Genomic DNA, 142,868 nt, shown 5'->3' on the forward strand with positions numbered 1-142,868 from the left:
ACTGTTTCCATCTAACAAGTGAAGCGAAAGACGGTCAATAGAGGCGGCCCGACTTTCTGCAGCTGGGATTTGAACCCACCCCGTCTGGCTCCAGGATTCCCAGCATCCGCAGCAGGCACTCCCATCACCAGGGCCTGCCCTTCCTCTCTTCACACCAAGGGCACTGCGACACACAGTGACACGCTGGCAACACCATCAGACTGAGCAGTTGACCAGCCCCCACCACCCCCACCAGAAGGAACACCGATTTGGTTAAGTAACAGGCACTTTATTAGGTGGCATCAGGGCAAATCCCATTGCCACTTCAGTGTAGAACCAGAACCAGTGTAGAAGCCCCCTCCTGACCTGGCATCTCGTGGGAAACAAGCCGGGCAGCATCAGGACCCACCCCTGACCTTGGGCCACGGTGTGAAACCATGCACTTGGGGAATGGCCACCCCAGCCCCGTGGGGGCCCCATGCAGCCCGGCTTGAGGAGGGCATAGCTCTTTCAGGGCCCCCTAGAAACTGTCCTCCAAAGTCACCCCCTCCAGCGCCCTGGCCACCCAGAATCCACCCAGCATGTATTGGCTGCATCACAGAACAGGCCTCTTAGGAGCCAGTCCACACAGAGCCACTAACACGCAAAGGAGGGATGATTCTACAGAACATTCTGTAGAATGTCAGGGCTAAGTGAGAAATGGGAGCAACATCTACCCGGGCCTGATCGACCACGGCCAGTGGGCGCTGAGCTCCTGCAGGAAATCCCAGGGCAACTGGGGCTCTGAGAGTGGCTCTCTCTAGAGGCGGGACCCAGAGTTAAGGGAAGCAGCAGGAAGGGCCCGCCCAACAAGGATATCAAGCTCACAGCCCAAACGGGAAGGCCCAGACGCCCCACGAGCAGGTGACTGGTAGCCGCCCCCAGCCCCACCACATGGAGATGGCCAGGAATCTGTGGGCCTCAGGCGAGCACAGGCACTCTGGGGGAAGGCACACAGCATCTAAGGCTTTTGGTTGGGCACAGGTACCCAGCGGGCATAGGTGCATCTGGACAAAGAGCTAGTGAGGAAGTGGGTGGCCTGGACCAGAGAGCGCAAGGCCAGTGGGTGTCCTGACACCCTGCAGCCACAGCTCGCCAGCCCTGAGGGTCACCCTGCCCATGCCCAATCCCGAGGCGCAGAGCAGCCAGGGCCAAGGCCACTGTGGATGGTGAGGTTTGTCAGGGGGCCCAGAGCTGCCTCCTTTTCCTCCACGGATCCGCAAGCAACTCCACTGCCCCTCCCCAGGTCCCGGAGCCACGGGGCCAGTGTGAAGAAGAAAGGGACAGACGGAGAACCAGCCGGACACCACGGTCACACCAACCAGATGGAATTCCTAGGACACCTGATGGGGTTGGGGTGGCAGCCCTGTTCCTCCTCACAGCATGATCTCAAATTAGACTTTGAGGGGTGGAGCAGGACAGAGGGGCCGGGGGTCAGGCCTTGCCCTAGAAAGAGGGTCGTCCCGGGTAGAGGGCTCGGGGGGTGGGATCAGTGCACTGAGATCAGTCCTCTGGACGGACAGATAGGTGGACCACAGAGGCGCCGAGCGGGGTGCTCACTGCATGTACGGGTAGCGCCAATCCCCCAGCGGCTTGTGAGTCTCCTTGATGACCTGGGGTGATGTCCACCGCAGGACATAGTGGGGTCCCCCGGGCTTGTCGTTGGTCCCTGTGGAAAAGACGGTTCTGTTTTTCTCCGAAACGATACAACGGCTCTGGAGTTCCCATTGTGGTGCAGCAGAAACGAATCCAACTAGGAACCACGAGGTTGCAGATTCGATCCCTGGCCTCGCTCGGTGGGTTAAGGATCCGGTGTTGCCGTGAGCTGTGGTGTAGGTCCCAGACATGGCTCGGATCTGGTGTTGCTGTGGCTGGGGTGTAGGCCGGCAACTACAGCTCCGATTAGACCCCTGGCCTGGGAACCTCCATATGCCGGGGGTGCGGCCCTAGAAAAGACCAAAAAAAAAAAAAAAAAAAGATACAACGGCTCAAAGGCTCTGGGCTGAAGGGGGAAGGAGTCGGGAGGAGCTGGTGCAGTAAACGGGGCACCAGCATGGGCAGCAAAGGGTTAAGCTAACCCTCACACCTTCAGGTCTCAGAGCGCCTTAGGGCACTCAGCTGGGGGTGGGGGGACGAGGGCAGGAGGGCTCCCTGGGTCCCCTGCCCCAGCTGCAAAGGGTGTCTGGAAGATAAGGGAGCACCAGGGAGGGCCCTGGACTGGGAGTCGGGAGACCCGGTTCTGCCACTAGGGACTGGGACCTCGGGCAAGTCACCGCCTCAGTTCCCTCATTTGTAAACAGGAGGGAGTGGCACCACGGTGACCCGGAGTCTGGCTGGACCAAAGTCATGCGCTCCACCACTCCCCACCCAAGTCTCTTCACTTCCCTGGGCCTCAGTTTCCCCCTCTGTCAAGTGGGAAGAATGGCAGCACCTCAGCTCAGGAAGCTGCTGGCAGGACCCTGAGTTAGCACAGCGCCCAGCCCGCAGTGCTCAGATTGGGGTGCTATTCCTGCTCCCTCTTAACACCCTCAGGATGAAGGACCGACTGTCTCCCACCAGGAGCTCAGCCCCCCTCTGATAAAGGGGGACCTCCTCACCTGAGGCTCGGGCCCCCCCAAAGGGCTGCTGGCCCACCACCGACCCCGTGGACTTGTCATTGATGTAGAAGTTGCCAGCAGCATTCCTCAGCATCTCTGTGGCCTCCCGGACAACATCCCTACAAGGCAGGGCAGCGGTAAGCACGCAGTTGGCTCACCCTCACCCCAGCCCACACTGGCCATGCCCACAAGGCCAGGTGCCAGCTGTGCGCGCTTGGGCAGGGTCCCGGGAGTCTGAGCCTCGGCCTCCTGCTCTGGAAAGGGGGTTAGCATGCTTCCCTTGCAGCACTGCTGTAAGGACTGAAGCGGGGGAGACGTCAAGCTACTCATACTTGGGGCGGGGGGGGTGGTGGCCCGTCCCGGTCCTGCTGTCCTGCCCTTGGGAGGTGGGGAACCCCCAGACCCCAGCCTTCCCCTCAGCCTCCAATCCCGCCTCCACTCTCAGCGGCAGACACGGGAAGGCAACCAGTGCCAGGGAGAAAGGAAAAGGCAAAACCTCGGGTTTAGAGTCATGGCACCCAGGTTCCCATCCTGCCCCAGCCAGGCAAGCAGTGTGCCCCCGGGGGTGGGGGGTGGGGGGCGAGCCGGCCTCCTACTCTGCAGCATGAAGCAATGACCTCGCTTGTAGGCCCCCTCGGACCTGGGGAGGCAGGTCAAAGGCACTGATTCCCCAGCCCCACCCCTAGAGGCCTGGATTCAGCAGCCAACAGTGGGGCCCCAGAATCTGCATTTTAACAAAGAGCCTGCTGCCTAGGTCTGTCTGTGTTTGGGAGGCCTGCCCACGAGTCAGGACAATGGATAGAAAGCAAAGGCAGCATTATTACTAGGATCCATGTCCAAGGGAGCAGTCTCCGGGGACAGCAGGGTCCTGTGGGGGACAGGACACCAGGAATAGAGCAGAGGGGCTGTGGCGACTCACTTATCCTGGGCAAACACTGCCCCTGTGAGGCCATAGCTGGTAGTGCTGTCGACCAGCCGCAGGGTCTCTTTGTACTTGTCATCAGGGTAGACGTACACCGTCAGCAGAGGCCCGAAGATCTCCTGGGAGAGATGCCCTGGGGTCAAACCCCACCTGGACCAGTGCCCCAAAGCCTCCAAGTCTCTCTGCTCTGGCCCCTGCCATTCCCCAGTTCTCTTCCTCAGCCCCTGCAAGAACGGCCAGGCACTGCCTCCTGCTGAGTTCCCTCGAGGGACAGTTCCCGCCCTGCTGGCCCCACCTGACCTGGCAGAAGATCCAAGGAAATTCTCTGGCCTCCCTGCCAGCCAGACCCACATCCAGAACCAAGGGTTCAGGTCCTTGGAAAGGGGAGACTTCTGGCAACAGCTGGCCCAGGAAGTGTCCAACAGTGTCACTATGTCCTCTGCCACCAAGAGGCTGGGGGAAAATCCCCTCCCCACAGTCATCCTGGGGAAGTGCCCTGACCTCTTCGAGCCTCAGTTTCTTATCTGTTAAATGGGAATGATCCACTCCTCACACCTCGGTCAGATGGCTGGCCCACAGCTAGGAGTCCGCAATGTTGGCCGTTGAGACGGCTGCAGGGGCCTTGGTGGTCATGGGCAGTGCAAGTGCTAAGACAGAGGTCTGGGTCAGCAGTGAGACATCTACTTTCCTCATCTATGAGATGGGACGATGCCCCGTGAAGTGCCGGGTGGGACCTGTGTGCATCCCATGCTCTGGGGAGGCTGCCTTCCTCCCAGCCCCAGGCTGCCCACCCCGTCACCTCCTTCATGATGGGTTCCTGGGGGTCCTTGCTCTCGATGATGCAGGGCTCCACGAAGTACCCCACGGAGTCATCACACTGGCCCCCAGCCAGGATGGTGAGGCTGGGGGAGGAGCGGGCATGCTCCAGCCACTTCCTGATGCGGCCAAAGGACTGGGGGAGAGGAGGAAGCGGGGAGGGGAAGTCAAGGATTGGCCGGAGGCCATTTCCAGCTGCAGCCCCCCAACACAGGCACCCCAAACACCTGTCCCTGAAGGGCCTAAAATGTGAAATGGGAGGAGGGGTGGGGGAGGGCCCTGAGGGCAAAAGCCAGGGCCTTGCTGAGCCACAGCAGAGACAAGGTTAGACATGCACATTTGTGTGTGGGGGTGCGCACTTTAGAACACATATCCTTAGAGTTCCCATGGTGGCTCAGCAGTAATGAACCCAACTAGTATCCATAAGGATGCGGGTTCGATCCCTGGCCTCACTCAGTGGGCTAAGGATCTGGTGTGGTCCTGAGCTGTAGAGTAGGCCGGCTTTGATTTGACCCCTAGCCGGGGAACTTTCATATGCCATGGGTGTGGCCCTAAAAGGCAAAAAGAACATGTATCCTTACATATAAACATCATACACACTATATATGCATGGCCATGAGTCTAGGTTTAAGCACGTAGGTACATATATGCTTGTGGTAAGTGTATGTGTTTGTGCAAGTAGACCCACGTGTGCCTACATACACATATGAACCTGTACACGGATGAGCACACATGTGGGCGGATCTATGAATGGAGAGGTGCAGGTGGACCCACCTTGACCGCCACATGCAGAGATCTGCATGAACGTGCTCACGGCTGTGTGTGTCCACACGTGTTCGGCTTTATGCGGACCTATGTGTACGTGCACACGTGAATACGGGCACTTAAAGGGGGCCTGCGGGGTTGGGTGTGCAGGAGGCGAGTTCCTCTCTGGGCGCGGATGCCTTCGTGTTTTTCAAAGCTGGCGGGGGCCAGGGTGTGCGGTGCCTGCACGGCTATCGGACTGCCCTGCTCGAAGCTGTGGGTCGGGGTCGCCAGCACGCGCTTCCCCCCTCTCGCCCCCCAGCCCAGGGCACGGCCCCCAGGAACGCCCCACGTCCCCTCGTAGTACCTTAGCATCAATCACGGCGGAGAAGAAGGTCCCAAAATCCTCCGCAGGCTGGAGGCGAGGGAGACACGGGGAGGGATGGAATGACCGTGGGCCCGAGACAAAGGGCGCCCCTCCCCGCACACCCCAGCCCCTCCGCACAGGAGCCGCCAATCCCATCAGCCCCCCGCTGGGCCGCGGCGGGGAGCGCGGCGCCACTCACGTCGCCCACTTTGATCCTGCCGTGCTCCTCCAGCAGCCGCCCTTTGATCTGCGGCCACAGTGAGCCGGGCACGTAGAGGCGGGAGCAGGCCGAGCACTTCTGGCCGCCGTACTCGAAGGCTGAGCGCAGGGTCCCGCTCACCACGCTGTCCACGTCGGCCGATCGATGAACGAAGTGGAAGTTCTTCCCGCCACACTCTGGGGGGGTGGGGGACGGTGAGTGGGGGAGCACTGTCTACATCTGCCCACAGGGCCCGGCCACCAGCCCCCCACCCCGTTCTGGGCAGACGGAGAGGGAGCACGTGAGAGAGCAGGCTTAGAATGAGACAACATCCCCGAGACTGAGGAGCCAGGGCTGTACCCCAACCGCGACCACGCAGGGCAAGGATGAAGGGTACCAGGTCACCAGGACCAGCTTCCCCATTTCACAGATGAGAAAACTGAGCCCCAGGGGCAGGGGTGCTGCTCAACATGAAGGCAGAGGAAGAACCAGAATCCAGGGCTCGCCAAAGCTGGTGCACTCCCAGCAGTGGGCACAGCTTCCTTTGAGCTTTCCGCTGCCCCCCTGCGCAGCCAGAGGAGCCCATGTCCAGGTCCACGGCTGGCCCGGCTTCCCTCCTCGTGGTGGGAAAACCCATGCCCAGGCTTCTCCGCATGAGGGCGCCTCGGCAGCTCCCTAAACCCTCAGGGCCTTGGTTTCCTCACTGAGTTAAGCCTCAGCCAATACCAGCTCATGTTACAAAGCACTAACCACTTGCCAGACTCAGTTCAAAGCACTTTGTGCTCTATCTCCCTGAAGCCTCATGGCAACCTCCCATCATTAGACCATTTTAAAGACGAGAAAACTGAGGCACGGAGAGACTGAGGTTGGGAAGCGGTCAGGGAAGCAGTGGTCCCCCTGCTTCGGGAAGATGGTGGGAAGGAAGGAGACAGGGCAGAAAACCACAGACAGTTCAGTGAAGGGGCTCATGATTCCCCACCTTGGGAAGGCTGGACTGGGGCACACTGGGGGGCTGGAAGCTGCAGATGCTACACATGGCCCTGAGGAGGCTTACCCTGACCCCCCATCAAAGCTCCCACCAGCTCAGGAGTGGGGTCCAGTTTCCCCATGGGCCCCACTTCTCCCCCAGGAGCAAGAAGGCTGAACCACCAGCCCCAGCTCTGGCGTTACCGCATTGTGTGATACTGGATGGCCCTCCCTCTCACAAGGTCTCAGCATTTCCCCAAAGTGTGTTCCACGAAAAACATGGTCCAAGGGGCCCCTGTCAAAACAGGGTTCTGCAGCCCAAAGAGCTTGGGAAACACTGCATATCAGCCCTTGCACTGGAAGATGAGCAATGCAAATTAGAATTTTAGCGGTCCTGAGACATCCTACAGGTAAGGAATCCATTTTACTTCAAATGCAGTGCCCCCCAAATTTCCTGGACCATGTTTCTTTGTGAGAAAATTATTCTGCCAAGACCTAGCCCCTCTGGGCCTCTCACTCCCATATCCTGCCACCCCCTCCCCAGCTACACTGGCCGTATTTCTTCCACTGAAAGTTCATTCCTGCCTCATGGCCTCTGCACCTGCCGCTTCCTCAGCCTAGATCTGGGTGGCGTAACACAGTGGCCACCAGGCGCACGTGGCTGTTGACACTCTAATTAATTCAAATTAAACAAAATTTCCCTTCCTCAGTCACACCAGCCACATTTCGAGTGCTCCACAGCCACACGTGGCTAGTGGTTACCATATCGGACGGCTCAGATACAGACCAGGTCCACTGTCACAGAGCCACAGAAAGGTCCTCTGACAGCGCCGGTGCCCACGACGGTCTATCCCCTGATTCCTGCAAGGCTGGCTTCTTTCCATTGCTCAAGTGTTCCCTCTTTGAAGAGGCTCCCCACTCCCAGCCACCCTAAGTAACAGTCACCCACCACGCCTGTTCCGGGGGGCAGGGGGAGGTCACTGCTGTGGCCCCTTTTCCCTCCTTGAATTGTCGTAGCTCCTTCGCTCTCTGACGTCATCTATCTTCATGCTTACTGCCTCCCCGCCCCCACCGCTGCTGGAACAGAAGGTCTTGCTGGCTAGGTCTCTATCTCACCATCACTGCCTCCCCAGCGTCCAGAAAGTGCCTATGCTCGTTCCTAATCATTTCCTTGCTGAATGGGGAATGAATGCATGAATGAAAGGGAAAAAAAAGATGCTCTGAGGCACAAGTGCTCTGCACGCCCCCCAGGACCTGCCAGAGCAGGGGCACCACCCCGAGGGGTTCCCCATTCCCACAGGGCTGCCCCACCTCTGGGGGCATCACCCTGGCTCCCTCCTCTTTCACGATAGCCAGAGAAGGGAGGGGTCCCTGGAGTCCCAGGGGAGGGTACGGGAAGGGGGCCCTTACCTCCGGCCAGACGTGGGAAGGTGCGGAAGTGGTCCAGGTTCTGGGCCACCTGCTTCCACAGGTGTTTGAAGGTGCTGGAACCAGAGGACAGGGCAGGGATTAGGGAGCCAGGCTCAGGGACCTGAGAGGGTGAGGGGTCTTGGGGGTGGGGAGCAGGCCCTACCAGAGGACGGGGCCGGGAAGCCTGGGAGGAGCGCCAGGGTCAGCAGCCCGGCAACAGGTGGGCAGGGGTCACAGTGGCGGTAGGGATGGGATGGGGGGACAACTGAGTAGGTGGTGGCAGCTGGAAATGGGCTGGATTCCAGGCCCACAAGGACAAGGGGAGGCTTGGTGGCAAGATAGTGCAGAGAAGGCCCAGGCTTTGAGGCCAGCGGATGCCAGGTTCGAGTCCTGATCTGGCTGTGTGATCTTGGGCCCATCACTTCACCTCTCTGAGCCTCAAATCCTGCATCTCATCTGGGAACTGGAAAGAACGATCCTGCCTGGCAGGGCTGTTCTGTGATAGCGTGAATATGGCCGAATGCTCAGGACTGTGGTGCCTGATGGGAGGCAGACGCCACCGTGGTCTGGGAGGGGCACCCCAAGCCCAGGCCCGGGCTCCTGAGGCCAAACCAAGGAGGGTCCTGGGAGAGGCAGCTCAGGCCCCTGCCTCCTCCCTCCCCCGGGCGGGCGGGCTCCAAGTGTGACCAACCTCAGCACCACAAAACAATAAAAATGCTAATCACCAGGGAGCTGGCGACACAGTAGCTAATACTAATTTATGACTTTCCTACCTTTAAGCCTGCTGCTCATCGGAGCATGGCAAATGGGGGCCAGGCCCGCTCCATCCGCTAATAGGCACAGACCCGTGGGGCCATGGCTGGCAGAGCGGGCCTTTTGGAAAACAGCCCTCCTCAGCAATTCTCAGGCTGCCATCGCCACCCGGCAAAGCTTGGCGGGGGGAGCCTGAGGCCAGGCGGAAAGGGCGAGAAACCCTCACAGGTGTCCCCAAAATACCTGAAAGGCCCGGAGCATAGACCCCGACATCACCCCCCCAGGCGACCCACGGGGACCTCAGACTCAAAGTGACCAGCGTCGGAGCTCTCGCTGTGGCTCAGTAGGTTAAGAACCCCAGTAGTATCCATGAGGATTCGGGTTTGATCCCTGTCCCTGCTTAGTGGGTTAAGGATCCAGCGTTGCTGGGAGCTGTAGTGTAGGTTGCAGACATGGCTCGGATCCCATGTTGCTGTGGCTGTGGTGTAGGTTGGCAGCTACAGCTCCATTTTGACCCCCCTAGCCTGGGAACCTCCATATGCCTCAGGTGCAGCCCTGAAAAGGAAAAAAAAAAACACCAAAGTGACCAGCATCTAATTCACTTCCTTCACCAAGTCTCCCAGGTGCCCGGCCATCAGGGCTGCCCACCTTGATAAATGGTGCCCCATTCCTGTCCCCAGCCCGGACGTCCCCACTGACCCCCGGACCCCCGCCCCACAGCCAGGGGCCTGGGTCTCACTGCTACGTCCTCACCTGAATCAGCCTACCTCTCCCTGTCCCCAAACGTCCCTTCCAGGAGGTGGACCCCTCCTAACCTGACTCCTACTTCCAGTCAGTAGAGACCAGAGCACTCTCCTCCACCTCTGTCTGGCCAACTTGGCTGCCTAGATGCCACCTCCTCCAAGAAGCCTTCCTGACTTTCCTCTTCCAATTTATTCTAAGCTTCCTTCTGTCCTTTCCAGGGAGTGAAGTGGCATCAAAATCCATGTCACCAAACGCCTGTAGGCTTGCTTCCAGCCTAAGATGCTCCTTCCCGCTCAGTAACTAGTTTGACCCTCCCAATGACCCTGCAAGGGAGGAATCACCACTCCTGTTACACAAGTGAAGAAACGGAGGCTCAGAGAGGGGAAGAGGCTCACCTATGGCCACCACGAAGAAGAGGGTACAGTCAGTGCCTGACCCCTGGGTTCACAGCCCCAGCTTCCAGGCAGAGGTGACGAGGCCTGGTGGGCATCCCCAGGCCCCCCTGCCCACAGGGACTTACGGCACGCTGCCAGTGAAGTTGATGCCACACAGGTGCTCTGAGCTGGTGACGGTGTCCCCAAACGTGGGCCCATCAGCTGGTACAAACTGAATGATGTTGGGGGGCAGACCAGCCTCCCGGAGAACGCGGTAGACGGCGTAGCTGGCCAGCATGGCAGTGTCACTGGGCTTCCACAGGACCACATTGCCCTGCCCGGAAGTGCGGTGATGACTCACAAGGCCGGGGGCCACCAGCCCTGACTCCCACCTACCCCAGAGCACGGCTAGCCCTCACCTGGAGCCCCCGGGCCCTGCGCAGGGCAGGATGTTCCCTACCCGACCCCAGTCCTCCAGGTGCCAGGCATCAGGCTCTAAAAACCCTGCCAGGGAGCCCACACCCTGCTCTGTCTGCTCCCTTCTTCCGAAAGCCTGTGCCGACTGGCCCTGCCAGCGCCCCTCAGGCAGATCTAGGCTGGGTGTTTGCAAGTCACTGGGTGCTCACAGGGCGCGGCTGGGCGAGTGCTCACAGCGCTCTGGCTGCACGTGTCCTGGACACGGGCACCTGGGTGCCAGGCGTGTGCTCGTCGGAGCGCAGATGCACGAGGACGGCCCTGTGCACGAACACCCTTAGGGATCATCTAGCCGCCTCTGACGACTGTCAGCCTGGCCTCCTGTGACCCCCTGAGCTGCCCAGGCCTGCGAGGGGGTAGGGCTGCCTCTCCCCCATCGCCTGGGGCTCACGGCCATCTTCACCTTGACAGGGGCAGTGGAGCCCACTGGCTTGGAGACAATCAGCCCAGACCAAGCCCGAATCCCTATCTGTTCCATCATGTACTAGCCATGCCGCCCTGACCCGTACGTCACCGGGTGCAGGACAGGCACTCAAAGGATCACCATCACCATCTCCATTCTTGCTTTTCTTTTTTCTTTTTAGCGCCGCACCCACGGCATATGTAAGTTCCCAGGCAAGGGGGTGAATCAGAGCTACGGCGGCTGGCCTACACCACAGTCACAGCAACACAAACCTGCCATCCCCGCCTCTGCCCACAGCTCACCATCAAGGCCGGCGCCCCCGCCAGGTTGCCGCCGATCGCAGTGAAGTTAAAGGGCGATATGGCCGCTACGAAGCCCTGGGGAAGGAGGCGGCAGTGAGGCCAAGCCTGAAGCTTCTGGAGCCCAGGCCCACCACGCCACCTGCGGGTACCTCCAGCCCCCGGTACACCACGCTGTTGGTGCTGGGCGGCACACTGATCGGCTGCTGCCCTTCCAGCTCCACCGCAAACTTGGCGTTGAATCGGAAGAAGTCGATGAGTTCGGCTGCGGCGTCGATCTCCGCTTGGATCACCGTCTTCCCCTGCGAGGCGGGAGGACCAGGGGTCAGTGGCGACATGCCTCCTATCAGCCCTGTTCTGACACTGGACCCTGTGCCCACAGGGACATCAGGTGCAGGTGCATTTGGGCCAAGAGCTAGGAGGCCTGATGACCGTAAACACTTCCTTGGACTGTCTGTTCCTCCCCCTGGCGAACGTGAGCCACAGGGAAAGGACTCTGGGCAGCAAGAATCAGGCTTTCTCCAACAGGACGGCCCCTCTGTGCACACAGGGTCACTGTCAGCTGCTCACCCAGCTCAGGACACAGAGCAGTGTGAGCTGAGCTAAGAAGCACTGTCTCCTGCTCTGCATGGCCACCATCCTTCCTACGAGCTCCTGAGTCTTAAGTCAAATAGAGAGGCACCCTCATCTGGTCTTGGAGTATGTGCATCTCTTCCTGTCCACGTGTGGCTCAGCCAGGACACTATGGAACCAGTCACCTACCCCATGGGCTCAGCTGCTTTCAGGAGTCAGCAGGGAGTGGAGCTGTCATACCAGCTCTGTGCAGCAGAGGGCACCCTCACTGAGGGCTGGGGAGCAGGAAGAGGGCCAGGCAGAGCCAAACCCCTAAAGCGAAATTAACCCTCTCCCTGTGCTCCTTCCCCTGCACGCTGGGTTGCCAGCGCCACTCACTGGCTAAACATGCATTCACTCAAAAAAGGTTTATCAGGAGCATCAGCAACTCCAGGAGGATGCAGGGCAAGGCCCAGCAAGATGATGGACATTAACATGTGATCACTGTGCCCAAAAACCTTGTCAAGGGGCCACAAACATGCAGGACGTCATTACGCCCCAGTGCAACCTGAGCTATAACAGCCAAAGAACAGCCGGTTGGGGGCAGCACAGAGGTGGGACCGATCCTTTCACACCGAGAAGGTTCTAAGAAGCCTCACCGAGGTGGTGATAATCTGGCCCGGACCTTGACAGTTAAGGAGTTCATGAGGCAGAGAAGACAGGAAGTATTCCAGGCAGAGGCAGGGGACGGGACGCCCAGGGTGTCTAGGCGTCAGGCTAGCTCCAGACTGGTGACATTGTGGGAGGGCTGGCCTGGTGGGGGAAGGGCAGAGCAGCTGGCAAGCTGGACAGAGGTGGGAATGGAAGGGCCCTCGGGCCTGGGCTCAGGATCTGGGTTGTGACTCAGCAAGAGAGAGCTTGGTGGTTCGGAAGCCTGGGGTGACCTGCTGCAGGTGTCTCAAAGACTACTCTGAGGGCAGCAGGGGTCCGACGGAGCCTGGAGGACTGTGGAGGGCCACTGCCAGGCCAGGCAGAGCAGGACAGGGCCTGGCCCAAGATGGGGACAGAGGTGGACAGAAGGGGTCATTTCCAGAGGACGTACAAGCTTAGTACAATCCACCTCATCTACAAGGTATATTGGCCTATCCCCTCCCCTAGCCTTTGTCCTTCAAAGTCTCCTAGGCTCCAGCACACAGAGGTCCTGGCACCCAGAAGACGCTCAGCTGATGCCTGCCGAACGGGGTATGGGGTATGACTGCCTCCCCCATCCTACCCCGCCCACGGGCACCTCACCTGTCCCACCATGGTCTTGGCCAGGATCTCCGCCCTGCGCGGCCCACTCAGCATATCTGCTGCCTTCAGGAAGACCTGGGCCCGGTCTGCCACAGGCTTCAGGTCCCACTCTTTCCTGGCAGCCAAGGCAGCCTCGATGGCTCTGTGGAGCAGGGCCTGATGAAGAGGGAGAGGTTGGGGGCTTTCTCCTGCAGTAGGAAGGGTCCCAGAGGAGCAGGGGAAGTAGGAGAGATCTGGAGGTCACTCTTCACCCCTGGCTCCCTCAGCTCTCAGCCCCCACCCCTGCAGCGGCAGATACCATGTCCCAGGCTTGGAGCCTGTCCCACTGGAGAAGCCCCGGGGACCTGCCAGGTAGGTCAGCATTCCCAGGACCTGGCCCATTCTCTCTCCTGTGGACTCATCAGGTCTCCCCTTCCTCCTGGGGCCTGAGGCTCCGGAACCCACTGTGCAGAGCCTCCACCCCTTGCCAGGCCAGAACTGCAGCCAAAGACAGACACCTGTTGCTGGCATCCCAGCTGCCAACTGCCCTCCATACACAGGATGCCGGCTCCCTGACCCCATGCCTTCTCGCTGGCCCTCCCTCATGCCAGTTCTCTGCCTGGCTTTCCACCCATGATGCCTCCAGCTCCCAACTCGGCTTCCCAGAACATACTCCCCTCCCCCAATCAGGTCAACCTCACAAGGGGCAGGTGCGGGGAGGTCCCAGCCCTGCTCGAGGCAGCCATCACTAGGCTCACGTCAACCCCGGCACACCTGGCCCGGTCAAAGACACCTGCCCAAGGCCATCAGTGCCAGCCACCCTCCAGATGCCCCTGCCCTTCATGGCCAGAGAGGGACACATCTCTGACATCTACTGCCAGGTCAGAACTAAGAGGACAAGAGGGGGCAGCACCCGAACCCCAAAGTCTCTGGGGACTCACCTTGTCTGCATAGCAGAACTTGGCCACCTTATGTCCATGGTTAAAGGGCTGAAAGAAGAAAGAAGGGTGAAGTCGCCGTCCAGGAGAGCAGTGCTGGGGCAGATGGGCTGGAGCTGGCCTCAGAGCTGGCTTTCCAGGACAGAGTCCTCTGCACACTCGCACCCCCGCTCCAGCCCCCAGGAGGCCTTCGATCACCCCGCCCCCTGCTGACCTCTCTCCCCTTGAGGGTGGTGGAGCACCTGCTGTGGGACGAGCTCTGAAAGGTTCAAGGTCTGGGAGAAAGGCATGAATGGAACAGTCTTTCAGGGAAAGCATGAACCTTGTGGTCTGATAGACAAAGGTTCGAATCCCAGCTCTGCCAACTACTAGCTGAGGGGTGTTCTGTAAGCTAACTTTCCTTTTCCATGTCTCCGCATCTGGGAAAGCACGGAGGGGAGGACCCAGGGGGCTCACAGGTGAAAACTCCTCCAACACAGCTCCTGCCTCCCATCTGGGTCTGGAGTGAGGCCGCAGCTCAGTGATGGGCTGTCAGCCCGGGCGGCCCCAGAGGGTGGATTGCTGCCACTTCCCAAAGCCACCAAGGAACAGAGCAACTGCTTTTCATGCCCCTTGCATGGGACCCAGATTAACTCATCCAAGAGGAATGAACCCCAACAAAACCAACAAACAGAACCCAGCAGGGCTGAACACCAGCCTGAGCAGTAAGTGGGGACACATGGCCTCGTCCCCGCCTACATTTACGTCATAGCGATCAACACTTCTGTCACCTATGAGCCTTCCAATGGATCGTTTGGGGCTTTCCTGCTTCAGAAGGCAGCCACCAGTCACACGTAGCTACGGCAACTTCAACCCGGTTCCCTGGCTGCCTCGGCCACGTTTCACACGCTCGATAACCTCGCGGGGCGCGTGGCTGCATCAGACTTAGAACATTTGCATCATCAGAGCAGAAAGTGCTGCTGGGCACCACTGGTCTGGTTGGAGAGGAAAGGGGCCCTCTCAGGTATATTTTGACCATACCTGGGAGCGGCCTGTGACACTCAGGGGTGGAGAAGGCACCAGCACCTGGGCGCTTCAATCCCGCACACCCAGTTCCAGTGGACTGCGGACACCCCAGTATGCAATACGTCCCGGCAACGAGCCCCTGCCCTCATACCACCGCTACCCCCACACCACCGCTGCCCCAGATGCCAGGGCTCCAAGGATGACATGTGGCCAGGTCAGTAAGACAATGTGGGAAATGAAAACTGGAAGTGCCCACCAAGGGGGTTTTCAAAATCCCAGTGTCTGGAAAAAGCTCAGGTGCTGCAGTGACCACAGAGGCCGGCAGGCTGCAGGCGGGGGTGAGCTCTGGGCAGTTAGAGACCTGGCGAGCAAGGCCATGGGAGCGGCTCTGGGCAGGCACCTGGTGTGCACCTGTGCAGACCTGCGGAGGCTGCAAACCCCGGGCTGAGCTCTGATGCCCCAGGGATGGGGGGCCCTCCAGTTGCTGATCCAGCAGCAGGGGATCTGTGGGAGACCCCCTGCCACAGACCGTCCTCAGAACCCTCCGAGCTGGGGCCCTGGGCCCTCCTCTCTCTTAACCCTGCTGGCAACGCTCAGGGCTCCATCGGAGCCAGAGTGTGCTCAGCCCAGGTGTGAAAGGGCCAGCCCTTCACTCTTCCCAGTGAGAGACCTGAGTTTCCTGGTTCATCCAAAGCGCATGCCAGTTCCTGGTTCCATGAACTCCAAGCAAGTGGGTCTCTTAGGTCCATGTCATCACGGAGCATGGAGCCCGGCTTCCCACCCTCGCCCACCATTAACCCCCTTGTAGAGAAATCCATCAGGAATCAGCAGAAGTGGCCGTGTGGACCCTTGGGATCTTTCCTGCCTGGGGACAGACTCAGTTACCAGCTGAGCACAGTGTGGCTGCTGGGCCAGTGAGTGAGGTCACCGAACCCACAGACATGGCACCCATGTGAGAACGGGGGCAGGTTAGTTTGAGAGTCTCCTGCCGCAGGTGAACAACGTGCAGTGGTTTAAAATGGGTCTGGCTCTTGCTTCTTTTTAACTAGTTCTTTAGTGCACAAACTAGCTGCAGGCCCCTGGTTCAGGCACAGTGGTAGTTACCGTCATAGCTAACATCTGTCAGTTTCCTGCGTGCAGGCCCAAAGTGCTCCTTACGGATTAATCCACTGAACCCTGACCACATCCCTACGTGGAATGATTGTCACCCCATTTTATGTACGAGAAAGCTCAGGCACAGGGAGGTCGAGCCCCTCAAAGACATGCAACCAGCAAGTGGGCAGAAAGGGGGCTTGTTACAGACAGGCCTCCTCATGGTCACTAGAGTGGGACTCAGCTGGGTCTTGGGAAGATGCAAGAGCCCCGGCCTGAAAACCCTATGGCTTCTCTCTCCTTCGCCCCTGCTCCCCTGAGAGCTGGCGTCCTGAATCTTTGAACAGAGCCACTTCCTCGGTTTCTAGGGTCCTCGGAGGTGGAAGATGCCCCCCCCGCCCCACGTCTCACAGCCTGGCACAGAAAGATGTCAGTTCCAAGTTCCCAGGGCAGGTACTTTCGACTGGCCCAGCTGGGGTCAGATATCCACCCCTGGGCCCAGCATCCCCAGGAAGCAGCCTCACACACTTTCAAAGGCTGCCCCGGTGCACCGCATGGGGCAGGCGAGCAGCTCCTGGATTTGGGTAGATCTCCCGCCCCCCACAGGCGCCCCCTCCACCTCGGGTGGAATCCCCAGGGCTTCGTTCCAAGCTGTTCCTACCATTTCCTGCACGACACCTTCCCCCAGCCACCCACCTGCTGTGGGTGCCTCATCACAGCCCTTTCCCACCTTCCCTACCCAGCTCCCTGGCTGCCCATGGGCACCTGGCCCTCCACACACTTCCGTCCACACTCACACCTCCTGCTGAGCTCTTAATCCCTCTGCTATCCTGAAATCAGAGAGCCTGCTAAGAAGCAATGGGCTTTCTTGGAAAGTCTCACCTCCTCCACCCCCTGCCTGGCTTGCCTGGGCTCTCAGGCCTCGGAAGAGGCTCTTAACCACAAGCAATAAGAACTGTGCCCGACTCCTCCGACCTCCCTGGCTTCCACCCCGCCTTGCAGCTCACTGAGCCCCGTCCCAATGACCCTGCACCTGCCGACACCTCTGCTGATCCTCATCCCTGGGTTCAACTTCCAGAGGCCTGGGGACCACCGTGTCTCAAGCAGCCTCCACTTCTCCAGCCCCTCTCACCACCTGGAGTTCTCCTGTTTTTGGGTTTTTTTTTTTGTTTGTTTGTTTTTTGTTTTTTGTTTTTAGGGCCACACCCATGGCATATGGAGGTTTCCAGGCTAGGGGTCTAATTGGAGCTGTAGCTTCTGGCCTATACCACAGCCACAGCAGCACCAGATCTGAGCCACCTCTGCGACCTCCACCACAGTTCACGGCAACACCAGATCCTTAACTCACGAAGAGAGGCCAGGGATCGAACCTGTGTCCTCATGGATACAAGTCAGATTTGTTTCCATTGAGCCACGATGGGAACTCTGGCTGGGTTTTATTATCATGATCCACAATTACCTTCCTGGAAAGAGCTACAGGCATTGTTTTGGAAGCGGTCTTTCAACTTTAAAAGATTTCTAGCTAATAATCCCATAGAGAGGAATTCCTTGGTGGCTCAGTGGGTTAAGGAACCAGTGTTGCAGCAGCTCGGGTTGCTGCTGTGGCATGGTTTCAGTCCCTGGCCTGGGAACTTCCACATGCCACAGACATGGCCAAAAAATATATAATAACAGACTCGGCCAAAAAAATATAATAATGCCATAGAGTAAACCACCTCACCTACATTCAGTGGCATTTATTTTGCAACTGGTTGCAAAGCTGGAAACTCCATATATATCTATAACATCAAAACATACACATGCATGCACATATGCGCGCGCGCACACACACACACACACACACACACACACACACACACACTCTTTGCTTTTGTTTGCAGCCAAGATGGGTATTTGCTTTAAGCCTCTCTGGGCTAAATTTGTCACGACCATAACAAGGGGAAGCACTGCAGCCCCCAGGACTCACGTCTGGATGGGGGCTTCCCCAGCAGGTGGCCTGAGAGTGAACCCCTGGGTCCAACCCCAGGCAGAGGCCCCATCCCTCTTTGTCCCTTGCTGTGGCCGCGAGGTGGTCTGTTTACTCTATGAGAGCCCCCAAGACTGCCTTTGGAAGTTTTACACCGGTGCCCAGAATTCAAAATCTGAGAGTGGACTCCAAGCCCCTGTGGAGACGGAGACCTGGCATTACATGTTTAAATGCTGCCCGAGACCCAGGCCCAGACTCAGGAGCGCGGCCAAGCCCAGCCTGCCCACGGCACTTACCGACACCTGGTACCGCACGTCCGAGGTCCACACCTCCTCGTCCCCCACCACACATGGGATGGCTTCCGTCCGGCCCTTCAGCTCCTTCAAGGCCTGGGGAGAGGACAAGAGGTCACACCAGCGCTTCCTTGCCCTCTGCTCCCTGCCTAAACCAGAGGCAGAGTCTACAAATGCAGGTGACAAGGCAGGAAGAGAAATGAGAAGGGGGCTGGGTCTGTGGGCAGAGACGGTGCGCCCCCTGGGGAGACAGCAGGACTCAGCGCTCCCCCCACATGCACCCTCACTTCCTGGCCTGCAGGACAGTAAGGCCTGTGTGGCCAGGTCTTCTCATTAGAGAAAATATTTAAAAACCATCTGATAGGAGTTCCGGTTGTGGTTCAATGGGTTAAAAATCCAACTAGTATCCATGAGGATGCCGGTTCGATCCCTGGCCTCGCTCAGTGGGTTACGCATCTGCTATTGCCATGAGCTAAGGTAAAACAAATGATAGGTCACAGATGTGGCTCGGAGCCTGCATTGCTGCGGTGTAGGCTGGCAACTGAGCTCCAATTTGACCCCTAGCCTGGGAACCTCCATGTGCCACAGGTGCAGCCTTAAAAAGAAACAAACACAAAAACTGCATCTGAAATTTCGGTGAACTCTCACAATTTTTAAATTCTGGAGATTCACAGAAAAGTGTTTTTAAGCATCAAACATCTGTGGACCTATGACCCCTGACCTGGGGCCCCAAAGAGGCCCAGGGTGCCACCCCGCTGCTCCCAGATCCTCCCCCCTCCAGACGCACAGCTCTCCCCAGATTCCAGGTTCCCTTCGGGGCTGGGAGCAGGGACGGGATGGGGAGAGGCAGCTTAGGCGTTGCTGAAGGCTGTTTCTGCTCCAGGCCCGCCACCGCCGGGTGCCCACCCCGCTGCCGTTACCTTCCGCAGCGCATCTCGCTCGGGGCTGCCCTGCGTGAATGTCAAGACCGGCTCATTGGCCACCTCCAAGGACGAAATGTGCTTCCAACATAGCCTGGGGACCAAGGGCAGGAACAGAGGTGGACAGGTCAGCAGCAGCCACCGCCAGTCCCAGCCCCTGTTTCTGACAGGGGTCCTGGACTGGCCCGGAATCTTGAAATCCAGAGCAACTATAGAACAGGGGGACGAGAACCAGCCTCGGAGTCCAAAACCCAAGTTCAAGTTCAGGTCTTGCCACCGTGTGTCCTTGGTCATGTGACCTGCCTCCTCTGAGCCCATTTCACTTCTAAGTGAGAATAATCACAGAAACTCGCATGGATGCTTGAAGTTTAAATTCAAGGGTGCAAAACCATGGCTTAGTGTTTTGCACGAAGTGAGGGTTTATTTTCCCCATGATGCAGACTTCCTCCCACACAGACCCAGGTTGCCTCCTTCTCTAAGCTGAAAAAACAGCACATTCCAGAGTTCGGTCTCATCAGACTGTGAACAAGCGAGATTTCCTTGGCACAGAGAGCTGAGCTCCAGGTGGGCAGGAATGTCCAAGAGGTGGGCCGTGAACTTGGAGGAGTGCCCTGAGCTCAGTTAAGGGCCAACAGGGAGGGCTGCTGTGGGGTTCGGAGTCTGATTCCTGGGGAAAGAGCTCCAAGGACTCCCTGGAGACCCTATTCAACCTTGACCCATAAGACCTCACTGATTAGTGGCCACCACCCCTAAAGTGTCTGGGCGTCCCAAGGTGTCATTCCACAGCTGGGGCCCTGGCGGTGGGACTTCTCCTCCAGGCCTCAGTGTCCCCATCTCTACCAAGGACATTAATGATGACAAAGGCCACCTAGTGCCCATGGGGCACCACAGACTTGATAATGCAATTGCGGCATCCAAAGGGCCCACCAGTGGGCCCATGATAGAAACAAGGTAATTTAGGTCCTAAAAGGAAATAGACTAGTTCCAGATCAAGATCAAGAAAAGCCTGAATTTCAAAAAAAAAAAAAAAAAAAAAAAAAGAAGGCATTCCTGTTGTGGCGCAGTGGAAACACATCTGACTAGGAATCATGAGGTTGCAGGTTCGATCCCTGGCCTTGCTCAGTGGGTTAAGGATCTGGCGTTGCCGTGAGCTGTGGCGTAGGTCAAAGATGCAGCTCGGATCTGGCATTGCTGTGGCTGTGGTGCAGGCTGGCAGCTACAGCTCTGATTCGACCCCTAGCCTGGGAACCTCCATATGCTGCAGGTACGGCCCTAAAAAGACAAAAAGACCAAGAAAAGCCTGGATTTGAGTCCAGAAAAATTCAGATCTATCCCCCTCTGGGGTCATCACCCCGCAGGCAGAGCCCAGGAGAAACACTCCTGCGGGTGGATGAGTCGGGTTACCGGTCACTGCGAGAGGGGGGATGCGCCCCTGGGGGACCTGAGGGCCTCGTGGGATGAGGGTGTTCAAAAGAAGCTGTCATAGGATTGGGGTCATGGGCGGGTGGTTGGGGGTTAAGGAAGCTGGGGGTCTGCCCTGTATTGAAGGCTGTCGGCATGCAGGGCGAGTCTACAGGTGAAAAAGTAGCCATTCCTCATTTGGCAAGGGGGCAGGGGAATGGTACTTTGGGGGTGGCACGGTGACCTCTGTGCTTGGGCAAAAGTACGAAGCAGGGCTGTTCTGCCTCATTTCATCCTGGCCTCCAGGGGCCTCATCTGCAGCTGGGGTTGCTTGTGTCCAACAGAACCAAATGGCCTGGCTACACGCGTCTGGGCACTTTTGTTCTTCCCACTGAAAAGGGGTCTGGGGCTTGAAGACCTGGCCTGGGAGGCCTGGGGGAAGGACCCAAAACCGGGGGCCGTGGGGCCTTCGCTGTTTCTACAAGGTTACTGAGCACCGGTGCCATCTCTGGAGACACAGTGGTGACCAAGACAGCAAGGCCTCTGGTTGGGCACAGCTGACCTCCAGGGGGACAGAGGGGACAAGAAAATGAGGACAGAAGGGGAAGGGCAGGGCTGCTTCAGGGGTGGTCAGGGAGGGCTTCTCCGAGGAGGTGACCCCTGCCAGAGGCCTGGGGGAGGTCTGAGAATTGCTGGGAAGAGTGGTCCCAGCAGAGAGAGCGCTGAGCAAGCGCAAAGGCCCAGAGCCAGAAGCCTGCGTCAGGAAGATCAGAAAGGGGCCCGTGCAGCGGAGGGGGTGGTGGGTGGCGGGCGGGGGGGGGGGGGGGGGAGGAAGGCAGGACCGGTTGCCCAGGACCCCCACCCCCACCCCCAGAACAAAGTGAGCCTTGGGTGGGGGGGCTTCTCCCTCCACTCCCCACACCTCCGCCCCCAGCGGCACCCACGCCCAAGGAAGCCAAGGAAGCAGGCGCATTCCTTGGCCCCACCCTCCCCACCCTAAGGAACCTGGGCGAGTTCAGCCTCTAACAGAGCTGGGCGGTTTGGAGCAAGACTCAAGACTAGGGGCTGGTTTCCTCAGGGCAGCACGCAACACACATCCCATGGGGTTACTCTGGAGATTGGAAGAGATGACAATGCAAAACTATAGGGATGCTGGAGTTCCCGCTGCCGCATCTTGGAGGCACTGGGATGCAGGTTCGATCCCTGGCCTGGCACAGTGGGTGAAGGATCCAGAGTTGCTTGCAGCTTGCGCCTTAGGTGGCGACTGCAGAAGGGATCTGATCCCTGGCCCAGGAGCTCCATATGCCGCAGGGCAGCCAAAAAGAAAAGAACTCTAGGTGTGCTCAATAAATGAAAACACACATGGCCCCCGTCCCCCCACTGCAGGGGGGAAGAATGGCCCGACCAGAAAATTCCAGTGGTCACTGGACTCAACAGCCCAGCATCTACCTCCCCCTCCCCACTCCCCGCCATCTGGAAAGTTCCAAACACCTCTCTCTGGGCCTTGGTAGCAGCACGCTGCCACAAATCAGTGAACCAGACACCAGCATGTCCTCTTCAAGCCAGGAGAGAGCTGGGCTGGGAGCTAGGAGCTGGGCTGCCCACACCCTCTCTGGACCCCAGGTCCGGCAGGTGTAAAAAGCCCAGGCCCAGGAAGCAGACATATCTCAGATGAACCCTCACACCCGAGACCTCCACACAAACCCTGAAGGCCTGTTTCTCACCCCTCCTGCTCTTAGGCTTCCCTTAGATATCTGTAAAGATCTTACAGAAGGTTTAATCCAGCAGGCCGGGATTTCAGAGGCAAACTGGTTCCTGGACACCCCAAGGATCAAGGGTTAGCCCAGGGGCTCAACAAACCCTGCTGGAATAAACTCAGCCCCGTGTCCCACGTCCCACTCAGGGCAGAAGCTCAAGAGGGAACAGCCACCAGCCCTCCTGTCCCTGTACCCTCCCAGGCAGTGACAGAAACCAAAGTCCTAGAGGTCTCCCTCTCCCTTCCCCAGGGCAGAGGCCCACTCTGACCTCAGGATCACCCGCCCCCCTGGCTTTCTCTCTGCCTGGAGAGTCTCCAGGCCCTGGCCCCCGCTGTCCTTCGGTCCGAATGTGACTTGGGCAACAGAGACAAGTTCCAAGATCAGCCGAAGTCAACTACAGCCAATAATAACCCAGGGTTGCCTGACAATTATTTTTTGGCTCATGGGCCCTTTGGGATAATATAAGCACCCTCCCACTGATTCAGCAGAAGACAAAGTGAATTGCTCACAGGACTAGGGGCCTCTACGAGGACCTGGGAGGCCCTTCAAGGCAGGACTGTATTCCTCATTCATTCATTCACTCACTCACTCATTCATTCAGCACACACCAACCCCACGTGGCAAGGATGCAGCAACAGCTTGGATGAGGTCGAATGGTTCACCTGTGTGTTCATCCCACCCAGCAGGTGCCTGGCTCCAGGATGCAGAGGTGACTCCAACCCACCCACTTCAGGGAGGAGGCATAAAACAGAGTTTGAAGTTGACTCCGTTTCTCCTAACAACCTGCAGCGCCCCGTCCGCTCACCTGGGGACTTCGGGGCCTGAGCCTGAGACCCCAGCTGCTCCTCCCCACCCTCTGCAGGTACCAGGATCTGAGCTAAAAAGGCTGCAATGCCAAAACATCTGCAACAGGCGATGTCAGGGCTGCATGGAGCTGTGGGCCAGCCGATGTGAGCTCTGAAATTTGCAGAGGGGGACACTGAAGGGAAACGGGTGGTGCTGAACTCCCAGGTGGGTGGCCCCTCAGCCTCCATCCTGGCCCCAGGCACCCTCAGCTTTTGCCTAGACGACTCCAACAGCCATTCCAGCACCACTGACCCTGTGCTCCTCTCCAAACCCCATCCAGGAGGTACAGCTTTAATGTGAAAACATGATCATCACACACAGAGACACAGGGTAAGCACTCGGCTCAAAACTACACAGCAGCTTCTCATTTCTTCTAAGATAAAGAATCAGAATCCTTACGGAGGCCTCCAGACTCTGCCCATCACCCCCACCCCCTCCCACCTCATCGGCCACCCTTTTCTGCTGACCCCTCTTCGGGGATACCAACCTGGCACTGCCCTGGTAGGACCCCTATCGGATCATCTCATGGGGGACATCCCTCATGACTCTTGACTGTGCTCCCACCGGGCCCTAAGCCCCCCTCAGCCAGCCTGTGTCCATTCTGCTCACACACTGGCTGGACCACCGTCAGCATCAGAGCCACGCCTTTAGAACAATTAACACACAAGCAGACACCAGGTCCCCAGGACTGGACTCCCACGCCCCCAGTGGCCAGGGTCAGGGGCAGCCAAGGCCAAGGAGAGGAGCAGAAGGGAAACTGTCCTTGCTTCATTCAGCTTCTGGGCTTTTCAGGCTGTTATCTGGGACCTGATAAGACCAATCCTCCTTATCACTGAGATAAGGGGCCAGCAGTGGAGGTGAGCAGGGAGAAAGTACAGAGCCCGGGGCAGGACCAGAAGGGAGGGGCACGAAGCCCAGGAGGAGCTGCTCCAGAGAACATCAAGGAACTTTTCTGAAGTTTACAGCACGCCTGGCAGCAGGGTGCTAAGTGATTATCTCACTGAATCCACCTTACACTCGTATTAACCTCTGAACGATTATTAGGTCCATTTTACAGGGGAGGAAACTGAGATTCAGAGGTGAAAGGCCAGTGGTCACAGCTCGTGGAGTAACAGAGCAGAGTCTGAACCCAAGGATCCTCACTCAGGGGATAAATTTTGGCAGAAGCAGGTGGAGCATCTGCGTGACCCACAGTCACTGACAGGGTGGGTCCTTCCTCCTCACCCTCCAGCCAGCACCTCCTCACTTCCCACCTGTGCCAAGAGGCCCCCTAAGGGGGAGCAGGGGCTTGGCCAAGGTCACGAGGCCATCCACCAGCCCTGCCAGCTCAGCCCAGGGCTTTCATTGCCTGATTTCATTCACTGAGATGCTTGAAGTGGAGCGCCTGCAGGGGCACAACAGGACAGGTGGCATCCCTGCAGGGCTGGGGTGCAGGTTTAATCCCTGGCCTGGCACAGTGGGTTAAGAATCGTGTTGTCACAGCTGTGGTGTGGGTTGCAACTGCGACTTGGATCAGATCCCCGGCCCAGCAACTCCATATGCCATAGGGAAGACGAAAAAGAAAGAAAAAAGATGCTTGAAGCAACCTCTATTTAGTTTTTGAGATACCAGACACTCTTCAAAATGGTTTCGTGTACAGGAGTTCCCGTCGTGGCGCAGTGGTTAGCAAATCTGACTAAGAACCATGAGGTTGCGGGTTCGGTCCCTGCCCTTGCTCAGTGGGTTAAGGATCTAGCGTTGCCGTGAGCTGTGGTGTAGGTTGCAGACGTGGCTCGGATCCTGCGTTGCTGTGGCTCTGGCGTAGGCCAGCGGCTACAGCTCCGATTCGACCCCTAGCCTGGGAACCTCCATATGCCGCCTGAGCGGCCCAAAGAAATAGCAAAAGGACAAAAAAAAAAAAAGGTTTCATGTACAAATTCATTTAATCTCCAAGGCATTTTTGCAAGGTGGCGACTACTGTCATTCTTTTCCACATGGGAACAAGAGACAGCACAGAGAGGTTGAGTAACCTGCCCAGGGCCACACAGTGGCTGAGGTGGAACCAGGCTGCCCTGTGGACCATCCCAACAGCAACTGTTCAGCACCTACTATGTGCCATGCCAGGTGCTGGGCACCAGAAACAGGTACCCCCAGGTGTGTGTCCCGGTGCTGCTGCTGCCTGAATGAGGATTTCTGCAACTTTAGAAGCCAGTATTATGATCATGATATGTTTTTGTTTTTGTTTTTTGTCTTTTTGCCATTTTCTTGAGCCGCTCCTGCCGCATATGGAGGTTCCCAGGCTAGGGGTCGAATTGGAGCTGTAGCTGCCGGCCTACACCAGAGCCACAGCAACTCGGGATCTGAGCCACCTCTGCGACCTACACCACAGCTCACGGCAACGCTAGATCCTTAACCCACCGAGCAAGGCCAGGGATCGAACCCACAACCTCATCGTTCCTAGTCAGATTCGTTAACCACTGAGCCACGACAGGAACTCCTGTTCTACTTATTCTTTCACTCAACAACTCAAAGAGCGCACACTGGCTCCCAGGCCCCCGGCAAGCCACTTGTCACATCATCTCTAATCCTTGGGCTGCTGTTAATAGGACTGTCCCCATTTTACAGACAGGACACTGAAGGGCCAAAGGAGAGCAGACCTGGCAAGGCCTCAAAGTGCTAGGTGATCGTGGATTCCAGGGGAGGACAGTCCAGGTGAGAGCCAAGATCCGTATTTATATTGACACACAAATTTTTTTTGTTTTGCTTTTTAGGGCTGCCCCCATGACAGAAGGAAGTTCCCAGGCTAGGGGTCAAATCAGAGCTGTGGCCACCGGCCTACACCACAGCCACAGCAACCTGGGATCCGAGCTACATCTGCAACCTACAGCACAGCTCACGGCAACACCGGATCCTTAACCCACTGAGCAAAGCCAGGAATCGAACCTGCGTCCTCATGAATACTACTTGGGTTCATTTTCACTGTGCCACATGGAACTCCCTTTATATATAAATTTAATAAATAAAAGGACTAACCCAGGCACATAGTAAGCTTAAAATAAATGTTAATTTTTGTCCCTTACTTGCTCTTGTATTAGATCCTGCTGGGTGCTGGGGTCCAGGGGTAACTCCAGCTCGACCCCCACCCCACCCATGTCAGGGGAACCGCAGGCTAGAATCCCCCTGCAGGAATCCTGCTCACTTGGGACTTCTCTCAGCCCAGCTGGCAACTAATTTTCCCAATTTCAGAACCATGCAATGCTTGTCCTAGCCTGCCTGCCCCTCGGATGGGCACTGTTGGTGCTGCGGGGGCGGGGGGCGGGGGGGGGGGCTGGTACCTCCCACTGTTTCCTGGACAAACTCTGCTCTCTCACTCCTCCAAGCAGTGCCCCGGGCAGTGTCTCTCCCCTGGAATGTCCTAGATAATGTCCAATGTAAATAAGTATCTAACAAAGGTAATGAAATCGAGAAAACGGAAGGTCAGGGCCAAAGGAGATGGAAGGCAGTCGGTTGGGAGGTCTGGTGTTTACCAGCTTACAGCCTTGGACGAGTTTTCCTTAACTTCCTCAGTTGTTTAATCTGTGAAGTGGGGATGATAACAGCCACATCACAGGCTGCAGGGGAGCTACGTCAAATAATCCACGTGAAGGGTAAGTGATAGCATTGCCATCCCCGGGGCCATCGGTAAAGGCCAGGTGTTTGTCATGACTATCCTCAAGAGCCGTTTTGATAAATCTCTGTTGACCAGGAAGGAGTCACATGATCGTTCATTCATTCACCAAATGTTTGCAGAGGGCTTAGCAGATGCCAGGCACAGTTCTAGGCCCCGGGGGCATATGGTGAGGTAGATAAGTCTGCAGGAAAAGGAAAGCTACAAAAAGGATTTACAGATGAGCTCATTTTTAAGGTTGTTCTTCTAAAGCATATCTAGTCCAGAAACGTTAAAAGGCTAGAAATCAAAGCAACGGCAGTGGCGTACCTGGGGGTGGGGGGAGCCCAGGGGAGTTTTATAATCCCCTTTTTGCCTTATCTCTGTTTACCATGGACACATACTTATTAAATAAAAAGAAGATGCACAATCAAGAGTATGTTTAAAAATCAGTTGTGCTTCCTGGCACTCCAAGCAAAAAGGGAAACACTCCATGATGTCACCCATGCCAGTTCCTTAAGAGATGGTTTTTTCTCAGCACTCAAGTTTTATGTAACATAATCTCTGTAGAGATGATCACTAAAAATGTCCTAAAATTGCTTCTCCATAAATACAGACACAGGTGTGTTGTAAATATCTGTAAATGGACAAGTGACTAAATTCCAAAACGTGGCTCTCAACCAGGAGAGATTTTTGCCACCTTGACCCCAGGTGACATTTGGCCATGTCTGCAGACAATATTCTTTTGTCACGACTAGGGGATGCTATGACCTCTAGTGAGTAGAGCCCAGGATGCTGCTAAATCTCCCACAACACACAGGCAGTCCCTACAACAAAGGACTTTCGGACTCAAATGTTCATACTGCCTACAGTCCGAGGCTGGGAAACTGGGGCATCAGGCCAAGTGCTATATGCAAAGAGGTAACCTGAGCCGGCAGATCTGGTTGCAAAATGCTCTGATTGCAAAATGCTTTTTTCCACTCGGGAGGTTTTGTAATGAAGAGTGAGTCTGGAGGCAGCTTTATATTTGTCTTAACTGGCAGGTAATTTTCCCATCTATAAAATGGTAAGAATACAGTGCTTATCAGCCCAGTGCCAAGCCTATAGTACTTGATTGCTTGGTAACAATTGCTGTTATGAGGTGGTTTTGGTTTTTTGTTTTTGTTTTTTGTCTTTTTAGGGCCACATCCACAGCATATGGAGGTCCCCAGGCTAGGAGTCAAATTGGAGCTGTAGCTGCTGTCCTGCACCACAGCCCCAGCAACTCCAGATCCTTAACCCACTGAGCGAGGCCAGGAATTGAACCTGCATCTTCATGGATGCTGGTCAGATTCATTTCCACTGAGCCATGACAGAAACTCCAGAGTTTTGGGGTGTTTTTTTGTTTTTTCCAGAATATGGATTTCTTTCTACCAGATATTAGAGGATTTTTTGAGTGTTTTGTTTGTTTGTTTGTTTGTTTTGCCTAAGGCTCTCTTCCCCATTAAACTGAAAACTCTTAGAGGGCCCCCATCCACAAGCAAATCCCCTGGGTACCCCTCCCTGCAATGTCTAGCACAGCACTTGCACACGTGGGTAATCAGTAAACACGTGAATCTAGGCAGCTTTCATCTAGGGTCTGAGATGGGTAGTCTCAGAGTCCAGGGAGAGGCCAACAAATGGGATCACGTTGGTGAGCGTGGCCCCTGGTCTTGGTTTGGAAGGGCCCTTCTCTTCCATGTCCCCTTCTCTACCCTGTCTTCCACCTCTCCCCACTCCCAGAGAATACGCTGCCCTGCTGAAACTCATCCATGCCCAGGGCACCCCAGCACTATCCCTTGGGACACTGATTAACTCCGAACAGGCATGGCTGAGCCAGCAGGAGAGACAGGGCTGGCCACAGTCCTAGGGGTCGGGCAAACAAAACGCAAACTGGGGGCAGGAGCTGTCCAGCTCTGAAACAGAGACCAGCAGAAACTCGGGTCCAAAAGGGTGCATGCAGCCTCACCAGTCTATGGGCCTCTCTGGGGCAGGATCTGTGCTCTACCCATACCCTCCTCAAGACCAAGGGCAGAAAGGGGCTCTGAGAACAGGTATCACTGAGTGGGCAAGGGTCCAGGAACCCAACTCCACAGCGTGGGGATTTGCAAACCTGGATTTGTAGGGCAGCTCCACTCTGAAACTACACCCGGGTTTCTTCATCTGTAATTTGGAATAACAGCTACCCAGGAGAAGGTTAAACATGAGTGATAATAATGATCGTGGTTAATAGTAACTGGGCACTGCCTAGGTGCCAGGTACTGTTCACTGCACTTTACATGTACTAACGCATTTATTCACCATCACAGTAAGGCACATGCCCCAAGGACCTAGCACAGGTTTGGCATTCTATACACACCCCGTAAGTATTATTGTTCCACCTATCAGGAAAAAAATCCAAAAGGTCTCCTTTTCTTTCTCCCCAACACTTGACTTGAAAAAAAGGAGAAAAAGAAAAGCGAGAAATAGAAATGCTCGTAGACGGAGAAAGGACCCAAAGAAGCCCGAGGATGGGTCCTGAATGTAAGACAGAGGGTGCGGAGCTAAGAAGCGGGGTGTGCTAAAAATAGAGGTGCCCTCAGAGGAAGCCACAAAACTCCGGCCGTGTGCAAATTTCGAAGACCCAATACCAGGAGAAAGAAGAGTGACTGGAGGCTAAACTCTAAGCGAGGGAGCCACAAGAGCACCGAGCTACACCAACACGCTGCAAGACTCAGGAAGGGGATGCCCCTCGATGAAGGAAGGCGACCGCCTTTGGGAGACGGGGAGATCGCAGTGGGAGGAAGGCCTAGGCAGCGGTCGGACGGCACCTGAGGAAGTGTCACCCGCCGGAGGAGAGCCCCTGGGAAAACCGGCAAGGGTCTGGCAAGGAGGGAGTCCCGCACCGGGAGGCGCCCAGCGACCCCCCCCCCCACCCCCACCCCGGGACCCTCGGCCATTAGGTGCCGCTAGGGTTTTCCCCAGGCCCGGTGCTCACTCACCCGGCCGCCCTCCAGGGGCGAGCCAACAGGGCACGGCGGAGCGCGGGCAGCGACAGCAGCATCTCGAGCTCAAGGCGCGGCTGCTCGCTGGACCGTTCGCCCCCGGAGCTGAGAGAAGGCGCGGCCCCGCCCGGAGCGCACCACCTCGAACATAGGGGAGAACCTATCACTCCGGCCGTCCTCAAAGTAGAGCTCTACAGAAATATCTCTATATTTACCTTCTACTAACAAAATAATTCTCTTTTCATGGCATTATAAAGAGTATTATATGACAAAGAACAAAATAACTGAAAAGAGAATCCTTGAAATGTTCATATTTCCCCCTCCCCTCTTTATGGTTTGACCCAGCCGGCCTCCAAAAGGGCCGAGGGCCAGAGGGAGTGAGCTCCACCGACCAATCAGAGTGACACATGGGAGCTCCTGGACCAATCAGAGGTGTGGTCATGTTGCAGTCTTCTTAGGCCGGGATAGAGGGGCTGAAACAGCCAATGAAAAAGCGGGAGTGGAGCACGTGTGAGGCGGAGCGGAAGGACCGCGGGTCTGTGGGTCAGGTGCTGCTTGAGTCCCGGCCCCACCACTCTAGCTGCCCTTGATTTGTGGACGATAGACTCTTGACCCTGCAAGGCCACTCTGCAGCCAGCCCCCTGCCTCTACTCAGAGGCTGCAGCCCCTGGAATGAGCCTGCTGTCCCTAGTTCTGGCTTCCTGGCTGGCACCCAGCCGCCCTCTCTCTCCATCTCCGGGCCTGTAGCGGGGCCACCCAAAAAGCTTCCTGTGGCCTAAAGCTTAGATAAATCGGCCTGCTTCGTTGCAGATTACGATCAAAAGAAGATAAAACCCGAGCCATCCTATGCTCAGGCTGTCCTTCAAAGCCTTTATTTTTGCAACCTAGAGCACAATTTCAATTTTTCTCTTGGAGAAGTTGTTTGCCTGATGAACGTTATTTATTTATTCACTTAGGTCTTTTTTATGGCTACACTCGCGGCATGTGGAAGTTCCCTGGCTAGGGGTCTAATCAGAGCTGCAGCTGCCGGCCTACTACCCCACAGCCACAGCAACGTGGGATCGGAGCTGCACCTACGACCTGCAGCACTGCTCACAGCAACGCTGGATCCTTAACCCACTGAGCGAGGCCAGGGATCCAGTCTGCATCCTCATGGATACTGGTCGGGCTCCTTACCGCTGAGCCACAACGGGAACTTCCGTGATGAACGTTATTTAATACTGGGATTCTGAAGTCTTCCTGAGGACAGAATCTTAAGGGCGCATTCTATTCCTAAAGTGCTGTTATGGTTTTTCTAATGCATTCTTCTAATGTATCTGTTTAAATGTTTTCCAGCAGAGTGTACCCAGAACCCGCTGAGGAGTCATTAGAGTTCCAAAGCTCATGGTAGTTTATCCCTGTCATTGGCAAAAGACATAACCTTACTGAGCCTGTTTCCATGTCTATAAAATGGGGGTAATAATATCCACCTTAGGATGCCCTCATTATTTCATGCTACTCCTCTTTCTTCAGAAAGTCACACTCTTTCAGGCACTTTGGGGAACTTAGAGTGGGGAAGGGGAAAAAGAAAGAACAATCGTCCCTCAGTGTCTGTGGGAGACTGGTTCCAGGAAATCCAGCTTTGCTGGAGTCACTTACAGAAAAGGGCACAGTACAGTCAGCCCTCCCTATCTGAGGATGCGAAACTTGCAGATTCATAGAACCAACTATACAACAAGTGCAAGTCTTAGCAATGGTAAAAGTAAATCGGGATTGGTGGTGGCCATTTTTCTTCACCCTTAAAGAAAACCCTAGTCATGGAGCCCAGATCACACAGGCCAATGTCTCCCTGAATTCAGGCATTAGCAAGAAGAAACTAGAACATTGGATGGTGTCAAATCCAGGGCCTGGGAGGTGGCCTTTCAAGGACACTGTGAGGAGGTTTAAGAAATGGGGTCAATGTGATTAATAGGACCTCAATTCCAAACCAGCCTGTGCCAGTTATTCAGTCTGTGATCTCTGTGGCTCACTCGTCCTCCTCGGTAAGATGCGCAAGATAATTCCTGCTTTAACTACTTCCAAAGATTTCGTTGTGAGGTGCAACTATAACAGGTGATATGACATTTCTGCATTTGATCACTAATTGGCTAATTACTGTTTTACAGTTTTTATGTGGCCCTCTGTCTTGTCCCTCCCTCATCGCCACTTTAACCCTTATTTATTTATTTTGCTTTTTAGGGCCGCACCTGCGGCACATGCAAGGTCCCAGGCTAGAGGTCCAGTCAGAGCTACAGCTGCTGGCCTATGCCATAGCCATAGCAATGCAGAATCCGAACCCGCATCTTCATGGATCCTAGTTGGGTTCATTAACCACTGAGCCACAAAGGGAATTCCCATCCTTAATAAAAATTTAAAAAAAAAAAGCACGATCAATTCCAAGACATTTCACTTTATTTAAAAGAAGCCAATATACAGGATATAAAGGGCATGATATTTACAACAGTACAGTAAACAGGTTGGTTTCCGGTAGGATCAGTAGTCTTTCAATGAGTATAAACACCCCCCTTCCCCTCGACGCTAGACCCAGCTGGCAGACAAACAGCCACAGTGGGGTGGGATGGGACATGGGGATAGAAAGTCTCCCCAGATGGGACTAAAAATCAGGTAGATGCTAAAATGTTCACGAAGGGGTCTGGGTGAGCGTGCCTTTGCTTCATTTCTTTGACAGCCTGGTGGGGGGAACAGTGAGGGGTTTGCCCAAAACTAACACACAGCTCACCCTGAGCCCGAAATCTTCCACGTGTGGAAAATTCCCTTCCAGAGAGACTCTGCCTTTACCCCTCCCTGGCCGCCTCCAGACTAACCACTCTAGTTGAAGGCCCTTCTAGAACCACAGCTCAGTGTCCCAAGGTGGGACAGGGTATAAGGAAGCCCCCAACACCTTAGTTCCTCATCCAGGGCTCTGGAGGAGCATTATCAAGGATGATATCCCAGGCGTTGGCCTGGGGGAAGCACAGCCAGGGCTGGGCCATGGGCATCTCATGGCATTTCCACTCCTGCTCCAGCTGCCTGACCACCCGGGACCCACAGGAGCCCAGGCCCCAAGGAAGCCGTGCGCTCCCTGAACCAACAGCCACCGCCACCCACACTCTGCTGCTTCTCAACCCTCTCCCAAACGCAGCTGACTGGGAAATGGGTCTGGGCAGGCCAGGGCTGAAGCAGAGCGTGTCCCCTACCCAGCACCCCTTTCCCCTCCCACCACCCGTCTCCATTCTGAATGCCCCATTGCCCACCCACTCCCACAAGTGCCCATCCCCTAGGCCTCCAAGGACCAAGGAGCTGGGGGATCAAGGGACAGGGAAACGGGGTGAGGGGGGCACTCCGCTCTGCTGAAGCCGCTCCTGGGTGTGGGTGAGGAGGCAGTGAGGATGGGGAAACAGGGTGAGGGGAACTGATGATATTAAATCCAGCAGCAACATGCACCTTGTCCACAGAAAAACGCTGGGCTACCACAACTGCCTACCCTAGATTTAAAAAAAACCTTTCCTTTCATAAAAATAGATGAGAGTCTCTTGCTTTATAAATAGATTACATTTAGCTTAAGTTACACTTTATATTACCCCCTGCCCCACACCCCCTCCCCCATCCCAAGCCAAAGTGGTTTCATCTGAGCTACACCAACAGAGCCAAGTCCAAGACAGCTGGGCCTGTCGGAGACCTCTGGACGTGTCACCACAAGAAAACACAATGTGTTTACTTGCAAATCATGTTTTTCCCTGTTAAGAGTCTCAGAGTAGTGTGTGTGTGTGTGTGTGTGTGTGTGTGTTCCACAGCCAGGGAGCCAAAAAGAAGCTACACTCCCTGCCCCTCCCCAATCCTCTCTTTTTTATAAAACCCCCCAAAATAGGAGAGTGAGAGAGGGCAGCACAGGAGAGCCCATCTGAGAACAATTCTAAAATACCAATGTCAATATGACACTGGGCTGAGAAATAGAAAACCGAAATAAAGTATTTACAGCTTTACAAAGGACGGACCAGTTTGTCCCAACTGGACCTGGTGCTGCCCCAGCGAGCGTTGGGGTCTTTCTTGGCAAGCTGTGGGCTCATGGCGAGGGAACAAGCAGGGCCCACTGGCAACTAACTCAAAAAAGAACTTGGATGGAGAGGGAGGCAGACATGTTAAGACCCAGGACCGTACCCAGGAGGCAGGTCACCAACACTCTTGCTGTCCACCCCTCTGCCTGCCCCACGTCCTTGCTCCCCCAGGAGAACAGCTATTGAAAACCATCAGGATGGATCTTTCTGGCCAGCATCTGTCTCTGGCTCCCGCCGTTTCCATACACCCTAGGCAAATTCGGAGTACCCTAAGCCCCCAAAGACAAACATCCTATGTATCCAAGGGGAAAAGCAAAAATAATACTACTGGACACCAGTCACCATGGTAACCTTCCTTACCCCCAAATACTTATATTGTTGCCTTATTGTCTTAACTCTAAAGACAGGTCACCCTCCCACCACCTTGAGAAACAACCCAGGGCCAGCTTCCACTCTGCCTGCCTGCCCCTGGCATTGGATGCCTCCCTCATCCTGGTCAGAGGAGGGCCAGGGGGCGGTTAGTTTCCCGCCCTCCTGGAAACGGAAAATCTTTTCAGCAGCTGAGGTCCAAGCCCAACTGGCTCTGGTAACCTTTGGTTAAAATACAAATTAAAAAAAAAAAAAAAACCAACAATAACAATCATGACAATAATAACCAGGTATGTTTGAACCCTGTAACCTTTAGAACAAGGGTTAATGAGGAGGAGGGGAAGGGGCAGAATCTCCTCCAAAAAAACCATCGTCCCTTCACGTACCTAACAAGGGACTGTTTGGTTAATAAGAGATGCTAGGAACGGAAGGCTTTCAGCCAGACTTTCACAGAGAACCAGTAGAAGGTTTCCCCCAACAACAACAACAACAACAACAACAACAACAACAACAAAAAAAAAAAGGAAAAATTCACAATAAAGGCCACCAAGTTCTGATAAATAAAAATGACACACAATCACTAACACTCTCCTCTCTCTCCATATTTATATATATATATATATGCATATATTACGAACATAATGTACATTAGTTTTAAGACTGAAAAACAGGTGGGGAAAACAGAAGAGAGAGGACGCCCTTACAGGTCACTGGTACCCTGGGGAGGAAAGACGGGGCCTCATCTACTCAAGGCCGGAGCCCCTCCTCTGCCTGCAGACACAAGCTGCGAAGAGCCAGGGGTTCTGTTCCTTGGGCACATTTTGCTCCTTTCACCTCCAGGGGGAGCGCCTGAGCCAAGAAAACCAAAAATCACACCCACAGGAGTGGGTTCAAAACAGAAATTAAAAACAAAAAGCAAAGTCTGTTCTGCTGGCTCCAAGTTGAGATTTGGGGGCAGCCTCCACACAGTGCCTTTGACTCAGGCCCACTCAAGTCTGGGGAGACACTGGCTCAGATTAACTCCCCAACCGGCTGGTCAATCAAAGAATTATGGAAAGAGGTGAGCATATGTCCATGAGCAGAGCTCCGACTCCCCCACCTCCTCTCTGCCAGCAGCCCTGCTACCTCTCTCCCTTTCCTCTTCCAGTGCCTTCCAAGGGCCAAACAGTGGGCGACTGGGGCCCAGTGGGGGAGAACCAAGATGGCAGGCGGTACTGACCCAGCTCCGTGATGGAGGTGGGTGGACGCCAGGCCTGGCCCCCTTCAGACTTTCTCACAGAGAAATGACAGATCTATAACCTCTTATTGTTGGCTGAGAAAAAAAAAAAAAAGTCATCATCAGGACAATAAAAGACACCTCCCCCCACAACCCACAGAAGTTCCAGGAAAGCAAGCGGCCGGGTGGCTGGGGGCCTCGCAGGACCCAGGCCTCACTACCAACCTCAACCCAAAGCCCTCCCAAGTCAGTGCTCACCCTAAGAGTTTTCGAGAGACATCACTCTAGCTTCGGCCTCCCTCCCAGCTCCAGGGGAAGCAGGGACCTGGGAGAGGGCCTACCTTCCACAACAGTATAAGGCAAGCTGCTTTTTTTGTTTTGTTTTTTGCATAGTAGTTTAAACACAGTGAGGTTCCACCTTCCCCCACAGTGCCTTGTCCCTCTGCTTTTGCCACTCGATCCAAAAACACAAAATAAAAATTTGTCTCCCCCCCCTCCTTCTTTTCTCTCTTTTGGTAAAGTAACGAACCCTTGGGAAGTCCCCACCCAGGCCTGGAAAGGTCAAAAAGGCAAAAAGCTCCTTCCTGGGGGGAGGTTGACCATCCCAAGCCCAACTGCAGCAGAGGAGGGAGGGCAGAGTTTATGGCCAATCGGAGGAGCAGGTGGGAGGGTAGAAAATGGCATTGAACACGCCAGGGGCCCCCGCCCTCACCTTAGAGTTTTGTATAAAAACACCTGCTAGGAATAATTCTTTGGAGCTCAAAGTGGCTCAGCTTAAGGGAAAAGGCACAGTTAACACCGCATCGTCCGGACAGAAGTCTGCATTTGTAACGTGGAGAACAATAGAAATTGACAGCACCATTCCTTGGGTGGGTGGATGGAGAGGGGCACTGGTGGGCGGAAGGGAGGGAGGGAGGAAGGAAGCAGCGGTCCCTCGGGGCCTCCAGAGAAGGGAGGGCAAAGGAAGTCTGCGTGGTGAGGACTGGACCCCACTCCGAGGAGCCTTCCCGGCCCCGTGGGGAGAGGGTGGCAGAGGGCCCATCACCAAGACCACCAGGCACGGGCTGGGGGGGCCTCAGTCATCAGCTGACCATGGGCTCCACATCCGCCTCCCGCTCAAACTCGTCCTGGATCTCGTCTGTACTTCCTGAGTCACTGCTGGCCACGGAGCTGGGGGACGGTGAATTCCTGGAAGGCACAAGAGAATGGGGGACATCAGTGGGCAGCCTGGGGACCATGGAAGGGACTCAGAGAGCAGGAAAGATGGAGCAACCACTCCTGGAAAACCTAACCTCAGAGGAGGATCCTGCCCTGAGACCCACCCTTGCTCTGCTTTCCCTAGAATCTTGGAAGCTCAGGAGTTGAACGTGGCGCTTGAGACCTCTTTGGATGCCCTGCGCCAGCCTCTCTAATTGCCCTTGGTGCTGAGAGCTCCTTGGGAGCAGGAACCGTGGGTCAAGTTCAGTTCTTACCCGACCATCATCTAACACAGGCCTGGGCAAGTAACTCGGAGCTCAAAGGGAGGCCATACAGCATAGGGTTTAATAGCACAGGGTGCAAATTCTGGCTGTCACTGGTGAGCCAGGGGGTTGGGGACAAACTATTTTCCCTGCCTACATGTACGCACCTCCATCTGAACAACGGAGATAACAGCAGTGGGTTCTGGGAATCAAGCCGCCAATGGTGTGACATGCTAAGCGCCCCCCCCCCACACACACACACAACTTCCCTTTGCCTCTCCCACTCTTAGAGCCCAAACCACAGCCTGCAAGGACAGTCATAAAGAGAAGCATCTGTGCTTCATGCCAAGCATTTTACATGTATCATCTCGTTTTATTATTCGCAGGTCTGTCTCCCCCAAGAGGCTGTGTGTTCCTTGAGGGCAGGGGCTCTGTCTTTATTTTGATGTCCCCCGGCACATAAAAGAGGCCAGGTACATATCTGTCTCCTGGGGACACACCCACGTGGCCTTGGAAAAGAATGGAAAATTGCTTCCTATGGACACACTTGAGCCCAGCTCACTGCCTCCACCCACCGACTCAGCAGGAAGTGGGGCATGGGCTCCAGGAGGGCAGGGGCTGTGACGGTTCTGGTCATCACTGTGTCCTCGTGGCCTTGCACAGAGCAAGCCTTGCACAGTAGCTGTTGCATCAATAGGGGCCGGATCGTGGTGGGAGTCGCATGAACTTAGATGTGGAAGGCATCCACACACAGTAAGTGGCCAGTAGTCACTAGACCCGTGGACAGGTGGACGGACAGATGGACAGAGGGGCTGGGCAAATGAAATGGCCAGGCTATAAGCTGCAGCCCCACAAACACCCTCACCGCCTGCCCCCCCCCCCAGGTCACCACCATAGCATCGCCAGGGAGGACAGGGCCGGGTACCTGTCTGCGGAGCCTTTGATGAGCCGGCGGCAGGTCTCCATCTGCACGTCCAGGCCCCGCTTCATGCTGCACATCTCCATGTACTCATGCAAGTGTCGGTTCATGTCGCTCTTGGCCGTGGCCAGCTCCAGCTGAGAGGAACCAACATGGGATGAAGGGGATGCCGGGTCATCCTCCCAGCAGACCTCTCAGCAGCCTCCCAGCCTCAGTGGTGGTGGCATCGGGGCCACCCTGGGACACCACGCCCTCAAGGCCCTCCCTCTGCTCTCTGCTACTGGTCTAGGGCCCCTGGAACTGCTTCTGGTGGAAGGGGAATGGTTGCTTAGCAACCACAGGGGCAGCCCTAGCGACTCCACGCCACCCAGCGTCCCTGCACTCCTCTAGGTGGGCTGGATTAGAAAACTTCTGCAGTCTCTTGTTTCTGACCCTTCTCCTCCAAAAGTGACACATCCCCCAGGGAAGGAGCTGGCCTCCTCTTTGTCTAGCGTGACAACATCAGTGACTCTCACTGATAGAGGTGGCCAAGTGCACAGGCTTCAGGGCAGGGAGAACTGGGCTTGAAGGCTGCTTCCTTGCTGGGGGGCCTTGGGCAACTCACTTGGGCTCTCTCTCTCTCTTTTTTTTTTTTTTCTTTTTCAGCTGCCCCCGCGACATATGAACCTTCCCAGCCCAGGGATCAAATCTGAGCTGGAGCTGCAACCTACACCACAGCTGAAGCAACCCCGGATCCTTAACCCACTGCCCTGGGTCAGGCATGGAACCAGTGCCCTTACAGAGACAAGCCGGACCATTAACCCACTGTGCCACAGAGGGAACTCCCCAATTGGTCTTTTTAATGTCATCTCCTCCCCTATAAAATGGGGGCGCACAGTACCTACTGCATAGGGTGAAGGCACCTAGGTCCCTCTAGGCACTTGTGGCTACCAGGGAGGGTGTGTTTGTAAAGGGCTGACTGAGTGCCCAGCGTCACTTGATGTCACTCAAATATCAGGTCTTGTTATTTTGAGATCGCCATCTCAGTTAAATAACCTTTTTTTTTTTTTTTTTTGGTCTTTTTAGGGCCGCACCCACAGCATATGGAGGTTCCCAGGCTAGGGATCAAATCGGAGCTACAGCTGCTGGCCTACATCACAGCCACAGCAACGTGGGATCCGAGCTACATCTGCAACCTACACTGCAGCTCGAAGCAACACCAGATCCTTAACCCACGGAGTGAGGCCAGGGATTGAACCCGTGTCCTCATGGCTTCTAGTCGAGTTCATTATTGCCTAGCTACGATGGGAACTCCTCAGTCCAATAACTTTTGAAATAAACCTCTCTGGAGCAGACAGGGACCACCACCCCCACTTTACAGATTAGGAAACTGAGGCTCTAGGATAGGTGGAACTTGCCCAGGGCCAGGCAGGGGATCCCTAGACATCCCAACTCCAGATCCTGTGTCTGTCCGGCTCTACCAGCCCCCGTCCATGTGGGCACTTAACCACCAGGGGGTCTCAACCAGGTTGCCAGGGGGCGCCTCACCTCGATCTGGCCTATCGTTTCCTGGTACTCCTTGTCTCTTGTCTTGAAGAAGGACTCCGTCTCGTGGATCAAGTTGCCCAGGTTTTCCTCTTGCTGGGAAAACAGAACAGAGGGGACAACTTAGCCGGGCGCTGGGGTCTCAGGGAAAGAACAGGGATGAGGGACCATCAATCCTCTGGGAAGCTGGGCCCGGCTCACCTCGCCCTGCAGGTCGATGGTCGGATTGCAGTTGGTGAAGTCTTCCCAGAGCAGCAGCGTGTCTTCATTCTCTTCCCATGTGAGGCTATCACAGTCATCGTCAAAGTCAAAGGTCTCTCGCCTACGGGGAGACACGGGAGGGCATGACTGAACAGAAGCCAGGCTCCAGGGGTCTAGACAGGGGATAGCGAGGGCCACTGCCCTGATGGGCAGGCTCCTGCCAAGTGGCCACCCAAAAAGACAGGGGACGGTGGCCAAAGGGGACATGCACCTGCTCCATGGAATTTAAGTCTTTTCAAATGCAGAATGTATTTTTTTTTTTTTTTGTCTTTTTGCCTTTTCCAGGGCCACTTCCCATGGCAAATGGAGGTTCCCAGGCTAGGGGTTGAATCAGAGCTGTAGCCACCCGCCTACGCCAGAGCCACAGCAACGCGGGATCCGAGCCGCGTCTGCGACCTACACCACAGCTCACGGCAGCACCGGATCCTTAACCCACCGAGCAAGGCCAGGGATTGAACCCGCAACCTCATGGTTCCTAGTCGGATTCGTTAACTACTGCGCCACGACAGGAATTCCCAAATGCAAAATGTATTTACATATTATTTATACAATTTAAAGTGTATATTCCTAAAGATGCCAGGCCTTCATTAATGGAGGCTAAACATATTTTTCTCCAGAGTCCAATCTCGTGACTGTTTTCCAGGCATTTACCAGCTCATTTCTGGAGCCCCTACTATGCCCGGGGTGATTCGTATCATCTTCTTCACAACTCGGAAAGGTGGGTACTCTCATTCCCATTTTACAGACTAAGAAATTGCGGCTCAGAAGGAATAATTCACTTGTCCAAAGTCACATAGCTAGCCTGTACCAGAAACTAGGCAGATCTTTCTGTTTCCTACAGCTCTTTCCTCCCATCAGAACATCACCAAGCACCTACTATGTGCTGAGCACGAGACCGGCCACTAAGCATATTCAAATGCAATTCATTCCATCCTCTCAACAGTCCTATGAGGTGAGTGTGATCATTAGTCCCATGTTACAGGGTGAGGAACTGAGGCACAGAGGGATTAGGTGGACTTCTAGAACAATACATGCTGGAAATCAGATTTGAATGCAAAGCTGGAGCGATTTCTGGGCTCCCCTATTCACTAGACCCGGAAGGGAGGATGATGGACCATGTAGGAACTGGGGTTTCTGGAGATGCACTAGTTGCCCCAACTGGAGAGGACCATAAAAACCAGTCACCTCAAATGCCCATTATTCCGATGGGAAGCCTGAGGTCTGTAGGACATTCATTCATTTGACGCAGTGAATCAGCCGCAGAGGAATATGTAGGTCCCAAGTCCTCAGACTCCCATCCCCAGGCTCCTCACTGCCCACGCTCACTCCTTCAATTACCTCCTGGGTCCTACAGAGCATTGCTCTCAACTTGCTGACCATAGGCCCCTAGGCAGAGCCCAAGAATTCCAGGAAAAGAGCTGCCCAGAGCGCCCCCTGGAGCCAGGTTCCCCACCAAAAAGCAGTTCCTGCAGGAGCCTGCAGGTGGCTCCCTGCATCCAGGGACCAGAGCTGGAGCAGGGCTGCAGGGGGCCCAGGGGGAGGCACTGCCTGGCGGGTGGGAGAGGGAGGAGCAGCAGCTCCAGGAGAGCCCCTGGGTCACTGGTGGACCCATTGCCGCATCACATACTAGACTGCTGACTTCACTTCCTTCCCAGTGGCCGGGACCCGAAGGAAACCCCAGCTGAGTAATGAGGAACAAGAAAGGACAGGAAGCTGGACAAGAGAAAGGGCTCAGAAGAGGTGCCCCCACTCCCCCCAGACCTGGAGGGCAGGGCTGAGGAAGAGGGCTGCCTACTGTAGCAGAGAAAGTAGCAAATTCCTCCCCTTCTCCTTGGTCTGAAGCCCAAGCAACCGATTTTGATCAAAACAAAACAGCCCTGACACGGGTGCATTATTCAAAGACTTCAGAGGAACTGGCCGGGGGGCAGCTTGTGGCTTGGGTCTCAGCCCATAGCTAGCGGAGACGTCGGTGGGAGGGGGCCAGGGCCCCACCTAGGGTGCGGTCTGCCGGTGCGGCCTTGGCTCAACTACAAGGGAGGAGGGGTGATCAGAGGATATATATTTTTTGAACTTAGCTTTACAACCAGATGAATGCAATTGGATACTGAACCCAGTTCAGACCTGGCAATGCTCAGGTGCCCATTTCTGCAGCATCAGCAAGTTCCTTCACACACACGGGAGCACAGCTCTTTAGAGCACCCCCTTCCTGGGCAGCCTGGGAATTCCTGGTGACTTTATGAAAACCGGGGACCACGGTTTCTTCAGAGAAGCCCTTGAATTCAACCAGATGAACCCAGCTGTGTCTCTGGGGCATACAACCCTGCCCTACACTCAGGAAGGCCCACAGCAACGTTCAGAAAACCCACGTCGGCCAAGGGTTCTCTCCCAAAGCCGCTCTCGTCAGCGAAATACGAGCATATGAGAATGGGGGGATGTGAGAAGGGGAGTCAAGCTCAAAAGATAATGAAGAATCTAGGAGTCCTCTTGTTACCCTTAAAACAGCAACAACCCCCACCTCCCAGACACAGCCCCGTCTTAGTTCTGTTTCAAGGAAACAGCAGGTATCCGAAGCGTCAAACCATCCTGCCAGCTCTGACTCCTAAGTCGCCAGAGTGGAGCGAGTATGGCAAGGGAAACAAGAGGGAAAATCCTTCTGAGCAGGAAAACAGCCAGTTGGGAGCAAAGCACTGGACCAAAATTTGGGGGCCTGGCTCTGTCCCCACTCACACAGCTCTCTCTGAGCCTCAGTGTCCTCCCTAGGCCATAAGGGGACCGGATGGAGTGATCCTTGGACTCTGCTTCCCCGAGCAGTGCAGGAACCAATGGGACAGGCCTGTGCCCCTGGCTCTTGAAAGGAGTATGAGGCAGGAGCACCAGATGATTAGGGGTGCCCTCCTGGAGGGCCCCGGGAGGTTTGTGATGGCTCATTAGAGCCAAGTGCTCGAATCCAGCCCTGCTTTTGGAAACCCAGGCGTCCCAGGAAGGGACATCAGGCCAGAAGGCGTGTGTGGCCCTGAGAGTCAGATGCAAGGGGGCGGAGGGACGGGACATAGGGGTGGAGAGGGAGGATGGCATCCTGGGCAAGAGCTGACTTCCCAGGGCCCCAGGGCCCAACTACAAGGGATTCTGGGGAGAGAGCAGGTGAGAGCAGGCCAGTGGGGCAGAGGGAAAGGTGGACTCCAGAGGCCCAGTCCCAGCCTGCCCTCTGACTCAAGGCCTCAGGTGAGTCAGCCAAGGCCCGCAGCTGGCTGCTCCCCTCCCCTCCCCCACCCCGCCCGCGGATACTGCACGGATTAGAGCGAAGATGGATCAGGATTGCAAGTACACTGCATCCCTGCCCCAGAAGACCATACCCAGCGAGGTTCTAGTAGACCAGCTTGTCCGAGAGGGGCGGGAGAGGGCTGCTCACACTGGCAGCATGTGGCAATTTCCCACTGTAGCCAATTTGAAGCTACAAATGTGCTACCCCTGAACCTGGTGTGGGCAGAGATGCATACAATCCGCTTTCACGAGCTGGTCCAAGCCGGCTCAAGCCCACCACTGACCCTCCCCAGCCCAGACTCTGCCTCTAACCCAGGCAGCAGTGCATCCCGAGAGGGAAAAATAACCAAAAAAACCAACTTTGTATGGTGATGGAGGTGAACTAGACTTATTGTGGTGATTTCCCCACACACAGAAGCATCAAATCATTACATTGCATACCTGAAACTAACACCAAGTTACACATCAGTTACGTCTTGATTAAAAGAGTCACCCACAAATAGGACCGCCATTCGGCCCTTTCTGAAAATGTAAAACTCCCCAAATGCTAACTGTTGGAAATGAATCCAAATTCTTTCTAGAACACCATGCTGGCCAACCAAACACCTGCAGGCGACTTTCAGCCCCGGCCACTGGTTTGCCACCCCTGCACCAGGGCCCCCCCAAGCGCCTGAGCAGCCGGGATACTCACAGCTGGTTAAACATGCGTTTCATCTCGTCCGTGATGTTCATGGAGCCGACCTCGTCGTCCGAGAACCGGTTCACCTCCCCGTCCTGCTCGGAGATGTCATCGTCTGAAGCCACCTTACGCTCTTTCTTTTTGGGGACCACCTGACCCGGAAAGGAAGAGATCCAGTTAACTGGGAGGCTCAGCCTGCATGGAGGGCGGGTGGACTGGGAAGGGGGCCGGCGTCCCATGGGATGGATGGAGGTGGCTGGGGCCAGCCGCCGCAGGATAGATGCGCAGGGCGTCTAAGAAGCAGGCGGCGTTAGCAGGAAGCGTGAGGTGGGAGGGAGACATGCAGGATGGAGGAACAGATGGCCTGGACCCTTCCCTCCCCTGGGATGCCGGGTGGTTGGGCCAGCTCAGCTCACCCCTTCACCAGGGAGGCAGCCCCATGATTTGGGACGAGGCCAGGCTGGGACACCGCGTCACCCAGGGTGTCTCAGAGCCAGCCAGAGAGACAGAGAGCCCCTGACAGAGGCATGGACGGCCCTAGGCTTCCCAGGGTCATCTGCTCACATGCAAAGGTGACCTACAGGCAGACAGCCCCAGGTTCAACAAGCCTCCACGCCAAGCAGACAAGACACGACAAACCAGACAAAGGCTGAAATGGTCTCCCCTGCTTTGCCGCTGAAGGGCAGTAAGAAGGCACAAGATGGATAATGGGCCCGGCGGAAGTCCAGACCTCACCCCACAACATCCAAAGTCATACACTTCAAGCGACAGCACACCACATGGCCCTGGGCTCAAGCAAAAGCCAAACCACAACCCCGAACTCAAGAAGCAGCCTTCAGAGAATGACACAGGCCCTTCGAGCAGCTGGACGAGCCCCCGGGCCCTCCCGGGAGGACCCTCGCCAGTGCTAACCCATTGCCTTTGCCCAGGACACACACACTTGCTCGTCGGCATGGGGGAGGGGAGCATCGAGAGTGTCCGCTGTGGAAACGGAGAAGAGTCAGTGGGCAAGGGCTCTTCTTCTGAAATCTGAGGCTCACGGGCCAGGGCTCAGGTCAGCTCACCCAGCGCTCCCAGAGCCTTGGCCAGGGCTCCCCGACCATGGCCCTGGCACCCTGTTCTGGTTCCCAAAGGAAGAGCCAGGAAGCAGGGCAGTGGACCCAGTGGTCGGACGGACCAAGCCCTGGCAGATCAGACCTGAGTCCTGGTCCCAGCTCTGCCGTTTCCTTCCTGGAGCCTGTTCCCCCACCCACCCATCCCGGTGGGTGGTGTCCTCAGCCATGTGATGACGTGGTCTGCCTTGATGATGGAGTCAGACAGGCCTATCCGTCTACGCATCCCTGAGTCTATGTTTTCCTGCGGCGGCCAGAGGGCTGGGGGAACGCTACCTGGGGGGGGAGGGGGTGTGAGGGAAACGGGGTGGCCAGGCAGGGTGGAGTGGCGGCTGGTGAGCAGGGCGGCCCTAGTCACCTGGAAGATCTTGGACACGTCTTCCGAGTTCCGCTGCTGTGCGACATCGCACAGCTTGGCCGTGATATCGATTCGGCGGCAGATGTCCATGTCCACCTTCATGGCCTTTTCTTGGATCTTTGTGTCCAGGTCTGTCATGGGCTGCAGGGAGGACAGCAGGGGGTTACGTGAGCGAGGGATGGAGCAAGCGTGGGGGCGGGTGGGGGTGCTCCCTGGCTCCAGCTGGGCGGAGGCGGCGGGGAGCCCTAGGTGTCAGGCGGGAGGCCCGGGAGTCCAAAGAGGGCCTTGAGCCTTTTCTGGGTGGAAGGGTCGGGACAGCCGCTCAGGTTCAGGGCAGGGGGCGGGGGGACTCTGGGAGCTAAGGGCTTCGGCGCCAACTAAACAATGTGAGACGGTGTTTGCCGGTCTCCCTAAGGGCTGGAAGGCATCCTCTCAGCAGCCGCAGAGTCAGTGTTTATTTTGTCAGAGCAAAGAAAAAAAAGAAAGACAAGTCCCGCTGTTGAAAGAGCTCCCTGCTTTCCCACCCGGCCTGCCCCCCACAGAGACTCCTCCCCTGGCTCTTGGACGAGGAGGGGGTCCCTCGGACCCCACTGGGGGGAAGCCAGGTGGCCTCTTCCAGCCCCAGCCTCTCGACGGTCGGGACCAGAAACCACGCCAGGCTGAGTCACCTGAACTAGGGCTCCTTCTCCTTTCTGAAGACTTGACATACTACCCACTGCTGGAAGGTGGCGGGAAACTGGGTCCCCAGCAGGAAGGAGGCCCTGGTTGCCAATGGCTGCCCCCACCACACCCACGGTTACTCAGAGGGGCTCCGATCATCCCAAGGACACATACACTGGCCTGTCCCAACTTTCCAAAACAACCCTGCCGAAGGCCGCTGGCCCGGAAGCCTCTCAGGCAGGCCCCCACGGCACCCAGACTCCGAGACCCAAGGCCACCCTCTACCCGCCCTCACCGTGGTGAGCTGGCAGGAGGCGGAGCAAACACACACAGACCATCAGAGGAGCCCCGGGAGGGCAGGATGGGTTAAGCAGCAGATTAATGCATCTCTACTCAGACCAAGGGGAGCGGAAGTGGGGAGGGGGCCGGGAGGGGGGCCTGGTCTCCGATGATGCATCCGTCATCCTCACGGGGCAAACGCAGCCAGCCAGGACTCTAACTAGAAGCCGAGCTCTGGAGCCTCGGAGTGAATGAAGCGTTTTGCATGATGGGTGTGGGGGAGGGCATGACGCCTGGGGTTGGCTGCCGGTGGCACTTACGTCACTCATGAGCCCCTTAAACACCACCAGCTCGGCCTTGAGACGCTCAATCTTCTCATTCATCTCCTCCTGGATGGCTTCGGCCTCCTGTGCTGCCTACGGGGGATGGAGATGGCGGAGGGTTTAGGGGGGCTGGGCTCCCTGGTGGGGATGCCTGATATCCAACTGAGCCGGGCACCTGAGTGCCAGGCAAGGAAGGGGTGCCAAGGACCTCGTCCCAGCCTAGCCCCCCAACTCCACCCTTGCTCACTGCAGGGCACTGCTCAGCTTAAAACAGTTCTCAAAGGACTACTTATTGTATGAAAAAAATGCATGGCACGCATTAAGAGAAAAAGAACAGGTGAAGGTAAAAGTGATCCCAATAGGTTAAAAGAGTAGATCCATTCATGTGAAACTGCTCGTGTTTGACCATCTCTGGTCTCCAGAATGGCGATGTCACACATGTCAATGGACCCGAATATGCATACCCAGGGCTTGTGTGTGACTGCACAGAAAGGACCGGAAGGTCACACACCAACTTATCAACAGTGGAGAGGAGGAAACTGGGGGTATGTTTTATTTTCATCTCTGCGTTGTTCTGAATTTTCCAAATATTTGAGCATCAGATGTTATGTTTGTACAGTAGAAAGCACTTTTGTCATAAAAGAAAAAGAAGGCTGTTCATCCTTTGCCTCCTACATATTGACATTATTTAAATCTGTCTCTAATTTTGTAGAAAATCAATGTTTTAAATATCAGAAGGCAATTTTTTTTTTTTTTTTTTTTTTGGCCGCACTTGCGGCATGCAGAAGTTCCTGGGCCAGGGATCAAAACCTGAGCCACAGCAGTGACGACGCTGGATCTTTAACCCACTGAGCCACCAGGGAACTCCCAGAAGGCAATTTTTTTTAATGCTTGAAAGAGCTTTGCATGCCTTCTCATGGGGTCACCACAATGGTGGCTGAGAGGAAAACAAAGGCTGAGAAGGTAAAGTTTGCTGCCCAGAGCACACAGCTGGCAAGTGAGGAGCAGGGCCCAGAGCACAGAGCCGCCGAGTCAGAAGAGCAAGAGAATGTCCCCAGACCCACCATGGAGCGCCCGCTGGGGCTGGGAGCCCACCCAGTGACACGCCTACCACTCTCTTCAGAGCTCTCAGCCCCAGGTTGGTGCCTGCAAGCCAGGGGCAGCACCTGGACTCCCGTACTGGAGCTTTCCACAACACTGGGTGGTGCCTTCAGCCCCGAGGCCGGGGAAGCGAGGCTCCACCGAGGAGAGATTGAGGAGCAGGAGGTAACGCAGCACTGAGGCTGTGCTGGGAACTGCCCCTGGCTCTGCCCCTCGGCCACATGGCTCTCCTGAGAGCCTCCTCCAGCCAGGATCTCTTACCTCCTGCAGTGTGTCCACCATGGTCTGGAGATTCATGCGCTTAGCAAGCTCCTCCTCCCATCTGCAAAAGCCAAGAAGGACAGTGGTCAGAGGGGCCTCCTGAGGTCAGTCCCACCTCAGACACAATGCCGGCACCCACCCTGAGCCCGTCCCCGGGCTGGGCAAGGACCTGACTCCATCCCCATCTGTCCCTTGGGAGCTGCCAGTCTAGGGTGGGTGGGTGGGTCAGTCAGGTTGACCCATAACCATAATACCAGGTGGTACTAACATGTGCCAGGCTGAAGGCATGAGAGCACCCCTGCAGGGAGACAACGGCAGAAGGGACCACCACCCCCGCTTCACACAAACTGTAAAGTGCTATACAAATACTACGGCTCCTTCTGTTCTGTAAGAGGGAGTGCTGAGGCTGCTCTCAGGAGCCAGGCTGCAGCCAGCACCACGCTCAGACTCTCCTTTGCCCCTGCAAGAAGTAAACTTTTATTGTGCCAACCCCTCCAGTCTTGGAGTCTATTTGTCCTGCAGCCTGCCTGAACCAACAGCTATCTCCTGCCTCGCTGTTATTATCCCCATCTTACAGACAGGAAATTGAGGTTCAGAGAGGTTAAATATCTTGACCAAAGACACACAGCTAGTTAGTGGGTGGGGCTGGATGTCTCAACTCAGATCTGTTTTATTATATTAAAACAAAAAATAAACACAGCTCTCATCTATTTAATATTTGTGAAGTACCAGGCTCTGTTCCAGGGGCCTTACATGTATCATCTTCTTGGCTAAAGCTGGACAGGAAAGGACAGAAGGGAGAAGGCACACAGGGGCCCACAGTGTATCCCCCGCCTTAACTGGAGGTAGGATGGGGTGATAATCATAGGAGTTGCCACCACAATGCCAGCTCGCCTTATCTGACTGCTGACTGGGGACCAGGCACTGCTCCACCTGGTGCCATTCAATCCTCACAACAACCTCTAATGTAGGTGCCACCAGGATCCCCACATTACGGGCGAGGAAAACAAGGCAGAGTCAGGTGCCCAAGGTCAGAGTGAGGACAGGTGAGGCTCAGACGCAAACCAGGCTCCAGATTGAGTGCGTCACCCTGCCAGGCTCCCTGTAGACCCGGGACGCATCAGAGCCCCATCCCGCTCCCCACACAGATCCCCCTTGCTCCCCAGAGGGCAGGTCCTTCTCCGCCTCCATCCTGAGACGGGCAGACCAGGAGCTTCTCTTTCCTCACCCCACAGCTGCCTCCCTACATGGCCTCAGAGCAGGCAGGTCTGGAAGCCTTTTAGGATGCTGTCGGGGCCAGCTAAAAATAGGCCAGAGGGGAGGGATGGATGAAGAGTGGGTTACGTCACCGGCCTTTGGAAACAAGAGAAAACGGATACTGTTTGCACACACAGAGGAAAATTCCTCCTCTTTCCCACACAAGACACGATGGCCCTGGCCAGGGCTCCCAGAGGACACGCATGCACCCCCTCCCCCATCCCCTTTGGTCCTTACCAGCCCCCCTCCGCCCCGTGGCAGCAGCCAGGCTGAGATCTGCCCTGGACTGCAGAGTTCAGAACCCAGTGGCAGCGGGGCTGGGGCAGGGGTCCTGGCGGGGCTGAGGGGCATGGAGGAAGCTAAAGCGGCAGCAAGAGAAGCTAAAGGTCTAACGTAGGCAGGAGCATCTCCCTGAATACCCTCCTTGTACAAATAGGGAAACTGAGGCCCAGGGCACACAAAGAATTTGGCCAAGGTCACTCAGGATGGCGGCACAGAGGCGGCAGTCCAGGCCCAGGTCCACCATGGGAACAGGAAGTCCAGGTGGGGAGACATTCATGGGCCACCCTCACCTCCTCCCGCAGCCAGGGGCACCTGGAGCTTCCCTCGGGAACACAAGTCCCGAGCTGAATCATTTCTCCTGGCCGTGCCATCCTGGCGGGGGCAGGGAACTTGGTTCCAAAGCCCCTGAGCAGAGCAGGGACAAGGGAGCGCCTGGTGTGGCAGTGGCCGCAGCCTGGCTCCTGAGGCCAGCCTCGATACTGCGTCTTACAGCAGCAGCAGCAGCAGCAGGGGCAGCAGAGGAGGGGAGCCAAGAAGGGTGAGGCGCAGGCACCCAGGGGCACGTCACCCCCATGCACTCCCATTTCCCAGACAGGCTCTTGGGAAGGAGGCCCTGCCTCCCCCCTGCTCATTTTTCCTTTAAGCCACCTTCTCATGAGGAAGGTAGGGCAGGGGTCAATAGACCCATTGAACAGACAGGCAAAATGAGGCCCAGCAAAGGAAAACAACTTGTCCCAAGTCAACCTAGAGTGGAACTAAAGCCATGGCTTTGGTGGTCTGGACACTTCAGCTGCCATGGCAGTGGCTACTGAGTGGTGAGCACGGTCTGGGTCCCGAGCACTGGCTCGGTGCTTCATACACATCATAGCAGCTTCTGTGTGAATGATTAACCTTCTCAAGTAAAGAATTTTCCCCCAAACCCATTTTGCCGATGAGAGACCTGAGGTTCAGAGAGGTGAGGTAACTATCTAAGGTCACAGAGCAAGCAAGCAGGGATGGGACTGAAGCCTAGCTCGTGCTCTAAAGCAACCAGGTTCCCACTGAGATGTGCATGGGAACCTCTGAGGTATCTCGCTCTCACAGAGACCCAGATCCCGCAGGCCTGGGATGGGGCTCACTTCTAGCTAGCTGCCCTGCAGAAGGCACTGTGGCAGCCCCCTCGCCTGGCTGAGCTGCACCCCAGCAGATGAGCTTGCACAAACGATTTCACGGGCCTGCAATTTCCAGAGCTGGATGGGTGGGCAGCTGGTGCACCTGCCCCCAGGAGACCGAGGAAGGACCCCAGTGTATTGATAGCAGCTGGCTTGACAGACGAAACCCGTTGCTCGTACTGACGTCCCCTCCCAGCCGCGACGGGAAAGCTTGGCTTTGCTGGCTCTGAGGTTGACAGTGCAGAAAAGCTTTGCCCTTCAGCTGCACCGGCTGACTGGGATGAACCGATGGATGGGCCATGTTTCTGAAGGCACCCCAGATGCTCTGCATTCACTGCAACTCAGCCCAGGGGGAGGGTGCCTGCAGCTTAACCACAAACTGGTCCACCAAGTTGTGGGCTCCAACATTCCAAAACCTGCTTCCCAGGCCTTGTCTTGTCCCCTGACCTGGATCTGCCCACGGGAGTAAGGTTTCTGCAGGACGGGTGTCTCAGGCAGCAGGACCCACATAAGCAAAGATGGGCCAACAGGAAGGCCAGGGGATGGCCAGTTGCCACCGAAAGGGGACACACCTACGATGGGTTGGGGTTGGTGGATGTCATGTTCTTTAACCTTTTGCCGTCCTGACTTTTATGTCCAGCCCACTCCTGGGCAAGGGAGCTCACACAGTGGGCTCTGAAGCTGGAGAGAAATTGCCTCCCCATTTCACGGGTGGGAAAATGAAGACTCGGTGCACGCAGACAACTCCAGCCAAGGCCAAGATGGCCTGAAGCCCTTAGCCCCACGCTTGCCCACCCTGACCCACCAGCTCATAAAACTTCCAAATTCTATTCTCTTGAAGGGAGAGGAGAGAGGGAGGGTCACTGGTCACCTCCTAGGTAGTGTTCACCACGCTGGGTCTTCATATGTTTGTAAAATATAAAATGTCACTTAATCCTCCTCTAAAAATGGTCCCCATTTTGCAGATGAGGAAACAGACCATCAGAGGTAACGTGATGCCCCTTTCGCTCCCTCCTCCTCAGCCTCCTCAACTCTATCCATTCTCCCAGGCTTGTTTCCAATGTCCTCGTCCCCAAGCCTCAGCAGCCACTTCATTGTTTTCCCTCCCCGGGCTCAGGCTTGAGGCAGCAGGGCTCGGGGGGCCACCGTCCCCAGGCGGCCTGGCTGGGGCATCTCCTCAAGCATGGCTCTCACCCAAAACGCCAGCCCACAATGCCAGGAACCGTGATGGATGGGCCGTGCTCCATCTTCTCCACCTCCAAAGCGCTCAGGCCCCAAACCAAGCTGCTCACGGCCCCAACCACACCACAGAGACTTCTCTCGCCCCAGCACCTCACCCTCAGAATGCTCTCGCTCTCCCCCTACCTGCAGACATCCTTTGACAATAGCCTCGGACCCGTGCCAGCTCCTCAAAGTGCTCTTAGTCTACAGATGCTCATGCCAGCCTCTGCAGGCAGAATGGATGATGGTGGCAGTGACGATGGTGATGGTGGTGGTGGTGGTGGTGGTGATGATGGTAAGGATGATAATGATGGCGGTGGTGGTGGTGATGGTGGTGATGATGGTGACAATGATGATGATGATGATAGGGATGGTGGTGGTGGTGGTGATGATGGTGGTGGTAATGGTGATGATGGTGGTGGTGGTGATGGTGATAGGGATAGTGATGGTGGTGGTGATGATAATGGTGGTAGTGGTGTGCTCAGAGAGTCAACCCAGAATGAGTGCTTATGACATGCCAGGCACCATTCTCAGGTGCTTCACAGGTAGAGCCTCATTTTGGTCTTGCAGTAACCTCGAGGTTAGGTTATGATTATCTCCACGTCATTGATAAAGAAGCTGAAGTCCACAAGCATGAGCACCTCACCCCACATCACACAGCCAGCAAGTAGGGGTTGTTTCCATTTTACAGAAACAAGAGACTCTCAGAGAATCTTCAGAGGCAAAGGCTGAAAGAGACCAAGGTTCACCTAGACCACGCCTTTGAGGGTTCAGATAAGGAAACTGAGGTGCAGGGTCACCTGGGAGTGGACAGCTCCATGCCCTCCCCTCCCCTGGCCCAAGCCAACACTCGTGAGGAGTGAGGCCGAAGGACATGAGTCCAAACCCGGGGTTTGCCTCTGATCTGTCGCCATCACCCAGAGCCTGGATCTCTCCATCTGTAATGAGATGGAGTATGTGAGCCCAACACATCCCAGGGACACTGTCTGATGGGCAGGTGACCAGCCCACAGCCACAGGCCGGCTCTGGTTGGACTAGGTCTCAGGGCCCAGCTTCTGGCCCGGCCCAGCCTACTGCCCCCTGCGACTCAATCACCACTGTCTCTCTGCTGACCAGTGTCCAAACCCCGTGGGCCTGATCCACAACACGGCCGTGCTGGACAAGGGCAAGGGCAGTCCAGGAGGGCAAAGGACAAGCAGGGGCACAGAGTGTGGAGCCCACTGGTCGGGAACGTGGATGTATAGGCAGGCAGCACAGCCAGGCTCTCCAGCACTCATCTTAGGAGGTCTCGGGCACCCTGTTGGAGCGTAGAGGAACCATGGAGCAGACGTGTGTTCAAGGTGAGAAAAGGGGTCAGGTCTAAAGCTGGGGGTCTGGCCCCTCCAGCAGCCAGAGAACTAGTTATAATTAAGACTAGTTATAATTACGACTATGCTCACTGCACATGGTAAGGAGTCGGACAGTTGCTGAATGGATTTGATGAATAAATGAATAACCCAAGTGACGATCACGCCTCGCTCCCCTGCCTGTCCCCTCCCCAGCCAGGGTGCCTGAGCCTGGAACATTCTCAGTCTGCTGGGCCCCAGCCTGGGGGCTCTGGGGCCTCCCCCAGGAGAGGTCAGGCCAGGCAGAGGGCCAGCCTGGGCAGGAAGTGGGCAGGAGGAAGGAGAGACCTTCCCACAGCCCTGCCGGCTGTGGAGGGGAGGCAGGGCCGTCAGGACAGTGCGGGCGGGGAGAGGAAAGGACACCGCATCTCTCGGGGCTCGGCCACCATCTTAGCAGATGGAGCGCACGTGTGAGGAAGAGGCTGGGATGGGGAAGGAGGGGGCCGCCCCGCCTCAGCCAGATGTGGTCTCCCCACATTCCTGAAGAGCCACCGCTGGACCACGTGATGGACGAGAAGTCTCCGCCGGCCACTGGGGGGAGGGGATGGCAGCTTCAACAGCAGCCCCCACCCCCAGTCAACTCGCGGGGCCAGTCTCTCCCCTCCCCCATCAGCTCAGGATGACACATGGACCCGCAGGAAAGGGGCCACAAAGCCTGGCCCGCTGAGCAGCGGAAAGCCAAGCTGAAGTCACTGGCAGAGGGACTGACTCAGAGATTTTTCACTTCCTGTGCAGTCACGGAAAGAGGCTCCGGGGCTCCAGCTCTAGGGGAAACGGGGTGCAGCCCCAGTGAAACAATTTAGTCTCCTGGGACAGCCCTGGGGCTTCTGGGGAGAAAGTCCTAGAGACTCCTGGGTAGCAAGAAACTAGGTTGGAATCCTGCCCCTGCCACTTCCCAGCTGTATGACTCTGGGCAAGTCAGCCACCCTCTCTGGGGCTCAGTGGCCTCATCTGTGCGATGGGAAGCACCCCACCCCTTTAGAGGGTGGTTGGGAGAGGTACCTGAGGTGGTGCAGTGTGATCGAGAACACCTAGTCCCACCCCGACACTCCACGGCTCAATCTGATCTGGAGAATCCCACGGCTGGCTCCAGTGGCCAGACCTCAGAGAGCTGGGAGGACGCCCCAGGAATGGTCCACACCTTTCAAGGGGAGGCGGGCTGCCGGCACACCCAGGCCAACTCACTCAGGTGATGGGAAGCAAAAGCTCAGGGGAGGCTGGAGTGCAGAGCCGTCAGTGGAAAACTTCATTCTGGGCCAAGCGTGGGCCCTGCCTCGGGCGGAGGGCAGAAGGGTGGAGGGCAATTGCTCCCCTGGCATGGGGAGCTCACCCACTGCAGCACAGCCAGGTACAGGCTGCCAGGGGAGGGGACCGCTGCAGGGTGGGGTGGGGGTGGATGTGCCCTGCCCTAGCCTCACTGCCCTGACTGGCAGGTCCTTCTCTAGACTGACATCCGAGCTGGAGAAGGAGACTGCTGGCACAAAGCAGACCAGAGGGACCCTCCTTCCAACGCAGTTTCACAGAAGCCCACGGGTAACACAGTGGGCAGAAGATCAGGGCTGGCACTCACCCCTTAGCTTCTGCACAGCTCCCAACAGCTCAAAAAAAATCACAACTGGATCAGCTTCCTCATTCCACACTACCCTGCTTGTCTAAGACTATAACAATTCACGGTTGTGGCAGAAAAAATCACAGAGGAACCAAAAGGGCAGTGGGAGTGGGGGCGGGGCCAGGAATGCACCGCGAGCGAGAGCCACCCCCCCCCCCACCCCCCCCCCCGCCCCCAGCAGCCAGTGCTGAAACACGTGGAGTCTCTCCTCTTTTGACTTCCTCCTCGTATCTGGTTTGCGCTAAGGATCTTCTCTCTCCAGTAAAAGGAGGGCCGAAACCCCCAGCCTGTGAGCGGAGAGGCGCCCCCATCCCAGCAAGCCCCGCTCTCACGGGTACCTCCCAGCACGGCCTCCCCCGCCCCCCGCGCCCTCACCATCCTACCCCTGGACTCTGGGGCCCCCTTGGGCACCGTGCCCCTGATCCGGGGAAGGGACGCCTCGCAGACGTGCCCATCAGAGGCCCAGCTGCCCAGCTGTACTCCGCGGCTCAGAAGGAAACACAAATTAAATGTCAACTGATTGTCTCCGCGGAGGAGGTATTAATTTAATGTGAACACTTAACCAGGGCAGCCGATTCCATTACAGGCGGGCGGTAATGGCCCAGCAGCCCCAGCACAGGCTGTGAGCTGGTGATGGGCCGGGTTGAGCAACCACCACATCAAGTGTGCACCTCTCCCCAGCATGCTGCCACTGCACGCGCACATACACACCCCCCCCCCCATACACACACACACACCCAGGCCCACTTTTCAAGCTGGAACAGCAGACGCTTTCAGGGATCTCAGCGGAGAGGTCTGTGCAAGGCTCCTCCAGAGGAGCAGGGAGTCTGATGTCCACAGGGAGGCACCCTGTAGAGGAGAAGTTTCTGAGCAAGGGAGCAGGAGATCCTGGTTCAAGTCCCAGCTCTGTTGTTGATCCACCGCACCACCCCAGCAAGTCCCTTCTCCACCTGGGCCTCAATCTGCCCAATGATAACATAATTCCTAAGAGTTCCTCTGGATGTGACACTGTGCAGCACCATTTGCAGACCTTGGATGCGGCCCTTCCTTGGAGCCTGAAAGAGGTGACAGCCTCAGGGGATGTCACTGCCATCCAGAGTCATCCTGAATAATGGTGTGGGGCCTTTGGCCCCTGCCGTCACCGCTGGTGACCAAGCAGGGGGAGTGGATGGTGGCCTGCAATGGTTCCTCGCTGTCCACTCACTCACCCAGTCGGCTTGGCCCTCATAGAATCAAGGATGATAGGAGTCTCCGCCAGCCCCACCAAGAAGGGCAGAAACTGAGGATGTCGTCTGCCTCTGTGTGGTCCCTGGAGGGCCCGCTGACCACCAGCTAGAAACCTCAGCCTCCTCCTCTGTGCAATGCGGGTAGCGATCCCACTTTGTGGGGTTCACGAACATTAAGTGAGCTCATGTGAAGGACACAGGCACCCTTGCTGGACAATGGCTGTTGTCATCGCTGGTACTATCCTGCCTGTGCTTGTCTGGGGGAGGCGGGACGGGTGGGTACGTAAGGCCTGGACAACCTAAGCAGGGACACTTCTCTATCCTGCCCTGACCCTCTGGGGACCTGGAAGCAGCTGAGAGAGGTGGTGAATGAGGTTTCCCAGCAAGGAGGTGAATGCAAGCCCCTGCAAGCCCCAGGACCGTGGGGCTGAGCCGTGTGGAGGCATCCCCCTCCCCCTTCCTGTATCAGTGACCACGGGTACCTCTTCCAGGGCAGCTGGCCTATGGGGCTCCCACCAGGCCTTGGGAGAGGTGGGAGGGAGAGCCCGCAAACCTGTCACTGGATCACAATCCCTGGGTCCACCCCGCAGCCCCAGGCAACAAGACAGCCAGTATTGTACATGCATCCCGGTCTCTGCCCTGAACTTGCTGTGTCACCTTGGGCAAGTCGCTCCCCCTCCTCTAGCATCGCTTCCCCATTCTTAAAGCAATGGTGTCAAACGAGATACATTCGAAGGGCCCACCCACCCCACCCAGGCCAGGAAACAATTTCCATAGTGCCCGGACAAACACCCCACGGTACCGGCAATGCTAGCAGATAAACCACAAGGTCTCCAAGGCAATGGGGACACCAGCCTTTGAGCTCCAAGCAGTGAGCGCAGAGGAAAGAAGGGCAGGGGCTCTGGAGCCAGAGGGTCCTGGGATCAAACCCCAGCTACACATCTTGCAGCTCTGCAGCCTGGAGCAGACTGCTGACCCTCTCTGAGCCTTGGTAAGATCACCCACCTCACAGGGTTTTCTGCAAATAGTCAATGGCCTCATGTATGACAGGCGAAGTCAGTGGCATCCTCTTCATGACCTCCGTGATCAGAGAGACTGGAAGGGTGGTCCTGGACCCACAACACAAGTGATAGGGCCAGACATGACCTCAGGACTGGCTGACCCCAGAGCCTCTATGCCACCATAACCACCACATCAATGATGAGAATGAGAATGAACTGGCTGCCGCTGTCACCTGGCTGGGGGACCAGGGGCACATGGACATGGAGGTGGCCGAGGGAAAGGAGCCAGATGCTGAGAGTGCTGATTCGACCGCCAGCAAAACCCAGCAAGTGTCCTGCTGCAGCCTCCATGCCCCAGACGTGCCCCAAGAATGAACAGGCACGTGCTTAGGCATGGAAGTCTGTCTTAACAAGTGCCACCATGAGAGCAGGAGAGACTCAGGCAGAAGGTATCCTGCCAGCCAAAGCCCTGCTGGCCTCATGGGGCCACCTCAGCAGGCACAAGGCACTGAAGAGCGTTCTCTTGGGCCCAGAGATGTCCCTGGTCACCTGCCCCAAAGCCAGTCTGAGGTTCCAGCTGCTTCTGAGTCTTCCATTCCAGTCACTCAGTGTCCATATCTGCCCAGGTGCCCAGTGTCATTCCCACATGGGTGTCATTTATGGAAAACCCCTTGGGAATTCCCGTTGTGGCCCAGTAACAAACCCGACTACCATCCATGAGGATGCAGGTTCAATCCCTGGCCCCGCTCAGTGGGTTAAAGAATCCATTGTTACTCTGAGCTGCGATGCAGGTCACAGATGTGACTCAGATCCCGCATGGCTGTGGCTGTGGTGTAGGCCAGCAGCTGTAGCTCCAATTCGACCCTTAACCTGGGAACTTCCATATGCCACAGGTGTGGCCCTAAAAAGACAAAGAAAAGAAAACCCCTTTGGAGACCTGGCAGCTCTGTGGACGCCTGTAACCCAGAGCTGTGTGCAGGGCAGGGCCCTTCTTCTAGCACTTCTGTCTAGAGACCACACCCCAGTGGGCACTGTCCCCTACCAAGCAGGCCACTCTGAGAAGGAAAGTGACTCGGCAAGTGTATGGTGGTGAAGAGGAATCTGTGTCCCAAACTGCAGGCAAATGTGAAGTTCCTGGGGCACCATTTCCAACCTCTTTCAGACTTGCGACAAACTTCATCACCTCCTCCAGGAAGCCCTTCGCGACTTCCCCAGAATGAGTCACTATGCCCATCCCAGTTTTTCCAGGTCCGGCATGTGCCTTCCTCATAGCATCCAGGATGCTGTAAATTTTCACTCCTCTGCCTCTCTCATCAGATTCTGCTCTCCTGGAGCGAAGGAGGACATGCTTTTGCTGTAAAAGGCTTGCTCTGCACTGGTCTAGTCACTTGACTGCCACCACAGCTCTGTGAGCCAGGTGTTATCATTCCCACTTTACAGATGAGAAAGCTGAGGCCCAGGTGGGATGACTTGCTCCAAGCCAGGCGCAGGTCCATCTGGCTCCCACATCTGAAGAGCCTCTCAGAGGTTAAGAGTGTCTCTTTTGCTCCCTTAACCCTACTCCCTACCATGTCCCCAGCACGCTGCCTAGAAGACACCCCAAATGACCCTACCAGGGCCAGCACAGATGTGCACTCATGGAGCACAGTCACTGGGAGGACAGCCACTTAGCCCAGGTACCTAGCCACTTTGCCATTGACTCAGTTCTTGGGGCCCTAGAACCCAGGTAGAGAAGGGCCCTCGCATTCCACCTCCACTGGCCAAGACAGATTGGCCCGCAGCCCTGCCACCCATTCCACCCCTGCAACCAGCTGGGGCAAAGCACTGAACCTCGTGAGCACCTGGTTCCCCATCTTTAAGGTGGGGGCTCATGGAAGCACATGCCTCGTGGGGCTGCTGAACGAAATGAGTCAGCCTCCGTTATGCGCTTAGCACAGAGCCCAGCTCTTAGTTAATGCTCGAGAGGTGGACCTGATCAGCCTCGGAACGTGGGCTTTACGTGGTTTCTCCCATCCAGGGGAATGGGCGGCTCACAAAGAAGGGGTGGCAGCTCTGCCCAGTGGGTGGCCAGAGCGCCAGGTACCAGCAGGATCCCCAGGTACCAAACTCCCTGCATCAATGCTGGTGACACATGGGGCCATCAAACAAGTCTTTGGAGGCTTGTCTCATCTCAGGAGGACGTCTCACCTCACTTGTGTCCAATCCAGCGCCACATCCCAGCACCGGCATGAGACTCGGCCCTAAGGATGTCGCAGTGAGTGAGCGTGGGGTGTTTCTGCCCGCGCCCAGCAGCCTCAGCATCTGCCGCAGCCCTACCCTCTGGCTGTTGGCTTTGATTCCATCATCTTTCCCCATGAGAGAGCCAACAAACATTTCCCAAGTGCCCGCCCAGGGGCACAGGACTGAATTAAGAGGGTTCTCCTCCCATCAAGAGATGGGTGGTGAGTTCTGGAGCTCTCTCTGCCCCACCCCCCAGCCCTGGATCCTCAACCCCTCCAACCCGACAGGTCTCGTACCCTGGAAGTGGAGATGGGAGGGGATGCACCTTGAGTTCTCGGGCTGGGAGGCATCTTTGCTCTGCCCACAAGTGAAGGGGCCCCATCAAGTCACCCCGCCTGTTGGTACTCAGGGCAGGAGACAGGAAAGCAAGAAGCAAGGATCCACCACCACACTGAAAATAGCAGTTCCCTCCAAAGGGAGAGTCTCATGGCTGGGGACAGGGTGGGAGGGAGACTTGTCACTCTGCCCCCTTCTGTACCTTCTTATAAAATATTCATAATATAAAATCTGACCATGTTAACCATTTTTAAGGGTACAGTTCAGTGACATTAAGTACGTTCACACTGTTATGCAAACATCGCCATCAACCGTCTCCAGAATTCTTTACCTTGCAAAACTGAAACTCTGTCCCCATGAAACGATAACTCCCCATCCCCCCACCCCCAGCCCCTGGCAACCACCATTCTACTTTGTCTCCAGGAATCTGACTACTCAAGGTCCCACATATAACTGAAATTATATAGTATTTGTCTTTTGGTGACTGGCTTATCGCACTTAGCATGATGTCCTCGAGGTTCATCCACATGGTAGCAAGTGTCTGAATTTCTTCTCCTGCAGCAACATGAGCTGCTGCAATGACAATGCTGGATCCTTAACCCATTGGGCCATCGGGGAACTCCTCCTGTATCTTTTAAATTTCGAATTATGCAATACCTGACCTAGTCAAAAAATCAAAGCCATTTAAATTTTACAAAAGACAAAAACACCTGCTCATTTCCCCCTTGTTTTAAACTGCACGAATAGTTTAGAATGATACACACACACACACACACACACACACAGAAAAAAATCAGATAAGTCAAACAAATGAAAAAATTCAAAACCCACCCAATCCTCCATCCCTGAGGGAATCGCTCTTAACATTGGCTGCACATCCTTTTCATTGCTTTCTTAGGAGCTTCTTTCTCTGATGAGATCTTCTAATAGGGAAAATGGGATCAGAGCATGTGTGGTCTTCAAATGTGCTCTTCCCCTTAACAGCAGGTATCCTTCCCAGCAGGTGATACAGCAGGTCACTGTGGTACCACTGACCTAATGGGTCCTGCACTGTCATTCCCCACTCCTAGCAACCTAAACAGCACTGCCAAGAGCATCTCGGTGCATAATTTTTAAAAAATCTTTTTAGGGCCTCACCATGGCATATGGAAGTTCCCAGGCTAAGGTTCGAATTGGAGCTGTAGCTGCCAGCCTATGCCACAGCCACAGCAATGCGGGATCTGAGCTATGTCTGTGAACTACACCATAGCTCCTGGCAATGCTGGATCCTTAACCCACTCAGCAGGGCCAGGGATTGAACCAGCATCCTCATGAATACCAGTCAGATTCATTACCGCTGAGCCCACGGTGGGAATTCCTCGGGGCACACATATTTGCACATTTGACCAGTTATCTCCAAGGAGTGGGTTGCTAGGTCAAAGGTACAGTGCCCCTTGGAAAAAACGGGGTGACAAGGCTGCACTTTCTTGGGGCATGGCAGCTGCCCAGGGGCCCAGGAAAAGCAGGGTCCCGGGTCCTTACCCCAGCTCAGCAGCAATGCTATTTTGTGCCTCAGTTCCCTCATTAGTCAAAAGGCTGCCTCATCCTTGGGTGGAGGAAGACCCCACCATAAATACTGTCCCCTCACCCTCACTGGGGTGGCACTCTGCCTTCCCCAAGGAGCAAGGGCTGGGCGACCAGGCTCATATGAGAAATGGGCCCTGTCACCTCTCCTAAAGGGGTAGAAATTCCCACCTGGTGCATGATGAGCCCTGGAGCAGGTGGCCACATCCTCGGGTGGGGCAAGGCTAAACAGCATCCCCCATGGTACCTCCAGCCCCGGGCATGCCAAGCTGCATCACACCTCCAAGCCCTCGCGTGTGCTGTGTACCCTACCTGGAAGCCTCCGCCTACATGCAACCTTTGTGGTTCTCTCTCTCCTTATCTTATGCCAACTTCAGGACTCAGCCTGTATATCTCCTCCTCTAAGAAGTCTTCCATGGTCAGGGTCAGGTACTCCAAAGGCCTGGGGCACTTGCTACAGAAGTTATCTGCTCACCTGTTGGTCCCCCCCAACCTAACTCAGCCCTTGTAAGATGAGGCCCATCTCTGGCTCCCAGCTGCAACTCCAGAGCATAGCATGGAGCCTGGTACACAGTAGGTACCAAATACTCATTGGATAAAGAGCCAGTGGAATGTCACCTCCAGGACCTTCCTTAGGAGACCCAGTCAGTGCTGCACTAACTCACTGTGTGGCCTTGAACGTGACCTCCCTGTCCGCTCCGCCCCTCCCCATCAGCCTCAGTTTCCCCAGACAACCTCCACTGGCCCTTTCAGCTCTTCTACTCTCCTCCAACCATCCTCTTCTCTCACCTGGACCCTGGGCCTCCCTCTTATGGGTCAGACGATGGGCAAGTTCATGCCCACAGCTCTCCATCCCCAGGACTTAGCTTCTCTGCCCAGCCTGGCCGAGCCCCCAGAGCCCCTCCACCCAACCCCCATCCTGGGTATCAGCGACTCAGTTTCCAGGGCTGCAGCTCTTGTGCAAGTCCAGAAGTCAGGAGGGGGTCTTGGGCACCCAGGCCAAGAAGCGGGAGGCCTGGGGGGTCTGTGCCCAGGAGGCTGGGGGAGCCCCACCCAGGGACATGTTTATAGCTTTCAGGAAAAACAGCAACTCCCAAGGCTATTTTGGAAACCTAATGTGCACTTTGGGTCTCTCTGTTGTTTATTTCAAGTGACTGTGCTGGCCCGCAGGTAAACGTGAGGCACTGTGGGTCTGCGGTTCAACGCCGTCTCCCCATCAAAGCCACGTCACTCACCCTGAGCTAAGCACGCCTGGACCAATGAGGTGGTCAGCAGCCACGCAGAGCCCACCAGGCAAGAGTTGGCACACACCCCATCCTGGGTTTAAACCAAAGCCCTGCAGCCTTGAGCAAGTCACCACTCCAAGCCTCAGTCTCCTCATCTGTGGAATGGGGGAGAAGGACCCCCTTCCTGGATTAAATGAGGACTGCAAGCACAGACAGGCTCCAGGTGTAAAAACAACCAAAAAAATCACAGTACATGTTTCCCCAGGACCTCAGAAGGGGATGCTCTGAAGCCCAAGCCATTTGGAAATAAGAAGCCCAAAGCTCAGAGGGATGAAGTGACGTGCCCACGGTCACACAGCCAGGCAGTGGCAGAGCAGGGATCGGAACCCAGAGCCCATGTGCTTCCTGCCAGGCCACAACTAGGGGGACAGCACAGTCCTGAGCAATCATCAGGGAGGAAGGAAGAGTGACAGGGACCCGGGAAACCAATGACACGTGGATCTGGTGCAACAGGGATGGCTTGCGGCAGGTGCCGCTTGTATGCACAGCACTGTCATTTGTCATAACTGGCCAGGAAGGCTGCAGGGACAGCCGGGACGGGCAATTAGACTGCGATCACCCATACAGAGGGATTAGTGACAGCACACAGCTCAAAGGGCCGGACTCTTTACTTAACGCCAGCCTCTTGTCATCATGCGGCCCCGACATGCAACTTGTGAATCAGCAGGGAGGGCAGCGGGGCGCCCCCAACACACACACACACACACACACACACACACACACACACACACACACACACAGAGTGCTGCTCCCATCCATCCACGGGGCTGGAGTACACCTCTGAGAGGAGTGAGAGGTCAAAAATTAGCAGATTCCCAGAGGACCTTCTGCAACAGTAACGCCCTGGTGCATAGCACCTTATCGAGGCCTCTAGTTTCTCACCCCCCTTCTGCGGATGGGAAAACTGAGGTTCACGGAGGTAAGGCAACTTGTCAGGGTCACGTAATTGTAACAGTTAACGATGTGAAGTGTTAGGATGTGATAGGCACTATTAACTCATTTAATCATCACAAGAGGTAGATATTACGCTCTTTTTACAGATGAGGAAACTGAGGCCCTGAGAAGTAAAGTAACATGTGCAAAAGGCCACAGAACTCAAAAGCGGTGGAGCCAGGACTTAAATCCAGGCAGTCTGGCTGCAGAGCCCAAACTCATAACCACCAGGCATGCCTGCCTCTACTCCCCATAAAGACAGAAGCCGGGTCTCTCTGCTCCCAAAGCCTGGGCTCCTCTCTCTGTGCCAGGTGGCCTCACGATGGGAGGGACAAGGTCAGGGAGCATGGACCTCAGTCTCCCAGGCTCAGAATGGACCCCAAGTGGCATCACATTCAAACTGTATGAGAGGCCCCCACTCTGGGCCACCATGGGCCCCCAAGAGTGTGGCCTGTGAAGTGAGGTTCTCCGAGGCCTAGTCCAGCCACCAGGGCCCTCAGATGGGCAGGGCGTCCTGCAGACCCTAGAGATCCTGCTCGGATCCTGCCAGGTGCCCAGCCCAGAGGGAGCAGGCAGAGGGTCACCAAATCCCAGCCCTGCCAAGGGACCAGCAGGGATTCCTTCTCAACTCAAACACAACTGAGGCCTCTTTCCCCCTGAAGCTTGGTCCTCCAGCCACACGATGCCTGGACTTAGTAAGAAGCCAAAAAGAAGATGGCTGAGGACAGAGGCACGAGGAGGAGTGGCCCGGAGGAAGGGGTGGGACCACTTATTTCAAAACACTAGGACGTCAGATAGACTCAGCCAGGCCCCAGCTGGTGACTTGGTAAAAGTGACTTTACCTCTCCCAGCCTCCGTTTCCTCATCTATAAAGTGGGGGTAACAACAGTATCTACCTCAATGGGTTGTGAAGATTATATAAGATCATAAATACCAAGCATCTAATGTTATTTTGCTCATCTTAGTGAGCAGGCCCCAATTCCAGCTGCTGCTGTGTGTGTGTGTGTCAGGGGTGGGGGTGAGTGGTTCCAGGGTCCAAGGTCCTGGGCTTGGCTGAGATGCACCATTCTACCCATCAGAGGCTTCATTCTCTGGGTCCTTCTCCCCCATGCTGGGACCAGGGTGCTGCCAGGCATCCAAGTCTCTGAGCACCTAGCCACTTGCAGGCCCTCCCCGGGTACTTATGCACTGGGTGAATGAATGAACGTACAGGCTGGAGCCATGGAGCGAAGTCACAAACAGGGCCTGGGTATGAGTCCCACTCTGCCTAGGTCCCAGCATGCCCAGGACCCATCTGCACAGGGAAGCTCTGACCGCCCCTGGGAGCTCAGGCCCTGCCTTTGCCAGCCACCCCCTGGGCAGCCTGCCAGTGGTGGTCCCTTTTCCCAATTTGCCTGGCTCCTAGGGACAGCCGCCGCCGGTCTACGCCCACCCTAGCAGGCCACAAAGGCAGTAGGCGGCTTCCTCCCAGTGACTTTGCCTTGGGACAGATGGAACTTGGTGTGACGTCTGCCAAGCCAGATGGCCTGGTTGGCCTAAAGGGCCAGGACACCAGCTGGGAGTCCTGTCCCAGCAAGCAGGGACGCTTAACCCCTTCCTGCCCCAGCCTCGGGAGCTAGCATCCCCCCGGGCAATGTAATCACTGACATAACACTCAGGCCTCCTGCCCTCCACCCTTGGAGGTGAGGGGCCTACAAGGGGCCAAAGGGGAGTCAGGAAGGTGGTGGAGTGAGAGGGGACCATGGAGCAGGAGGGAGTGGAGGAGGTATCGCTGCTTGGCTCTGAGGGCAGCCTCACCCGCCAGGAATCTGCCAGCCCAGAGGGAAAATAGGGAGGGTGCTGGTTCCAGGCTGGGAGCCCCGTGGAGCCAGGTGGAACCAGCTGCCTTGCTTCCAGGACATCCACTTGGGGCAGAGAATGCCAGGTCCAAAGGCCACCAGCTACCTTTATCAGACTAGAAAACCCACGGTCCCCACCGCCAAACCCCAGAAACAGCACTGCCCTATGAAGAAGGTGATCCAACTCTGCCAGTGCGGCTGAACGGCCATAGACAGGCCACTCAACCGCCCTGGGCCTCAGTTTCCTCATCAGGAAAGGGGGGCTGGGGTGATCCCTGGGCTCCAGGCCCACTTCCGGCTCAGAGGACTCCATGACTCCAGGAGAAGGAATGTGTCTCCTCCCCCCACCCCCACCCTCAGGAACTTGTGGAATCCTAGAGGGACCAGCCAGATCCCTTCTACATAAAGAGTGTGTCCCAACCAGCATGCATGGGTCAAGGGGGACTTCCGGTAGGAAGAAGGTAAGCTTCCAGGGTTCAGCGGGGAACCGATGCTGCCTTGAGAACTTGGGAAGGGTCTTCACCAGGCCGCTGATGCCCACCCAGTCCCTACTCCACGGAAGGCTAAACAAGGCGAAATGCAGCATATGGGATCCGGGCTAGGGCCGGGAAGCATTAACCAATGGAAGAGGCTATGAGGATGCCAGGGGGCACATCTAAGAGAGGGCTCTGGAATGTCCTTCTAAGGCAGTAAAATCTTTAAATGGGATTTGCAAAGGGAGGGAAGAACAGATGACCTCTGGAGACCCCTGGGGACAGCCAGCTGGTGTCCACAGCAAAACAGGGCTTCAGAGTCTCTGCACTCAGGTGCCCAGCCAACCTGGCATTCCAAGTGGCCAGTGGTATCATCTCAGGGCAGAGCACGGCCAGGCTCAGCTCCAGCCTGAGGCCTGCACGCTGGTCCAACCAGTATCTCTGGATGTCTCTCAGGACAGAGGCTGTGGAAAACTCTAGAAAAGCCTAAGAACATATCAAAATAGGCAAGGAGGGAAGGGCTGGGTGAGAGGGCTGCCAGCCAGGAGTGCAGCCATTTGTCAGCGTGACAGAGATGCAAAAACATGTGGCAGGAGTCCACAGACACGGCTCTGAGTCCTAGGTGTGTCTCCAACTTGCTGTGCAACCTATAGCAAGTCACTACCTCTCTGAAAAGTGTGTGTTAGGGGGAGAAACTGAACATCTCTTCTAGGTCTGATTTAGGAGTCATTTTGCAAGCTCCCTAGGTTCAGGAGTCTGCCTTTCCAATCCATGTAACATCATCTCCAGGGCCCAAGCATAGGGCCAAGCACAAGTGTCCTAAAAATGATAGATGGAGGGCTAGATGGAGGAATGGGTGCTTGGAAGAAATGATATATGGTTGGATGGAAGGATGGATGGATGGAAGGGTTGGTGCGTAGATGGATAGAAGGATGGATGAAAGGATGAATGGGCGGGTGGATAGATGGATGGACAGATGGAAGGATGGGTAGGTGGATGCATGGATGGATGGATGGAAGGGTGGAGGGATGGATGGATGGATGAATGAATGGATAGATGGATGGAGATGGATGGATGGATGGAAGGGTGGTTGGGTAGATGGATGGATGATGAGATGGTTGGATGGACAGAGGGATGGATGAATGAATGATCAAGTGGAGTAATTCCAGAAAAAGAAGAGCAGAAGGCCCTAGGTGTCACCTGGGAGACTTCCTTACACTTGCCCATTAGGCCTCCTTGGAATCACCTTCCCGTGACTACAGACCTTCCAACATCCAGCTCCCTCTTCTAACTTGTACATAGATGTGCATACACCTACATATACACACTAAAATACACAACACATGCTCCAAGCACCATGACCTAACTCTGAATCCTGAGAATAGAAGCTATGGATCCCCAGTGAGACTTGCCTGCTGCAGTCTTTTCCCGGGGCACTCGTGCTTCCTGAAGCACCATCCCAAAGCCAGGTTTGAAATGAGACTTGACAGTGGTAGAACCCAGTGAAAATCTTTTAAGACCCAAGTTCACATGCCTTCTCTGCTACTTTCTGACTATGACAAGCAAGTCATTTCACTTGCCAAGACTCGGTTTCCTCATCTGTACAGCTTCCCTACAAGAGTGTCGTGAGGTTCAGGAGAACATACCCGTGAAGCCTTGAACTGCATCAGATACACAAGATGTGCTCAGGGAATGGTGAGAAGAGTGTTACGGGGTTATGAGGTCCTGGCTTCCTTCTTGGTGGAGCTGAGGGTGAGCCGAGCCTCCTAGGGCTTCTCTGCTCGGGCCCTGCAATCCCTTCCACCTCGTTTCCCACCTTGGGGAATGATGTGTCTGGGCTTAAACTGAGCAGAAGCTACAAAGCAGCCTTTGTCTCAGAGATGAAACCCTAAACCAGCTGCCCTTGACGTCCACCCTGGAAAAACAACGCCAGGACAGCCTTCGACGTCACTTCTCTGCCAAGGCCTGGGAGAGAGCGCTTCACCCACAAGGGCTCACAGAGACAGTCTGTGGGCTGGACAAGAACCCAGAAGCCATCTTCCCAAGGCCTTAAGGAAGAACAGCTGCCTTAAGGAGCAAGAGAGGACTTGAACCCCTCTATCTCCACCCAAGGGCCAGGGCCAAGAATATGCAGCTCATTCCTCAGCCTGGAGGACTGAGGCTGGGAGGGTGGTAGGAAGAACACTGGAAGGCTTAAAGCCCAGCTCTGCCTCGTGGGGAGGCCTCGGCCAGGGATGTGACCTCTTGAGGCTGCCTCCGTATCCTCGCAGGGATGCTGGCGCTGACGGGGCCCCTCCCCTGGGAGGCAGGGTCGGGGCAGACCCCCCATTCAGGATCACCTCCACCAAGGCCACAGGCTCCAGGTGACACACTGTGCTGCCCACAGCCTTGACTGCTAGGTCTAGCCCTACCAGTGACCACGTGGTGACAATCTGCTGGGGAGAAGAGGGGATGTGACCGACCTCCTCCTTGGCCGCATGCAGGCCGCTCTGCTGGGGAAAGGAAGTGCTCTGATCACAAAGTCCACTCTGTAGCCGGAAGCAGAAGGGAAGAGGCCATTCCCACTGTACGGGGCCTGGGAGCCGGGGAGGGCCGGGCTGGGACAGAAGGAACAGAGCCAAGAGGGCTCAGGGGCCGGCATCACACTTAGCACTCAGCACTATCTCACTGGTTGTTCACCACCACGTGTGAGCTAAGGTCATCCCGCTGTCACAGAGGAGAGAGCTGAGGCCCGGGGTGGGGACACGAACTCAGGCAGCTTCACTCGAGGATCAGAGGTCCCGCCCCAGTGAAGGCCCTGATTGCAAGCCAACAATGCAACCAAGGAAGAGGAACAATTTCCTCTTAATTCCTGTGGGTGTGTCATGCCGTAAGGCCCAGAAAGGAAAAACCCTTGAGTTGGGGCTCCCCTGAACTCAGCATTAGGGTTTTTTTCTGGTTTTTCGGTTTTGTTTTGTTTTTGTTTCCTTTTTTTCTTTTAACTGCCATACCTGCAGTGGATAGACGTTTCCAGGCTAGGGGTTGAATCGGTGATGCAGCTGCCGGCCTACACCACAGTCACAACAACACTGGATCCAAGCCACATCTGTGACCTACACCGCATCTTGCAGCAACACTGGACCCTTAACCCACCGAGCCAGGCCAAGGATCACACCCACATCCTCACAGAGACAATGTCAGGTCTTTAACCTGCTGAGTCACCATGGGAACTCCCACCATCAGGTTACTCTTGAGTCTGTTAGTAGCCTAGAGAGCTCTGGCCTCAGTTTTCCCGCTTGAATAAGTCCTGATGTTTTCAGGGTATTTTCTTTAAAGGCAAGTGTCAAGCCAGTTGCAATGTAATATTGAGACTCTCCATGTAAAACAGCAGACAGATCCAAATGTAGACTTTCCATGTAAAACAGTAGACACATCCAAACGTACTGGTTGTCGGGTCTCAGCCGCAGGCTGGGGACTTGGGAAGCATGGTCCTTGTAAGGACCAGGGCATCAGCCTTGGTGGTTCACCAGCTCCTCACTGTGGGCAAAGTTCTCAGACCTCCTAGTCCAGGGCTCACCTCAGAGAAAAAGGGACAGGAATGGGCCTCACTGCACCAGGCTCATCACCAACCTTGAGGATCTCGCCAGCCCATTTTATACAAGAAGGAAACCAAGGCACAGAGAATGATGCAGCTGAGCCCACAGCTGGCAGACAGGGACGGTAGGTCAGTGAGTCAGTCAACACCCCAAAACCTCAACACTAGGCAAAAAGACTGGGGAAGTGCCTCCTGTTACAAGGAGACAAACTCAAGGCAACCTCAGATGTCTCGTTTGTAGCCACAAGAGCCTCACGAGCAACACCGAGGACCCGGATGTCTGGCCAGGGGGCAGCCCTTGGTCTATGTGGGCTCTGCCTGACAGGTTCCAAGGTCTTTTCACTCCAAGTTCTCTAGCCTCTCGGAGTTATCCGAGCCCGTCCTCAAAGGACAAGCAGCCTCCAGTAGGATCCCCTAGTGCAAGGGTTTCACAGGAACCCTGTTTAGGGAACCTGGGTTCTAGCCCCTCCTCTGCTGTGTGACCTCAAGGGAGCTGCTCTCCTTCTCTGGGCCTCAGTTTTCTTATCTGTAAAAAAGTCATGGGCATATGAGCGGGGACAGAGAGAAAAATACAAAACAGTGAGCGACAATCTCTCAGAAGGTCTTCAAAAGACACCAGGCACATCTAGTCATCTGGGATGGTAGGGAAATAATGTCGCCTGGAAGTAGGGGGATGGATTAAATGACCTCAGAGAGAGCGTCCAACCCTCTGAGCCTAACCGGGGGGAAGAGGAAGTCGCAGGTGTGAGGGAGAAGGGGCAGGCAGGGCTGCCAGGCAGGCAGGGAAGGTGAGCAACCCCCCAGCCCCACACCCCTGCCCAATAGCCCCAAACCTTGATGGGGGCTGGGGAAGCCGAGGCCCCATGACCAGCACTGACCTCTAACCCGGTGCTCTCCCTCTCCCCAGGCCACCTCCTCCACTGCCCACTGTGATGTACAAAGGGGTCTGGGGTGGACAGAGGTGAGGCCCTGACCCTTGGGGCTCCAAGTCCACAGGGGACAGACGGAGGCCCCCAGCCCCACGCTCACAGACACGTGCACACACGGCCTCACAAAGCCCCAGCGGCAAAGACCCTCCCACCAAGGCCTTGGGCAGAGGGGTGGCGGACAGCGCCTCACAGCCCTCCCCTGCCTCTGATGGGCACAGGGATGAAGGAGCCAGCCCTGGGGAATGGAACCCAAAACAAGAACAAAGGAAAAGAGGGAGAGGAGAGAGGAGGGGAGACAGCAAAACAACCAAGAGAGCCAAGAAGGCTGCAGGGGTCAGGGGAGAAGACAGAGCAGGCGGGCCCAGCTTTGGCTGTGTCCAGACTCCAGCCCAGGCACGGGGAACACGCCAGCATGGCAACTTCACCCCCGGGCCTTTGCACAAGCTGCTCTCTCTCCCTGCAGCACCCTTCTTCCTTCTTTTCCACTCTCACTGGACCTTCAAAACACAACTCAGCTGATGTCTCCTCCAGGAAGCCTTCCTTGACTGGCCCTAAGCTGGCTCAGTCATCTTGGAGAATCCCTGGCTTTGGGGCACTACACGGTCTCACCAGGGTCTGGCCCAGCCCTCCAAGGGTCTCTCTCTCTCTCTGCTCCTGGGTTCTGACTTTGCAACAATCTTTTCCCCAGTCCTATTCCAATCTTAGTCTCTACCCCTACCCTGCCCTTAGGCAGCCCTCTGCCTATTACTACTATGGCCAGGGCAAACCGGGGGTACCTAAGGGCCCAGGAATGATGCCCCGACCCTGCCCAGGGAGGAACCTGTCTCCCCGGGGAATTTCACAAGGTCCACTTAGACCAGCATCTTTCCCCTCCCCCCAGGCGGCAAATAGGCGGCAGCGAGCCAAGAAGCTTCTTAAATAACCCAAGTAATAAAAATGGCCAATTAAGAGGATAGAAGGCAGTGTCTCTAGTGTGGGGGTGTCTCTCTGTTGAGCAGCAGACAAGCGGGGGTTGCGGGGGGGGGAGCTGTGTCCAACTGCACGTCCTGAAGTCAGTGAAAGCATGCAGGCCAAAGAGTGCTGAACAAGCATCTCAGAGATGGCTTGCAGCTAGCTCCTACCCGGCATGGCCCAGACCAGGGTCCCAGTGCCACCCAACTGCCCCCGCTCCTCCCCCCAGAACCCCCAGCCTCATTTAAGCACCATCAGGGCAGCTGCCAGTGTCTAGCACCATCACCTCCCTGGCTTTCTCATGACATCCAAGCAACAGGACCAGCCATGCCCATTCTGCAGATAAGGAAGCAATGACTCTCTCAAGGTCATGGAGCTGATAGGCACTGGAAACATTCCTGGATTCCTCTCTTCCCAGCTTCCAAGTCCCACAGGTCTGAGTCTAGCACCCTCAGCCCAGCTTGACTCAGGATCCAGGGGAGACGGGAAGACAAAGGCAAGAGGTGGACAAGATTTTTGTGGACCTTCGAGGAGCCCCAGGTTGCACGGGGTTGGGGAGGGAGCGGAAGTTGGAGAAGAAACAGCAATATGGGTCAGGGCTTCCATCACTTAGTCACCACAGGCATAGCACTCAACAGTTTATAAAACGCTTCAACAGTCATCACTCGGTTTAGTCTTCCAAACAGCCTCAGGAGGCCAGATTGATTATCCCCATTTCACAGAAGGGAAAACCAAGGTTCAGGGCAGAAAAGCTGCTTGCAATGGACGTACCCCTTCCTGGGGACCGCACAGGTTAAAAGGCTGGGTCTGGAGCCTGACTTCCTGGGTTCAAATCTTGGCTTGCCACTTCCTGTCTTGGCCCAGCTTCCTTCGATGTCTCTGCGGCTCAGTTTCAGCATCTCTAAAATGGGCTAATGACAGTACCCAACTCATAGCACTATGAGGTTACATGAATTAAATGTTCATAAACTGCTTTGAATGGAGCCTGACAAAGAGTAAATGGTATGTAAATATTTTGATTAATTAATAGTTATTATGCCCCTCATATGCATAGGCCCTATTTGGGCAGGTACTTGTCACAGGGCACTGTCACATTTGCCTGTGTCCCCAGACTCTTGAGCCCCAGAATATGGAACACTGGTGTTTCAGACACCTGCACCTAGCAGTCTCATCTTCCCTAATAAGAGACATGGGATGACAGTAACAAGTTCTCCGTACCCTGGCAAAGTTCAAGGCAAAGTCAGGGACACCTGAGCCCAGGGCAGAGGCTGGCTTCCTCCAGCCACCAGAATGCCTGCTGCATCAGGTGGTGAGAGCCCGTGGCCACTGCCCTAGGGATGCCCAGGTACTGGGAGTGACAAAAGGAACATTAGGAGTTCCCGCTGTGGTTCAGTGTATTAAGAACCCAACATAGTGTCCCTGAAGATGCAGGTTCAATCCTTGACCTTGCTCAGTGGGTTAAGGATCTGGCATTGCCACAAGCAGCAGCATGGGTCGCAGATGTGGCTCAGATCCTGCCTGGTTGCAGCTGTGGCGTAGGCCTCAACTACAGCTCTGATTCTACCCCTAACCTGAGAATGTCCATATCACATGCCACAAGTGCAGCTGTAAAGAGAATTTTTAAAAAATTAAAAAGGAGTATTAACACTCAGCGTCTGAGACCCACGTCTAGCCCTGGCTATGCTGTGTGACTTGGGGCAAGTTAATTTTCCTCTCTGAGACTCCGTTTCCATTGTGCGGGGTTGGCACAATATTTAAATCAGATTGCCGGGGAAGTGCCTGATAGGTAATGATTTCTGTTCCCTGCTCACTATCCCTTCCACCGGCAGGGCTTCCAGCCTAGGGGCGAAAGCCTAGGAACTACCCCCCCAGCCTAAGAACCACCCCGGACCCAGAACCCAGGCTTCAAAGAGCAGGGGGCTGGCCTGCCCTCTATGGTGGCCCGGGAGGCTCATTTGCCTGCCGCTGCCAGTGATTCAGTGGCTTCTCAAGAAATAATTACTATAAAGTCACAGCAGGAAGTCTTCTCTGCATAGCAGCCACCTCCTGTTCTGCCACCCGCCACCGCAATATTGTGACAGCCGCGGGGAGACCCACACCTCAGCCTGCCTCCCGCCTGCCTCCTCCACCCTGTGCCAGCCTTTGTCAGCCTTTGGGCGGCATGAGACAAGGCCAGCCGGCTTCTCCCCTGGGAAGAACACTGAACTTGGGGTCTGGAGACCAAGGCTGGGCTTAGATTTAGGGCAGATTTCCTCACCTTTCTGAGCCTCTCATCTGAAAGATGAACATAATTCCCGCCCACCCCTTTAGGAATGCACTCATAATGAAATCTCACTTATTTAAAGAAGTCACCCCAGAGCCTAGCACGTAATAGGTACTCAGCTAATGGTGGCGATTAAGTCGCTACGATTTATTTTAAACCTTCTTGCAAATGTTTTCACAAGCCACAGTTTCCACCGGTTTGTATATCAACCCTCAGAAGCAAAACTCATAAGCACTCTTATTCCCATTTTACAGAGGAACCCATCGAGATGCAAGAGATTAAACAGCATGCACAGACTCTAGATCGCTCCAAGAAAGTAACAGAGAAAACAGTCTTTCTGGGGCACCATGCGAGCCCATCTTCCCACCATCCCCACTTGCACGTGGGCAATAGGAAGCTTTGATCACACCACAGGCAAGCCAGGACCACGACCTGGACTCCACACCCGAAGGGGCTCAGCCAGGCCACAGCCCCTTGAGGGCAACAGAGGCATTTGCCAGGTTTGCTACTCCTGTGCTAGGAACTAGAGTAAGAAACCACATCCTGCCCAGAAAGCCAAGCATGGGTGCCCACTGAGAGGGGGAGGGCACTGCTCTGGCAGGCAGGCAGTAGCAGCAGCAGAAACCTTCACCAGCCTCTCATCTGGCCTGGAATCCTCTAAGCATCTCATGGCCAGCCATGCACAGAGGCTGTACAACCCCTGATGCTGCCAGCAAGGTCACGGAGCCCCCTCTCCCCAGGTCCCAGCCCAGTTCTTGACTTCTGCCCACCTCCCAAAGCCAGTGCTGCTCACCTCTTAGGGCGCCCACCCTGCCACCCTGTGAAAGCTGTCTGCCTAACTCTTGGAACATCAACATCTATAAAGTGTGCAGCTCCATGAGCCCATTTACAGCTCCCACATTTTGGGACACAGACCTCAGCCTTCCCCTTTTCCAGATGAGGAAACGGAGACTCAGAGAGGCAAAGTGACCAGCCTAAGCCTGCTCAGCTTTTAACTTCTGCGCTGGGGTCCCAGCATCTAGTACCAGGAGACGGATGTTCATTCAGACTTGTTGCACTGATATGTCGGGACCGGAGCATGGGGTCTCCTGACTCCAAGTCCAGACCCCTCCCTCTGCAAGCAAAGCTCCCAGATGCAGAGGCCATGTGTGTTTGGGGGGGGGGGTCACCGTGTTGGCCGTCACAGAGCCCCCCCTCATTGCATAAGTACCTGCTCGGCATGGTCTCTGGCCAAGCCCCAGCTGGGCTCTGCGCACACAAGACAAAGAAGAGAGAGCTGGATCTGCCCCCCACCACCCCGAGCATATAGTCAGTGGAGGGAGCAGACACATCCTAAGCAATTACAGTTCAGGGTGTAGGTGCTGTGATGGGGGAGGTAGTGGGCACTCAGGAATGCCCGAGGGAAGAAAAGTCAGAGAAGGGAGATGCATCATGAGCAAAGGGGAAAATAGGGCTCCTCCTTCCCTGTCTGAGGCCTCCAGCCATCTATGACATGAGAAATAAACGGAGTGCCAGCCTGGCTGCATCTCATCACTGTGATCAAAAGCCACGACTCCACATGCAATGTCCACAGCCTCCAGCATCACATGGCACGGTTCAGATCAATTCCCGTGGAAGTCCCCGCATCTCCTAGCAGCAAAGGACTTGTGCAAGCGCTGGGTCTACCCGCTATGTCCTTCAAACAACTGACATGTGGGGATGCAGGCATGGGCTTGGAGAGAGAGCCTGTGAGGGCGCATGTGTGAGTGAGTATGAGAGTGTGTGTGTGTGTGTGTGTGTGTGTGTGTGTGTGTGTGCGCGCGCGCGCGCGCTGGTGGGGCCCGGGGGCCTCGCATCCACATCCGGTAGCCAAGGCAAAAGCCCCGCCTCGAATTCCTGGGAGCAGGAATCCTCGGCGTCAGCTGTCTCCCTGCTTCCTCCTTCCTTTTCTTTTCTTGGACCTCATTCCCCTCCCTCGAGCTGGAGGCTCTGAAAATCCCTCCCAAATTTGTCCCCAAAGAGCCTGCCAGCCTCACCAAGAGACTTTGGAATATTGAGGAGCTGGAGGCGCGCGGGGGGTGGGGGGTGGGGTAGTATGTTTCTTTTAAAGGAGAAAGGGCAGGGGGTGGCCAGAGATTTCCGGAGCCACAAATCAACCACTAAGAGTAGGAAGAACAGCCTCCTTAGACACTGGACAAAGAAGTAGCCCTTCCTCCCTCCGCCCCCAGCACCATCTCTGGCGCCTTCCACGGGACAGAGAGCGACGGCGCGTTCTGAAATGGATGTGCTGGGCAGTCCGGTGCTGTGCTGAGAAATCCTGGTAAATGAAGGGAACAGACACTGCAGAGAAGGGGGGCGTGCGCTGGGATGGGGGCCATTCCGGGAGCCTAGCAAGCCCCAGGTACCTTAACACAGGAGCTCCTTCGCTCCTTCCCGATCCCCAGGGGAGCGACGTTATTCTCCCTCTTTTACAGAGAGCGGTGGCCCAGGCAGCTCAGTGAAGCCAAGCAATTTGCCCACAGTCACACAGAGAGCGTCAGAATCAGGATTCAAGCTCTTTTTCCACCATCCCAGGGTGCCTCCCAGGAAAATCAGAAATCAAGAATCCGTATCAGCAGCAGCTTGACAAACAATGGGAGTGGCAGGGAACGGAGCCCTCTGACCAGCTTTCTGGGGTAGTCTGGTGGCTTGGGGCACTCAAGGGCCTCCCAGGGTGTGATGGGAAAAGGCAGGGGCCATGCCTGCTGGCTCCCCCACCAGCCCTTTTTGGAGACCTCCACTTGGGCCGACAGCCCAGCCCCTTCCGGCTCATGATCAGAAATAGCTGTGACAAAGGTCCCTCCCATCCCTGAAAGTGGCTTTTTAAAAAATGCTTAAAGGCAGACACATACAAAGGTGGAGAGAATCCTGCAAAGACCCCGTGGAAGGCACACGGGCAGAAGTTCTGCCCAGCTCTGCTTTGTGGTCCAGCTCCCTCTGGGCCTCGGTTTCCCCATCTCTAAAATGAAAGCATTCAGCTGAATGAGTGATTTCTTTCTTTTCTTCTAAAATGTAGGGCTTTGTTTTCTTTCATTTCTCCCAAACGGTAGGACCCTACAGGACACTCAGAATATCAATCTGAGAGTCATGAAAACGAACCCACTGTGATTGATGTAGGCCAAATCTTAGGTGCTCGGTGCCCCCCCCCTCCACCGCCCCGACCCAGAATCACTCCAGGGCACCCTGCTCTGGACCCCAGGGCTCCAAAGGGCCCATTTGAAAACCACCAAGTTAGGGAGTTCCTGTTGTAGAGCAGTGGAAAAGAATCTGACTGGTGTCCATGAGGATGCAGGTTCGATCCCTGGCCTCGCTCAGTGGGTCAGGGATCTGGCATCACTATGAGCTGTGGTGTAGGTTGCAGAGGCGGCTCAGATATCTGGGTTGCTATGGCTGTGGCAGAGGCCAGCAGCTGTAGCTCCGATTCAACCCCCAGCCTGGGAACTTCCATATGCCGCAGGTGCAGCCCTGAAAAAAAAAAAAAAAAAAAAAACCACCAAGCTAAATGATCACTGTGGTTCCTCCTAACTCAAAAATGAAGCTCTGGGGAAAACAAACCAAGACTTTCAGGCTGACTTGAGTCAGGGGCATAGGCACTTAGCCACTTGCAAGGGGAGGCAACAAAACCAGCCTACTCCAAACCATGCTGGGCCTGAGGCGGGAGAAGGGGAGGCCCAGAAAGGAGAAAGCCCATACTGTCATTCCAGGAGGCAGAAAGAGCACACTCGAACCAGGCCTCTCCAGTTCACAAATACAGAGCGAGCTGGAAGGATCCCCTATAGGAACATTTGAGGTCCTAAGGCCCAGAGAGGGTAGCAATTGGCCCAAGGTCACACAGCACCTAATGGCAGAGCCAGATCTGGAGTCTGGGTCTCTAGGATGTCAATTCAGAAAACTTTCTGCTTGTCTAAAGTTCAGATAGATTCAGCAGGAATCTCCCAGGGAAAGGCCCCCCCCAGAGCGCAAAGTCAGAACAGGATATTTTGGTGGCTCTGGGTGGTAACAGAATAGAGATGTTTGTTTTGGTTTCCAAATCAACGCTTGACAACCTTGCCGGCTACAGTTTCAGTGACCACAATTCCCTCACAGTAAAGAGCTGATTGGACCACGGGGAAACCAAAGCAGGGGTGAGCAGGGCCAGAGCCCAGGCACCCCAGGCCAGGGGCTCTGGTTTAGGGTTGGTGTTTCCAAAGCATGGATCCTACATCACTGATGACACACGAGATGAGGTGGTACACAGACCATTTTTTTTTTAATTTACATTTTATTGACTATGTATGTGAATGGATAAACAGTGGAATATTATTGAGTGTTATAAACGAACGTGCTGCTGATATAAGCTACAACGTAGAAGAACTTGAAAAACATTCTCCAGGTGAAAGAAGCTAGACGTAAGAGACCACCTACTATATGGTTCCACTTATATGAAATGTCCAGAAAAGGCAAACCTGGAGTTCCTGTCGTGGTGCAACAGAAACGAATCTGACTAGGAACCATGAGGTTGTAGGTTCGATCCCTGGCCTCACTCAGTGGGTCAAGGATCCGGCATTGCCATGAGCTGTGGTGTAGGTCACAGACACAGCTTGGATCCTGTGTTGCTGTGGCTCTGGTGTAGGCCGGCAGCTGTAGCTCCGATTAGACCCCTAGCCTGGGAACCTCCATATGCTGCGGGGTGCGGCTCCAAAAGAAAAAAAAGCAAAAAAAAAAAGAAAGAAAGAAAAGGCAAACCTATAGAAATAGAAAGCAGATCAGTGGTTGCCTGGTCTGGATTGGGAACGGGGATGCACTGCACATGGGCATGAAGGATCTTTCCAAGATGATGCACGTGTTCTAAAGCTGGATCGTGGTGATAGCTGCAGAGCTCAGATTGGGACTGACTAAAAAAACCATTGAACTATATACATAAAATAGGAGAATCCTATGATATGCAAATTATACCTCAATAGAACTGTTTAAAATATTTTACATAAGTAATATTATGATGGTGATAAGTGAATATGCCACGATTCATGGAGGTGGAACCCAAAATTCCCCAGCTTGGAGGTCACTGCACTACACATGCCAGGTTGCCCGCTATAGAAGCAGAGTGAGCATCTCCAAGGCTGCGAGTCTCTCCAGGTGGAACAGCAGGAACCCTGGGACTTTCCTTTCCTGGCACAGGCTCCTTCTGTTGGTCACTGCTTAGGGCTCCATGCTGGACATCCTGGAAGGATCTGAAGCCTCAGTGGCCAAGAGCCCAGGCAAACACCTTGGTCTCACCCTCTTATGAACAGGAGATCAGATGGGGGCTAGGAGCTCAAATTCAGATTTATACATTGTCGAGGCTGAAATCATCTAGCCCAGTGGTTCTTAAGCTTTTCAAAAAGTTGATCACAGGCCTGCCCTCTTCCCAAAAGAAAATTCTTATGAGCAAACCAAACACAGAAACAAGTAAAAACAGAATGTTACTTATATAAAATTTATATTGTAGGCTCAACTATATAACAGTTACCCATGCTAAATCCAGTCGATGAGGTTGATGGGGCTATTTCGATCCATTAGCATTTAGAACTGGGATTATAGGTGACAGTTCCACATTTGGTTCAATTCTACCTCCGGTTTTGGCTGCAGAGTATTGAGAAAATCCTGACGCACACAGATTAGTAGCTACAAATGGGACTCATTTTTAGCAGTTTGCTTTGTAACCTCAGAATACCCTTCAGACAACGAGAAAGCAGCGGCGGGCTATAACTTGAGGCCACCTACTAACAAATCAACATGTAAGTTGACATCTGTACGTTAACAGCAAGCACTTAGAAGTGAGTGAGCACAATTTTACACCATTTTAACCTTTTTTAAATATTAATTTTTATTTACTAGTCAAGGAACCCCTGAGACATCTCAGAGGCAGCTTGGGGCTCCAAGAAGCACAGTTCTAGCCTACCTCCTCCCACTTTACAGATAGAGAAATTGAGGCTCAAAGAAAGGAGTACACTGGCTTTGGACAAGTCTAACTTGAGCCCTGAATTGACTTCAGAAAAGATGCATCTCCCCAATTCACACACGCACACACACACACACACACACACACACAATGAGGAAGAGAAGGTGCACAAAGCACCCAGAGGAGTGGGAAGAGAGACACCGCATTCCACCTGTCTCAGCAGTGCCCATCTCATTCCAGGGCAGCGCCAGAAGCTGACATCACACCCCACACCCTGGGTGCAACTTGAACAGGGCATTGCTCAATGCCAACCCATCTCCCTCTAAGACTGGGCACGGTTTTTCCATCTCCTTAGTAGCAAGTCCAAAAACGCATACAACAATCAAACAAACACAGCACAAGCCTGGGGCATGACGACAGCATCAGCAGTGGCAGACAGAAAGGCCCCTCCCTCGGAGTTTCACCATCGAAAGCAGGTGCCTGTTTCCCTGTTCCACCCCAAGGAAGCTGCCCACGAGGCGCAGAGAGGTGGTCTCCCCATGGCGAGGCACCAGGCCGGTTTCTGGTCCTTAAGAGAGACCATTAGCTCAGGAGAGCAGCTCATCTCCCAATGGGGTCTAAGTACTACCCCAGGAAGCCAAGCCCTGCATGAAAGACCTGAGACTTCAGGCATCTGCTCCCTGACATCTTGACAAAGAGCCTATCATCTTTAATAACATCAATTCGATTACTTAATAACTTCCAAAAAGCATCACCAGCCTACTGACCTCTTGTGCAACTGTGGGTGGATTTTATTATTCCCATTTCTCTGATAGGCGAACAGGCTTCTGAGTGGTTCAACAACCACTCAGTTCAGCCAGTCGTTCTCACTGGCAGGTGATGGAGCTGGCACTCGAATCCTGCCCAGTGGCCAGCCTGCCCAGGAGAGGAAAAGGAAGGAGACCCATGCCTGCTCTCTGTGTTCATGTGAGCATTAGAACGCAAGGAGTGGAACGAAAGTTGCTTCTCCATGCCTCCTCCAAGCCCTTGAGTTTGGAGCCACCGCTCTCAATGCAGAGTTGCCCATGGCTGGGACAGCAAAGAGCCCTGCCCCCATCCAGCCCTGAGCTACTACAGACAGACCCCTCTCCTCTTACTGGAAAGCAGATTAGACAATACTGTTAGCCAAGCTCCAGGCAGGAAGCAATGTCAGTTTCCCAGCTAGCGAATCTGGGCTGGGCAGGAATGTGCTAGCCAGTTCAGCAGGCAGTCTGCACTCCAGCCAGAGGCAGATTCAATAGTCAGTCTTCCAGCCCAAGGTTTATCTCCTACTCTGGGCCTTTAGGGCTGAGTATGTTGGGGTCCAAAAAACCATGAGAACTGGGGTAGGGGCTGGGGAGAAGAATGGTGGCAGGAGATGTTTTTAAAAGCTCATGGCCAGTCTAATGTAAGTCTGGTTACCCAGCCCAGGCAGCTGGACCTTACAGAGCTGGGGCAAGACGGCAGACCCTGGTCCCAGTGGACAGATCTAACCTTTTTCAAACATATGATCTCTTTTAATTCAAGGATCAAAAAGCCAGTGGATTAGTTAAGAGTTATTTCTTTTCCCCCGTTGAGGGAGGAGAGCCTATCTTCTACATCTTCGGCAAAATACTAAGCGGGAAGACAGACTAGCCAGGAGTAGTTCAAATCTTGCCTGCACCACCTATTAGCCAAGCCATCCTTGGCAAGTCACTGGCATCCCTGTGCTTGGATTTCCTCACCTACAAAACGGGGATAAGGATGCCCCACAGCTCTGCGTTGCCAGTGAGGATTAGATAAGATCACATAAAACACCAATGGTCATTATGTCACCTGGAAAACAATGTGCCCAGTCCAATGACTGGGCGGAGGTGTCCCCTACCGTAGACGGCGCCTGCCCCATTCTTGGAACTAGGCGACTGGGTTTTCCAAGCGCGTGTAAGGCACTCCGCAAACACAGCTTTCAGCCCACCTGCTAGGACCAACTGGCCGCCCCTGGCCCCTCCCAAAAGCACACATTCCGAGCGCCCCCTCCCCAGGAGTGCAGGGGAAGGGACCCCACTCACCTTCGCTTGTACTCATCGCGCTCGCGCTTCACCTTGGCCAACACGTTGTACAGCGCGCGGATCTCCGGCGTGATGGTATCGATCTGCACGCCCACACCGTCGGGGTGCACCCACGACACACCGGGGCCCTGCACGGTCTCCACACCGCCGCCGCCCGTGCGCCGCACCTGCGTGTAGCTCCAGATGGTACCAGGCAGGCGGCCGTAGTGCTGCGGATGTGAGCCGCCGCCGGGGGGCAGGCCGCCCAGCGCCACGGCGTTGGCATTGACGCCTGCAGCCGCGCCGCTGCCATACCCGCCGCCCGGCGCGGGTGGCCGCAGCAGCTCGGGCCCGGTCTGCACGGCCTGCTCCCGGGAGAATGTCTTGTAGCGCAGCCGCCGCTCGCGCTCGCTCTGCTGCTGCTCCAATTGCTTCTCCAGCAGCCGGTTGCGCCGTTCCAGCTCGTGCACCTTGGCCAGGAAGCAGCGGAAGCGCACGTTGAGCCCCTTCAGGAGGTGGATATTGGAACCCAGGTCGTCCCGCAGCGCCGCCGTCACTGGCGATGGCCCTGGCCCGGCCCCTCCGCCGCCTCCCCCACCAGGGCAGCTGCCGCCGCCGCCGCCCGGCGGGCAGCCGAAGGCCAAGGCCATCTCCCCGAACAGCAGCGAGTTCACCATGCGCCGGCTGCGCGGCTCAGGGCCCCGGGCCCGCGGCTCCAGGTGCGGCTCCAGCTCCGGGCAGGGATCCCGGCGCGGCCGGGCCAAGGCGGGCGCGGGCTCCAGCGTGGCCGGCCGGACGGTTCCAGATGAGCTCCAGATGCGGCCTCCGCAGCAACGGCGAGCCGGACCGCCCCCGGATATGGGCGCCGAGGCGAGCAACGGTACTCGAGTCGAGGTGGAGGCCGCGGCGGCTAGCGCGAGGTAGCGAGGGTCGCGGGTAGCGGCGCCGGGGCTGTCAGAGACGCTGTGGAGGCGCCGCGGCAGCCGCTCGCAGAGGACTCTCCGCCGGCACTGCCCCTCTGCAGCGGGCCCCGCCCACTGCAGACACAGGCCCCGCCCCCAACATAGCCCCGCCCACCCCGCCTTCCACTGCAGAACTCCCCGAACTCGAGGCTCCGCCCCCGAGGCCCGCAGCGCCGGGCCCCGCCCACGGCTCTGTGGCTCCTCCTACTCCGCGGCTTTCTCGTGGATCTGCTGTCTGCAGCTCTGACTCCACCCAGCTCTGGGCTGGACCACTCCCCGACCCTGCACCGGGTCCGGCTGCCCGGCCCGGCTCGGAATCTTTGCCCAGGGACACGGACCGCAGAGCTGCACCAGGCTCTGGGTTACGTGGAATCGCCGCAGAGCCAGCCCGGCCTCTTAAAGGGACCGGCAATCTCGGCAGCGATCTTTTCCTTTAGGGCGCCCCATCCCCCACGTCCTCTACCATGGAGGCTCCACTTCTCTCCCATCACACCCCACCTCCCCAGGCCCCCAATTCCGTCTCGCCCTGGAAAGGCTGGGGTATCAGAGCATCTGAAGTTGCATCCCCACCCCACCCCCATTCCAGCCTGGGGCGGCCTAGGTCGACCTTCCCAAGATAAGGCCGCGCTTCCGCTGGCACGTCCCCCACGCAGTGGACCCAGGAGGGCTTCTCAACCGTTTGCCCCCGCTTCTAACTACCGGCTTTGTTGTCGGGAGATCTGCCGGGACATTGCCAAGCCCGCCAGTCCCCGGGGCCAAAGATGTGCTGCGCGGATGGTGGGAAGGAGGGGAGACCCAGCGAAGACCCTCCCGGAATGTGACACCCGCAAGCTCATCTAAGGCTGCTGCCGCTTCCTGGCCCTGAATGACCGCCTCCTCACCACTGCACAGTCATATGCTGAGATGCAGCTGACCCCAGAGCTGGGGGGTCCTTTTCACTGAACCGCCCAGGAGGCAGCTTGAGCGCAGAACCGGTCTAGTGGGCGGAGCCAACCCGAGGACACATTCATTCGTTCATTCAAATCTGTTTTCAGATCTACCACCCTAAGGACGAAGTTCTCCAGTCTCCTGGTGTCTCCTAAACCAGTTTGCAAAGATCTGCCGTTATTTTTTGAGTGCTAATAATAGTTCCCATTATTGAGTGCTAAGTCTATGTGAGGTGCCATAGTTATTATCCACATTTTACAGAGGTTGCTGGGACCAGAGGAGCAGCAATCCATCCCAAAACACATGCTGTAAGTGGCCTGCAGAAGCTGGGGGCCTCTCGTCCACTTCCCAGTTTGATCTTCACCACAAACCTCAGGCGGGGGGAGGTGATTCCCACCTTTGAACGCCTGTGGCTTGCACTGTGTGCACTTAACCAGATGTGTGGCATGTTCCAGATTCTTCCGACTGCATTTTTTGCATTGCAATTTAATTTATGTCTTGTTATTAACTTTTCTGTTTGTTCTGTCTCTTTGTTGTGTAAGCTTGAGGGCAGGTGCCCTGTCTTGAGGGGACAATGTCTTGGTGTTCTCGGTAACAGAAGACACACAAAGGAGACACAGGGATGCTCTGGGGTGAGGCTGTGGCTGTGATGTTAGTCACTGGCTGGTTTTGATTCAGTCACAAGAGCAGACCGTCCCCATGTTCCCTCAACCCCAGCTCCTTGCTCCCTTCCAGAATAAGGTCACCTTTCCAACACTCTGTGCCAAAATTCACCTGTCTTGAAAGCTTCCTCTGCTTAACCCAGCCCATTGAGGTCACTGCTGTTTACTCTTTGTTCTCTCAACTCGTGGTGATTTTCTTGTTTGTCTACCCTAAAGAATCAAAACCTTTGCTTCAAACAAGAGTTCACAGACCCTAAGGAAGCTGAGGATAGAATTCTGAGAGGCCCAGGATCTAAGGATGGACAAAAGTTATGCCTTTATTTTCACTAATCCCTAAATGGCATTTAGCATTTGACTTGATCATGAACAGAGGCAACAAGTAGAAGTCTCCATGATTTTCTGTCACTAATAGAAATCACAGGGGGAGCTCCCACTGTGGCTCAACAGATTATGAACCTGACTGGTATCCATGAGGATGAGGATTCCAACCCTGGCCTCACTCAGTGGGTTAAGGATCCAGCATTGCCACGAGCTGCAGTGTAGGTCTCAGATGGGGCTTGGATCTGGCATTGCTGTGGCAGTGGTGTAGGCCAGCAGCTACAGCTCCGATTAGACCACTGACCTGGGAACTTCTATATGCCGCAGGTGTGGCCCTAAAAAGGAAGGAAGGAAGGAAAAGGAAAGAAAAGAAAAGAGGGAGGGAGAGAGAGAGAAAGAAAAGAAAGAAAGAAAAAGAAAGAAAGAAAGAAAGAAAGAAAGAAAGAAAGAAAGAAAGAAAGAAAGAAAGAAAGAAAGAGAAAGAAAGAAAGAAAGAAAGAGAAAGAAAGAAAGAAGGAAAGAAAGGAAGAAAGAAAGAAGGAAAGAAAGAAAAACGAAAATCACAGGTATTTTCATATCACCTTCAGGTACTGTAGATATCTCAAATTATCATTTAAGCTACCACAACTCTGAAATTAAGGTCAGATTTGACTCACCACTAAATCTCATTTTAAGCATTAACAAAGAAGCACATGGCACGATGTCACAACTTTTTAAATATTTCGATAACTGTCTTTTAGTAAAATTGTTTTCTTTGTTATCCGAATGCAATCTTTAAAAAATTATCATGAGGAGGGGTCCACAGATTTCACTAGATGCCCAAGGGGCCTTAACCCACAGAAAGGGTTAAGAAGCCACACCTGGGGAGTGGTTACCTGCTGCCTTTTCTTGGAAGGATCTATCCGGCCAGCAGCATTGCCCTGGAATTGGGGTGTGAAGCCCTCCTGGATGGGTGGGGTTGGGGGAGAGGGTGGGGCAACCAGCCCTGTCCTGGGCCTAGAGAGAGCCAGACATTCCAAGATCATTTATTGAGTACCTGCTTCTGCACAGACCCTGCCCTGATGCTGGGGAAACAGCCGGAAGCAGTGGAAGAGCTAGTGGAGACAGACGGCCAAGCAGACGGCCCTGAGATGTGGGAGGGGGGTTCAGAGGAGGGAAGCCTGACCTGGAGGAGACGGCTGATGGAGATCAGGTCTGATGGAAACAGCAGAAGTTGTACCCAGACTCAAGTGAGGGGGTGGAAACATTATTCATACAAACAAATTGGCTAGAAAATAGTTCTGTGGCCACACAGGAGCAAAAGCAAGATGCTGTGTATCTTGCTCTTTGTGGGCAGGATGAGAGGGGAGGCCAGCCTAAAGTCCTTGCAGCTAGGGCGACCAACGGTCTGTATTTGCCCAGGACCAAGGGACTTCCCATGATGTGAGGCTTTCAGTGCTAAAACCCAGAAAGTTCTAGGCAAACTGGGATGAGTCGGCCACCCTACTTCCAGCTCCTGTAGCTCCTGAGCCATCTGTGACTAGAAGTCCTGATCATCCATGTCAGCCAGACAGAGCTCAGAGTGCAGCAAGCTCAATGCTCCCAATTTAGAGACGAGAAGTGAGGCCCAGAGAGGGGTAGGGTCTAGCTCCAGTTGCCCAGGTAATTCTGTCCCCACTCCCTGTCCAGTGCTCGGTCCTGCCACAAGTTGTGCGGAGAAATCAGTTGCCCCTTCCCTCAGGCCTGAGTACTCCCCCACCCATCATCCAAAGGGGCTACAGGGAGGTCCTCACCAGGTAAGGAAAAAGGTCTTTCCAGCAGACAGAGGAGTGTCCCCGGGGGGATGCCAGCCTCCACCTGCTGATCAAGGATGGCTTTCCTTGGAGTTCCCATCATGGTTCAGCAGGTTAAGAACGCAACATAGTGTCCATGAGGATGCAGCTTTTATCCCTGGCTTCTCTGGGTGGGTTAAGGACCTGGCATTGCCGGAGGGTGCAGCGTAGGTTGCAGATGCGGCTCGAATCCAGCGTTGCCATGGCTGTGGCGTAGGCCACATCCACAGCCACATCTCTGATTCAAACCCTAGCCTGGGAACTTCCCTATGCTGCAGGTGTGTCTGTAAAAAGAAAAAAAAAAAAAAAGGAAAAAAAAAAAGATGGGGTTTTCCTACCGTGGCCCTCTAAATCACAGCAGTGTGTTTGACCTGGCCAGCCTCTTCTTGGAGACAGGAGAGAGAATGGTTCCAGAGATGGACTTGTGAACCAAAGTTGGCTGGCTCCAGCTGTGTGACTTGGCAAGTCACTTTACCTCTCTGAGGCCCATCCGTGAAATAGGCATGACTTCACCCACAAGGCCCTTCTTATACCCTCTGCCTCTGTCATGGCCCCGTGGCAGACTCTCAATAAACAGTTGCCGAATGAATGAACAAAAGAAATGATTGACTGAACGGCCAAGTAATTTTTTTAGGATTTTTCCTTCTTTTTTTTTTTTTTGTTTTTTTGTTTTTGAGGGTCACACCCACGGCATATGGAGGTTCCCAGGCTAGGGGTCGAATTGGAGCTGTAGCCGCTGGCCTAAACCACAGCTACAGCAACACCAGATCTGAGCTGCATCTGCAATCTACACCACAGCTCACGGCAACGCCAGATCCTTAACCCACTGAGCAAGGCCAGGGATTGAACCGGCAACCTCATGGTTCCTAGTCAGATTGGTTAACCACTGCGCCACGACGGGAACTCCTTATTTTTTTCTATTATAGTTAATTTACAATGTTCTGTCAATTTCTGCTATATAGCAAAGTGACCCGGTCATACATACATATGCATATATGTATGCACATTCTTTTTCTCACATTATCCTCCATCATGCTCCATCACAAGCAACTAGATAGAGTTCCCTGGGCTATACAGCAGGATCTCACTGCTTATCCACTCTGAATGCAATAGCTCGCATTTACTAACCCCAAACTCCCAGGTCAAACCATGTTCATTCTCCCTACCCCACCTCCCTGCCATTTCATCTGCTAACTACCCCCTCATCCGTCAGGTCCCAGCCCCTCTGCCCTCCCCGGTCCCACCAGGTCTGAGTGGGAGCTTCCTCTGGGCTCTGTCGGCACCATGCCTACCGCCCGACAGCCCCAGGTACACCCTCCTGTCGTCGCCGGCTTTCTCATCGGCATCTCTACCCCACCCCTACCCCACACCCCAACACCGACTAGACCTACACCCTATCCCGGTACATAATAGGTTCTCAACAAAGATGAGTTGAGATAAACAACTGAATGAGCTGTTGCTACTGGGAGAAAAATTCCAGTAAGGTGCATAAGGGTTCCATAAATGTGAGATTTTCACATTTAATTTCTTCGTTTTACAACTTTATTGAAGTATATTTTACGTAGCATGTAATCTGCCCTTTTTGACGATTTTTAGTATGCTAACCGAGTGGCACAACTATCACTATAAATCAGTTTTAGAGTCAGTCAGCCCTCCCTGTCAGATCTCTTGTGCCATTTGCTCTTGATCCTTTTCCACTTCCGGCCCCAGGCAACCACTAATCTGCTTTCTGTCTCTACAGATTTGCCTTTCCTGGACCTTTCCTATAACTGGAGTCATGCAATATGTGATTTCTTGGGTCTGGCTTCTTTCATGAACCTCATGTGTTTGAGGGTTTTTGCATCCACGTTATAGCATCTGTCATGAACCTCCTGTTTGTAGAGGTTTCGATGTTTTTCTTCCATGTTACCGCATGGGTAAGGCCTTCCTTTCCATGGCCAATTTCTTTTTAAACTTTAGTAGTTTGAATGTTTTATTACTTTATTGACCTGACTTTTCTGTATATCCATTCCTCATCAGGAAACACAGCTAATAAGAATATCTACCCCAGAGAGTGGTTGTAAGGGTTAAACGGGTTCATGCGTGTAAAGTCAGCGTGCAGTAAATGCTCCATAAGTATTTACTATTATCACCATGATTTTTTAAATTCTTTTTTGCTCATGCTGATGTGAAAAGCCCATAAATGTCTCAAGAAAGCAGGAGAAAAAATAAGCCTCTCCAGTGACCCCACACCTGGCAGCCCTGATGCCAGGGAGAATAAACTGCCCTCTCCCCTGCGTCTCCCATCCCCACCCCAGGGTGCAGTTTCTAGAACATTCCCATCAGGTTTCTTCATGGTGAAATGAAAGAGAGCAGTAAAACATGACGGCACAGAGGAAAGGGAGCGGCTGCCTGTCCCACATGATGTTACAGGTGAAAATTAATCCTTTAAACGGCACAGGCAAATTCTTGACATGGCCCGTCTCTCCTCCCCAAAAACAATAATGACAATAACAACAGCGGAAAAAAAAAAGAAAAAAAAAAAAAAAAGCCTGGCAGAAAGGGTGACTCTTGCCCGTCTCAGCAGAGGTGGCACGTTGCCTGGCCTCATCCCTTCCGGGCACCTCCAGGCTCACAGGCGGCTTAAGCTACCTGTTGGCTCAACAATTATTCTGGGTGGATGTGCCTTCTTTGAACAGGGCGTGGGTTTCGTGGACCACAGGGCGCCAGAGTGTCCCACTGGCAGCCTGGACAGCACTGATCTTGGTCAGCAGCCTTGGGGAGCCCTGGCTGCTTCTAGCACCTTCTTCAGGCCTCCACAGGCCTCTCTCATAAAGGTCAGTGGGTGTAGGGCAGGGTGGTTATAAGCAGGGGAGGCAGAGCCGGGCTCTATCAATGAACTGCGCCTCAGTTTCTCCCTCTGTAAAACAGGATGAGAGTAGTTCCCAGAGTTGCTGTGAGGATGAAACAAATCCACAGATGTAAAGAGCTGAGCGCAGTACCTGGCATGTATGAATCTCCAGCTATCACATGAGTCAATGTTCTTCAACTCCTGCCAGGCAGGCATCGTTCTGGGGGGTGGTTGGAGCTCCACATGACAGGAAATTAAGGCCGAGGGTTGAAAGAAGCCTAACCAGGGCCATGCTGGATCATTCCAGGTGGAGCCATGAGTCTGGGGAGGTCCTTGCTTTTAGGCCTTAATCCCCGATTCCCACAGGACAAGCACCTGTTAAAATCTCCTTTACCCTGACTCCATCACTAAAACTCCCCCCGTTAAAGACCCTTCTTAGAGGGGGAGCCTGAGGCTCATGGGTTCAAGGGCCTACCCAAGAACACACAAATCATGGCCCCGGATAGCCTTGAAATCAACTTTGAGCTCAACTTTGAGCGCAAAGCCCCATCCATCCCACTCAGTCCTTTGTCTCAGCTTTAACCACCAGAGGTGGCACATCCAAACACCGATCTGAGACGTGAGCCGTGGAAGTGAGACGTGTACCACAGTGGAGCCCTTCGAGTGAGTGGAGAGAGGCATGGGGAAGCAAGGGGCAGGGCCTTCATCAGATGAACCCAGAGGCATGATGAGAAGAAGCACAGTGCAGTCCTACCTCTGGGCCTTTGCTCATGCTGGTTCCAGCTCCAGGGACACTGTTCCCCTTCTTGCCAACTAGCTCTTACCCTTCAGATCATGGCTTGGGTAGCACTTCTCCTTCTCCATTTGCTGTCTTGTTTTGACTTTACATTAGGGGTTAATGTACATTCAGCAAACTGCGCCAGTGTCATGAGTACGGCTCAACAAAGTTCTACATAAGCGCAGCCAGTGTAGTCCTCACCCAGCTCATTTCCCACACACGGAAGGCTCCCCTGTGACCTCTTTCAGGGACACCTCCCGAAGGTAATCCAGTTCTGACTTTTCTCACCATGGATCCCTTTCTAGCCTCCCATAAGCGGAATTTTGCAGTAAGTTTTAGGCTTCTTTTGCTCCGTCTTGTCTGTATGAGATCCGTCCATGTGGCTGAGTGTGGCAGCATTTTGTTCTTCTTTGCTGGGTAATACTACCTGCTGTGAGCATGTCACAGGGCACTTACGCACTCTATTGCACGGGACATTTGGGAGGCTTTTAATTCAGAGTAAAACTGTCATGAGCTTTCTCATTTCTGTCTTGAGGTGAACATAAGCACTTGTTCTTCCTGGATAAAAATCGAAGGACGGGATTGCTGTGTTGCAGGGTATGTTTATGGCTTTTGTCGTTGTTGTTGTTGTTTTCATTTTGTTTTTTTAGGGCTGCACCCATGGCATATCCCAGGCTAGGGGTCGAATCAGAGCTGCCGCTGCCAGGCAATGCCACAGCCCACAGCAACGCCAGATCCAAGTCACGTTTGCCACCTACACCGCAGTTCACGGCACACTGGATCCTTAACCTACCGAGGGAGGCCAGGAATCGAACCCACACCCTCGTGGATACTAGTCGAATTCTCTTTTGCTGCGCCACAATGGGAACTCCCGGTATGTGTATGTTTAGAGTTAATAGACACTGCCAAGCAGTTTTCTGCGCTGACCATATAAATATATACCCCCTTCAGCAGCACAGGAGTGTTCTGATTGCTCCACATTCCAGCTAATATTTAGAATAGTCTGAGATAAGCAACAAGGATTTACTGTGTAACACAGGGAGCTATATTCTCTTTCTTATAATAATCTACAATGGAAAAGAATCTGAAAAATTTATATAAAAAAAATCATTTGGGGAGTTCCCTGGTGGCTCAGTGGGATAAGGATCTGGCATGGTCTCTGCTATGGCTCAGGTCAGTACTGTGGTGCAGGTCGGATCCCCGGCCCCGAAACTTCCGCATGCCGTGGGTGTGGCTAAAAAAAATATCACTTCATTGCACACCTGAAGATAACAATGCTGTAACAGAATGCTACTTCAATTGTTTAAATATTCAGCATAGTCCGTCCTTTTTATTTTAAATTTCCTGGGGAATGTGAAGGGTGGCACTTCCTCCTGGAAGCCATTCTACATCTCTAAAACCAGGGTAGATAGGGGTCTCCTGTTTCTCCCCAGCGCAGATTCCTTTGTAGCCTTCCCACTGGTTCCCTGTCACCCTCATCTCAAGAAGGGAGGGCTCCCTGAGGGAGCAAAGGACACCATCTATCTGACCCACAGTCCTTAGGAGGGATGCGTCGGACCCTGTTCCCCCGGTCTCCCGCCACTCACCCTCTGCCAGTGCAGCCAGGAGTCCAGCGCCAAGGATGCAGGACCCCTCTCTCTGATGTGCCCTAATCAATTTCCAGCCCAGGACTTAAGGAGACAGCCCCTGCCCCGGCGTGTGATCTGGGACCTCTCTGAGCCTGTTTTCCCGCCTATAAAATAGGAAGGCTGCCTCTGCCCCACAGGGTTATGAGGGCTGAAAGAAGCGCTGTGTATTAAATCCCCAGAAGGGAGCCTGGCAGAGGGTGAGGGGCGCTCTCTGAGGTCATCCTCAAGCCTACGGCCCTCCCTCAGAGGAGATGACCTCTCAGCCCTCATTCTTGTCATCAGAGAGCTCCGAAAAGTGCCCAGCTGGGTGACACGACATATCCATCTTTCCCCAAAGAGGCGGGCCCTGACCTCCAGTACCAGCAGGTCCTGACAGCCTTCTCGTGGCTCCACACACGGCATTTCCCTGATTCCTCACGCTCGCCTGCTCGGATCAGTTCCCGTAGAAGCAGTTTACATGCCCAGCATTGAATAAATGCTTTGCAGGGATCATTCTGGGTCTATCCTAAGCACCTGACCAGTTCGAGGAAAGGACCTCACTCCTATTTTACGGATGGAGATACTGAGGCTTGGGGAGGAGAAGCTGGGCTCTTGCCCCCTTTTCCAGCGCCTGGAGATCCTAGGTCCTTAAGCCAGGTCCTGCATGGATGTGGCAATGTCCACACCAGTCTCAGGATGGGAGAGGGCCCTGTCGCTGCGTGGGGACTGGGATGTGTGCACGGCAGCCACGGAGGCCCTGGGGGTTCCAGAAACTAGCAGGCAGGGCAGGACAGGGGGAGTCCTTATCCCAGGGGCCTCTCCGATGAGGTGGTAAGCTGGGTAACCCCCACTACCTCACCTCTGATTTCTGGGTGGCAAACAGCCTTTCCCGTGTCAGGCCCTCCAAGGAAAGCAGGCTGGTCCTCTGTGGCCTCGTGGTCCTATTTCTGCTGAAGCAGACACCCCAGCAGTGGGGACACCTCCCGGGAGGTGACTGCCAGAAAGGCATGAGTCAGAGCCCAGGGGACTGCCCCTTCCAGCACCTGAACTCATCCCAGGCCCTGATGATGGGACCAGTTCCCTAATCGTCCCTAACGCAAATTTGAAATTACTCGCCACACAAGTCACTGTGTCAGCCTTGGTGACTTCCCCAATGGCTGTTTTGTAACCACAGAGGCCTCAGCCAGCCAGAGGCTTCCTTGGTCTACACCCACCCTGGGCCTTCCAGCCCAACTCAGACAGGTGACAGACAGCACCTAGGTGTCCTGCAGCTGGAGATTGAGAACGAAACCCAGGCACATCTGTAAGAAGCTGTGTGCAAGCACGCTAGTGGGCCACACGCACCTAGCTTTTTGGCATAGAAAGAGGTCCACCAGCTATCACTGAAGTGAAAAGGCACAAGGTTGGAGTTCCCACTGTGGCTCAGCAGGTTAAGAGCCTAACATAGTGTCCATGAGATGCAGGTTCAATCCCTGACCTTGCTCAGTGGGTTCATGATCCAGTGTTGCCGAAAACTGTGGCTTAGGTTGAAGATGTGCCTTGGATCTGGTGTTGCCGTGGCTGTGGTGTAGGCCTCAGCTGCAGCTCCAGTTCAACCCCTAGCCTGGGGCCTTCCATGTGCTGCCGGTGCAGCCATAAAAAGAAAAAGGAAAGAAAAACACATTGCAAAACACTATAAAACCATATCACTTATATGCGGAATCCAAAAAATAAAACAAACTGTGCATATAACAAAAAAGATAACAGACTCACAGATATAGAGAATAATAAGCTAGTGGCCGCCACTGGGGAGAGAAACAAGGAGGGGACTAGCAGATACAAACTGTTACAGCACAGAGAACATAAACACAATTTTGTAGTAACTATAACCTTTAAAAATTGTGAGTCAGGAGTTCCCATTGTGGCTCAGCAGAAACGAACCCAAGTAGTATCCGTGAGGACACGGGGTTCAATCCCTGGTCCCGCTCTGCAGATTAAGGCTCCACCATTACCAGGAGCTATAGTTTGCAGAGGTGGCTCGGTTCTGGCATTGCTGTGTCTATGGCGTAGGCCAGCCGCTATAGCTCCAATCTGACCCCTAGCCTGGGAACGTCCATGTGCCACAGGTGCAGCCCTAAAAAAAAAAAAAAAAAAAAAAAAAAAAAAAAAAAAAGGTAAATCATGATGTTGTATACCTGTGACTATGTAATACTGTACCTCAGCTGTACTTCAATTTAAAAATGAAATAACAACACTACAAAGCCCATTTTTAAAGTATTCATTCATCTTATGTCTTTAGGGGTGTCTATGTGTATATATGCAGGAAAAAAAATCTGTAAGGACATCTAAAAAATCAGCTGATGGGTTTTACCCTTTCACATACATTTAAGTTTTTCTGAATAACAGTAGTAACAAGCTCCCCACCCTGGTAACTGTGTCACCAGCGTTATCTCTTTAAACCCTCATGTCACCTGACAAGGCCTGTCAAATTCTTTCCCCATTTTGTTGTGTGAGGGGGTGTCTCTTTAGGGCTGCACCTGCATCATATGGAGGTTCCCAGGCTAGGGGTGAATCGGAGCTGTAGACGCCGGCCTACATCACAGCCACAGCAACTCGGGATCCGAGCCACGTCTGTGACTTACACTACAGCTTATGGCAACACTGGATCTTTAACCCACTGAATGAGGCCAGGGATCGAACCTGCGTCCTCATGGATACTAGTTGGGTTCATTAACACTGAGCTACATGGAAACACCTCCCCATTTTAAAATGAGCGCGTACTACTTTTAAAAGGAGAAAAGTGGAAAAGCTATTTTCACTTGAAAAAGAAAAATGTTATTGCATAAGATGAAAAGCACTGGGCCAAGTGGGAGATCTAAAGATGTGTGGGATGTGGCCTTTGACTAAGAAGGTTCCAGCCCCAGGTCCCTGAATAACTGGACACCAGATCACCTCCAACAAGTGGACTGAGAGAGGCACGAGGCAAAGTGTTATGAGAATGCAGAGCAAATGATGCAGAATTAGGCGAAATGAAACAATTTCTTGAGCACCTACTATGTGCCTCCTGCTCTGAGCATCTTATCTCATTTCCGGCTTACAACAGCCCTTGAGGTGGGCATAACTTCTGCCTTTCTGCTCATGAAAATATCCAGGTTCAGCAAGGCTCTGGAATTTTCCCAGAGCTGTGAAGCTAACAGTAGTGGAGAGGAGATCCGAACTTCTGATTCCAAAGCCAGTCAATGCCTTCTGTCCCACCCCTGATACTCCTTCCATCATACCCAGAGGGTGTCCAGGACAAAGCAGTTCCGAGTCTAAACTTGCTTCTTAGGGATTATTGCAACAGCAGGAGAGACAACAGAAAGCAGTTCTCTCTCCAGGCCTCTGTTTTCTCCCCTTTAAATTGTGGGTAAGAACACCTATTTTGGGAGTTCCCTGGTGGTCTCGTGGTTAGGACTCAGTGCTTTCACCATTGTGGCCCAGGATCAGTCTCTGGTCTGGGAAGTGAGACCCCACATCAAACTGCTACATGTTGTGGCCAAAAAAAATTTTTTTAAATAACAGTAACTACTTCATGGGCTGGTGCGAGGGTTAAAAGAGAAATTCGACGTATTGCCAGGCAGAGGCAGTAGAGCTAATTATGTGTATAAAGCATCTTGAAAACATGCCTGAGGTGTGTTGAATCCTCAGTTAAATAGAAGCTGTAGTGGGCCCTGGAGTCGGCCAGGCTGGATTTGCGTCCCTTCTCGGCCACTTCCTGTGTGATGTGGCACACGCTACTTAAGTGTTCTGTGCCTTACTTTCTTCATCTATAAAATGGGGGTGACGATAAATGTCCCAAACTCAGACTTTTGTTGCAACAATCACATAGGGAATACTTGCAAGGGATTCAGAGCAATGTCCGGCACGTGGCAGGCAGTTAATAAATGGTCATCACTGTTATTAATATTATTTTGCACTGCAAAGACTTCTGAAGTCATCTGAGCCTGATCTTTGCCATCACAGGTTTTAAAGGACCCCCTGAAATGAAAACATTTCCCCCCAGGAGGGCAAACCACTAGTGTCCATCGGCTGGTCATTTGCAAAGAGGGAGGAGACAGTGTCACAGGTTAACAAGGAAAGAGGGAGACTCAGGGGTCAGAGGGGCCTTGGAGGGGAGGGGAAGACCCTGTCCCAGGAGAGCCTAACCTGGGAGGAAAGGTCCTCTCAGACTCCAGCATCTAGCGCTGAGCCCAGCCCAAGATCAGGCAGAAAAAGTTAATTCACTAGAGCTCATCTCGCTGAGCATTTGCTATGGATCAGGCTCAGCCCTCAGCTTTATTCGTGCAGCCAGTCATTTCATCTTCACCCAATGCTGAGAGCTCATGCTCGCCTCCTCATTTTATAGATGAGGAACCTGACCTCCAAAGCTCAAATAACTTACAAACATCACACAGCTGATTTGGGGTCCGGCCAGGACCGGACCTCGGGTTGTGCAAACCCAAAGCCTATATTCTTTCTCTAACCTCACACTCCGTCCCTGGGACTTGAATTCCCCTGGAGGCAGTGGATGGACAGACATCTCCTGAGACCCCTCCACTCCCCAAAGTCAAATGGTCCCCGCCTCCTGGGCAGCCAAGGCAAGCCTCTGCCATTGGGCTGGCATCCATCCTCCAGGGCTTATGGCCTTCGTTGCAGACCACCACTGGGGTTGTCCAGGGGAAAGAGCGGGTCTGGCCAGCTGTCAGGAGTCTCTGGATCCCTTTTGAGGATCCTCTGGTGTTCCCTTTTGAGGTTGGCCACCACCTCCCAGGAGGGGTTGAAACCACCTGGCCCACAGCCAGGAATGATGTCTGTTTGGGAGGAGTCCTTGGGGGAGGTGCAGCTCATCCCCTGTGACCTGGACACTGGTCACCTGACCTGGAGTCCAGACTGCCACCCGGTCCCCATCGGTGCCATGGGTCAGATGAGAGAGGGGTGAGCAGCTGCAGAGGCAACACTCAGGGGTGGGAAAGCAGGATGCCTTGGCGAGAGCCAGAGGAACCCAGGAAAGAGGCTCAGGGTTTGTGACACCAGCTTCTGTCCTGCTGTTCACTTGGGACCTGAGCCTTCCTGGCTGAAAAATCAGGGGCTGAATGAGAGAGTCTCCCAGGACCTTTCAGTTGCTCCCAAATTCAGGGCTTCTATGACAGAGTCCTCTTCCTTCTTGGTGTCCACAGAGGAGCGGGAAGACATAGACCCTATCCTCAAGGAATTCAGGAGAGGCAGCAGGAATAGTGTGAAGACAGTGAGTTCAAATCCCAGCTCCGAGGATGTGACTTCAAGTTATTTAACTTTCCCAAGCCTCAGTTTCCCCCACTGTAAAATGGGGCAGTAAGAGTTACCTCTAAAACTATAGGGATGGGCGTTCCCATTGTGGCTTAGCAGTAACAAACCCCTCTAGTATCCACAAGGACACAGGCTCCATCCCTGGCCTTACTCAGTGGGTTAGGGATCCGGCATTGCCGTGAGCTATGATGTAGGTTGCAGACGCAGCTCGGATCCCGCATTGCTGTGGCTGTGGTATAGGCCAGCAGCTGTAGCTCCGATTCGATCCCCAATGTGGGAACATCCATATGCTGCAGGTGTGGCCCTAAGAAAATTATAGGGGCATAACTACATGAGCTATCACTTCACACCCATGAGGATGGCTAACATTAAAAAAAAAAAAAAAAAAAAAAGAAAGAAAGAAAAGAATAAGGGTTGACCAGGATATAGAGAAACTGTAACCTCCCTGCCCTGCTGGGAGGAATGTAAAATGATGCAGACATAATGGAAAATAGTTTAGCAGTTTCTCAAGAAGATAAATATAGAAATACCAGCAGCTCCACGCCTAGGTGTATGTTCAAGAACAGAAAGCAGGGACTAAAATATATACCGGACACCAATATCCAGAGCAGTGTTTTTCAAAATAGCCTAAAGGTAGAAACATCCCAAGTGTCCACCTACAGAAGGATGAATAAACAAAATGTGATATAGACATCCAAGGGGCTATTACTCAGCCATACAGAGAAGGGAAATTCTGACACATGGTATCACATGAATGGACCTAGAAGACATTATGCTAAGTGAAATAGACCAGACGCAAAAGGATAAACATTGTGTGAGTCCAGGTCTGTGACCAGGGGCTGGAGAGAGTGGGGAAATGGAGAATTATTATTTCATGGGTACAAGGTTTCAGTTTGGGAGGATGAAAAAGTTCTGGAAACGGATCGTGGCCATAGGTGCACCATATAGTGAGTATGTTTAAATACCACCAAACTTAAAATGGTTAAAATGGTAAATTTTATGTTATGCACCTCTTGCCAAAATAAAAATATTTTTAATATACCTTATGAAAAAAACCTTAGCGGGAGATTACATGAGACAAGTGTATCATCCCCAGGATATTCTTTGACGAAAGTCATGTCACTTTCACACAGTTTCTTGCCAAGAAGGGACAGGAGACCCAGACAAGTCCACCAGCAGCAGGTGGGCCCTCTGCTGAGCCCTGGGGCAGGCATGGGGTGGGAGAGTCGGCAAGGCTCTACAGGTCCCTCTCTGCCAGACACCTGCCCTCAAGGAGCCTCCATTGCCCAGGGAAGGGACCAGGCTGGCCCCTCAGTGACACCCACAGAGGGTCAAAAGTGATGAAACAAGGTCGAGAGCGCTCTGGGAAGTCAAAGCCATTCAGAGGAGAGAGCGCGTACACAGGGCTGGGAGTGGCAGCAAGGCGAGATGAGACGTGGTCCCATAAACCAAAGTCCTGGGGAATTCGAAAGTAAAAACAAGGACGATGGGGCTGCTGGGAACCTGGCGAGGCTTCCTGGTGGAAGCAGTCTTGAACCTGGTCTTGAAGGAGGCAGAGATGGAACACTCCCTGGGGCTCTTGAGTTTTAAGCAACCCTTCTGCTTGGGCTGGATGCTGTGAAGAATCATTTATGGAGCTTCTACCCAGCATTTAGCTCACTCAGTCCTAACAGTGACCCTGTGAGGTGGCTGTCGCTGTACCCAGGTAATAGAGAGGGAACCTGAAGCCTGGAAGACTGAGTAACTGGTCCAGGGTAGCATCGAGAAGGTAGAAACCCAGGTTTATCTGACCCCCAAACCTGTGCCACTCCCACAACATAAAACTGGTCATGTGGGGAGTGGGATTAGGGCTGGTCCTGCTCCCCACATGACCCACCCCACTTCAAGGCCTGGGCCCGATATAGCTTTCCACTATATTTGCTGGGTTGCCCGGGGAAACATACTCAAATTCTCTGATCCTTGGCTTCCTTATCTGAAAGATGGAGAGTATAAAAGTTTACTTGGAAAGATTCCTGTGAAGATTAAACAAGATACTGTAGCTGATTTGCACAGTACAGTCCCTGGTGTATTATAAATACCCAATCTTTTTTTTTTTTTTAAGGGCCACACTCATGGCATATGGAGGTTCCCACGCCAGGGGTCGAATTGGAGCTGTAGCCACTGGCCTACACCACAGCCACGGCAATGGCAGATCCAAGCTGCATCTGTGACCCACACCACAGCTCACAGCAATGCTGGATCCTTAACCCACGGAGCAAGACCAGGGATCGAACCTTTATCCTCATAGATACTAGTCAGATTCGTTTCCGCTGAGCCACAACAGGAACACCATAAATATCCGGTAATTGATAGCTACTTTACCATTATTATAATTAGATGATGATGATGATAACTGCTATTTCTGTTATTATTAAGAGAGAGAGCATCTATTAATGACCACTCCAAATACCTACAGTGGCTGAATAGGCAACACACATCTGTGAACTGGACCGTGCAAGGCAATAGGGGTTGGTAGGGTCTGTGGCAAAGCAGAGTGTCCCTCCCTGCTCCTGCTTGAAGATGGTCTGTGGTATAATAAAAAATAAATATTTCTTCTTTGCCTGTGGTTCCTGGCACACAGTTCCTAAACCCCTCAGAGTTTACTGTCTTTTGTACACTAGTGCGATGCCTCATGGAAGGGGAGCCTTAGGTAGTTTCAGGATGGGGGCTGGTTGCCAGAAATATTAGGGGGTTGGGCCTTTCAGCCTCCCCTCCCCAAGTCCCTGGGAAGAGAGAGGGACTGGAGATTAAGTTCAATCACCAACAGCCAATGACTTCATCAGTCATGCCTAGATAATGAAACCACCCTAAAAATCCCTAAATGGCACATTCGGAGAGCTGATAAACACATTAAGGTGCTAGAGGGTGGCGGACCTGGTAGGGGGTCAAGGAAGCTCCAGGCCCATCGTGCCCATAACCTTGACCTGTGCTTCTCTTCTATTTGGCCATTCCTGCCTTGTGTCCTTTATGACGAAGCGGTAAAGGTAAATTAAGTGTTTTCCAAAGTTCTTTGAGCTATTCCAGTGACTCATCAAACCTCAGGAGGGGTCATGGGGACCCTGGATTTATAGCCCGTTGGTCAGAAGTACAGGTGGTCCCCAGGACTTGGGATGGGTGTCCGAAGTGGGGGGAGGGCAGTCTTTGGGATTGAGCCCTTAACTTGTGGGATCTGTACGAATTCCAAGCAGGTAACGTCAGAACTCAATCAAATTGTTGGACACTTAATGGGTGTTAAAGAATTGCAGACTCCGTGTGAAAAAAAAATGCACACAATTTTTTCTAATTTTTTCTAATGGTATCAGAAAAAAAGATACCACACGTTCAAACTGAAAAAAATGTTTTCAGTGATGTCAAGAGATTGGAAGGGACATGAGGGTGTCCCCGGGGACCTGTCCTGCTGTGCTTTCTCGTGGCCTGGCTGGTGGTTACACAGCTGTTTGCTATGTCACAGTTCGCTGAGCTACTTAATTATGCACTGTGTATGCTTCCGTCTGCTTTTATGACCTCATAATAGGTAATGAATTCCAAGTGTTGTTTTCTAAATTTTAACTTTGCTAGTTAGAGACAAATAGCTCTAAGGGCCCCCTAGGTATCAGGTTTGCAACCCCCGAGTTAAATATTTTCTCCCAGGTGGACACCTGGCCACTGAAATGACCCAAACACCAGGATTGGAGACTCGCCTCAGGTTAAGAGCTGGCAGCACTGAAACAGGGCCTCCTCTGGGCCCATCTGGTCCAGCCCCCTTCCTCCTGCACACAAAGTATTATCATCCACATTTCTCGGATGAAGCCACTGAGGTCCAGGAATTTTCAACTAAAGGCCCCACATCAAAAGTTATCTTCTCGGAGTTCCCGTTGTGGCTCAGCAGGTTGAGAGCCCGACATAACGTCGTGAGGAAGTGGATTTGGTCCCTGGCCGCTCCCAGTGGGTTAAGGATCTGGCATTGCCGTGAGCTTCGGTGTAGGTTGCAGATGCAGCTCCGATCTGGTGCTGCCGTCACTGTGGTGTAGGCCGGCAGCAGCTCCGATTCAGCCCCTAGCCCGGGATCTTCCGTAAGCCACAGGTATGGCCTTAAAAAGAAGAAAAAAGTCACCATCTCCATAGTCTTGTTTGAGATGTCAATGTCAAATTTCCTAAATTTGATCATTGGACTGTGATTAGGTAAGTGAATATCCTTGTCATCAAAAAACACACATCGAAGTATTAGGGAAATATAATATACATAGAGCTTATGCATTTAATATTGTAATAGCCATTACATTTGATATGTAATAAATGACATACATAGAAAGAGTAATAAAGCAAATATGTCGGAATGTTAATGATTGATGAATCTGGGTGTAGGGTGTGTGACAATTCTTGTTACTATCCTTGCAATATTTAAGTTTGCAATCATTCTCAAAGATATAAAGTTAGGGAAAAAAAATCATCATCTCACTTAAGGCCTCCCGACAGCCTGAGTCTGTTAGCTCATTTTCCTGTGCCTCCCGTAGCCCCTGCGGTCCTCTGCCTGGAGGGGGCAGGTAAGGCCCCCAGGCTGTCTCGGTCAGTTGCCGTTTGCACCAGGCCCAAGTTGCTTTCATGGCTTTGACGCACTCTTGCTGCAATTTTAATTATTATTTTAGGGATGCTTTTAAAAGATGCTCGGAGGCCTTCAGGCACTAACATCTCATCAGCCAGAATTCTTCACCATTACTGCGATTAGCATTTTATTAACATTAATAATTCCCTGTACTGGCCATCAACTTGTCATTAGGTGATTTCAAAACACTTACAGAGGTTGACTCACACCCCACAGACTGGTCAGAGGCAGCGTTTTTCCTCCCCCGATAGTCAGAGACCTCAGTTAGAACTCAGGACAGCATGCCACCATGAGCAGTCTCCGTGGTCCTGGCACTTCGATGATATCAGAGCCGGCTCCCACAAGAGCAGGTTAGGCCGTGTACGATGCAGCATTAAACACTGACTTCTTTAATGAGACACCTTCTTGTTTATTCCTTTTCCATACTATCCCCCCTGAATTTGACCAGGAGAAAGTCTGTCTTGTTCTATTTGTCCCTGGCACCTCTTTGTCTTTTTTTAACAAAGAGAGAACCAGCCCCAGGCTTGGACTCTTGGGCTGGACCCCGTGAAAATTTAATGATGCCAGTTTGCTTTGTTATGCTATTTTTCATGGTCACCTTCTAGTCACGTGACATGATACTGATGCGATGTAAAGTTTCCTTTTCACATGAATCTATTTAAGTAGCGCAAGGTGAATCTAAAGAAAACATTAACGAAAGAAGAGCCTGGGCCAGAGTTTGGCAAAGTGGCCTGCATGCTAAATCCATCCCACTGCCTGTTTTTGTATGGTTCATGAACTAAAAATTGTTTTCGCGTTTTTAAATAGCTGGGGGAGATCAAAAGAAGAAGAATATTTGACGTGGCAAATATATGAAATTCAACTCTCAGTGTCTATCAACAACGTTTAATTGGCACACTTTCATGTTCATGGATTTACATTTTGCCTACGATTGCTGTCATTCTACAATGGCAGAGTTCAGTAATTGCAATAGAGACCAATCGCCCACAATGCCTAAAATATTTATTATTTGATCTTTTAGAGAAAATTGTTCCAACCCCTGGTGAATGTGGTTGGCTGACATGGCCAAGATCTTGGTGATGGTACCCGAGTGAGTGAACCCCTCATCAGAACTCTGGGAGGTTATCATCCTTTGTTTCCAGCCAGTTAACAGGTGAGAAGGAAAATGAGGCTCAGAGAGGTTTAGTGACTTGCCCAAGGTCACACAGCCAGTCAGCAGCCAGTTGGGATTTGAACCCAGGTCGGACTCCAAACGGTGGGCAGAGCTGAACATCACATAAGCTTTGCTGATCTCTCTTCCCACAACTGCCATCCCTTCATTCTCTTCATGTCCCCAAACACACCTGGTAACTTTCTTTCTAGCCTCTGCATCTTTGTTCATACACCTCTTCTTCCCATTGTTAACCCCAGCAAGACGGCCCCTCCCGAGGAAGTCTCCTTCACAGTCCATCCCCCTGGACCCAGGGCAGGCCTCCCTCCTCTGCATCTCCCCACACTGGTACCTGAATGGCAGTGGATTTTTCACCGTCATTTCCTGATGATCTGGCTCATCTCCCCAGACTCAGGAGAAGCCCTAGAGGGCAGGGACTGGGTTTTATACAAAGTCTTAATGATTCAGCTGGACACGACAGGGCGCCAGTGCCATGAGCCTGGTCAATGGCCTCACCTCCCCTCTCCCCTGCTTACACTATGCTCCAGCAGTACTGATCCTCTTGTGAGTCCCCAAGCCCATCATGCCAGCTCAGGCCTCTCTATCTATGCACAGGCTGTTCCTTCCTACACAACACCCTCCCTGCACCTTCTGCACCTAACTCCTATCCATCCTCCAAAACCCCAATCAGGCATCAATATGGAAACCACTGTTTATCCCACTCCCACCCCAACAGATCCTTCCTGCTGCTGGGCTCCCCATTCCCCCTGCCCCAGTGGAGGAAATAGAAGGGGAGGCTTAGCCTGAAAGGCTCTGGAGCCAGACAGCCTGAGCTCAAGTTCTAGCTCTGTCCTTGGACAAGCGACTGAGCCTTGCTCTGCCTCAGCTGCTTTGCCCATAAAACGGGGCAGCGACAGCAGTTTGTGCCTGGTGTCGGGTGTCATTGGATGAGATAATGTCTGGGAAGCCCCTACATACAGGGAGTGCTCCACAGACGTCTGCTCTTATTGCCATGCCGTGATAATGACTGTTGGTGTCTTGCACCCTTGCCCCAGTTGATGGGGGTTCTGCATGACCCCCCGGTGCCCCTGCTGCAGCAGCAGATCTGGTTAAGTACTCACGAAAAGGGAGCTCCCTCCATCTTTCTCCTCCTCAGCTCCGCCCCCATCCCTGTTCTCCTCTGAACAAAGCAAACTGGCGGGGGGACGGGACCCAGCCTGCCCAAGTACAGGGGTCCCTGACCTGAAACCCAGGCTCCCAGTGGCCACCCCACAGGGCCCTTCCAGGCCCTTGCAAATCCAAAGAGAGTATCCCATAAATTTGGTTTATGAGCCAGAAAACAGATTAAGAGGCTTGCCTCGTTCATGAGTCAGTGGGACCTCAAAGAAGCCACACCAGCGTCTTTGTTTCCCATCCAGCCTGCAGGCTCTCTCCTGAGAATGGGCTCCCCCCACCATAAAAAAAAATAAAAAAAAAAAAATAAAACTTTCAACCAAAGCACACCTGCACAGTGTCCTTATAGCTAGGCTCAGGGCCAGGATGGCAGTAAGCAGAGCAAGCCAAAGCCTCCCCTTAACAGAGTCCCCATACGTCTAAAGGCGGTAGGTCAGATGCTCATCTGGGCACCGAGGAAGGCAGGTTAGTACAGCGGCTGAGAGCTCGGGCCCTGGGTTCAAGTGCAGACATCCCAACTTCATTGCTGTATGACCTCGGGCAAGTCACTTCATGTCTCTGAACCTCAGTTTTCAACTCAGTCAAATGAAGCGTGGAGATGCTGGAAGGATGCAAAAATACCTGAGCGGTGCTTTATTCAGTTCCTCACACTGAGTAATCTTCAACCCACTTAGCTGAAGACACCTTGGGTCCCTCTCTTTTCTTCCCTGAGCCTCAGCTCCTTCCAGGGCAAGTCATCCCTGCTCAGTGTAGAGTAGAGAGGCCAGGGTTTTACAGCGCACTGGGAGCAGACAGAGCTGGACCAGCTGTGCCTGGAGACTGGATGAGCCCCACTGGGACCATACATAGCCAGAGCTTGGGAGCACAACCTTGGACGAGGCACCCCTAAAAGCCGACCCAGTACAAGGATCTAAGTACATTGCTTATTGGAGAGGCGAGCCCAGGAAACACCAGTAGTGGGGTAGGGAATTGAGTTTGAAAGGGTGAGGTAGCAGAGGCGGCTGGAGCTCAGTCCCAGTGGGGACATTCTGGAGCCCCTGCCGAATCTGAGCTGAGAAATCTGGGGTCTCCTGGTACCAACTCCAGTCCAGCATTTAGTGTGTTTTAGGCACTTGTCTACCCTACGCATTCAATCCCCCCACAACAAATTTGCAGATAAGACATCGTTGTCTCCCTCCCCTTTTAAAACAGCTTTTTTGGGCGTTCCTGTTGTGGCTCAGCGGTAAGGAACCTGACCAGTATCCATGAGGAGGGGGTTTCATTGCCACGAGCTATGGTGTAGGCTGGCAGCTGCAGCTCCCATTTGACCCCTTGCCTGGGAACTTCCATGTGCCCACAGGTATAGCCCTAAAAACAAAAAGGAAATAAATAAATAAATAAATAAATAAATAAGCAGCTGTATTGCAGTGTTGTTTACATACCACAAATTCTGCCCATTTTGCCAATTCAATGTATTTTGTCCCACTTACTGAGTTGGGCCACCACCACCACAATCTAACGTTAGAAAATTGTCCGTTGACAGTCACTTCCCACTTCCACACAACCAGCAACACCCCCCCCCCACCACAGGCATTCATGCATCTATTCTGTCTTTACAGATTTGTCTATTTCATATAAATGGAATCATTCACCATGTGATCATTTGAGTCCAGCTTCTTTCATTTAACATGGTTTTGATGTTCATCCATGTGGCAGCTGTTGCAATATTTCAATCTGTATAATTGTCAAATAGTATGCTGTTGAATGGAAATACCATATTTTACCTCGCTATCCACCAGCTCATGGATATTTGAATTGTTTCCATTTGGGGCTATCATGAATAATGCTACTATGAACAATTTCATACAGGTTTGGGGGTAGATATATGTTCTTATTTTTCTTAAGGAGGTACCTGACCATAGCATTGCTGGGTCATATGCTAACTCGATGTTCACAATTTCGAGAAAATGCTTTTCCAAAGCAACTGCACCATTTCACATTCCCACCAGCAATGCATGCAGGCTTTAGCTCTGCACACCTTGTCAACAATCACTATTGTCTAGAAGGTGTAAATTTTACTCCACCGTGGCTGTGATCTGCATTTCCCTAACCACTAAGGATGCTGAGCAGATTCTCATGGGTTTATTGGCCATTTCTTTATCATCTTTGGACATATATCTAGTCAAACCCTTTGCCCATTTTTAAATGGGGTTATGGGAGTTCCCATTGTGGCTCAGCAGTAACAAACCCGACTAGTGTCCATGGGGACACAGGTTTGATCCCTGACCTCACTCAGTGAGTTAAGGATCCGGTGTTACCCTGAGCTGTGGTGTAGGTTGCAGTCGTGGCTCTTATGTCACATTGCTGTGGCTGTGGTGTAGGTCGGCAGCTACAGCTCCGCTTTGACCGCTAGCCTGGGAACTTCCATATGCCACGGGTGTGGCCCTAAAAATAAATAAATAAATAAGAAAATAAATAAACTGGGTTTTGTGTTGTCTTTATCATCCTCCTTTTACAGGTGAGGACCAAAGCTCAGAGAGGCATAGCAGCTAGTCCGCAGCACCCCAGCTTACAGGGGGACAGGCATCCTGACCCATGAGCACTGCCCTTGGCACCACAGCAGGCCATCTGCAGATCCCCATTTGACCTTATTGCCTTTGGGCATGTTTAGAACTTGCTGGGATTGGAATGTTTGGTTCTGTGGACACGAGGGGTTGGGGGACTCCTCACAGCTCTCCTTCCTTTAGAAGTCTCTGATCCCCAGAGAGAAAAGCACTTTGCAGCAGCCTGTGCCCTTCCCCAGCCCGAGGACCAGGTGACAGCACAAAGTCACTCTGCCAGGTGCTCAGCGTTCAAAGACGTGTGTCCTGGACCACGTGGCTCCACCCCAGCCCCCCCCCCCATCACTCCCACAGCCTCTCTATTGCCTCCCTCCCAGCCCTTCTCTTGGGAGCATGGCCTGCTTTCTCCTGACCTCAGGCCTTGGCTCAGCTTCCTGGCCACTGTTCTGGTTTCTTCTCCACAGTCCAGTGATTCCACTAATGTCACTCTGGGTAACACCCCTGCCGCCTGACCTAGCTCTCCCTCTAGAAGCCCTCAGTCCATCCTCTCAGCAGATACTGCCTTAGCACCTGCTCGGTACAGGACACCAGGGACACAGAGAGGAAGGACATAGTCTGTGTCCTCATTGGGGCAGATGAGGTGGAACCATAAACGACTGGGAGCCGGTGAAGATTTACAGGAGCTGAAATAGATGAGAAAAGTCTGTGCTGGGAACTGTGGAGTGAGGGGCAAGGGGCAGAGGGAAGCAGACATGGTGAACAGGCTCCCCGCTTGGAGGGCAGAGGCAGGAAGGGCATTCCAGGCAGTGGAAACAGCAAGAGCCATGTCAGAGAGGTGCAAAATCCAGGCAGGGGCGGGAGTGCTGCAAGCAGCTCTGGCTTGTTGGGTGTCAAGAGCCTAACTGGGATCTGGTAGAGCTGGAATCGTGGAGGACCTTGCCATGCAAAGGAGTTTACAGAAGGGGGTGTGAATAAGCGTTTTAAGCAGGGGAGGGACATGGTCAAATTTGTGCTTTAGGAAAATACAACCTTGGTGATCGGTCAGTCTCATCAAATTCAGTCCACGACTCTCCATGGGGTATTTCATGGCTGCCAGACAATCCTAATCCACTTCCCAGCTGATTCAGTTTCGATAAGCCTCTCACACCTTCTGTCTTTCAAAGCTCAGACACATCTTTCCCATCTTCCTTCTCAGCTAATGACTTTTCTCTCTATTTACTAAGGAAGCAGAAGCAGCCAAAAGAGATGGCCCACATCCATCCATCACTTCACTTCAACCTAGGTTACTCTGCTCTGCCTTCCCACTGTGGCCATCAAGTGAACTCTCCAGCTCATATCTGAACCTTGTTAACTCCCTCTGTGCATTGGACCTGTCTGTTCTCCCCATACAAGGATGTAAGGACATCACCCCATCAGTTGGTCCCTGTCTTGTCTGCCAGGGGTCATTCTCAGGACCATACAAATCTCTCTCTTACCTTAATTTCTCAACTTTCTTTTTCTTTCTTTCTTTCTTTCTTTTTTTCCTCTGATCCTACATCCCCTCTAGCAACTGGCCCAATTCTTGGATCATTTTCACAGTATAATTTCTCAAAAGAGTTATGAATTTTTCTCTAGCCACATTCAATTGAAAGAATTGAATCAATTAAAAAGAAAATCAAACTGAGCATGGAACAAGAAATTATAAGAATGACCATGGAGACCTGAAAAAGAACCAAACAGAATTTCTAGGGATGAAAAAATATTTTAAGTGAAATTTTAAAATCAATGGCTGGATTAAAGAGCAGACTATATAGGGTTGAAAAGATAATTAAGAAAATGGAAGGTATAGCTAAAGAAACCACCTAGAATGTGGCACAGAGAGACAAAGTGATAAACTATGGGGAAAAAACCCTAAAGACATAGAGAACGGAGGAAAAGGGTGTAACATACACCTCATTGGAGTTCAGTGAAATAGGTTGAAAATAGTCCCCCAAAATTTATCCATGTCCTAAAGCCTAGAACTTGTGAATGTTACCACTTATGGCAAACAAAAGGGGTCTTTGCAGAACTGATTAAGAGTCAGAGGATGGGGAGATTAGCATAGATTACACAAAGTGCCTAAATGCAATCCCCTGTATCCTTGTAAGAGGAGGCAGAGGGAGATTTGACAACACGGATAAGTCTACATGAAGATGAAAAAGAGAGAGATTTGAAGATGCTGCCTTTGAAGACTGGAGTGATGCTGCCACAGGCCAAGGAGGGCCAGCAGCCACCAAAACCTGGAAGAGACAAGGAATGGATTCTTGCCTGCAGCCCCTGGAAGAAGCACAGCCCCTCTGACACATTGATTTCAGCCCAGTCATATTGCTTTAGGACTCTGGTTTCCAGAATTGTGAAAGAATAAATTTCTGCTGTTCTAAGCCACCATATGTGTGGTGATTTGTTACAACAGCCACAAAACACTAATACAACTGGAGAGAAGCAATTATTGAGAGGATAGTGGCTAAGAATTGTTCAAAACTGATGAAACACATGAATCTTCATATTCGAGAAACACAGTAAATCTCAAGTAAGATGGAAATTTATTTATTTATTTTTTATTTATTTATTTATTTATTTATTTATTTTTTGTCTTTTTGTCTTTTTGCTATTTCTTTGGGCCTCTCCCGCGGCATATGGAGGTTCCCAGGCTAGGGGTCGAATCGGAGCTGTAGCCGCCAGCCTACGCCAGAGCCACAGCAACGCGGGATCCGAGCCGCATCTGCAACCTACACCACAGCTCACGGCAACGCCGGATCATTAACCCACTGAGCAATGGCAGGGACCGAACCCACAACCTCATGGTTCCTAGTCGGATTCGTTAACCACTGCGCCACGATGGGAACTCCAGGAAATTTAAATGCACATCCAGGAGTTCCCATCGTGGCTCAGCAGAAATAAATCTGACTAGCATCCGTGAGGATGCAGGTTCAATCCCGGGCCTCCCTCAGTCGGTTAGGGATCCAACATTGCCGTGAGCTATAGTATAGGTCACAGATGCTGCTTGGATCTGACATTGTTGTAGCTGTAGTGTAGGCCAGTGGCTACAGCTCTGATTCAACCCCTAGCCTGAGAACCTCCATATGCTGCAAGAGTGGCCTTAAAAAAAACCACACAATAAATAAATAAATATACATCCATAATAATATTGTGCACCTGCAGAAGACCATGATCAAAGACAAAATACAGTCAGAGAAGGAAACAACAGATTATCAGCCAAGAAACAAGGATTCATGGACAGATAACTTTTCAATATTAACTACTGTAGCCAAAAGACACTGGAACAATATTTTCAAAGGGCCAAATAATTGTCCCACAGGGAAAATAATTGTCACTAAGATTGCGTACCTAGAAAAACCGTATTTCCAGAACAAGGATACTATTTTCAAACAAAAAAAAATATTGGATAAGTTGACCAGCAATATATTTTCACCAAGTTTTTAAAAATGTACCTCAGGAAGAAGGAAAATGATTCCAGATGTAAGATCAAAAATGCAAGATAGAAAATGCAAGAAAGAAAAAAAAGGACAACTATGCAGTAAATGTAAACCAATATTAACTAAATAAAATGTAATAAAATATAATATCTGCACAAAGTATCATTCAATGCAGTTCCAAATAAAATCTCAACCAGGTGTTCATGGCATAAGACAATCTCTTTCAATAATTTATAAGGAAGGGCAAAGGGCCAAAGGAGCCAAGACATTCCTAAAGAATTACAAGGAACAGGGCTTGGCCCACTGGGTATCAATGCACACAATATAAACTGATCATTAAGACTTGTTTTAAAGCATTAGTAATTGGAGTGGTGTGGTTTGGGCTCAGAGATAGACACACAGATAAGCGAATTAGACTGAAAAATCTAGAAGCAGACTCAAGCATTGTGGAAATGTGATCTAGAGAAGAGGTGTTTTTTAAAAAAATAATGCAGAAGATGAACTAATGAATAAATAGAGCTAGGACAGTTGCTTATCCATATGGAAAAAAACCTGAAATTAGACCTTTATTTATATAAAATCAATTCCAGTTGTCTAAAGACATAAACATACAAGGCAAAACTTTTAGAAGAAAACGTAGGAAAACTATCTCTCTGACTTCAGGAGAGGGAGGAATTTCTTTAAAGGCACAAAAAGCACACACCACGCAGGAAAACATCAATGCATTCTAGTATGTTAAGAATAAGAATTTCTGTTCACAAAAACATACCATTTAGAAAGTGAAAAGACAAGCCACGGATTGGGAAATGACATCTGAAATGCATGTACTTTACAAAACATTAGGATTGGAATATATAAAAAGCTCCTAAGGAAACAATAAGAAAAAGACAACACAGCAGAAAAAGACTAAAAGCATAACCAAGCATTGCACAGACGAGGAAACAAGTATTGCCAAGTGTTGCCAACAAATGTTCAATCTCATTAGGGACCAGGGAAATGCAAACCTAAAGTCTCCATAATATGCCAATTTACTCCCACCGGATTGGCACCAAGTTAAAGTCTGACAACACCAAGTGTTGTCAGGGCTGTGGAACAATGCAGGCTCTATTCACTGCTTGTGGGAGGAGTGTAAATGCACACAACCACTTTGGCAAGCAACTTGGCATTGTCTGGTCAAGTTCGGATGCACATAAATCCAACATTTCTATTCCATGTGCCTCACCTAGAAACTCTTACACAGGGGCACCAGGAGATGTAATAAATATTGATTGCAGCAGCCCTCTGTCTATCAGGAGGAGAATGGATGAGTGATATGTGTTTTACTCATGTCTGAGAGTGCATCACAGCAGCGAAAATGCACGCAAGACAGCTCTACTCGACAGCGTGGGTGAATTTCATAAGCAAAATGTAAATCAAAAACACAGGTGCTGCAGGAAAATCCAGACCATCCAATTGCATTTCTCTGAAGTTCAAAGGCATGAAAAACTAGACAACATTTTGTTCAGGACTGCATCTGTCTGTGAGAAAACTGTAAGGAAAAGGACAAAAGAACGATAAATACAAAATTCAGGGTAGTTATTGCCTCCAGACAGAGGAGAAAGGAGGAGCTCAAGGAGAGACACGGGGAAGCTTCAGGAATTTATAATGTCAGCTCTATTAAATTGCATGGTGTCTATACGAATTTGTTATTATTTCACTTACATGTTTTACATGAATGGAATGTTGTTATCATTATTGTTATTGTTATTATTATTATTATTATTATTATTATTATTATTATTATTTAGTCTTTTTAGGGCTGCACCTGCAGCATATGGATGTTCCCAGGCTAGGGGTCAAATTGGAGCTGTAGCTGCTGGCCTACGCCACAGCCACAGCAATGCCAGATCCAAGCGGTGTCTGCAGCCTACACCACAGCTCATGAAAATGCTGGATCCTTAACCCACTGAGCCAGGCCAGGGACCAAACCTGCATCTTCATGAACACTAGTCAAATTCGTTTCTGCTGAGCCATAATGGGAACTCCATGAATGGAATCAAACCTTTCTTTCCTTCTTTCCTTTTCTTTTCTTTTCTTTCTTTCTTTCCTTTTCTTTTCTTTTCTTTCTTTCTTTCCTTTCCTTTCCTTTCCTTTTCTTTTCTTTTCTCTTCTCTTCTCCTCTTTTCTTTCTTTCTTTCTTTCTTTCTTTCTTTCTTTCTTTCTTTCTTTCTTTCTTTCTTTCTTCCTCTTTCTTTGCCTTTTTGTCTTTTTAGGGCCACACCTGCAGCATATGGAGGTTCCCAGGCTAGGGGTCTAATCGGAGCTGTTGCTGCCAGCCTACACCAGAGCCACAGCAATGCCAGATCCAAGCAGCGTCTGCAACCTACATCACAGCTCATGACAATGCCAGGTCCTTAATTCACTGGTTGAGGCCAGGGATCAAACCTATGTCCTCACGGATAATATTTGGGTTCATTACTGCTGAGCCACAATGGGAACTCCATCAGGTGTACTTTAAATTTAAATAGATAATTCCAAAGCATACTCCAAAAAATAAAATTTATTTATTATTACTATAAATTATTTATAAATAATAATTGATTTCAATTTTCTCACTAATGGTGTTTAAGATACCTGCTCCTTGACAACACACGTCATCATCAATTTTTTTAATTTTTGGTGTATTACTTCAATAATAAGGAAGAAGATAGGGTTATCCAAGGTGATCTGTTTAACCTCCCTCATCTGATACTTAACTAGATCGTTAACACCTTCCTGAGGTCCACCAGTAGGTTTCTCACCCACCTTGAATACCCAGGAACACAGTTTTGAACTCAGCACTCTGGGTGGCTGGGGTCACACGTCTGAAGGTTGGGCAAGGAGTGCCAGTGGGGCTGTAGATGAGAGGGGAGGTCCTAGGACTGTGGGAATCTTCCATCACCAAACACTCTGCAAGCACTGTGGGTTCTACTTCCAAAGCAATTGTCAAAGCTGTCCACCTCTTCGGCCTCCATCACCACTTTTCCAGATCCAGCCACCTGCGTCCATCCCATGAACCCTAAAATACTCCGCCACTGGCCCCCACCTCCACTCTGGTTCTTTCAGTCCTTTGATTCTCCACCTCACAGCCAGAGTAATCTTTCTGGGAAAAGGAATTTGGACCCCATCATGCCCATGCTCAAAAGTCTTCCTATGGCATCCTGCTGGCCTGGGAAATGCATCCAAGCCGTTGCCATGGCTGCAGAGCCCTGTGCCATCTGCACCCTCCTCTGATGCTATCTCCTCTCCTCTCCGCCTTGCTCACTACTGTCCAGACACCCTGGGAAGACACCAAGAATGCAGTGGCTTTTCCCTCCTAGGAGGAGAGGTGGGGGTGCCGGGGAACGAGCCCAGGCCTTGGCCTCAGCGAAGTGCTGGGTTCCAGGGCCAGGTCTTTCTTTGCACCCCTGTTTCCTTCTATGTAAAGTGGGCCTGACCATCATCGTCTACATCCGGATGCCAACAGGTAGCACGAGATAATAAACCTGGAATCTTGGCCCTAGTTGACAGCGAGTGAGGAGAGGGAAGGCACAAGTTCAATGCCAAGAGCATTGTGTGTTTGCATGTGGGGATGGTCAGCTGCCCAGCCATGTGACCTGTGCAGTCACATGGGGCCCCTCACCCACAAGAGGCCTGCCCTTGGTCAGTGCTCGGCTTCGGTATGGCCGTCTTGACATTTGTCGTGTTTGAACAAGGGATACTGCATCTTCATTGTGTTCTGGGCTCTGCCGATTAAATTATATAGCCGGTCTCTGTGTGTGTGTGTGTGTGTGTGTGTGTGATGATGATGCTGTTGTGGGTGCTCAAGGAAGAGATGTCCTCACCCACGAAGCGAAGTTAATTGACGGCAGACACACCAGCCAATACCTACCCTATGGTCCCGAGCCAACGCCACACACCAAGCTGAGACAACACTTAACAATAGCCCCTCTCAGCTCCAAACATCAACAACCCCTCCTAGACTTTGGGCTGGTCCCCAAACACCCCCACACCTGCAGGCTCAAGCCCAACACCCCGCAGTGCCAGGTGTGGGCTCCCTACGAATTTTCCCAAGGACTCAACCAGCCCCAGAGGCTGTTTGCTGGTGTTTCCATACAGGAGGCACGCGAGGGACTCGCTCCACCCCGTGGGCACCTTAAATGATGAGTTTACTACTCTGACCTCCCTGGGCTAGACAGTGAGCTCCTTGAGGGCAGGAGCTTGGCCGTCATTATCTTGGCATCCCTAACGCTGGTTGCAGAGCTTAGAACACAGTAAGTCCTCAATAAACACACGCCAACATCATTTATGGACTCATTGCTCAGACATTTATCATCCGGTGGCAGGGATGGCCACAGACAAGACTAACGTAAAATAAAGGAACACACTGGAAACTATATCTAGTCACTTATGACAGCTCATGATAATGTGAGAAAAAGAATGTACATATGTATGTGTGACTGGGTCACCTTGTTGTATAGTCAAAAATTGACAGAACACTGCAAACCAGCTATGATGGAAAAAATAAAAATCATTTTTTAAAAAATAAAGGAACACTAAGAAGTTGAACAAGCATTAGAGCCTCAGCAAGATTTGAACCCTTCCCCCACTACGCTGCACCCTCTGCAGGCTGGGACTCTCACTGCTGAGAAGTAGGGACCAATGGAAGGTCCTTGCTACCAATCAATTTTGTGTCTAGTAGTGTGTAAATGCCAATCCCAGCCTCCCCATCGATCCCTCCCTCTAGCGTTTCCCCTTTGGCAACTGTAAGTTTGGTTTCAAAATTTTTGAGTCTATTTCCATTTTGTGAATAAGTTTTTTGTATCATTTTTCATTGTCTTCCACAAAATAGTGATCTCCTGTATTTGTCTTTGTCTGATTTACTTCACTTAGTGTGATAATCTCTAGGTCCATCCAAGTTGCTGCAAATGGCAGTATTTTGTTCTTTTTTATGGCTGCGTAATATTCCATTGTATATAAGTGTCACTTGTTTATCCAGTCTTCTGTTGATAGACATTCAAGTTGCTCCTATGCCTTAGCTATTGTAAAGAATGCTGCAATGAACATTGGGGTGCCTGTATCATTTTGAATCATAGTTTTCTATGGGTATACACCCAGGGATGGGATTGTGAGATCATATTTAGTTTTGTAGGGAATCTCCAGACGGCTCACCATAGTGGTTGCACCAACCTAAATTCCCAACAGTAGTGCAGGGGGGTTCCCTTTTCTTTATACAGTCTACAGCATTTATTGCTTGTAGACTTTTTATAACGGCCATTCTGACCAACGTGAGGTGATATTTCATTGCAGTTTTGATTTGCATTTCTCTAATAATTAGTGATGTTGAGCATACTTTCCTTTAGGTTTTTTTGGGGGGGCGGGGAGGTTTTACCATCTGTTTGTCTTCTTTGGAGAAATGTCTGCTTAGATCCTCTGACCATTTTTTGATTGTAATGTTTGTTTTGTTTGTTTTTGTATAAAGCTATATGAGATGTTTGTATATTTTGGAGCTTAATCCCTTGTCAATTGCATCATTTGCAAAGATTTTCTCCCATTCTGTGGGTTGTCTTTTCATTTTTTTTAATGGCTTCATTTGTTGTGCAAAAAGCTTTTAAGTTTAATTAGGTCCAATGTTTATTTTTGTTTTTGTTTTCATGACTCTGGGTGGTGGATCCAAAAAGATATTGCTGTGATTTGTGTCAAAGAGGGTTCTGCCTATATTTTCCTCTAAGAGTTTTATAGCACCCAGCCTTACATTTTGTCCCTGGTATCTTTTTTTTCATCTTTTGTCTTTTTAGGGCCGTACCCATGGCATTTGGAGGTTCCCAGGCTAGGGGTCAAATCAGAGCTGAAGCTGCTGGCCTACACCACAGCCACAGCAACACCAAATCCAAGCTGTGTCTGTGAACTATACCACAGTTCATGGCAATGCCAGATCCTTAACCCACTGAGCGAGGCCAGGGATCGAACCTGCATTCTCATGGATGCTCATCGGATTCGTTTCTGAGCCACGATGGGAACTCCTGTCCCTGGAATCTTGACTAACACGCAAACACTTGGCTGTTCCCCTAATCCCAGCCCAAGTGATCATGTTCTAAGACTGTGAGCTGCTCTCAACCCTCTCCTAAGCTCTGCCTTCCCAGCCTCTTCTCTCCTGGCCACCCTCTCACGGTCCCATCAGCTGGAATAACTTGTAGTGACATGAACCAGCCCCACTTGTCTTCCTGCATTTTCACATTCTTGCATTTCCTCCTGCTTGGAAAATCTCCTCCCCCTACCCCCACTCTGCCCCCTGCCCCATTGGACCTGGCAAAATGCTCATCTTTCAAGTCTCAGCTATCTTTATCAAGGTCGCCTGTGACCTCTGTGTTGCCAGATCCAATGGAGACCTCTTTGTCGACCTCTGATGCAACTTCTTGACAACACTCCACCCAACTGACAGCATTTCCATCTTCTTGAAACCTTTCTCTTCCTCTTGGCTTCCCTGATACCTTTTTCTCCTCCTCCTATTCAGGGACCACTCCTTCTCAACCTCTTCATTCATTCCTTTATTCTTTCATATGTTCCTTCATCAGAGATCAACTACAAGCCCACTTCTTGCTAAGCCCTGTACAAGGTACCAGGCAGTCAACAGAATATGGCCTTGCCCCATCGGAGTTTGCATTGTAAGGTATTTACATTCTGGGACAAATCTGTATTGATTCTGCGCCTCTGCTCAACCTTTAATTGAGGCTCATCGGAGTTTCCCTTGTTGTATCCATTTTATCCATTCCTGTGGCTTTAAAATCCATCCCTGTGCTGCTGACTCCCAAATGTCTATCTCCAGCCCTGGTTGTTTCTCCTGATCTCCAGACTCCTAGATTCCAACTGCCCACTTGATTTGACCCCTTGGATAGCTACAGGCTGTCCCAAGCTTAACGTTTATTCCCTCACTCTCAGCCTAAACCTGTTTCTCCACCTGCCGTTCTCCATCTCGGTCAATGGCACCACCATCCACCCAGTGGCTCAGCCAAAAACCTAGGAGTCATTCTGATTCTTATCTTCACGCCCCACATACAGTCTATCGCACGTTCTATCAGCTCTGCCTCCAAAACGTACTCGGCAACTGTCTTCATCTCCATTTCCTCTCTGCCACCCTCATCCGGGCCACCAACGTCAGTCCCTGGACCACTGTTACGATGATGTCTTAACTGGCTTCCCTGCTTCCGTGCCCGCCCATCAGCCCCTTCTGTCCTTCACACCATAGCCTGAGCGATCTTTTAAAAATGTAAATCAGATCCTGTCACTCCATTTCTTAAAACCCTCCGGTAAGCAGCGTGGGAGAAGATATTTGCAAGATTTATGAAAGACAATGGATTAGTAACTCGAATATAAACAACGCCTACAAACGAATTAGAAAAAGACACTCTTGTAGAAAAATGGGCAAGGGATATGAACAGACAATTCACAAGAAACTCCAAGAGCCAATAAACACAAAATTACATGTTTAACCGCGCTAGTAATCATGGAAACACAAATGAAAGCGAGTTACCCTTTTACGCCCAAAACATTGTCAAAATTTTAAAAGGCTGACAATATCAACTGTTGGCAAGGACATAAAGAAATGGGAACTTTCAGACGCTGCAAGTGGGAATATAAATTAGTATGCCAGCTTTAGAGAGCCATCTGGCACTTCCTTGTAATGTTGAAAATGTACGTCCCCTTCAGCCCATTAATCCCCCATTTCAGAATCCGTTGTAATAGCAGAAAGTAGGGTGTACCCTAAGTGTCCATCAGTGTGAGAGAATGGATAAATAAAATATGATATGCACGTGCTCGTATAATTCTGTATAGCTTTGAAAACAAATTGGCGAAGTTAATTCAGCATCTATTGAGCATTGTTGGATGAAGAAAACAAGCAGCTATAAAAAGACATAAGCGTACTGCCTCCATTTGTGCAGGTTTTAAATTTTAAACTAAAAGAGAAAACTGATGTCCCATTCCTCACAGAGTAACATCATAACTCCTACCCTGGACCACCTGATTCTGTCTGGCCCGTCTCTCTCATTCCACGTCACACCCCTCGCTAGGCTCCAGCTACATTAGGCTTTTTTGCAGGAAATCCTCAAGCACTGCGTTTTCATGCCCACCTTAGAGCGTTGCCACGAACTGTCCCCTCTCCCTGGCACTTCCCCTAAAGCAGGCTCCCCATCACCTGCAGACCTTCTGTGTTTGTTGATTTGTTTATATCGTTATCTCTCTCCACTTAACCATGATCTCCAGGGGCATAGGACCCTGGCTTTTCTTGCCCTGTGGCACGTCGCCCATGGATGCCACTTTGCAGGCACCCCATCAATGCTTTTTGAGGGAATAAATGTGACTTTCTTCAAGAAGTCTTTCCTGAATTTCTAGACTAAGAAACATCCCTTGGAGTTCCTGCTGTGACTCGGTGGGTTAAAAACCCAACACAGTGTCTGTGCAGATGCGGTTCAGTCCCTGGCCTCACCCAGCATGTTAAAGATCTGGCGTTGCAGCCAAGCTGTGGTATTTGTCACGGATGCTGCTCGGACCCCATGTTACTGCAACGGTGGTGTAGGCCAGCAGCTGTAGCTTAGATTTAACCCCCAGCCTGGGAACCTCCATATGCCACAGGTGCGGCCTTAAAAAGGAAAAAAAAAGAAACATCCTTTGACCTCTGCTCTTCCACAGCCTCCTGCTTGGCTCTTTCAGCAGTTTTCCTATTATGGTTCAGGATGTCTTTATTTTGTATTTATTTATTTATTTATTTTGGCTGCACCTGTGGCATGAGGAAGTTCCCGGGTCAGGGACAGCAGTGTCCCAAGCTGCTGCAGTAACAACACGAGATCCTTAACCCCCTGCACCACAAGAGAATTCCCGGGAACTCTTAATCTGGGTCCTCAAGTGAGTGTCAGAGAAATCTATAAACATCCTAAAACTATTGGTTAAATTTCCTATGCATGAGCTAATTATATTTTCTGGAGAGAAGAGTCTTCATTTCTATCTTTTTTTTTTTTTTTAAGGCCACACCCACAGCATACGGAAGTTCCCAGGGTAAGGGTTGAATCAGAGCTACAGCTGCTGGCCTACATCACAGGCACAGCAACTCCAGATCCAAGCCGCATCTGCGACCTACACCGCAGCTCACGGCAACACTGGGTTCCCGACCCACTGAGTGAGGCCAGGGATCGAACCCGCATCCTCATGGATACCAGTCGGATTCGTTTCCACTGTGCCACAATGGGAACTCCCTTCCATCATATTCTTCAAAGGGCCTATGCCACAAACACAAGAAAGTTTTAATTACACCACTGTTTCAGTTGCATTATAATTGGACCAGGTCCTCCAGACTCTGCAAGCTGCTGGAGGGAAAGTCCACTGTTTCCCCAAAAGCCAGGGCAGACCTCAGTGTATAACAGATGAATTTCAATGAAATCTTTTTTTCCCTGTTTTTTTTTCTCTTTTATTTTGGCTTGTTTTTGTTTTGTTTTGTTTGTATTTTTTAGGGCCGCACCCTCAGCATATAGAAGTTCCTGGGCTAGGGGTCAAATTGGACTCCTGGAGTCACCAGCATACACCACAGCCACAGCCATAGCAATGCCAGAACTGAGCTATGTCTGCGACCTACACCACAGCTCATGGCAGCACCAGATCCTTAACCCACTGAGTGAGGCCAGGGATCAAACCAGCATCTTCATGGGTAGTAGTCAGTTCTTAACCCCTCTGAGCCACAATAGGAACTCCAAATTTTAGTAACACCTTGAATGCATAAATAAGGGAATGAATGCGTATGCTTTTGGAATCCGAGTATTGGGCCCATCTTCACTCCCAGGCCCTTTGGGAGCCCCAGACCTTGGAACTGGAACAGACTGGAACAGAAGAAGGAACAGAAAGCTGGCCTCAGAGCCAGGAAGGCGAAGCATTCAGATGGGCGGAGATCTGGGTGGGCCCCTCCTCCTCTTGCTCACCCTGAGCCCAAGGATGCTGACCCATTACAGGTTTTTCACCCTCCTTCTCTCTCCTCCTCACCCCGCCAGGTGAGCCAGCTTTGGTACCCAGGGTGTTGCAGCCAACACCAACGCAATCGCCGAGGCTCAGGCAGCCCCATGGAAACCCCGCAACAAGGCACCAAAACAGAGACCAAACACTTCCCAGAAAACTCAAAGGGTGAGGAGGGGTGCCTCCTTCACCAATGACTTAGGCATCTAGAAATTCCAGTGGGGCCAACTGGGTGGGGGTGCAGGACACTCAGCCTCTTTCCATATAAAGAAACCCCAAGCTCCAGCGACAATCCCTCTCTGCTCTGTGGCCAGAGTCTTTCCCCAGGGCCATCTTGCTCACCCCCAGGCACATGGGCCTCCCAGAGAAGTTCATGAATGAAGTCCAGGAAGGCGGGGAGCTCAGGTACCATGAGGAATATTTAATAACACTGTTGTCTCCATTGACAGAGGTCAACCATGCGCCAGGGCTCATGCTACATGATCAGCATTTTTTTTGGGGGGGGGTCTTTTTTTGTCTTTTAGGGCCTCACCCGTGACATAGGGAGGTTCCCAGGCTAGGGGTCGAATGAGAGCTGTAGCTGCTGGCCTTCACCACAGCCACATCAACACGGGATCAAGTCGTGTCTGCCACCTACACCACAGTTCACAGCAATGCTGGATCCTTAACCCACTGAGCGAAGCCAGGGATCGAACCCACTTCCTCATGGATGCTAGTCAGGTTCATTAACCACTGAGCCAAGATGGGGACTCCACGATCTGCATTTTTAAAAACTTAATCTCTGCAATGTCCCTATCAGCCCCATTTGGCAGAAGAGGAAACTAAGGCAGAAAAGGCCAAACAAGCAGGTTCCATCACTGGCCCTGGAATATTTGCACACCGTGGGAGCAGCCAAAGAAAGAAAGGAAGGAAGGAAGGAAGAGAGAGAGAGAGAGAGAGAGAGAGAGAGAGAGAGAGAGAGAGAGAGAGAGAGAGAGAAAGAGAGAAAGAAAGAAAGAAAGAAAGAAAGAAAGAAAGAAAGAAAGAAAGAAAGAAAGAAAGAAAGAAAGAAAGAACGAGCGAGCAGTGAGGTTTGCCCAAGGCCCTTCAGCCAACAAGTGGCTGAGCTGAGATATAAACTGGTCACTGGTCACCTGATTCCTGTGACTTTCACCTTAACCCCAGAGGTGCCAGAGCCCATGGTTGGTCACTCAGGGCTATACCCAATTATATTCAGGCCTCACAGCAACCATGGCAGGGAAATCACCAGTATTTTCCTTATTTTATTTTATTTTATTTAATCTTTGCACTCTAACCCTAGGTTTATTCAGCACAGTCCTTCTACTCTGCACAAAAGTACAAACACAACTTTATCAAAACGGCTACAAAGTTACAAAACTCAAAATGGAACATTTATAGTACTGGCTGTGCAATTAAAGCCAAAAAAGGAAAGCACACCTTTCCAAGATAACCTGCAGGATCTCTGGGAACACAAATACAGCAGGGGGCTCCGCGATGACCTGACGGAACTGGCTGTCAACCTGCTCACCAATTTCAGAGAGAGCCGGGAAGACGTGGTGTGGGCGCGCACGCGCATTTGGGCGGGCGCCCACATGAGAACATGTAAAAGAGAGCCATGGCCAGCAACTAACTGTGGGTATTTGACCTTAGAGGTCAAACAAGGACTCAAGCAAGAGTGGTAGCTGCACAAAAGCACGCCTTTTCCTGCAGGACCCTGCGGGCCAGCAAGTGAGTGCATGACCCGGCCATGCTGGGCCACCTGTGGAATGGAAAACGTGCTGGCAGGCTCGAGGCGCCTCGCCACCTGGAGCCCTGCTCATCCCTGCTGGCTTGGCCACTGACCTGACTCTCCGGATGGGCCTACGTGGGAACTTTCTAGTCAGAACCCTAGGGGGGTATCTTTATAGGTATTCCCTCCATAAAAGAAATTCCACCTATTGAGACTGGGGAAGTCATTCTGGCTTATGCATGAGTTAACTCGAAGTTTATGCAAACTAAAACGGCCTGGTTGTAGCCTAGCAAACATGCATCATACATCTGCTTTAATTATGAAAGGGAAGGCCATATGGATGGAAATAGAAAATGTCATGTTGGAGTTCCCGTCGTGTCCCAGGGGGTTAAGAATCCAACTAATATCCATAAGGATGTGAGCTCGATCCCTGGCCTCACACGGTGGGTCGGGGATCCGGTGTTGCCATGAGCTGTGGTGTAGGTCGCAGGTGTGGCTTGGATCTGGCATTGCTGTGGCTGTGGTATAGGCCGGCAGCTGTAGCTTCCATTCGACCCCTAGGCTGGGAACTTCCATATGCCACGGGTGCCGCCCTAAAAAGAAAGAAAAGAATCTGACTAGTATCCATGAGGATGCCGGTTCAACCCCTGGCCTCAATCGGTGGGTTAAAGGATTGGTGATGCTGTAAACTGTGGTGTAGGTCACAGACGCGGCTTGAATCCTGCACTGCTGTGGCTGTGGCGTAGGCCATAGTTTGCAGCTCTGATTCAACCCCTGGCCCAGGAACTTCCATATGCTGCAAGAAAAAAAAAAAAAGTAGATAAATAAATATTAAATACCTCCCTTCCTGGGGTGGTACATTTTGATGATAAGACTCCCTTCCCAGGTACCAAGGCCATACTGACTCACTGTGAATGTGCTGATCTGTAGCTGTTTTTTAAACACCTTGAAAGGTTCTCACCCTGACTTGTTTGATGGTCCTTGTTTTGATGAGACATAAAGCTGTGCAGACATCCGTGCTTCTCCAGAGGAGATCCTCAGAGGTATCTGAGAGACAGCCTTCAGGGCCACAGGCCTCAGGTTGGCCCAAATAAAACTCTCTTCTATTCCTATCATAGGTTGTTTATTATTTTCATCAACGGCCCCCAACCAACAACACCGCTACAGCCAGGACTCTGCCGGCAGAGGAGCATGTCAGTTGCTGCCCTTGCCTTCAAACTCATGAGCGACGGGTTTCTTTCCAGCTGATCCTCCTTTGGTTAGGAAAGTGACAAAACTGAGTCACAGGGGATCTAAGTGACGGGGCAGAGCTTAGGTGGCCCTGTTTATGGGGAGGAGGTGGATTTGTAGGGGTTCCGGTGCTGGTGGCCGTGGAGGGGACTGTGGAGGGTGAATCTGACTTTCTCCTGAACTCCGTGACTGGTGCCACGGGACGCGGGAGCAGCATTCTCCCAGGAGCGCTGAATGGCCTGGGGGTGGCTTAGGCCGGGGGGCCAGCGCAGCCATGGCTGTGATTTCCTGGCATCAACTTGTTCTCTGTCCGCGTGCGTGTGTGACTTCCTTGGGGAGAGGCAGAACCCCCCTGATGATCTCCCCGGAGGTTGGTGTGGTGCGGGAGACCGGTTCACATGGGATTCTGGAGAACTAACCCTGTTGTTTGCACAGTAACCAACCCTTCGTCCCCAGAGCCCTCAGCCCGCGTGTTCTCATGGATTCCTCTGTACTCCACAGCCACTATCAGGGAGGCACCATGTTCCCATTTTAAGGGTTCAAGGGGCTGAAGCACAGAGAAGGGACATGGGTGTCACACAGGAACAGGTGGCAGAGTCAGGGTCACTTCAGATCCCTTCTCCCATCCCTGTGTATTGGGTTCTGACCTTGAAGCCACCATGGGTCAGGGATGAGATTATGGGATTGTCAAAGGTTTGTTTCTAATCCACAGGTCAACAGGTCAGGGAGCAGCATCTGGACCCTGGTGTGGAGGGAAACAAACTGGAAACAGACGTTCCCCGGGGTGTGCTCCGGGGTCAGACGACCAGCCCCGGAGGACTTCCAAGAGCTGCCCGGCGGCCCCCAGGCAGAATCAGGCCAGGAATCGGGCTGAGGACGGGGGCCTCGCCCAGGGTGGGTCACACAGGCACACACTCAGGCACAGGCAGCTCCGGGAGCCCAGGGGGCACAGTCAGCAGTGGGCCTGCACCTGCCCTCCTGCTGGAACATAGGATCGTCAGCAGGGAAGCCGGACGCCAGATAATGGGCCGGGAGGGCAGACTTCTCTCTGGTGTGGGCACGGTGCTGGGCTACCCAGCCCAGCCCAGCCAGGCCTTCAGCAGACAGCCAAGCACAAAGGCTCTCTCAGGCAGGCAGACAATCCAGCCCTTTCAAGCCGAGGGCAGCCGGGCTGGCATTTCCCGCACCTCTGTTTCTCTCTGGCGCCCATAAGTGAATCACTCGACTCAACGACTCTGGGAACAATGAATGAGGGGCAGGTTTGAGTTCTTGAGCAGACAGAAAGCTGGATCCTAGCATACCGGGGCCATGGATGCTGCTAAAGATCAATGCCATGGGTCACAAAGCCGCACAACAGAGTGTCGTAGAATGGACATCATCAAGGGTTAGGGTCAGAGCATCATGGATTGTTCAAGGGCTACAAGTTGTTCTAATCACAGAGCCATAGAAAGCCAATGTCCCAGGGCCATTAGTTATTGGAAGCCTAGAATCACTAGCTTGGGGACTTCCAGGACCATCAACCCATCAGTTGCCAAAACCCGGCTCTTTAAAGCGGGGAAAGGCCATCTTGCCTAAGGCTTCGTTTTGCAGGTGGGGAAACTGAGTCAGCTGGTCAAGGTCCCAGAACTAGGGCTGGGCCCCAGACCTCTCCACTCTGCCTCCTCATTCCACTTCCAAGGAAGGTAGGCAAGAGTGGCAGCAGCCTGAGCAGGATCCCCGACACTCAACCCTGGGACCTGCCCCTTGGGGACTGGCCTGGCCCAACTCTGGGGAATCAACTGATACTGTCAGGGCACCTATGGTCAAGCCCTTCCATTGTGTTAAGGTCTGAGGCTTTGTGAGCTCTAATGTCAGGATGATGTGTTGGCAAGTCTGGGCAGGCTTGGATTCTTTTACCCAATCCCTCAGTCTCCTGCCTAATAAGGGAGAATTGTCACCTGTGATTTTACCTGGGAGTATGCCTAGTGATGATCACATAGGGAAGAGAGCTGGTCCTCCTGGGTTTCACTCTGGGTACCCATTGCCTCACTGGGGTCACTCCAGTTCACTGTCAAGCCACACAAGGAAATCTTGCCTCACTTCCCAAGGACCATCTCATGCTAGGCTCAGGGAAGTTACTAAGACAAGAAAGATTCAGACATATGGGCAGAAGGAACCGTCTTGTGGTTGCCAAGGGGGAGGAGAGAGAGAGTGGAATGGAATGGGAGTTTGGGGTTAGTAGATGCAAACTATTGTATTTTTTTTCCCATTTTATAATGCAAAAAGATTTTAAGTATTTTATTAAAGTATAGTTGATGTACAATCCTTCAATTTCTGCTGTACAGAAAAGTGACCCATAGCCAAGACGTGGAAACAACCTAAATGTCCATTGACAGAGGAGTGGATCCAGAAGATGTGTACATATACACAATGGAATATTACTCAGCCATCAAAAAGAACAAAATACCAGCATTTTTAGCAACATGGATGGACCTAGAAACTATCATGCTAAGTGATGTCAGCCATGCAGTGAGACACCAACATCAAATGCTTTCACTACATGTGGAATCTGAAAAAAGGACAGACGGAACGTCTTTGCAGAACAGATGCTGACTCATAGACATTGAAAAACTTATGGTCTCCAGAGGAGACAGTTTGGGGGGTGGGGGATGTGCTTGGGGTGTGGGATGGAAATCCTGTGAAATCAGATTGTTATGATCATTATACAACTACAGATGTGATAAATTCATTCGAGTAATAAAAAAAATGAAAAAAAGTGATCCAGTCATACATATATACATATGTTCTATTTTTTTCTTACTGTCTTCCATCATGTTCTAACCCAAGAGATTGTACGTAGTTCCCTGTGCTGTACAGTAGGACCCCATTGCTTATCCATTCCAAATATAACAGTTTGCATCTACCAACCCCAAACTCCCCATCCATCCCCTTCTCTACCCCCTCCCTACTGGCAACCACAAGTCTGCTCTCCATGTCCATGATCTGTTTCTGTTTTTTGACAGGATCATTTGTGCCATATTTTATATTCCACATATAAGTGATATCATATGGTATTTGTCTGTTTCTGACTTACTTCACTTAGTATGAGTGAGAATCTCTAGTTGCATCCATGTTACCGTAAATGGCATTGTTTTGTCCTTTTTATGGCTGAGTAGTGTTCCATTTATATATGTACCACACCTTCTTAATCCATTCATCTGTATCTAGAAAATCCTAAAGACACTACCAGCAAACTATTCCATTTAGAACGGATAATCCATAGTGACTAGGTCACTATGCTGTATAGCAGAAATTGACACAACACTGTAAACTAATTATACTCTAATAAAAATAAAATAAATTTTTAAAAAAGAGTCCGTGCCCACCTTTGGGGTCCTTGTAGTCTACTGAGATAGTCAAATATGTATGTGATTATATAAGTCAAGGCAGAGTGTGATGGCAGTAAATACAGAATAGACAGAAACCAAGAAAATCTTCATGAGAGAGGGATAACACTTAAACTGAGCCACTAGGGAGCTTTCCTTTATATCAACTCCTGACTTCTGCTTCTTACTGTGATGCGGGTAAGAAGAATTAGGCTTACCTTCCCACCCTAAACAACTAGAAAACTGAACAAAACATATGAAACAATTGTTTTTAAATAATGAAAAGTAAGCATAGCAGGATGTGAACCCTAAGAGGATAAAAATAAATGAGGGAGGGCCCCGATTGTCCTGGCTTTCTGCCTGGAGTCATAGTCCAGACCATGGTTCATGGAAAGGGAGCCCAAGCAGAACACAGTAATCTTGCTGAACTGAGCCTCTGGAGAGTGGTGTTCAGGAACACAGCCAGAAGGCAGAGTTCTAGAAAGAAGGGAGCTGTGCTGAAAATAAGCTCCTGAAATCTGCATGGGACCTTCTGGAGTTCTTGCTGAGCACTGGGGTGCAATTCCTTGAAACTGGTCAAGGAACAACTTAAAGTTGCAAGTGGAACAATTACCAGAGCTCACACAGGACAAGAGCCAATGGAGCTGCAACCAGCCAGAGTGGTGAGAACTCAGTGAAAATCTCAGACATTCAGTGGAAACTTTATAGAAGTCATGTCTTAGCCATCAGCTAACCTATCCCTAGAGTGAAGGCTCATCCAGACCAGCCACCACAAAGCTTGAAAACAGGCTTCAAAGGGATCAAGTTGATGTGCAAGTAACCTAGCTGCATGTTATAACAAAGCCCAACATTCTTTAAAGGAAGACAACAAAATTGAGACACTCAATGACATAATATCCATAATGTCCATCATCCAGTCAGAAACTACTAGATATGACTAGAAGCAGAAAACTGTGACCCATAACCAGAAGAGAAATTAATCAATAGAAATGGACCCAGAAATGACAGAGATGATGGAACTAGCATACAAAGATGTTAAATAGTCATTATAACTACAAGTATTTAGAGAAAAATACAATTGTGATGAGTAGAGAAACAGAAGATACAAAAAAAGAATCAAGCAGAATTTATAGAGATGAAAAATACACAATCTAAAACCCAAAATGTATTTTATGAGATTAATAGCAGATTAGATATTGCAGAAGAAAAGATAATTGACCTAAAGATCAATATAGCAATAGAATCTACCTAAATTGAGGCATAGGGAGGAGAAAGATGGTGGGAGGAGATGGGGAGCTTAGTAATCTGTGATATGACATCAAATGGACTGACACGTGTGTAATTGAAATCCAAGAAGGAGAGGAGGGGGAGGGGAGAAATAGAAAATGTATTTGAAGAAAATAATGGCTAGAAATTTTCTAAATTCAATAAAAACTGTAAACACACAGATTCAAGAGTCTCAACAAACTCCAGCTAAGAAAAACATAAAAACCCTGCACAAAGGTACATCACAATCAAATTGCTAAAAACCAGTGCTAACAAGACAACCTTAAAATAGAAAAAAGATGTGTCATATACAGAAGAACAGTGATAAGAATTAAAAGAATTCTCATCAGAAACTATGCAAGCAGGAGACAATGGAACCTCTCTAAAGCCCTGAGACAAAAAAGTGCCAAGCTTAAATTCTACAGCCAACAACAATATCCTTGAAACAATGAAAAAGAAATAAAAAGCTTCTTCAGAAAAGAGAAACAAAAGCTGAGAGAATTTGTCACCAGCAGACTTGCATGACCAGAAATAGTGAAGGAAGTTCTTCAGGTGAAAAGAAATTATACTGGATGGAAACTTGAATTGAGACAAAGGTATCAGTGATGACTATCAGGAATGATAAACACATGAGAAAATATGAAGATCTTTTTTTCCCTCCTTTGGTTGATTTCTTTTTTTTTTTTTTTTTTTTTTAGTTTATTTCTAATAATTTGGAAAATTCATTTTTATTTTTTATTTTTTATTTTATTTTTATTTTATTTTTTTATTTTCCCACTGTACAGCAAGGGGGTCAGGTTATCCTTACATGTATACATTACAATTACATTTTTCCCCCATCCTTTGTTCTGTTGCAACATGAGTATCTAGACAAAGTTCTCAATGCTATTCAGCAGGATCTCCTTGTAAATCTATTCTAAGTTGTGTCTGATAAGCCCAAGCTCCCGATCCCTCCCCCTCCCTCCCCCTCCCTCCCCCTCCCTCCCCCTCCCTCCCCCTCCCTCCCCCTCCCATCAGGCAGCCACAAGTCTCTTCTCCAAGTCCATGATTTTCTTTTCTGAGGAGATGTTCATTTGTGCTGGATATTAGATTCCAGTTATAAGTGATATCATATGGTATTTGTCTTTGTCTTTCTGGCTCATTTCACTCAGGATGAGATTCTCTAGTTCCATCCATGTTGCTACAAATGGCATTATGCCATTCTTTTTTATGGCTGAGTAGTATTCCATTGTGTATATATACCACATCTTCCGAATCCAATCCTCTGTCGATGGACATTTGGGTTGTTTCCATGTCCTGGCTATTGTGAATAGTGCTGCAATGAAAACGCGGGTGCATGTGTCTCTTTTAAGTAGAGTTTTGTCCGGATAGATGCCCAAGAGTGGGATTGTGGGGTCATATGGAAGTTCTATGTATAGATTTCTAAGGTATCTCCAAACTGTTCTCCATAGTGGCTGTACCAGTTTACATTCCCACCAACAGTGCAGGAGGGTTCCCTTTTCTCCACAGCCCCTCCAGCACTTGTTATTTGTGGATTTATTAATGATGGCCATTCTGACTGGTGTGAGGTGGTATCTCATGGTAGTTTTGATTTGCATTTCTCTTATAATCAGCGATGTTGAGCATCTTCTCATGTGTTTGTTGGCCATCTGTATATCTTCTTTGGAGAAATGTCTATTCAGGTCTTTTGCCCATTTTTCCATTGATTGATTGGTTTTTTTGCTGTTGGGTTGTATAAGTTGTTTATATATTCTAGAGATTAAGCCCTTGTCAGTTGCATCATTTGAAACTATTTTCTCCCATTCTGTAAGTAGTCTTTTTGTTTTCTTTTTGGTTTCCTTTGCTGTGCAAAAGCTTTTCAGTTTGATTAGGTCCCATGGGTTTATTTTTGCTCTAGTTTCTATTGCTGGTTGATTTCTTTAAAAGAGAAGCAAGAATAATTAAATGTATGGTGGGGTTTATAATAGATGTCAAAGAAAAATATAGGACAATACCATACAAAGGACAGAATGGCCATGGAAATATACTGTTATAAGGTTTCTTACACTGTCTGTTGTAGTGGATTTGTATTGTGTCAGCTCAGCTAAGCTGGAACTCTATTTCCCAGAACATCTTTCTCTGTACAGTTCCAAGTCAGCATGGGTTACCAGAGACATTTTAGGCAACATCTGGAAGATGGAGTAAAGCAGTAACCACCTTTTTTTTTTTTTTTTTTTTTTTTTTTTTTTTTTTTGGTCACTCAAAAAGTTGGTTCAGGGACACCAGGTGCAGCTAGAATACACTGTCACTTGACTACTGGGTCACCTTGTCATCATGAGGCAGCAGCTGGTCCACAGCCCCTCCAGTTCCTGCTGGATCATCCACCCTTCCCTTTCTCAATCCCTGGCCTGGGTGCATTTTAGCTTCACAATGAGAAGCCCCAGTTTCCCCTCTATCATTCATATTGCTGAAGATGACATCTTGGAAGGAGTGAGAGATGACATATGGATACTAGTTTGTTTCCACTCTCCCCTATTCTTCCCTCACTTTAAAACCACCTTCCCTTCCCAATTCCCCCCCGCTTCCCTGCCAGTGGTATCCAGACACAAAGAAAAGAGCATTTTAGATATTTTTCAGCCAGCTCCATATAATTGCATGAGATCAAATTCCTATCATAAATCCCTTGTAATATTTCACTCCCAGTGGTTCTGTTTCTGTTTGAAGCCTGACCAATAAATATGTAAAGTATGCAAATATTGTGGGGTAAGTTAAAGAGGCATGTAATTAACCCTTAAGCAACCAATAAAATAGGAAACAAAGAGTGGGGGGAAGTAGAATTATGAAAAATACATAATCCAAAAGAAGCCAATCCAGGGGAAATTAAGGAATGAAAAAGAGATGCGAATTCTCATTATGTCTCAGTGGGTCTAGAACTTGACTAGTGTCTGTGAGGACATGGGTTCAATCTCTGGCCTTGCTCAGTCAGTTAAAGATCTGGCATTGCTACAAGCTGCAGTGTAGGCTACAGATGCTGTTTGTATGACTGTGGATCCCACTCGCTGTGACTATGGCATAGGCCGGCAGCTGCAGCTCCAATTCAACACCTAGCCTGGGAATTTCTGTATGCCATGGGTATGGCCTTAAAAAGAAAAAGAAAAAGAAAAATGAGATGGGACAAGTAGAAAGTACATAGCAGGACAGTAGATTTAAACTCAACTATATCAATAACTACATTAAATGTAAAATCTCTATAAACTCCAAACAAAATAGGCCTTCAGAACAAGGAATTTTGCCCAAGATCGAGACAGATGTTAATGAACAAGAAATGGGTCAATGAATCAAGAGGATATATCATTCTTAAATATATATGTGCCAAAACACAGAGCTTCAAAATACATGAAACAGAAACTGAAAGGAGAAATACACAAATCCGCAATGAGAGTTGGAAGTTTCAACGCCTTCCTAATTGACAGAACAAGTAGACAGAAAGTCAGCAAGGATACAGAAGACTTGAACAACACTGTCAACTAACTTGACCTAAATTGACATTTGCACAACACTCCACCCAACAACGGAGTACACATTACTTCAAAGGCACACCAAGATACGCCAAATGCCAAGCCATAAAATAAGTCTCCACATATTTAAAAGAGATGAAATCACTACACTGATTCTGGAGGGGAAAAAAAATAAAGATAAGGAGATACATGAGGGTGTTCTTTTTTTTTTTTTAGCTAAAAGATAGAAGAGAAACTTTCCATACCGTGCCAATGAGTCATCTTTTGCTGCTTACAAGTGATAGCAGTGGATTACTTCAGTGTGTCTGAAAACTTAACTCCTTTCAAATCAGGCCATGAGTCAGAAGGACTTCCAGGCCAGCAGAGCATGTCATTGAAGGTCTGGACTTTTCAAAGGGAGGGTGCTGGTCATAGGGACTTGAGTCAAGAAACTGACTTGTCAAAAGCTAGGTCCCTGAGCTCCTGTGATAAATCCCTGTCCTATACCTCCTTCTGGGTGTCCCATAGGCACATCAGAATGTCCCAAATCAAGCCAACATTGTAATACCAGCCCCCCAAAGTTCCCATCATAATCCCTCCTCAAAACTTTTATTTCTCCTGAAAGATCCACCTTTGTTAATGACATACCGACATACCGTTCAGAAACTTGCAGGTAGTCAAATCTGCCTTTCTCTCAGTCCCCACAGTTAATTAGTCACAGAATCCCACTGAGTCTTTTTCTCTCGTTAATCACTTAAATCACCTTCTCTTCCTCCTCACTTCTCACCTTATTCTCTAACTGCCTCTAACTTGTCCCAGGCCTTCTGCCTTTTTCTGCTTCCCTCTGTGCTACGCTCTGCTTGCTAATGGAGTCTCAACTTTCATGTTTTTTACTTTAAAAAAAAATCACACAATAATATACATTTCTCATCAGAAAATATCTACTACAGGTAAGCGAAACCCAAAATACATTACTTAATATAAAGAAGGAAAGGCAAATTGTAACTTCCCACCAGCCCATCACCACCACCCAGTAGTGTTAACCGCTATCCATATTTTGGATAAATAGCCTTCTGACTCTTTTCTAAATCTTCATGGATACTCTTTACAAGATAGGATTGTTTGAGATATACTACGAGGGCAACCCGGTTCACTTGGAACAGTCTCAATTTTAGCAGTGACGATTCTGCACCCCAGGAAACACTCAGTCCTGGGCAAACAGCAATTGTCAGTCTGCAATATATTAGCTTAATATAGTAGCACCTTCCAATGTTTGTAATATACAACTTTATCTTCATTTTAAGGACAGCAGGGATTCCAGCAGGTATCAATGTCAAAATGGCCTTTTAAAGATAAAAATCCACTCTTTTCTACTTGCCATCCTTTGGTGGATCCCACAGTGTAGAGCAGTGAGCTTCAAAGTGGGGGCAAGGGAGAGGCATTTCAAAGACACACAGGAAGGGTCAGCGGTGCAAAGGAGAGAAAGTGCCAGAATCTCTATTTGTATGTGTTCTTTTTATATCTGTTGGGGAAACTGGGCAACCACATGCGAAAAAATGAAATAGGGCCACTGTCTCACAGAAAAATTAACTCGAAGTGGATTAAAGACTTAAATATAAAACCTAAAAGCCATAAAACTCCTAGAAGAAAACACAGGTAACAAGCTTCTTGACATCAGTCTTGGTGATGATTTGGTGCCAAAAGCAAAGACCACAAAAGCAAAAATAAACAAATGGGACTACATCAAACTTAAAAGCTTTTGCACAGCAAAGGAAATGATTGGCAAAATGAAATGTCAACCTACTGAATGGGAGAAAATATTTGCAAATCATATATCTGATAAGGGATTGATATCCAAAATATATAAAGAACTCATATGTAGTTCAATAGCAAAAAGCCCCATATGATCCAATTAAATTTTTCTATTTTTGTATGTCTTATAATGTACATAATAAGGATCCAACACTGTCGTGAGCTGCAGTGTGGGTAGCAGATGAAGCTCAGATCTGGCGTTGCTGTGGCTGTGGTGTAGGCCAGCAGCTGCAACTCTGATTCCACCCCTAGCCTGGGAACTTCCACATGCCATGGGTACAGCCCTAAAAAAAAAAAAAAAAAAAAAAAAATTGGAGACGCTGGCCTAACTGATAAAATATTAACACTTTTTTTACAGCCATACCTATACCATATGGAAGTTCATAGAACAGGGGTCAAATCAGAGCTGCAGCTGCCAGCCTATGCCACAGCCCCAGCAATACCAGGTCCAAGCCACATGTGTGACCTATACAACAGCTTGTGGGAGCTCCGGATCCTTAACCCACCAAGCAAGGCCAGGGATCGAACCCGCAACCTCGTGGTTCCTAGTCGGATTCATTAACCACTGTGCCATGATGGGAACTCCAAGAACACTTCTTAACCTGCTGACGGGACCTCCAATATTAAATTTTTAACAGTCCTGGAATGCTCAGCATAATTAAGGCTTTGCTTCTCCTCCAGTTGCCTCAACCACCTACCCCAGCAAGCTCTAGCAAACCACATCTGTTCCCTGAACATCCATGCTTTTCCCTCCTAGTCTTGGCACAAGCTGTTCCCTGTCCCATCACCTCACCCCCGTCCCCTCTTGACTCATGTGTACCTGTACTGCAAGACCCAGATCAAGTGACGTCTCTGCCACGAAGCCTTCCTAGCACACCCCTGCTCCGAAGCCCCTCCCATCCAGGCTGGGCGCCTCTCCTCTTTGTTTCCATAGTGCCCTGTGCTTTACCTGCTCAACAGGGCGACATTAACCATGTGACTCTGCAAGGGCCAGTCCATCCCTTTGTGACCCCTTACGGGTCAGGGATGGTCCTCTAGCTCTGAGTCCCTGGTGGCTGCTCAGTCCAGTGCCTGCGGCAGAGTCATCTCTTAGTAGATGGTGAAGGAATAAACAACAATAGCAAACATGTATATCACAAAGTTTGTCCATGCCAAGCAGTGGTTTAAGAATTTTAACCAGAAAACTACCCCTTGAGGCAGGTACTTCTGCTGTGTCCATATTTAAGACGAGGAAACAGAGGCCCAGAGAAATCAATCAAATAATTTGCTGAGGTCACATGATAATTGGCAGGGCTGGGATTTGAATCCAGGTACATTGCCTTCAGAACCCATGCTCTCAAGGAATATGCAGATCACTCAGTGAAAGAATGAATGAACAAAGGGAGGAAGGAAGGAAGAAATGAATGGGCAGTTAAACAGAGGAGGGGGTAAACGAATGACCGGTGGCCTGGCAATATGAGACCATGCCCAGCCTGCTTGGCAGACAGCAACCAACTGCTCTATCTCTAAGATGCCTTAGTCACTTTCCATTTTACACTATTTTCCAAATTTTACTTGGTGTTCATGAAGGTGCCAAAATCTTGGTTCCTTCCCCCTCACACTTTTACTGGCACCAACCAAACGGTCCCATCCTCAACACTTCCTCCGTTAACAGCGTGCAGGATAACGAGCATCCGTATGCAGAATCATCGAGTGTTAGAACTGGAGGCAACATTTAGAGACCATGCTGTTCAACCCTCCATTGTAGGTGGGAAAACTGAGGCCCAGAGAGGCAACACAACTTATGAAAGGTCACCCAGCCAGCTAATTACAGAACCAAAGTGGGCCTAGTCTGCTGGTTTCCAGTCTCTCTCCGTTCTAACCCATCTCTGTTTATTGCTTTAGCCTTGTCAATCAAAAGGCATTTTGAGCAAAAGCACTACAGACAGGTTTAAAGATTTCTTTCTTCTTTCTTTTTCTTTTTCTTAAGGCTGCACCTGCGGCATATGGAAGTTCTCAGGCTAGGGGTTAAATTAGAGCTGCAGATGCTGGCCTACACCACAGCCATAGCAACACCAGATCCGAGCTACATCTGAGACCTGTCGCAGCTTGTGGCAACACCATATCCTTAACCCACTGAGTGAGGCCAGGGATCAAACTCTCATCCTTACAGACGCTATGTCAAGTTCTTAACCCACCAAGCCAGGAGGGGAACTCCCTTAATGATTTCTTAAATGCCCAGACTACCTAAATCCACTTCTGTGTCAATTTGCAAAGGTCATGGGAATAGGGGAGGCGGGAAATTCAAGGTCGAAGTCCTGCAATTTCCTCCGGGCAGAGAGGTAATTGAAAGCATCACTGACAACTCACCACATGCTAGATGCTTCCTGGCGTTATCCCATTTAACCCCTCCTACAGAGGTAATGATCGCAATTTTGCAAGCAAACTGAGGCTTGGAGAGGCAGAGAGAGTAACCCACTGGTCCCAATTTTCCTGGGACCCTTCCTGTTTCATAGCTAAAAGCCCCATGTCGCGGGAAACCCTTGGTCCCAGGACCACGGAGACAATTGATCACTTTAGGGACAAGCAACCCACCTAGAGCCCTGGAACCCAGAGACCTCAGCCCAGATCTGAAGCATCCCTATGCCCTTTTCCACCACATCGTGCTGTCCCTCGGGATGAACAGGTAAACTTAAGAGGAAGACATAAGCATACGGACAAGCCAGTTGGGATGGAAGTGGGGAGGGGGCTGCAGGATGGTGGGCACAGAGGGGCTGCCTTGAAGTCAGCACGGCCCCGGGTCACAGCAGCTGGGTCAAGCCGTCTGGGAGGCCGGGTGCTCCCGGGTGACAGGGCAGGGAGGACAAACAGGCTGTTCTCTTCCTTCCTCTTTTCCCCAGGAGGAGTCTGTTTACCACGATAACAGCCCTGTTATCTCATCCGGGTCTCTGGTTCCTTGCCAGGCAATGACGAGGGGTTTAAGGTTGGCGCCTCTGACAGAACCAATCTCCCTGGGACCCTGGCAGGCTCCCCATCCTCACCTGCAAGTCTGGTTGTTGGGGTTGAGGGAGCCATGTGGAGAACCCAAGGGCAGGGGCTCCTCGCCTGAAGAGGCCCCTGGGACACCAGGACCCCTACACTTGGACATGGGGTTTCTGCGTTGCCAGGACAAGGAGGTCATGGGGGTTGACCAGCTGCTAGAGGTCAGACACCACGAGATGCTGCCTCTTTTTCTTTTTTCTTTTTTGGCTGCCTCATGACATATGGGGATCCCCCGCCAGGGATCAGATACAAGCCATCAGATTTGAGCCACAGTTGCTACCTACACCAGATCCTCTAACCCACTGTGCCAGGCTGGGGATCGAACCTACATCCTGGCGCTGCAGAGATGCTGCCCATCCTGTTGTGCCACAGCGAGAACTCCGCTGCCTCTTTTTATCTTCTCCCTCCGCAAAGCACCTGGGATAGGAAGCATCACCTCCACCTGACAGAAGAGGAAGCTGAGGCCCAGAGAGGGGGCACCCCCTGATGCATTCACACAGTCTAACAGTGACAGAGTGTGTCCACAGCAGAGCTGTGACCGCAGCTCTCTGGGCCTCCCAGGCCTGGGTGCTTACCTCCACATGAGGCCATAAAATGATGACACAAAGATAGACCATGTCCTGAATGCATGTCTGTGTGACTCCCGTTTCCCACACCGCCCCTGCCTGGACACCGTCCTTCCCCTCCCCTACCTGGCTGACTCCTCCTCATCCTTGGACACACGGTGTGAGGGCCCTCACCTGCAGTCAGCCTGCCTGCCTGGGTGAGGGTCCTATCCTGGAATCCCTGGGGGCCCACCATGCTTGGACAACCACAGTTCTTATGGTTTGTGTTGTAACAGGTGCTTTGGTCTCCCCCCTACACTAGGGCTCCCAGGGGACAAACACTGATCCCCCACCCCTAGCAATGATACATTTAATTAATCGCCAGGTCATCGTTAGCTGTTCTCAAAACAGTGGCATCCGGAAGGCAACAGCCCACTTAAAAGTCATTCAGCAGGTGCTTCTGCTCCATCCACCTTGCCCCACCCCCCAAATCCCATTGACTTTCATCCATCACGTCCCTACTCAAAGTGTGGTCCCTGGGTCAGCAGCATCAGTACCACCAAGAGCTTGTTGGAAATGTGGAACCTCAGACCCCAATCCCCAGGCACTATGCTAAGAGCATATTAACTGGATACCATTTCACACTCTAGTCCCAGAACATTTTGCTCCAAACCCTACAACGTACCTCTATCGTCCCCATTCCTACAGAGGAAGCTGGGGTTCAGGGAGGGACAATGACTCACCCCAGGTTAAACAGCCAGGAAATGGTAGAGGTAGGATTCAAACCTAGGGTTTGTCTCTGTCTCCGAAGTTGATGGAAATTAGCACCGATACTCCACGTGGCGGAAAAGAGACGGGAAATCAACAGGTATCCAACATCCCCTCCATGCAAAGCCCTTTACCTGGTTTATGACATGGGATCTTCCTGACTCCCTTATGAAGTAGGGATGGAGAGTCTCATTTTACAGACGAGAATACAAGACTCAGGCAGGGGAGGGGACTTGCCCGAGGCCCACAGCCAGGAAATGGCAGACACGGGCTGGAACCCAGCTCTGTTTACCTGAGGCCCAGTGAAGCCCGGAGGTGGACACCAGCTGGGGGAGGGGAGCGTTGCTGGTTTGCTGCTCCAGCTCCCGCCTGCCCCTTCTCCCACCTAGGAGAGCTGGTGGCTTTGGGTCAATATCCACACTTCCTTCCCCTTTCTAACCCTCAGACTTTGGCTTAATCATTGTCCCATTCTGATGGAGCACAAACAGCTGCCTATCTCGGTGATCAATAGGCTGCCGATGCATGATGTCACCCCCCAGCTATGTCCATTCGTTGCTGGCAGGTGCCTGGAATTCCTGAGATGGCTCTCCCGCATGCCTGAGGCTCTGGCTGCAGGTCCTTCTCCGTCTGACCCTGGGTGTGCATCTCTGCAGCAGAGAGAAGGCATCCTGCCCTGCTGACCATCACAGACAGGAGGGGGGACCCAAGAGACCCATCCCCGTGCCGTTCCCATCCCTCTCAGCTGTGAGGTTTTGGCAGATTTCTCACTATTCTGAGCCTCCGTTTCTCCACCTCTAAAATGGGTAGGTGATAACCTGACCTCCCAGGTGATCATGGGAAGTATGTGGGGTGCGAGGAAGTGGCTGGTGGGGAGGCTCACGGTCCTCACTGCCAGGAATCCAAACTCAGCTCAGGACTGTAGGTAGGATTGGCCGGCGGGAAGCGGGCAGCACAAAGACATTGATCTACACGGGCGTCTCACAGGAGGAAATGCCATGTGGAAGAAGAGGAGGGAAAATGGGATTGGGCACTGGCACCACATGTGCGCCCTGTGAGGAGGTGCCAGGCAGGTGCCAGGTTACGCCATCCTTGGGGACCAAGGTGTGAAGAGAGTGGTGAGAGCAGCTGTCACTCACCTGCAGAAACATGGCACATGGACCTGGTGAGGGTGGGGGCTTCGGAAAACTGCTCTTGGCATGAATTTCCACCATCCTACGGATGGCACTGGCCAGGCCCCCTCAGTAACCTCAAGGACAAAAGACATAGAAGGGCTGAGGGGTGATAAAAAGAACAGACAGGACCTGTGATGAATGGAGCGAGGTTTTGTGAGCACCTGGGACCCGGAGTTCCAGTCGGACTCCCAGACGCCCCCCAGGGAAGGGGCTGCATGTCCCAGGAGCTGTTGGCTGCCAGACCCACTGAAACTCCAGTGGGTGTTCTTAACACGGGCCTGTTTATCCACAGGGCTGGGGAGACAGGCTCCCAACAGAGGACACACACTCAAGCGAGGGAGGGCAGGGCTCCTGGAAGCCAAGCTGGTCGATCCGGGGCTTCAAGCTGGGAGCCCTACAACCTGCATTCTCCCGACCTGCCCCCTCCCCGACCTGGGCTCAGGGTGAAAGGCACGCCCAGGGGGGCCCCAGTGAAGTCCTTATAAAGTGAAACCTTCTTCGTGAGTCAGTCGGGGCCTGGCCGGCCCAGCTCATTCATTGGAAAGGTATTTTCTTTTCAGCACTCCTCTGCCCTTTCGCTGCCGCGGCAGTGAGGTCACAGCTAGTAAACACTCTGCCTTGCGGTAAATTTCCTGCGAAATTTCTGCTTCTGTTTAACTCGCCAAACCTCGAGGGAGGCGGACCGCCTAGAACAGGACAAAGGGCACTGGGCTGAGTCGGAGGCCTGGCTTCTGATGGCAGCCCAGCCCCTTTCTGGCTGCGGGAACTTGGCCAACGAAGTCACATGGGCCTGGGTCCTTCTGTTGACAAAGTGAAGTCACAGCTACTGAAAGGATTCTAAAGACACACATAGCACCACTCGCTAATCCAATCAACAAATATTTATTGAGTGATTAATATGTGCAAACGCTATGCCGAGCACCATGGAAACTGGGGGAAAGGGTATGTGCGTGTGGTGACCCAGTCTGGGGTGTGCAGGTGAGTTTTATGGAAGCAGTGACAACGGGGTGGGAGATGGAAAATACGAGCGGGCATCGCCCAGGCAGAGAGAAGCTGGGAGAAGAGAGAAGCTGGGAGCAGAGCCCCTGCAGAGACGCAGAACCGTGGTTCGTCCTGAGCACTGGAGAAGGTCAGCGCGCCTGGAGCACGGGGGTGAGGGGAGCATGGACATAACGGGGCCACCAAAGGGTGGGAACCAGTACTGAGCCTACAGCCCCCAAGGGCAGCTTCCAGCTGGGTTATTCCAAAAGGCCAGCATTTTCCCCAAAGAGTTCCATGGGCTTTGTGGAGCCGTTGTGAACTATGAATGGGTAGAACTTCATCTGGGGCAAAGTCAGACACTATCAGGGTCCTCGCTGTGACTCACTGGCTTAAGAACCCAACTAGTATGCAGGACGATGCTGGTTCAATCCCTGGTCTCGCTCTGTGGGTTAAGGATCCAGCATTGCAGCAAGCTGCGGTGTAGTTCGAAGATGCAGCTCGGATCCTGCACTGCTGTGGCTGTGGTGTAGGCCGGCGACTGTAGCTCTGATTTGACCCCTAGACTGGAAACTTTCATATGCTGCAGGTTTGGTCCTAAAAAAAAGACAAACAACAACAAAAAGACCCTGACACTCTCATCTTCTCAACGATAGTGTGGAGCAAAGGCAGAGGGTATGGAAAAACTTACAACTGAAAATATTCTATTCCTTAATTTTACTTTTCTGGGTTTTTTTGGGGGGGAGGAGGGGTATATCCATGGCATGTGGAGGTTGCCAGGCTACAGGTCGAACCAGAGCTACAGCAGCTGGCCTACACCACAGCCATAGCAACGCCAGATCTGAGCCGCGTCTGCGACCTACACCACAGCTCAGGGCAACGCTGGATCCTTAACGCACAGAGCAAGGCCAAGGATCGAACCCGAGTCCTCATGGGTACTAGTCAGATTCCTTATGCTGAGCCACGATGGGAACTCCTATTTTTCTATGATTTGAAACAGCACTACCATGGTTTTAGGGATAGAAAATGCCAACCCAATGCCCAGAAGAGCAGTTTCTCCATGGAGTGCCCATGTGAGCCCAGCTAAACTCAGGACTGGCCTTCTACAGACACAGCGTGCAGGGGGCCAGCAGGGCTGGCTAAAGAGGGGCAGGGGACCCTGGGGAGGGGGGCACTGCCAAAGAATAAACTGCACACTGGCAAGGGTTCCCGTCTTTCCATTTTGAGAGCAGAATAAAATCCAGGGCCTGGATCTCGGCAATATTTATCTTATAAAGACGATGCTGCCTAAGAAAACACGGGGAGGTAAGCTCCTTGACATTGGTCTGAGAAAGATTTTTTTTGGATTTGACACCAAACACAAAGCCCATAACAACAAGTAACCCTCCAACTCATAGAAACAGAGAAGAGAAAAGTGGTTGCCCGGGGCTGGGAGGTGAGAAAAATAGAGGTTAATAAAGGGCACAAGTATTCCAGTCTAAGATGAAAAAGGTCTGAGGATCTAATGTGTAACCTGATGGCTACAGTTGATAACACTATATTATATACTCACAATTTAAAAAAAAATTTTTTTAAGGGCTCCACCTGCAGCATATGGAAGTTCCCAGGCTAGGGGTCAAATTGGAGCTGCAGCTGCCAGCCTACACCACAGCTCACAGCAATGCCAGATCCTTAACCCATAGAGAGGGGCCAGGGACCAAACCCACAACCTCATGGTTCCTAGTCAGATTCATTTCTGCTGAGCCCCAGCGGGAACTCCCTATAGACTTGCAATTGGCTAAGAGAGTAAAAGTTAAATGGTCTCACCAAAAAAATTAGATGCGGGTATATATATATATATATATATATATATATACATATATATATATATATATATAGTAATGGATGTGTTAATTAACTAGATGGGGAAACTTTTCACAGTGGGTGTTTATATTAAATCATCACAATGTACACTTCAATATCTTAATTTTATTTGTAAGTATAATTATATAAAGCTGGAAAAATAGGAATTCCTGTCATGGTGCAGCAGAAACGAATCCAGCTAGGAACCATGAGGTTGTGGGTCCGATCCTTGGCCTCGCTCAGGGGATTAAGGATCTGGCGTTGCCGTGAGCTGTGGTGTAGATCGCAGACGTGGCCTGGATCCCACGCTGTTGTGGCTGTGATGCAGGCCGGCAGCTACAGCTCCGATTGGACCCCTAGCCTGGGAAACTCCATGTGCCACGGATGGGGCCCTAAAAACAAAAAAGGACAAAAGACAATAAATAAATAAATAAATAAATAAATAAATAAAGCTGGAAAAATAGAAAATGCTGAATAGAGGTCTTCTATTGGGCTGCCCTTGACCGTGAGCACCTGTCATCCTGACCCATGGGAATGGCCAAGAAAACCAAGGCCGCCTGCTTCACCATGGTGTCCCCAGGTGGCATTAATCACAGGAAGGCCACCCACCCCCTAAACATCTAAGGAAGGGAAAAGGAAGGCCAGGGAGGGAATGGTGCTTGTTCCACGAATCTCCTGGTGTCTCCTGTTGAAGCTGAAATCCCTTGGTCAACATTCATTAATATTAAGCATTGAACTACCTAGAATTGTTATTGCTTTCTCTAAGATCATAGTGGGTTTAGGGGAAGACTGAGTTCGACAACTTAGGTCTCTCTCTTTAAGAAAGTTGAATGACAAGGATGGAAATGAAGACGCTTCCCTCTCCTTGATATATTTCCTTGGCCAAAATCATTCCTTCTGGGAACAGAAGGATGGAGTCAGGCAGGAAAAGGAAGAGCAAAGAGGACACCCTCAAGCATCCCTGAGCCCCATGCTGTGCCAACCCCGTGCGAAGGCAGAGTTAGCCAGAGACTAGCATCTCCAGGGTAGGAGATGATAATAATGAAACAGGACAGACACGTGGGCAGAGGCTCTAGTGGGCAGTAGGAAAAGACTCTGGGCACGTGATCCACAGATGACCCCCCTACCCTGGTCTGACATAGGGCAGCCAGTCTGGCCTCTGGACACAGGCAACCTGACTTCTAGCTCCAGCTCTCCTGCTTTCTCATCTGGGTAAGTTCCCACCTTGCTCCGAGCCTCAGTTTTCCTGGCTGTGAAATGGGTCACCGATAGGTGTGTGTATTGGGTGAAATGAGCTGTGCCAAGAGCTCAGCCCCCACCCAGTGCAGCACTCAGGTGGAGAGAGCAAAGGGGGGCTGGGGGTGTCTGGGGAGGTTTGTCCTGTGGGGTTGGCGTGAGTCCTTAGAAGCTAGGGCAGGACTGAACAGGTGGCGCCAAGTGCCCACAGTGGATGCTCTAGTTACAGGTAAGGCTGGTTCATCCTCAGTGATGGCGGCAGAAATACACCTCCCTTTGAAGAGCAATTTATCTGAAATGAGGGCTAACCATAGGCTTAGCCAGTTCATGCTCTATTATCACCTGCCTTGGTTTATTCAAATTTCAGCCAAGTCTTGGGTTAAATAAAGGTCACCAGGAAATTGTTTCCATCCCATTGCCTCGCACTTCACTGGAAACCCATAAAACAATTCATGCACCACTACGGACAGTGTAAAGAAAGCTGAGATAAGGCCCTCATGCACTGTGAAGAGTGGCCCACAACTGCCTCTAACCAAGGCAGAAAAGGGATAAAGGATGCCGATGCCGGGAGGATCAGGTCAACATGTTCCTTTAGTCTCAGAAGAATCAGTGAAAGGTGGAGTCCCCATCGTGGCTCAGCGGAAATGAATCTGACTAGTATCCCTGAGGACACAGGTTCGATCCCTGGCCTCGCTTAGCAGGTTAAGGATCCGGCGTTGCCGTGAGCTGTAGGGTAGGTTGCAGATGTGGCTCAGATCCCGTGTTGCTATGGCTGTGGTGTAGGCTGGCAGCTACAACTCTGATTCAACCCCTAGCCTGGGAACCCCCATATGCCGTGAGTGAGGCCTTAAAAAGCAAAAAAAAAAGAAGTAGTGAAAAGTCAAGACAGACCATGACATATGCTGAATCTGTTGCTGGGACTGGTGCTGAGAATCACGGCAATCTTGGAATTTCCCATGTGGTGCAGCAGGTTAAAGATCCAGCATTGCCACAGCAGTGGCACCAGTTGCAGCCACAGCGTGGGTTCAATCCCCAGCCCGGGAACTTTCACATGCTGTGAGCTTGGCCAAAAATAAATCAATAAATAAAACAAAAAAGAATCATGGGAATCTTATGCAAGGAGCACAGCTTTTACCACCTGGAAGCTTTCACCAGCAAACTTTCTGATCCCAGATGAAGAGAAATTTGACAAAAGCTAGTGGGAATTTTTTTTAAGTTCATACTCT

General features: G+C 52.1%; 2 protein-coding genes across 3 annotated transcripts; both read right to left on the minus strand.

Annotated features, from left to right (window-relative positions):
- Positions 1 to 252: 252 nt before the first annotated feature.
- ALDH4A1 (aldehyde dehydrogenase 4 family member A1) lies at positions 253 to 29,815 on the minus strand. Its single transcript, NM_001252213.1, is given in 15 exon segments — positions 253 to 1,687; positions 2,616 to 2,734; positions 3,535 to 3,656; positions 4,337 to 4,489; positions 5,465 to 5,512; positions 5,664 to 5,860; positions 8,040 to 8,113; positions 10,057 to 10,244; positions 11,090 to 11,164; positions 11,239 to 11,388; positions 12,932 to 13,087; positions 13,852 to 13,899; positions 18,208 to 18,300; positions 19,125 to 19,218; positions 29,753 to 29,815. Coding segments are annotated over 15 exon segments (1,692 nt in total). The 5' UTR covers position 29,815; the 3' UTR covers positions 253 to 1,574.
- Positions 29,816 to 32,167: 2,352 nt separating this feature from the next.
- IFFO2 (intermediate filament family orphan 2) lies at positions 32,168 to 82,112 on the minus strand. 2 transcript variants are annotated; one of them, XM_021095461.2, is made up of 9 exons: positions 81,114 to 82,112; positions 47,612 to 47,672; positions 46,247 to 46,342; positions 44,988 to 45,128; positions 43,530 to 43,669; positions 39,518 to 39,638; positions 39,320 to 39,412; positions 37,799 to 37,929; positions 32,168 to 36,601 (listed from the first exon to the last, which is right to left on the minus strand). In XM_021095461.2, exons 1-9 carry the CDS (start codon positions 81,767 to 81,769, stop codon positions 36,496 to 36,498), a joined length of 1,545 nt encoding a protein of 514 aa, XP_020951120.1. In that variant the 5' UTR covers positions 81,770 to 82,112; the 3' UTR covers positions 32,168 to 36,495. The 2 variants fall into 2 exon arrangements, with proteins under 2 accessions (XP_020951120.1, XP_020951122.1); XM_021095463.2 differs by lacking the exon at positions 44,988 to 45,128.
- Between the last annotated feature and the right edge of the window lie 60,756 nt (positions 82,113 to 142,868).

Source organism: Sus scrofa, chromosome 6 (assembly GCF_054392235.1).
Source record: "Sus scrofa isolate SSC_HxYL_T2T_F1_AM1 chromosome 6, Sscrofa_HxYL_maternal_Yorkshire_Landrace_v2.0, whole genome shotgun sequence".
NCBI classification, from domain to species: domain Eukaryota; kingdom Metazoa; phylum Chordata; class Mammalia; order Artiodactyla; family Suidae; genus Sus; species Sus scrofa.

What these genes read in the sequence shown, in the direction of transcription:
- IFFO2 (XM_021095461.2), bottom strand. Translation starts at nt 81,769, where the DNA reads ATGGTGAACTCGCTGCTGTTCGGGGAGATGGCCTTGGCCTTCGGCTGC. An exon ending in AAACGCATGTTTAACCAGCT is followed by an intron (nt 39,639 to 43,529) that starts GTGAGTATCCCG and finishes GTCTCCCCGTAG; the next exon opens with GCGAGAGACCTTTGACTTTG. An exon ending in AAACGATAGGCCAGATCGAG is followed by an intron (nt 37,930 to 39,319) that starts GTGAGGCGCCCC and finishes GGTTCCTCTCAG; the next exon opens with CTGGAGCTGGCCACGGCCAA.